General features: G+C 34.6%; 7 protein-coding genes across 8 annotated transcripts; 5 read left to right on the plus strand and 2 right to left on the minus strand.

Annotated features, from left to right (window-relative positions):
* Positions 1-10,587: 10,587 nt before the first annotated feature.
* Positions 10,588-16,369, plus strand: LOC136814125 (osteoclast-stimulating factor 1-like). Its single transcript, XM_067070635.1, has 7 exons — positions 10,588-10,692; positions 11,314-11,360; positions 11,470-11,520; positions 13,055-13,121; positions 13,312-13,602; positions 15,110-15,205; positions 15,816-16,369. The coding sequence occupies exons 1-7, from the start codon at positions 10,647-10,649 to the stop codon at positions 15,869-15,871; spliced, it is 654 nt and encodes a 217-aa protein (XP_066926736.1). The 5' UTR covers positions 10,588-10,646; the 3' UTR covers positions 15,872-16,369.
* Positions 16,370-16,850: 481 nt separating this feature from the next.
* Positions 16,851-27,698, plus strand: LOC136814124 (proline-serine-threonine phosphatase-interacting protein 2-like). Its single transcript, XM_067070634.1, has 14 exons — positions 16,851-16,934; positions 17,657-17,757; positions 18,270-18,344; positions 18,908-18,942; positions 20,017-20,123; positions 20,744-20,806; positions 21,180-21,275; positions 21,972-22,017; positions 23,155-23,234; positions 23,492-23,590; positions 23,920-24,016; positions 25,461-25,568; positions 25,843-26,036; positions 26,397-27,698. The coding sequence occupies exons 1-14, from the start codon at positions 16,902-16,904 to the stop codon at positions 26,487-26,489; spliced, it is 1,227 nt and encodes a 408-aa protein (XP_066926735.1). The 5' UTR covers positions 16,851-16,901; the 3' UTR covers positions 26,490-27,698.
* Positions 27,699-39,629: 11,931 nt separating this feature from the next.
* Positions 39,630-45,652, plus strand: LOC136814127 (proteasome subunit alpha type-4-like). The gene is made up of 8 exons (XM_067070637.1): positions 39,630-39,702; positions 40,199-40,241; positions 40,495-40,654; positions 40,970-41,047; positions 41,392-41,480; positions 42,307-42,437; positions 43,981-44,104; positions 45,063-45,652. The coding sequence occupies exons 1-8, from the start codon at positions 39,700-39,702 to the stop codon at positions 45,230-45,232; spliced, it is 798 nt and encodes a 265-aa protein (XP_066926738.1). The 5' UTR covers positions 39,630-39,699; the 3' UTR covers positions 45,233-45,652.
* A 423-nt stretch (positions 45,653-46,075) lies between these two features.
* On the minus strand, positions 46,076-58,431 carry LOC136814126 (zinc metalloproteinase nas-6-like). The gene is made up of 9 exons (XM_067070636.1): positions 58,138-58,431; positions 57,503-57,619; positions 56,939-57,109; positions 56,047-56,179; positions 54,889-55,265; positions 54,474-54,564; positions 52,906-53,087; positions 52,141-52,269; positions 46,076-46,236 (listed from the first exon to the last, which is right to left on the minus strand). Exons 1-9 carry the CDS (start codon positions 58,193-58,195, stop codon positions 46,190-46,192), a joined length of 1,305 nt encoding a protein of 434 aa, XP_066926737.1. The 5' UTR covers positions 58,196-58,431; the 3' UTR covers positions 46,076-46,189.
* A 2,946-nt stretch (positions 58,432-61,377) lies between these two features.
* Positions 61,378-76,243, minus strand: LOC136814128 (cilia- and flagella-associated protein 161-like). The gene is made up of 8 exons (XM_067070638.1): positions 76,077-76,243; positions 67,418-67,507; positions 66,456-66,652; positions 66,053-66,137; positions 65,552-65,652; positions 63,900-63,957; positions 63,192-63,265; positions 61,378-61,544 (listed from the first exon to the last, which is right to left on the minus strand). Exons 1-8 carry the CDS (start codon positions 76,143-76,145, stop codon positions 61,430-61,432), a joined length of 789 nt encoding a protein of 262 aa, XP_066926739.1. The 5' UTR covers positions 76,146-76,243; the 3' UTR covers positions 61,378-61,429.
* A 4,809-nt stretch (positions 76,244-81,052) lies between these two features.
* LOC136814129 (large subunit GTPase 1 homolog) lies at positions 81,053-88,258 on the plus strand. Of its 2 annotated transcripts, none has more exons than XM_067070640.1 (16): positions 81,053-81,196; positions 81,426-81,552; positions 81,934-82,054; positions 82,386-82,472; positions 82,589-82,675; positions 82,859-82,919; positions 83,559-83,720; positions 83,867-83,977; positions 84,446-84,598; positions 84,837-84,938; positions 85,069-85,212; positions 85,492-85,615; positions 85,739-85,818; positions 87,359-87,487; positions 87,766-87,813; positions 88,020-88,258. In XM_067070640.1, the coding sequence occupies exons 1-16, from the start codon at positions 81,089-81,091 to the stop codon at positions 88,173-88,175; spliced, it is 1,800 nt and encodes a 599-aa protein (XP_066926741.1). In that variant the 5' UTR covers positions 81,053-81,088; the 3' UTR covers positions 88,176-88,258. The 2 variants fall into 2 exon arrangements, with proteins under 2 accessions (XP_066926741.1, XP_066926742.1); XM_067070641.1 differs by having other exon boundaries at positions 88,054-88,189.
* Positions 88,259-89,430: 1,172 nt separating this feature from the next.
* LOC136814130 (PWWP domain-containing DNA repair factor 3B-like) lies at positions 89,431-110,542 on the plus strand. Its single transcript, XM_067070642.1, has 12 exons — positions 89,431-89,527; positions 89,965-90,023; positions 90,783-90,981; positions 99,448-99,524; positions 101,188-101,248; positions 101,781-101,856; positions 102,506-102,700; positions 103,620-103,671; positions 105,003-105,048; positions 106,353-106,484; positions 108,958-109,068; positions 109,961-110,542. The coding sequence occupies exons 1-12, from the start codon at positions 89,525-89,527 to the stop codon at positions 110,036-110,038; spliced, it is 1,089 nt and encodes a 362-aa protein (XP_066926743.1). The 5' UTR covers positions 89,431-89,524; the 3' UTR covers positions 110,039-110,542.
* Positions 110,543-122,103: the final 11,561 nt, after the last annotated feature.

Consider the following 122,103-nt stretch of genomic DNA (forward strand, 5'->3'; position numbering starts at 1 on the left):
CAAAAAGTGTCCGTTAGTCACGAAACTCATTCTATCTACCTGAGATGAAATTTTCATAAGATCACTTTTTTCAAAATGGTTTGGTTTCTAACACCTTATTGCAAACAAATTGAGCTAAACTTACCAAAAATGAAGTATTTTTTTTCACTAAAAGTTGTTTTTCTGTTAGTAAACATGGCAATTGTCCGTTAGTCACGAAATAGATTTTAAAATTCAGAGTTCGGAGAGTATAATAGACGGCACTCGCTAAAAAAACCATGTATTTTGTTCTATTTAAGCTATTGTGACTATATTTACCCATTTTACCCATAGATATATGTTAAATGGTCAATCTTTCTTTGTGGTGTGCATTTTACATTTTCGTGACTAACGGACTAGTTGTCATAATAGGGAGAATAATCCTTTTTCCAAAGTAAATAAATAAAATACCCTTACCCTATTTGTCTGTCTTTGTCCTGATTCAACAAGAACAATAATGCAGTGTAAAAAACACCCATAAAACTCAACAGACTTCATATTTCAAAATTTTCAAATTTTTCGGGATCTATGAACTTGACAGGAACGGTACCACACAGAGAAAAAATGAGATTTCTTCTATTCTTTTAGGCTTTTTTCATTCTATTGATATAACATTTCACCCCTAAAGCACCAAATATAGGAATGGTTGGATTGCCTCGTCAGAATCATTAAAAAACCGTTTTGGTCCGTTAGTCACTTTTTTTTAAATGTCCGTTAGTCCACAGCATTTTTTGCCCAATTTTTGTCATATTTTCTTACTTTGACAATTTTTTTTTTCAAAATTAATTTTGAAACATAAAATTCAACCTTTCCTCTAGTGAATTTAAGCAAAAAACCAAAACTGTAGCTTTAGGAACAGCACTTTACAGCTGATTGTAAAAGTGTCCCATTTTAGATGTTAATTTTTGTGTCCGTTAGTCACGGGCCGATTAATTGCAATTTCTGACCAAGTGAAAGTCAAGAGAAAAAGTTTTATATGGTTCTTGAAACTTTGACCCCCACTGATAGTTACCACACCAAAAGAAGTTTTATTCCTATTTTCAAGCTTGACTTCTAGCCTGCTAAACAGTGGAAATGTCCGTTAGTCACATATGGAATTCATGATATATGGTCCCGGAGTGACAATATAATCATGTCCGAACAACTTCGAACAAAAATCGCAATCGATCAAATCGAACGTAATCGAACGCGATCGAATAATTGCGATTTGATTGTCGAACGTAATCGAATCTCAATGAACGGCCAATTCCATTGATATAACATTTCACCCCTAAAGCACCAAATATAGGAATGGTGGATGCCGTCAGAATCATTAAAAACCGTTTTGTCCGTTAGTCACGTTTGAAATGTCCGTCGTCACAGCATTTTTGCCCCAATTTTTGTCATATTTGCTTACTTTGACAATTTTTTTCAAAATTAATTTTGAAACTAAAATTCAACCTTCCTCTAGTGAATTTAAGCAAAAAACCAAAACTGTAGCTTAGGAACAGCACTTTACAGCTGATTGTAAAAGTGTCCCATTTAGATGTTAATTTTTGTGTCCGTTAGTCACGGGCCTATTAATTGCAATTTCTGACCAAGTGAAAGTCAAGAGAAAAAGTTTTTATATGTGTTCTTGAAACTTTGACCCCCTGATAGTTACCACACCAAAAGAATTTTATTCCTATTTTCAAGCTTGACTTCTAGCCTGCTAAACAGTGGAAATGTCCGTTAGTCACATATGGAATTCATGATATATGGTCCCGGAGTGACAATATAATCATGTCCGAACAACTTCGAACAAAAATCGCAATCGATCAAATCGAACGTAATCGAACGCGATCGAATAATTGCGATTTGATTGTCGAACGTAATCGAATCTCAATCGAACGGCCAATTCCTGGGTAATATTCGATTGTGTTCGATTGCGTTCGAGTAAGTCAAGTAAGGTTAGATTGGTTCGATTAATAGTTGACTATGTTCCATTGGTTCGATTGATTGTCAATTACAATCGATTAATATTCGATTTCATTCGATTACGATAATGTTCGATGAGTTTGATTGCGATTAAATTAAATTGGATCACTCCGTTAGAGGTTTTTAGCGTGGGCGGCCGAGCGCTAAAGTATCGTAGAAAAGCGAATAAAATCTAAATCAATCGAACGTAATCGAACATAATCGAATACAATCGAACGTAATCGAAGCAATCGAACTTAATCGAAGCAATCGAACGGCAAATCCTAGGTAATATTCGATTACAATTCGATTGCGTTCGACAATCGAATTGCAATTATTCGATTGTGTTCAATTGCGTTCAATTGATTCGGCGTTCGATTCGTTCGATTGACACGGTCTGGTCATGTGACGGTGGTGGATGTTCTAGTTCTGAGGTGCACGCCAAAAGAAGTTCGGCTTGCAGAAAGGCAGGCAAAATTGCAGGGGGATAAGCCTCCTAACGGTTTTACAGTGTAGACCTAAAGCTCTAAAACAGCATCTAATAACATGAAAACCAGAATAACATTCTTCGGGAATCAAAACTTTAAAGTGCACTTACAAACATCATATCAATATATCAGATCTAACAAAATTAATAACGGCACTGTCATCATTGGTCACCATTGACAATAAAACAAAAGATTTTCTGTCGAGAGTCTAGTAAACATTCCAACAACTTCCATCGAAATGATCTGTCACACCAGACTCCCGCGCTCGATAGGATCGATCATCGGAACGGCTCGATGACGGATCGATATGTGATCGATGGATTACTTAATAACGATCCGGATAGGAGATCGATGGAAGTTTCAGGCATTAAAAAGTCTTGAGTATTGATCCTTCGTTGATCCATTAGGCCGATGAAAGTCACATGTGAGTTTACCGTCGGCCGCCCGCATCTCTAAAAAGCACCCGCATGAAAATTTCATTATTTCGATAAACTGCTCAAAATTTCATTATTTCTATATTTCCTTACAACTACAACCTCCATCGTTGTTAAAATCGTCTCTACGCAGGATTCCCTCTACGCATGACCTTTTTCCCAGAGTAAACAGGGTAAACAAGAAGATTTTTTACAGAAAATGTGACCGCCCTCAATCCTACAACTACAGCGGGCGTCACGCCCATCTATCTGCCTAACCGCCCTGGCGGCCATTTTAGTTTTTTGCCAAATCTAGCGCCACTGTAGCAATCGATCTTTATTTTTCGTTCGCAAAACATGCGTAGGGTTGAAGCGAAGCAAAATTTTTTTTTTTGAGAGAGAATGGTTAGCAGAAATGGTGGATAAGGTGCTGTTGGGAAAATAATGAATAATGAATAATGAAATCATGCCGCATCTATTTTCGGGTAAGTTGACGACGGTAAACTCACATGTAACTTACATCGGCCTTATCGAGCTAGTATTTCAATCAAGTATATCGATTCGTCATTGATCGTTAATCGAGTATGCATCGATTATAAATCGATTATGCATCTATCATGTATCGATCATCATGTATCGATCATACATCGATCGATAAAAGATCGATGATAGATCTATAAATAATCGATAACTAATCATAAGCTTAAAAAAATCTTGAGTATCGATCCTCTATCGATCTCCTATCCGGATCGTTAAGTAATCCATCGATCACATATCGATCCGTCATCAAGCCGTTCCGATGATCGATCCTATCGAGCGCGGAAGTCTGGGTCACAGCTGAGTCTACCATTTTTAACACGGTTCGAGGATTGAGCCGAGAATTGAGCCGAGAATGCTCGCATGTAGAACGCCCGCGAACTCCCGCGCGGGTGAAAAATTTAATCTGTCGATCATTTTCTCAAGCGAAGAGTTTGCGAAGCGATTCTAGCTTTATGATGGCGCCGCAGATCATCAGTGGATAGTATTCAATTATCATTATCCTTTTATTTTCATTTATAGAACTTTTGCAAAAAAAAAGGAAAAATAGAAAAGTTGTATTTTTTACTGCTCTATTCACATACTGAATTTGAAAAATCTTCTATGTGGCGTTTTTTTGCAAACTGCAAAAAACTGATTTTTGTCCCGCTTTTACGGGACTTCAGCTTAAGTGCTGGCGTGCAGCATAGGGTACAAAGTCCAAATATGTGTTTCCCGTAATTTTTGTATGAAGAGTTAGGTCTATACTGAGATTTTGATTTTCTCATGCCTAAAATTTGCTCAAAATTTGTAGAAAAAGAGCTTGAATTGCAGGTACTTCTAAGAAAGAAATGTATAAAGTTAAATGAATCATGACCATGAGCCATATTTTAGGAATTAATGGGATTAGGGGCTAATGCATTAAAAGCGCTTTATATTCTATTTACACTCTACGTCGTTATATGACAGTCAAGGGAGAGCAAGGTGGATGCGTTTAAACCTGGCGTAATGAAATTGGGCGTTAGAATGGCGGTGCTCCTCTCGTCTTGAAAAGCTTTGACTAATATCTTACTTTATATTCACTCCTTGCGCCAAAACGCCAAAAGTAATTACTGCCTCACGCCGAATATATTCGGCGTGCTGTTCACTAATTCCAGCCTGGGGGATAAAGTGTGTACCGTAGAATCGTCTAATATCAACCCCCCCCCCCTTCAAAGCTGACACCAGATCTGTAAAATAATCAAAATAAACCTTGAATGAAATTCTTGCTCCTGGTATCATATTTTTATCAAACAATAGTTCATCCATCAAACTAAAAGTTCAGTAAACATTGCAATTCTTTCAATAAAAAAAGCAGCCAAATTATAAGCAAACTTTCTTGTGCCCATCATATTAAAATTTTGCAACTTTATTACGCTTCATCAAGTCACGTGATAAAAATAATTTGCGCGCTTAGTTGGCCTGGTTTCCCCTTCCTTATTTATCACAAACACATGCTCTAGGCGCTACAGTGAAGTCGGGTAACTTGCATCTGTGGAGGGAAACTTGCATAGCCAGACGGTGTCAATCGAACAACTTCAAACAAAAATCGCAATCGAACCAATCAAACGTAATCGATTGAGATTGAATAATTGTGATTCGATTGTTGAACGCTTTGCCACTAATTTGGTCTTCTTTGTTCCTGATATTCGCGTGTGTTCCACGACGGATTTTTTCATATTTCAATTTAAAAGCCTACTCGGTGCGAAAGAGATATCGTGTATTTTTTAATACGCTGTTCATTAACTCAAATCAAATGACTTTGGAGGTTCGGTGAAATGGTGACTGAATTGCTGTCCCATGTTTTGTCAGATTCCCAAGTTAGAGCAGTTGACGGTAACTTGCATCAATGGAGGCTAATGTGCATAGCCCTCAAATGAATGGACCTGGCTGGTCATTAAAAATACAAAGTTAATCAAAACAAAAATGGTAGAGTAGAGCTGCGAGCGGAGCTATAGTTTATTTGTTTTGAAATTTTGCTGCTTTAATTGGTCAGTCATTTAAGTAAGGGCTATTCAAGTCTCCCTCCACCAGTCTAGACTTTATTAACTCCTATATATCAGGATTAGAAACAGGCTAGTCTTATACCTTTTTCATCTTTCCCTTTGCAGCAATACAATGCTGACAAGTTGACACAACACATTGATAAATAATCCCTGTGAAAAGTTTAATTTGAAATGTGCAACCAAATTGAAAGTGGTCTCTTCTACTAATTGCATTGGCAAATTTCCTGGTTCTAGAAAATTTGGACAAAAAATTTCTTAACTTCGCAAAATCCCATAAAGAATTTCCAATAAAATCGACTTTCACGAAATTTTTTTGAAAAATTGGATTATCAGAGCTCTTATTGGAGCTCTCCTGCGTTTTGTGCCTTTCTTCACAACACTGTCAAATCAAGTGTAAAAAAAGTGCAACACCCCGAAAATGGGCCAAAAATGTTTTTTTGAGTACAACTTTCTTTTCTGAGTATCGGGGCAAGCTAAAAATTAAAAACTGCATGGGTAGGGTAGATCGTCAAATGGCAAAGTCAAAAAATTCAAAGTGTAATATTTTTTTGTGAAAATTTAATCTATTGTAAGACATTTTGCGCAATTTTTAACCTCCTAGGTAAAAAATCCAGCATTCCCCAGGGGGGTCTTTGATTCGCACTAAAGCGAAAAATGAGTAATAATGGCATTTTTTGCCCATTTTAAGACTATAAAAGGCCAGGAAAGGGTCAAAATTGTTTCTAAATGGTGTCTTGTACTAATATTCAACACAAAAAGACAAAATAACCCCAGCGAGATCGCTCAATGTTTCAATTTCAGGCTTAAAAGGCTGATTTTCTCCGATTCTGGGTAACAAAATACATGAAAGCAGCATTTTTGAGGACCCACAACTTTTAAACTTTTTAAGGTACACACTTGAAATTTTCAGCAATGAAACACTTCAGAGAAAGCTCCAGGAAAAATCAAACTTGAGTTTTCAAAAATTTCCTATAAATCCATAATGGCGCCCTAGAAATTGAGTTTTCATGCTAAATGCCAATATTTCAAGCTAAAACTTGGTTTTCTTGGGCTAAAATCTCTAAAATGATTTCAAATGATGTCCTGAAATCTTTGGATCTTGGAAGTATTCTGAAAATACTCTGGGAGAATCAAAATGGTTTGGGTCAGAAATTTGCCCAAGTCTGCCATTATAGTATTGCATTTCCACTTAAAACGCGATATTTAGAGTTAAAGTCTAATTTTCTCAGGCTAAAATCTCAAAAATGGTTTCAAATAGTGTCCTGAAATCTTTTGGTGTTGAAAGTATTCTGAAAATACTCTGGGAGAATCTAAATGGTTTGGGTCAGAAATTTGCCCAAGTCTGCCATTATGGCATTGCATTTCCAACTAAAACGCGATATTTAGAGTTAAAGTCTAATTTTCTCAGGCTAAAATCTCAAAAATGGTTTCAAATGGTGTCCTGAAATCTTTTGGTGTTGAAAGTATTCTGGATATACTCTGGCAGAACCAAAATTGTTTGGGTTAGAAATTTGCCCAAGTCCGTCATTATGGAATTGCATTTCCCACTAAAACGCAATATTTAGAGCTAAACTCTAATTTTCTCAGGCTAAAATCTCAAAAGTGGTTTCAAATAGGGTCCTGAAATCTTTTGGTGTTGAAAGTATTCTGGAAATACTCTAGGAAAACCAAAATGGTTTGGGTCAGAAATTTGCCAAAGTCTGCCATTATGGAATTGTATTTCATTCTAAAACACAATGTTTTGAGTAAGCTTGAGTGTTCTTCCTAAAGAAATAAAATTCATAATGGCAGACTTTGGCATATATATTTCCATTGTGAACCACTGTGATTTTCCTTGATTGTTCCCAGAATACTTTCAACACCAAAAGATTTCAGGACACCATTTGAAACCATTTTTGAGATTTAAGCCTGAGAAAATTAGAGTTTAGCTAAAAATATTGCGTTTTAGTGGGAAATGCAATTCCATAATGGCGGACTTTGGCAAATTTCAAACCCAAACCATTTTGGTTCTCCCAGAGTATATCCAGAATACTTTCAACAACAAAAAATATCAGGATCCTATTTGAAACCATTTTTGAGATTTTAGCCTGAGAAAATCAGACTTTAACTCTAAATATCGCGTTTTAGAGGGAAATGCAATACCATAATGGCAGACTTGGGCAAATTTTTGACCCAAACCATTTTGTTTCTCCCAGAGTATTTTCAGAATACTTTCAACACCAAAAGATTTCAGGACACCATTTGAAACCATTTTTGAGATTTTAGCCTGAGAAAATTAGACTTTAACTCTAAATATCGCGTTTTAAGTGGAAACGCAATTCCATAATGGCGGACTTTGGTAAATTTCTAACCCAAACCATTTTGATTCTCCCAGAGTTTTTCCAGAATACTTTCAACACCCAAAGTTTCAGGACACTATTTGAAACCATTTTTGAGATTTTAGCCTGAGAAAACCAAGTTTTAGCTTGAAATATTGGCATTTAGCATGAAAACTCAATTTGTAGGGCGCCATTATGGATTTATAGGAAATTTTTGAAAACTCAAGTTTGATTTTTCCTGAAGCTTTTTCTGAAGTGTTTAATTACTGAAAATTTCAAGTGTGTACCTTAAAAAGTTTAAAAGCTGTGGGTCCTCAAAAATGCTGCTTTTATGTATTTTGCTACCCAGAATCAGAGAAAATCAGACTTTTTAGCTTGAAATTGAAACATTGAGCGATCTCGCTGGGGTTATTTTGTCTTTTTATGTTGAATATTAGTACAAGACACCATTTAGAAACCATTTTGACCCTTTACTGGGCTTTCATAGTCTTAAAATGGGCAAAAAATGCCATTTTACTCATTTTTCGCTTTAGTGCGAATCAAAGACCCCCCTGGGGAATGCTGGATTTTTGACCTAGGAGGTTAAAAATTGCGCAAAATGTCTTACAATAGATTAAATTTTCACAAAAAAATATTACACTTTGAATTTTTTGACATCATGCTAAAAATGGTAGTTGACGATCTACCCTAGCATGGGAAATATTATGAGAAATAACGTAATGTTCAAAAAATAACTCTGAATCAGTAAAATGGCCCTGTTATGTCCAATTTGTTGTCCTTGCAAAAAGTTGTTCTAGTTTTTCTATCTCAGAAGGATTTTCGTCTCAGCCAGGTACAAAAAGAGGCTTTTTCGTCTCCAAATACAACAAAATTCTACGAAACATGAAGAATCTGGCCTGATTTGTTGTTTAAAGTCCATTTCCGTCTGTGATGAAAACTTTGCTTTGACCACTGCATATAAAGTAATTACACTCAATAATTAAAAGATTTAGAAGCACTCTAGAGATGTCAATCCAAGTCACCTGATGGCGCCATCTGGCAGGTGGCTAGGTGACAAACAGCCCTTTCGATTGACTTCCAAATTTGCCATACTCACCAACTTTGCCAAATCCACAATTTCAATGTCAAAAGATCACAGCTTCATGGCAAATTTGTACATCGCTACTCTGCCATTATGATTTCCGTTTTGTGATGCTTAGTCAGCAGTTTTCTGTCGGCGTTTGTAAAGCGAACGATTTTTTAACCAATCAAATTGCCGATCGGCATTGTTTTGCTTTAGCATTGGAAGGTCTTCTGTTTTTCAAAATTTTTGGCAAAAGTGGCAAAATTGGGAGCGAAAAGAACACAGGTCTCGTGGGAACAGTGTTTTGTATGGAGACGTATGGAGGTAAGTTCCAAAAATGCCAAGAATGCCAGATTCACCACATCTTTTTTATTTGGCATTTATGGCACTCAAATTTTGCCACTTTTGCCAAATTTTTGTCAATCGAATGCAAAATAATTGGCAAACAGGGCAAAATTGGCATATTTTGAAGTCAATCGAATTGGCTGAAAATTTGGTGTCACTGTTAAAAAGTTTTAGACCCTCTAAAGATTGTATGTGCTAAAAATCGTATATGTGCCAAATTTCATGCTTTTATCAGCATCTGAAGCTATATTCTTACTTTTTTACGTGCTAACATAATAACAAATTTTAATTAAGGTGGCGTTCCTTTCACTTTTTGAAAAAAAATCCCCAAGCATAAAGGGGACTACAGTACCTGACAATATGCTTGCATAGGGTCCTCCAGGGTTCAGGTACCCCCAAAATATTTAGGTACCACCAATCATTTTGGTACCCCCAAAATTTTTAGAATTCTAAAGTAGCCCCCTAACTTTGAGTTACCCCCTTTTTTATTGTTAAAGATTTTCTGCTCTTTTGTCATTCCTGGGAAAACACTTCCATGGTGGCCAGCACTTCTTTTTCAAAAAAATTCAAGGGTTTCAAGGGTCATTTTTGACTAATTTTCCAGGGTTTCAAGGGTTTTTAGTTGATCTTTAGTTTTCAAGGATTTCAAGGAAATCTGTCGACAATAGGAGAAAGGTTGAATTTTCAACTCTCAAGGTTGAATCGTCAACTCCCTTAAAATGCATAAAATACCCCTAAGACGTTTTCTTTAACAAAATCATAAAGACCTATAATGAAGTCTTTCAAACAAATCAGTCTTTTCAATCCCCTTGATTTGGAACAGAACCTCAATAACATTCTTCAACAGATACTTTCTTTATAGTTGTGGTAAAGGAGGGCCCAACTATAGTTGGGCCCAACGGAGAAAATTTTTTATTTTTAGTGCTTTAGATTTGCTGATAATTGATAATTTTACAACCACCCATTCTATCACCCAGACCTGCCGATCTCATGTAATTCCAGTGGCACTTAACGAGTTAAAGGGTAAACCCCTTAAGAATGAGTGTGGAATATCCCCTTGACTCTCAGGGGTTCCAAATGTATGTTTTCTCATTTAATTCACTGATGTTTGTATCCCACGCAGTGGGAAAAATTTTGTATTTCTGAAAGTTAAAATGGCTGAAAATGGCCACAAAATTTGGCATTTCAAAGGTTTCAAGGAATACAAGGGTCGCTGGCCACCATGGCTTCATGCAAAAACAACAGCCCCCACCCCCACTAATGAAAATGCAGGTACCCCCAAACATATCAGGTACCCCCTAAAGTTAAGATTACTTCCAGGTACCTGGCTTTTTTAACATTTTTTTTTTAGGTACCCCCTAACTGGGGGGGGGGGGGGTGGATCCTATGGCTTGATATTTTTACTGATGTTATGTATGAAAAGTTTAATTTCATGTCTTACTTAGATCACATTTGTCTAGATAAAAAGAATTGAATGTAGAGTAAGTAGGAATAAAATATTCAAGATGGCAGCACCAAATAGACCAGCTCCACCACCTCCATCAAGACCAGGTATAACTATAACTATTAATATAGAATGGTTGATGATTGTTAAGTATTTTTATAGCATTGGAAGCTGAATGTAACTGTATCAAAATTTAAGTTTTCTTTGGTAAAGAAGGTCTACAAAAAAGTCAATGCAGGCAATACAATGCAGCTTGATACTAGAGTTAGTCTATCTGAAGGATTTCTTGTCCCCAATCTTTACCTTAAACTTAAGGCTTGGGGACACGAGAAGTATTTTTCGTGTTGATGCAATGCAACATGCTCTCTCCCACCAGCACAAGAAACAATGGAGCAAAATTGATTTAAATCAATTTTGCTCCATTGTCCCAGCCGACAAAAGTGAGAACCACACAAATGTTATTAAAAGTGTTGTCAATTTTACTTTTATTGGTAAAAAGAAAAATGGAGTGGAGACAAAAGAAAGCGTTTCAGTTTGGTGGAATGGAGCATTTTGCATTGCACCAACGCGAAAAAAACTTCTTGTGTCCCAAGCCTTTATCATACATCATTTTACAGCAATATTTCTTGATTAGAGAAGTCCGCCCAGGAGCACAGGAGCACAGGAGGAACACTTTTTTAGATCAAAATTCTTATTCCATTATTCCATTTTTGTGTTTTTTTTTCTAGGTCATGTCCAGGTTGTGAAAGCCATTTACCCATACACTGCTACAAGGGTATCCATCAATTTTAATTCATTTCTATCTCAATCTCTTGTTTACTTCTGTTATTTTGAGTGCATGTAAAATTTTGTAATGTAATGTTTCTTTCTTTTCTTTCTTTTAGGCTGATGAGCTTTCATTTGCAGAGGGTGACATGTTATATATTGTAGATAAGGTTTGACGTTTATTTTTATAAATTGGTTTATTGGTTCCAAAATGGTGTTTCTCATTGCATTTTTTAAATAAATACTGGGTGTCCTAGAAAAAAGTTCCCCTCTTTGAAGTGAATTTTCTCGAGTTCTATGGACTGTTTAAGAATTAATTCTTTTAATTTGTTAAATTTAGTTAACTAGATCAAAAGTTATCATCTAAATGCTAAAACATTTCTTTTCAAAAAAGTTGAAAAAGGTGAAAAATGAGGGTATTAAATTTATTACATGAGAAGAGATAAATGTTTTTTATTCATCTGGAAATGCATTTCCATTTTTACTTATTTACTCGATTAACCACTCCAAAGGCGTTTCAAATCATTTGAGGGTCGAGATAAGCTGTAACATTTCTGATTGAAGCTTTCAATTGATCAAGGGTCCGGGACTGCAAATTTGTGAGTTGCTCCCAGATTTGTTGTTGGCGTGTTGTTGGCCACAATCGAAATCACTTACAGTGAGATCAGGCGATCTTTAGGGGTCACTCAACATCTCCTTCATTGTTGAACTCCTTTCTTGGAAACTGGCCACGAAGAGAACAAACAGACTTCAATCATTAGTATATTGATAAAAAAAGGAAAATGCTTTCCCTATGATGATTTAATACCCTCGTTTTTCGCCTTTTTTAACTTTTTTGAAAAATAATGTTTTAGCATTTAGGCCATGACCTTTTTCTTAGTTGACCAAATTTAACAAATGACCCTTCAAAATTTAAGTTCATCTTTCCTCTTTCTAATGCAAAAGGATTGATTCTTTATAACAGTTCATAGAACGCAAAGAAATTCACTTCAAAGAGAGGGACTTTTTTATTGGGACACCCAGTATAATAGCCAAAGATGCATGCTCTCTTGATCTACAATAAATCAATTTGCTGTATAGAATTTGTATAGATGGAAATGAAAAACAAACAATATGTGTTTTAAGATATTATTTGAAATGATAGATGCAGTGTTACTGCTATATTAATGGTTTTTCAAAGTACAGGTAGTCCTAAATTTACTTTAACCCTATTGTAAATTCCTAACTTTTATTTAGCTTCAAATAAAAAAAGAATTGACTAATTAAAATTTTCACACCGTGAGCATGATAACATCTCTGACAGTAAGGTGTCACAAAAACTTACATTCCTAAATACAAATTTATTTTCTATGTCAAATATATTGTATAATTTATTGAATATTTAGGATTAAATAAGCATTTTAGACTCAAGGATCTTTTTTCTAAAGCCTTTGTTAGAATACAATAGGTATTTATAAGAACAAAAGAAATTTTCAGTTTTTGCTTACTTTGGGCATGATGAGAAACCTCATCAAAATTTTTTTTTTGTTTAAAGTTACCTTATGTGACTAGGATCTGGTGTGCCAAATTTCATCCATAAAGACCTAATAGATCAAAAGTTAAGGGATGGTACAGGAACAGCCACCTAGTTTTGAACTGTCCCTAAAAGCCTAGTATGAATAGGGTTAAATTTAAAGAAGAGCTTTCCTCCAACTTTTTTTTCAGAGTGACCCTAATGGATGGTGGAAGGCTAGAGTAGGAAATAAAACTGGAATAATTCCTTCAAATTATGGTGAGAAATATGAAATAAAATGTTGGACCAAGCATTATATTGTTTTTACCAATAACAATGACAGGGTTCTAACAAAGCCTCGTAATATTTGTTAATGCTATTGAAATACTTTTGTTTAAGAAATGGTATTTTTTTGCAATTTCATATCAACACCTTATATAATGTTCTGATATTTTTTCTTTCTATTTAGTTCAAGAGAATACAGAATCAGTGGAAAATGCATTGCATGAAGCTGCAAAAAGAGGGAACATCACATTTTTAAACGAATGCCTTGCAAATAAAGTATCTGTCAATGGTCTAGATAAATCAGGTTCTACAGCTCTGCATTGGGCATCTGGTGGAGGCCACATGGAATGCGCAGTGGCACTCTTAAATATACCCAATCTTAATCTCAACGTTCAAAATAAACTTGGTGATACACCATTACATAATGCAGCTTGGAAAGGCCATGCTGATGTAGTTCAAGCCCTCCTTGAAAAAGGTTTGATAACATTAAAATGCTTATTGTTGTTTTTTAAGTCATTCTTGTTGGTTGCTGTTTATAATTCTGTCATATTAATCCAGTAACCACCCGTGTAGTGTGAGATGAACAAAGTTACCATCAATGATTCAAGAAATATAAGAAAGTCAATGTCACTGAACTTTACTAGCCAATAACCCTGTTTTGATATTCAATGATATCATCATCATCAATTACTTACCATGCTAATGCCAAAACATATCTGCACATTAACTTAAAAGTTCGATAAACGTAGTGGTCTAAAGAAACGACTATTCTTTTTTAGAATCAACCTTACAATCTAGTTTTTATATTTATAAAAACTAGATTGCTGACGTGTGAAAAGGAATGTCGGCGTGAATGATCCTTTTGTTTCGATAATAACATCAAAGCGGGAACTAATTTTCTTCTCGTTTCTTTCTTTCCTTTGTCTTTCTCATAACTTCAAGCTTTCCCTCAGACTTTCCCAAGCGTGGTTAGCTCAACTGGTTAGAGCATCTGTCTCATAAGCTTGGGTTTCCGAGTTCGATCCCTCCGGGTGTCAATTTTTTCAATTCTTCAAATTTCTTATTTTAATTCTCTTTCTATTAAAATGAAGATCAATCAAACAAGTAACTAGCATATATTACCTCCGCTCTCTGTGTAAGGTTTAGATAAGCTATGATAGCATCACTTAATAAGAACTTTTTTAAGTTTTTTTTTTCTTCAATCTTTTTTTTTACCACAAGTGATTATTCAAGGCTGAGATATAGAAGAACGGGTATAGGCGTTTGCGCCTGCGTTCGGTGACTGATAGTTTCAGTTTCAGTTTCACTACTTTCACTTTCACTTTCACTTTCACTTTCAGCCATCGTTTGCTTATCTTTCTTGCGTGGTTGTCATTTGAATTTCAGTATTCAGTGCTTATAAAATACGGTTGTTATAAGGGCATCAGAGGGAACAGATCATAGATTCGAATTGAACGCGTGATTACTAATAGCAAATAACATTACATAACGCGTCGATATCTCTTCACTCCCATGAAATGTGATTCAAAATTAAAGTGATGAGCACGAAAACAAAATCAAGAATTGGAAAATTTGACACCCAGAGGGATCGAACTCGGAAACCCATGCATATGAGACAAACGCTCTAACCATTTGAGCTAACCACGCTTGGGAGAGTCTGAGGGAAAGCTTGAAGTTATGAGAAAGAAAAAGGAAAGAAAGAAACGAGAAGAAAATTAGTTCCCGCTTTGATGTTATTATTGAAACAAAAGGATCAGTCACGCCGACATTCCTTTCCACACGTCAGCAATCTAGTTTTTATAAATATAAAAACTAGATTGTAAGGTTGATTCTAAAAAAGAATAATCGTTTCTTTAGACCACTACGTTGATAGTGAACTACTAAAGTGAAGTCACTTCAGTCCTCAGTTTAGTAGTTCACTATCAAACTCAGGTCAATGCTCACATATATTGGCATTAGCATTTCTCATTTTGCACGTTTAGGAGCTAATAAAAATATAAAGAACAACGAGAAGAAGTTACCATATGACTTGGCAAGGAAGGCTGATGTTGCAAGTCAATTGAAAGATAAATCTAGGCGTAAGTAAATCTCTTTTCTTTATTGTGAATCATGATATATAAGTTGGCCTAGGATTTGAAGGATAATTGCAAGCAACTTTTCCTTTTCAACGTGAATTTCTATTGCTTTTGAGTAAAAAGTGAGACTTTTGGTCCAATGTAATTCTACATAGTATTTTGAAATTTTCTACTAAATAGAATGGAAGCACAGATTTTCCACCCCAGTTTGAAGTTTTAATTTTAAATTCGGATCAATTTTTTTGAGATAAATACTGAATTCTTTTGAAATTATTTTTCTCAGTCAATTCATATCAATCTAATTTTCTATTTTTAAAATGAGCAAAAAATTGGCTAAGAATGATCCTGAAATGTCAATTCTCATCAAAATTTGAAATCCTTTGATTTTTGTAGCTTGAAAGTATGGTTTAGAACTTTGCATATTTTTTAGTTTTACAAGACATCAATCTCCTGCAATTTCACAAGATTTAATTTTGCGAAAAAAGCCAATTGGTTAAAATAGCAATTTAACTGACTAGTCTCAAAGTTTTGTCATTCAATGTTTTTGAGCTCAAGTTCTATTTTCATACCAAGTAACAATGAATTACCTCTTTTTTGCTCGTTTTTTTTTCAGTGAGCACAAGTACAGCAGGGGATTATGGGGCAGACGATGAGGAAGATGACGAGTAGATAAACAGTGTGGCTCAATTTTTTTACGCATATTCTTCCACACTCATTCCCATCTTCAAGATTTTGCTCTGTACAGTTTGAACTGCATTTTGCTGTAACGTGTTAATTCTTGTAGAATCGTAACTTTGAGATTTGGCTCTTCACCCTGGTTTTGTGGCTAAATGGATGATCTGTCATTTGAAATTAAAAGAATTGTATATTTTGCTCTTGAGAAAGTTATGTGGGGTAGTTTTTAATGGTTTTTTGTATGATTATTGGATTCACAATGCAATTACTTTGTTTTTTTTTGCTCGTATTGAACTTTTCTTTCTTGAATTTTCACCATCAGTTTGACTTGATTTTCCTCCATTTTCTCTTTAATAAAGCACAAGGTAGATTATTTATAATGTAATTTTTTTTTTGTATTTTCAAACATTAATTTTGTACAACAATTAGGATTAGTATATCCAATATGTAATTTTATAGAACTTTAAAGAAAAGAACAATTTAGATTTTACAGTGGTTTTTTGAAGACCACTTGCTCCTCAAGGTAGCTGGAGGGTAGGCTCTACTTTGAGTCTGATTGATAGATTTGTAATTTGCAGCCTACAGACTTGACAATTCGATTTGAATGAAATTTTGCATATTGGTTTCTTTGGTGATTGTAGAATCTGTATTGATTCATTTGTTTTTTGCCTCTTTTAATACATACCGTAACTTGGTCTAATGTCGACACCCCTCCTCTAATTCTGACACCCTTTTTATCAGCTGAAATTTATAGAAAGGTTGAAACTGTTTTTCTTTGCTTAGTGGTCAGAGAGGAATAATCGTTTTTCAATCAGTGATAGTGATTCAAGCATTCATTATTATTCCTTTCTCTAAAGAAGGGTGTCGGAATTAGAAGAGGTTTGTCGATATTAGACCAACTTACGGTATCAAGTATTCTTCCCTCTAGAATTGACAATTTTCATCATCAATCTTATCATTTTTATTTTATTCCAGCATAAATAAGAAAAAATAACAAAAAAATAACAAAAAAAAAAGATTGAAGATGGGAAAACTTAAATTTGCTGACCATTTTTGGGTAAGGAAGTGATTGATTCAACAAGTTTGCTAAAAAGGGGGGTTCAAGGGGTACCTGATTCCGCAATTCCGCCAAATTTTTCTCCAATTTTGGTCAAACCATCTAAAAATGAACCAAAATTCCTTTGAAATTCAAGATTTTTGTCTAAACTACCGCAAATTTTGAATTTTTTTTGCCAATTCCGAAATTCCGCAAATTTTTTTGCTAAATTCTGTTTTTCTGCACTAAAATTGTCTAATTTCCCGTCTCCGTTAGAGAACCCAATTTCTGTAATTCCGTCGAAATTTTTGCCAAATTCCACCACTCTGTCCGAAAAAAGGACCGATTCCGCTCCTCCATCAACCATGAACCCCCCCCCTAAAAATAAAGATTGTTACGAAATTCTGATGCCTATATAAGGTTATGATGATTCTTATTAATTTTTGGTCATGGTTTAGAGAGTTTATTTTCGTCAAAAAATGCTAATTTGAAATTTTTTTGCTTCAAAAGTTTAAATTGACGCCAAAAAACCGGATACCTGGGCTCGAAACATTCAAAAAGTCCCATAAGGGAATAAATAGATGTTACTGCATAGAAAAAAGTCTTTTAGATGTTAAATGCGTCTAACATACTTAAGGCTAATCATAGTTTTCTAGCCAAAAGGGTGCTTCCTTTTTTTGATAAAATTATTCTTATGATGAACATAAAAAGGTTTATTTTCAACCTCTTTGCTTTCGTTTCAGGATGATGACTTCAATGGTACGATAGGTTATGACACTATCATCAATCACATGAAAGATGGAAAGAAATTTTGTGACGCTTACACTGATTTCCTTATTAAAAGGTATTGTTTCGTGGCCTTATTAAAAGTTTGCACGATCGCGTGATCGTATCTCAAGCAAACTTCAAACTAAACCCATTAATGATCTTTTTTTAATGGTGATACAAAATTTTTATCAGTGAGAAGGCAACCCGTGAAGTGTGTTTATCAACGTGAATATTAAACCGTTTGGTAATATAAGTTCATTGTTTCAACATTTTAAGTGGCTTCAAACCCTACCCAGCAAACCAAAGGCAATGATTACTTTTGCTTAAACGTTTCACCTACATCAGCAATAAGTAGTGCAAAGTTTTTTTGTTTTTTTTCTAGACTTTATTTATTCTATTAACAAAACATTTTTATGATTTAAACACGTTAAATTTGCAGTGTGAATACAACCATAGTGTAAAGCTAGGTGCTCACGTAATAAAAATATGGCGTGATTATCATGCTTAATTGAGTTTTCTTTTTAGAACTACCTACTTTTTAACATTATCTAAAATTGAAGAATGAAAATAAAAATCACTTCATTTCAGGGCAAAACTTGAAGAAGATTACGGAAGAAACTTAATTAAGCTGGGAAGTCAAGCCGACGCACCTAACATTTCAGGGTATACATGCAAACGCATTTCACTTTATTTCTTTATTAATGTTTTTAATATTACACGTTTTTTTTTATAAGAACAAACTATATAAGAACATAAGGCTTCGAGGCCCAAAAATTTAAGAACATTCTAAAAACATTCTAAGGCTTTGGAGACTTAAAAACATGCATTTTCTTAAGAAATTACATCACAATGCTCAAAAAATGCTGAAAATAAGAACATTTTTAGGCATCAAATCCAAAAAACTAAGAACATCCCAAGGCTTCGAAAATTTTTGACGTTCTTATAAAAAAAAACGTGTACTAGCAATACAACACAGTATTGGTTACCTCTACCCTAACCGATAGTTGAGTTGCTTTAAATCAAGTGTCTAGCACGTAGAGTGGAGTAACAGTGGAGTTTCTATAACTCGAACACGCACGGAGAAAGCAAATTTGTTCGAGTTAAAGAGACATTCGAGTTATTGAGGTTCGAATTAGGGAGACTCCACTGTGTTAGTAAATTGAAATAACTGAGGGATCAAAATTTCTTCTTATTATTTTCTTCTTCTTTTTTGTTGTTATATTTAGGACAATGAAAACCTCTTGGGAATCATTGAAGCGAGGTATGTATCCTGTAATTTACGATTCTGGTCTGGCCATTTTTCTTGTTTTCATTTACTCAGACCATGTTCGCACGTGACGGTTCCGTTTCGCACCGAAACGAAATGAAGCCATTCTATTGGTTGGAAGTGACGTAAAACTTAAATGTAACCAATAGAACGGCTTCATTTCGTTTCGGAGCGAAACGAAACCGTCACGTGCGAACATGGTCTCAATAAAAATAAGCTAGCTTACTCTGCCAAATTTAAATTTACCTCCGTTTGATGTAAGGCCTGTGTCTATTCTCAAAGTGGGCACAAAGTTGGGCACAATTGAAAATAGGCAGGGCGAAAAATGTTTCTTAGTCTAGCTCGAAAAAGATTGGAATTTTATGCGACACTGCAACTTTATTCAACTTTGCGACTTGCAACAATGAGTATGATGGATAATGTAATGCAACAAATTTGTGGACTCTAGGATGAGCTGAATCCATTCAAGAATAATACCGAGTTTATATATCGAGGCGTAGTGGTATCACAGGAAAAAATCCGTGATAGTGGTATAGTGGTTATCGTGCTTGAATTCTGTCCAGCAGGAGGCCCGAGTTCGATACCCACCGTGGCACTACGATTCACTTGGCAAGTGAATGCTCCTTCGCCTGGGTCAACCCATGCCATGTGAGGGGAATTGGGTTCCATAATTCTGATAAAAGAGTATGGGTAGATGTTCCAGACATTGTGGTGTGCTGAGACACTTAAGAGGTTCTAAAAGTGCGAGGACATCCGTTCTCCCGTGTAGTTCGAGTGTCATGGTAGACACTATGGCTCGGCAGCTCGCATCTGCAGGGTTGCAATGTCTGCTTACGCTGTGATTCCTACTCCATCGTGGGTAGGACCCATTCCGATGCATCGGAGGGCATATCTATCTATCTATATATATATCGGATGATATCGAGGGCGACGGTAAGTTAAGTCGATGCAAAACAAAGTTGATACTCGATGTACGTATTCTGGTGTACGGTAAAACACCAAAATTCGATTTATCTCGAATACATAAACTCGCAAATATCTAATAGAATAATATTCTCCTCGTGTTAGAGAGCGAGAACATTGGTTTTTGTCACATGGAGCTTGGCAAACGATTAAACGAACTGGTGCAAACGGTCCAAGCGTTTCGTGAGAAACAGAAGAATGAACGAAATAAGGTTTGTCCTTTGATTAAACAATATTGTGGGACTCGAAGGCAAATTGAAATACAGTGGAGTCTCCATAACTGGAACAGGCACGGGGAACATAAATTTGTTTGAGTTAAGGAAATGGCAATTAAAGTTGTTCGAGCTAAAGAGACTCCACTGTATACGTATATAGTCCATCTACTATTAGGATACTGTCTAAATCACTGAGAACTGCTGATGTTACACTGTTCATGTTTAGTAGTTCTTGTCTTTAGGGGTGATAGGTTTCTTAAACATTTCCCTCCAAGGGCTAGTATGGTTATGTCACTGCATTTAATCACAGTATCTTATTTAAAACACTAGATAGAGCTACTCTGTATTTCCCAAGCAACAGCAGGTGAAGTAAAATAACGAAATACGCCATCTTTACTGAAAGTAGGTCACAGTTTGAATGGTGCGAAGCGACGAGACGAAAGATAGGTTTGATCGATCAAATTGCCGGCACCGAGCTATTGTCTATTTATCAAAGATGGCGGACTATTTTGCTTCAGCTAGGGACGGCGTAGCTCTATCTAGTGTTTTATATAAGATATCTCTGATTTGAATTATCAGTGAATTTTTAAACATGTCGTTTCTGTTTACTTCACTAGATCGACGATAAAATGAAAAGGCTGCAAAAAGAGAAGAGAAATGCATACGATATCGTTCTAAAGGTACAGAACTGTTACCTTTGATGAGTGGAGTTATTTGATGCAATAAAAATTCTGAAAAGTTACATAAAGTACGCTTTGGAAAAGTGTACATTGATTTCTTTTTTTGCCTTTTTTTCAACTAATACTTCAACTCTTACAAATTATTTATTTACCGTTGAAAATATGATTCAGAGCACTACAATTTGAATTATATTTGACAATGAAGATGAAAAAAATGATATATAATAAATGATAGAGTCTTCAATTTTGACACTATAGAATATCCTAATCTACATAATTACCTTACCAACGGTATATAATACGTCTTTTTCCCACTTTTTTGATAATTCTACAGGGCTATAACTGTATGTTTTGTTTAATATTTATTTTTCAGTCCAAAAAGCTTTACGAGCAAAGGTGTAAAGAGAGTGATAGCTGCAAACGAGAATATGAAAATAAGGCTTCGTACACACCTAAAGAAGAAGACAGGGTACGTCATTTTGTGCTCGCGATAGGTAATTTCTTAAGGGGCCACTTACGTTTTTATCATGCAATCAAAATATTTTATTTGATCAGTAGTGTAATGAATATTAGCCTTGTTTTTCGTTCCATGCAAGAATTGACAGAGTTGACTTTCTCATTGATTCTATATTCAAGACTTCAAGGGACCAAAAATATTTTCGAATTAAAGAAAGATTCGAAATATTACAGGAAGATTCGAATTAAACTGATTTGTCCGCATCTTAGCCAATTTCCGCCACTAGCTCGATCGGGAAGATTCTTCCAGAAGGGAATGATTTTCCGAACGGGAAAAATTTATTGGAATTTTTTCCGCCCCTTCTTTGGCGGAAGATTCTTCCTCACCTGTTCAAAAATGACTTAGTCTTACGCGGAATTTTACAATGGCGAGCGAAAACTCAAACAATTATTTGCGCGATAAAGCATTGAATTTCAAGGGCTTTTTACCGGAGAAAAATAAATTCAACCTAGAAAATCTTGCATAATTACCAAAATCTCATTTGAAAATGCCGGAACGGGAAGTTTGAAGATGGCCAGAATATCAAATCGCACATCAAAAAGCGGAAAAATAAGGTTTTGAAAATCTGATAAGGAAGATCTTCCCACTGGTGAACCATATTTCTGTCCCCAAATAGAGTTTCTAATCATTTTTTCAATCTTCTTTCAGTTAAAAAAGAACATCGGAAAAGCAAAAACAAACGTCGAAAATACTGGTATTTTATGTGCTTTTTTACTACTAATCTTTCACGGATTCAAGTTCTTTTAATAAAGTCATCGAGGGCCAAAAAAATTTAAGAAAATGTTAAGGGCATGTTAAGGATATTAACAAAGATACAATTACTTAGGTAATTATATGGTTGATTACATTTAGTTTAGATTTGTAAAGGACGAGCGGGGCGATAAATCCGTAATAGCCCCGCTTTTTTGTAATCGCCCTGATGTAAACAAAAATTTCTATTGGTTGAAAGAAAAGTATCGTACGATATTTTGATTGGTTAACAAAATATCCTACGAAATTTTTAAGCCAATCAAAATAAGAGTGTCAGTCGAATCTTTTTATATGTTTCGAAAAGAATAGCGATTGAGTGTTCTTCAATTCTTTTTTTGACCATATAATTAACGTGGAATAACATGGTATTCTCGGATGATTTTGGATTAATAACCCCTCGTTTCATTGAAAACACTTCAAAATAGCCCTCACTACGTTCGGGCTATTTTGAAATGTTTTCAATGAACCTCGGGGTTATTAATCCCAAATCACCCTCTATACCATGTTATTACTAGTACAAATTACATCAAAAAAATCAAATTACTCTAAAAAACACTAAAATATAAGAATATTTTAAGAATATTTTCAGGTTGAAAATTAAAAAAGTTAAGAATATCCTAAAGCTCAAAATATTCTTATGTTCAAAACGTCAGAGATTATAAACGTGCAATGGTCCAGTGTACTAATAGGCTGCACACATCCCCTCTGATAAGTTTTGATATATCAAAACTAATTTGGGGATGAATGCAGCCTAGTGTACTAAGCCAATTAATACGAAAAATATGATACCATTTTTAGTATTAAATAAGATCATTGGCTATGTATGAAATTAAACTATATATTTGACGATGAAAAGGATCTTAGGCCGTCTATGTTTATTGTGTTATTGCATATTTCTTAAAAATCTGGTTGTTCGTTGTATAAGTTCGATGTTTGCGCTTACCACGTCCATAATTAGCTACCTCTACCAACTGTAATAAGTTATTGACTGGAGAATATACACTAAAATACAAAAATGGCACGGCTTTTGTTCCTTTTCTCCGTACATTATTTGAAGTTTAACTGAATATCTTACTTCCAGATTCATCGTATCAAAGTCATGTCAAAAACTTAGAAGATTCACGACTTCGCTGGTTGCTAGAAATGGAAGACTCTTGTAATGTATGTAATGATGACTGAAACTTTAGTAATGGCCCCCTCCATAAAATCGTTCAGCTGAGACATGAACACAATTTTCGTCTTCAAATTCTGGTCAAATTGCTCATGAAACCAAAGTTTTATAATGCTTTCTATCCAGAATGGTAAAACTTAGTTGCACACTAAATGCAAAGCTGGGCTTTCTAGTAGTTGTACTGAATCTGGTCTCAGTCTAAATTCAAATATCGTCGTTTCAATATTTTTTTATGTTTTCTCGCCAGATATTTGAACAAATGGAGCTGGACAGGATCAAGTTTTTACGAAATCAAATTTGGCTTTACACGAATCATGGCTCCAGTTTAGCCGTCGAGATAGACGAGGTGTGTCTCTTTGTACTAAATTATGTGTATAAGAAAATTGGTCTTTGAACTTGTTCATGTCTAAAATATATATTCAGATGATACGATTTGCGACCCTGTCCCTTTTAAGGGGTTTGTAAGTGTTCTGTATTTTGCTTGCGATTATGTGAATCGAGATGGAACCTGGATCGCTTCGCAACTCTTATACAGTGCGGCTAGCTAGGCTAGTTCCACTTTTTTCTGGACACATTGTAATAGAGGATTTTATTTCCGTTCCTCATAACCAGCATTTCTCTTCCTTTATCTTTAGTCATCCTTAAACTCTCCATCTTTTGTGTTCATTCTTTTAGAAATACGAGAGTAATCGAAAGGTGTTGGAGAACTGTGACGAGGTTAAAGATGTTCAACTTTTCATTCAAACTAAATGTACAGGAACAAACAAACCAGGTACCCATGTCAAAATTTTTACTCTTGTTCTTCCCCGGAGCTGGAACAGAACGTCATGATAACATCCATATGTTACGACGTCCCTAACGTTCATATAACGTCCATACGACGTACCTAACGTTCAAATAGCGTCCACCTGACGACCCTAACGTTCATATAACGTCCCTAACGTCCATCTGACGTCTCTAACGTTAATATAACGTCTATATGACGTCCCTAACGTTCACATAACGTCTATATGATGTCCCTAACGTTCATATAACGTCCATCTTACCTCCCTAACGTTCAAATAACGTCCACCTGGCGTCCCTAACGTTAATATAACGTCCATCTGACGTCCCTAACGTTCATACAACGTCATACAGTGTATATGCCAATTAGAGCCCACATACTTCATAATACTGCGCATGCGCAATTTTCAACCGGTAGTGGATATTTAACGGCTAGAACCAAGTCAAATAATCCGGGGGACGGGTGGACGCACTTTTTCGGTTGGCGTTGTGGACGGCCAAATCCATCCATGATTTTATGTCTGAACATTCATTGTCTTTCGAAGTAAAATCGAGTGTAGGGAATTCTCAAATGCCATTACATTATGCGTAAAATAATTCTTTTAAAATACTACCCTGGCAGTTTGGTTGCCGTCGCTGAATAAAATCGGAGAGATTGGATTCCGTGGATTGGTTTTTGTCGCCAGATTTCCAGACTAACTAAAATTTTGCATCAAAAGATATTGACATTTGTATTACATTGCTAAGTTGGAACCTCTACTGACGGCAGCGTTAATTTACTCAACCTACCGGGTGACCCACGAAAAAGTTCGGACGTTTCTCGGCGTCTTGAGGCCGAACAAATGTCCCAAAGTGCTTGGAGTTTTATTATTTAGAAAGTAGATATCCTAACTTAAAATCCGAGCCATTACTTTTTAAATTTGACGCACAAGTTCCCTAGTTATGAGCTTTTAAACTCAAAATTCACTTTTCGGAAAGTGTAAAAAACAGGTAAAAAAGGGGTATCAAATTAGGTATTTTTAGACGTTTTTGATATACAGTTTTTGAGAAAATTCCTTGAAAGTGCCAATTTTGATAAAAACTAGTCTTGTTTTAAACAAAAACTACTTTCAAAGGTGTTTTTAATAATTATTAATGTCATAAAACTCGTTAAATAAGTCAATTTATAAGAGATTTTCTAATTGATTGCATTAATTTAATACCTCTTTTTTACGTGTTTTTTACACTTTCCGAAAAGTGAATTTTGAGTTTAAAAGGTCATAAGTAGAGAACTAGTTGGTCAAATTTAAAAAGTGATAGCTCAAATTTTAAGTTAGGATATCTACTTTTTAAATACCAAAATTCCGAGCACTTTGGGACATTTGCTCGGCCTCAAGACGCCGAGAAAGGTCCGAACTTTTTCGTGGGTCACCCGGTATTTTCTTTATTTACAGCTCAAATAAGATACGAGAATTATTATCATTCCAACCAACCGACGAACAATATGCGACATCAATCACACCCTGCTCAGCCACGCCCTGCTCAGCCACGCCCTATGCAAGGTAGCCCAGATAAATTATTTTTAAGCAGCTCTATTTGCTTTTGTGAAATTCTTAATACACTCTTCTCGAAATGTATAAAATTATTATATACTTCAACGTCGCCAGACATAATTAATGTTATCAGAATTGAAAACGGTCTTTGGGAAAACATTATTACATGTGTAAATGTCGTTTGAAGTGATTGTTTCATTTGAAAACGAGGCCCACAATGTTGTTGATTCATCTCAAGATTATGGTATTTTTAACACGATATTTTTATTCGTTTTCCTCGTAGAAGGAGCTTATTCGTCAATAGAAGATTTCGATTTCAGCAAAGTCAAAGCTCCCACTAGTAAAAACCCTTTGATGAAGAAAAACAGTAACAGTAGCAGCTACGCCAATGTCGGAGGGCGGTACGTCGTGGCGTCATTCGATTACGTTCCTCAAGGTCCGCAAGAATTGGAGCTTAAAACCGGAGATAAAATAGAAGTATGGATTTCTTTTTCATATTCATGATATGCACCATTGCAATGTCTTCCACGGACCCAATAGTTGATTGGTTGAAAGTGACGCATTGACTGATTTTACATCACTTACAACCAATCAGCTATTGGGTCCGTGATGTATGCAATGGTCCATGATGAATAACTTAACAAAGCAAGAATAAATTTAAAAATTGTCGAAAATATTTTAAGGGTTCACCTAAAAGATCTGCTATATCACAAGGAGATTACTGCCAAAAAACTGTGGCAAAATTTGCCAACCATGTTTGTTGTTATATCTCAATTGACATTGACCAGGCCAATACCATCTAATCTCTTTCAAATAATGTGGTATTTTATGTTTCAGGTTTTACGAGTAGAAGATACTGATTGGGGAATTGGAAAATTACGAGGTAACACTGGTGCTTTTCCGCTTTCATTCACCGAGCCACAGAAATAATGTAGAAGATTTGCTTGTGTCACTGTGTCATCGGAAAGCTGTGGAATTTGTTTGAGAGTTGACATAGATTTGTTCTCTTCTCGTCGATGGAAAATTTTATATTGTTCATCTAGAAATATGATTCTTAAATCCCGTCCTTTAAAGTTGTGCGATGATTCGAAATCAAGATTTGGTAGGTATATTTAGGTCGCTGTTTCAGCTGACACATGTGGAATGTGCAAAAATATTACCCCATTTTTGTGTTTAATTCTTATGGGAATTATTATTACATGCTTCGTTCCCTTAAAAGAATGATCTTTCAACCCCATTACATGATTTTGAACACCCAATTATCGCCGTTAATTATTCCCGTTCTCGGGAATACACAGGTTGCAAAATTAAAGTTTGAAGACAAATCACGCTTTTACTCGAAATTTTTATGTGCTTGTTGCATGACATGTATTTGTTCGAAAGGTTATCAGCTGTAAGTTGTGAAGCAAGTAATCACATGATTTGACTGTATTGATATATAATTTTGCAACCGTTTATTGTGTGTGATGACGCTTACTCAAAATCAAGGTTTTGCTAGATTTCTTTACAATAAATTAAAGTACGTCTACTACCATCTGAATAATAGTTTTACAAACGCTATTTTCATTGTTTTTAATCGTGGAAAGAAAAGATGTTCACTTAAAAAACGTTAACATTTATTCAGATGGAAGTGGTCGAACTATACACACGGTCTTGGATATTAATTTTAAAATTGGTGTTATACCTAGCTATACTAACTTTTTAAATGGTCTTAAATCAAGAAAATCACGGTTAATTACAGCAAAAAACGCCTTTAAATGATTTTGACCGCGCGGTTCGCGATTTGTTGAACATATACATAGGTTTTTTTATACGAATACTCCAATTTTAGATGAGATTAGGGGACTCTGAGAATAAAATGACGGAATATCTTCTTAAGTTAAGAAAAAAATTTTATATATTGATAATAGTAATGGCTGTAAAGTGTAATTTTAATGGTTTTATATGTTTTTATATTGATTTTGTATACTTGACAGTAGTTTTTTCTTCTATCGGGCTCTTCCAGAAAATTTTCATACATGGGTGGGTGGATATATTGTCCGAGGGAGAGCGAAAAATTTACAAAATTTGCCTTGTCCGGGGGTAAACTTGCTCTGTTTGATGGTAAGTTTGAATGTCCAGGGGATCAACTAATGCTTGTTCGGGAGTCGAAAGTCTCAATGTTCGGGGGTAAATTTCCAAAAATATTCAATTTTTTTCTTGAAGAGCCCATTTCGTTTTGTTGTTGTTTGTACCGAATGCAGTATAGTGGGATTTGTAATTATTATTTTGTTTTTTTGGCTAAATTTAATTACTGTACTCGATTTTTTCAGAACATTTTATCATCAACGGGAATCAACATTTGATTTGTTTTCAATAGAGCAAGGAACTTGAGTAGAGCTTTTTTCTTATTGGGTCGAGGCTTGATCAAAATACTAATACACCCCTGTATCAATCTTGTTCTTACCTCTGGCCTCCCATCTTTTCAGTTTTAATATTTTAAAATGTTTTTGCTCTTTATAAATAAGGTAACTGACAAATAGTTATATTTTTACCAATTTTATACAGGGGTGGTGGATCTTTGCAATTCTGAATGATCTTTCCTTGAAGTTGCATAATTAGTCACGTGGCTCTTGAGTACTTTATTATTATTTCCAGAAGAAATAACTGTTAAAGTCAGTTTACAAAAATGTTTTAATTTTGGGATTTTAGAGGTCCTATTAGCAGACTTATCTTTGTACATGAATCTGCTAATAGGAAATAGGTGTATTAAAGCAATATGTTTTCTTGTGAACAAATGTCTATGCACTTCTATTATTATATTATTTTTTTGATCACGCACCATTCATCATTTATCAGCAGCAAAAAGTTTTAGTTTTTTTTTTTTTTTTTTTTGAAGGAAGAATTATAATGTATACATTTTATAGAAAATAATAAAATTGACTTTGTATTTTAGCATTTTTTTTTCACTTTTAGTTCAAATTAAGAATACAATTTAATAGCTAGACATCCAGTTCAACATGTCAATTTCCGGGGGAGAGGGTACTAGGTTTCCGAGATGACTGGAATGAAAATGTTGTCCATTTTTTGACGTTTTTGCCACCCCTAGTGAGTCTATCTTCTCAAAATTAGCAAGAATTTATGACCCTTTGAGGAAATCATCAAGTTTTGACTTGATTCGTAAATTTGAAGCCCTTACAGAGATTCAATTGCTTTTCAATCGTTTTTGTTCCATTTTGAGGGACTTAATTTCGAGGGTGAAAAAGAAGGACCCTCCCCCCATCATTCTGGGTCAATTTATTTGTCAACTTTTTCAAGAGAAGAACTAGAAGTAATGAAAGGATAGTGCGGGTTTAAGTATTATTACTTTTGGTAACTCGAACCTTTAGGTCTCGAATCTCTCCTTAAGTTAAATGGCTATTGAAATCGGGCCTTTACAGTGTAGCCCTTGAGCGTTGAAAATGACCTTTACGTTACATTGCATTTAACCGCCGAACGATCCTTCTTACAGTGGGTTACAGTGGCTACAGTAGTGTAGTTAGATTTCATATCTTATTTTGCTGAAGCCACCTGATAAGGAGCCTGAGATGTCGATACAATGTGCGAAACAAATCAAAATGAGTGCGTCAGATTTTACTGTCAGCAGACAACACAACTTACAGTGCATCCAGCTTGCAGTCAAGTTGTAATGCACTTATCAAAACGTCAAAAGTACACAATTCTAGACAGGGTCTTTAATTAAAAAACATGCCATGGGTTGGACCATATGAGTGCCCCCCAACCTTCGGGCTTTATAAATCTATGCCCGGGGGGGGGGGGTACTAGGATTGCGAGCTGACGGGGGGGGGTTGCAGGCCCAATTTCGTTGGGTTGTGTGAATGAGAGGTATGTGCGGAAACCGACCCTTAGAGAGACCAAATTTTAAAATCGTGATTTTTCCCATCCTTAGAGAGACTACTTTGAAATTTCCTGATTTTTGTAACCCTGCCTTAGAGAGACTTTGAAAGGTGAAAAACCCGATCCTTACCGTCCGCACATCTATTTTTGCCTAAGTACCCCCCCCCCCCCCGGGGTCAAATCCTGGATTTTTTAGGGTGTACTGTTTCCGCTAGAAAGAATGACTTACGCATATCAAGAATACCGTACCCTCCATTTGCCTAAGTACCCTGAAGAAGAAACCTCGAGCTCGAGGGTGAAGAACCGTGAAGAACTAGCATTTAAACGGTGAAGTTCTTATTCGTGTTTTTGGGCTCCGTTTGGCTCTGTTACACGGAATCAAAATGGTAGCCAGCATGAGCTTTCAAAAAAAGCGGCCATTATTTTCGAGGAAGCTCGAAAAGAAATTTTGCACCATGTAGGATTGGTAAGCGTGTATAATGGGGATAATGTAGGTAGAATGCAACCAAGATTTTTTCACGTTTTAACTTTTTAGACTAGTCATAGCTTTCACTAAATGCCCCCACAAAAAGGTCATCTCATACACTTTAAAAATTAAAGCATAAAATATAATCAGGAATAATTGATTGATTTAATTCTCAACTTCAGTTGAGTTAGAATCTGAGAATGTGTGTGTGTGTGTCTGTCTGTGTGTGTGTATGTCCCAAAACTTTGGGGCAGCCTGGAGACTTCAAAAATTGTTCGATTTGGCTGAAATTTTGCACACTTGTTCCTTGGGTGAATATCTGGGGGTGTTTTTTTCATTTTTCAAAAATTTTGATTTTTGGGGCCTGGGGACGAGTTTTTCGCCAAAACGAGGCTAAAACTTTGGGGCAGCCTGGAGACTTCAAAAATTGTTCGATTTGGCTGAAATTTTGCACACTTGTTCCTTGGGTGAATATCTGGGGGTTTTTTTCATTTTTAAAAAATTTTGATTTTTGGGGCCTAGGGACGAGTTTTCGCCAAAACGAGGCTAAAACTTTGGGGCAGCCTGGAGACTTCAAAAATTGTTCGATTTGGCTGAAATTTTGCACACTTGTTCCTTGGGTGAATATCTGGGGGTGTTTTTTTCATTTTTCAAAAATTTTGATTTTTGGGGCCTGGGGACGAGTTTTTTGCCAAAACGAGGCTAAAATTTTGGGGCAGCCTGGAGACTTTAAAAATTGTTGGATCTGGCTGCTGAAATTTTGCACACTTGTTCCTTGGGTGAATATCTGGTGGTGTTTTTTTTCATTTTTTGAAAATTTTGATTTTTGGGGCCTGGGGACGAGTTTTTCGCCAAAACAAGGCTAAAACTTTGGGGCAGCCTGGAGACTTTAAAAATTGTTCGATCTGGCTGAAATTTTGCACACTTGTTCCTTGGGTGAATATCTGGTGGTGTTTTTTTTCATTTTTTGAAAATTTTGATTTTTGGGGTCTGGGGACGAGTTTTTCGCCAAAACGAGGCTAAAACTTTGGGGCAGCCTGGAGACTTCAAAAATTGTTCGATTTGGCTAAAATTTTGCACACTTGTTCCTTGGGTGAATATCTGGGGGTGCTTTTTGCATTTTTCAAAAATTTAGATTTTTGGGGCCTAGGGATGAGTTTTTTGCCAAAACGAGGCTAAAGCTGTGAAGCAGCCTACAGGCCTCCAAAATGGTCGGATTTGGTTGAAATTTGGCACACTTCTGACACTTGTTCATTGGGTAAATATCTGGGGGTCTACAATTTGGGCCTATGAATAATTTGAAGCCACTGAAGTTGAGCCCAGTGCGTTGCGCACGTTCGACTATTATTTATTGATTGATTGAAAAAAAAATTATATTCCATTAACAAAATACTTGAATTCATTCAGCTTGACAATTAAATAAAATTCAAAGAAAAGCTGGAAAAGCTTCTCAAAAACATATTTCGAAAATCATGGTATCATTATCTTACTGACTTTCACATCTCCTTGTTTGTTTGTTTTTTCTTACAACAATATATGTCATGATCATTCACTAAATAGACCTTTTCCGATAATGCTGCAGACATCTTAGATTGTAGGCAAAATATATAGCGGTGAATAAATCAACCAGGTAACCAATCAGAAAGAGCTTGTTTATTCTCAACTTCAGTTGAGCTAGAATCTGACAATGTATGTATGTATGTATGTATGTGTGTGTGTATGTATGTCTGTCCGAAAACTTTGGGGCAGGCTGGAGACTTCAAAAATGATCAGATTTGGTTGAAATTTGGCACACTCGTTCCTTGGGTGAATATCTGGGGGTGTTTTTTTCATTTTTGAAAATTTTTCATTTTTAAGGGCGTGGTCGCGAGTTTTCGCCAAAACGAGGCTAAAACTTTGGGGCAGGCTGGAGACTTTAAAAATGATCGGATTTGGTTGAAATTTGGCACACTTGTTCCTTGGGTGAATATATGGGGGTGTTTTTTTCATTTTTTGAAAATTTTCATTTTTAAGGGCGTGGTCACGAGTTTTCGCCAAAACGAGGCTAAAATTTTGGGGCATGATGGAGAGATCAAAAATGGTCGGATTTGGTTGAAATTTGGTACACTCGTTCCTTGGGTGAATATCTGGGGGTGTTTTTTTCATTTTTTTAAAATTTTCATTTTTAAGGGCGTGGTCGCGAGTTTTCGCCAAAACGAGGCTAAAACTTTGGGGCAGGCTGGAGACTTTAAAAATGATCGGATTTGGTTGAAATTTGGCACACTTGTTCCTTGGGTGAATATATGGGGGTGTTTTTTTCATTTTTTGAAAATTTTCATTTTTAAGGGCGTGGTCACGAGTTTTCGCCAAAACGAGGCTAAAATTTTGGGGCATGATGGAGACATCAAAAATGGTCGGATTTGGTTGAAATTTGGTACACTTGTTTCTTGGTTGAATATCTGGGGGTGTTTTTTTCATTTTTTGTAAATTTTCATTTTTAAGGGCGTGGTCGCGAGTTTTCGCCAAAACGAGGCTAAAACTTTGGGGCAGGCTGGAGACTTTAAAAATGATCGGATTTGGTTGAAATTTGGCACACTTGTTCCTTGGGTGAATATCTGGGCGTGGTCACGAGTTTTCGCCAAAACGAGGCTAAAATTTTGGGGCATGATGGAGACATCAAAAATGGTTGGATTTGGTTGAAATTTGGTACACTTGTTCCTTGGGTGAATATCTGGGGGTGATTTTTTCATTTTTTGAAAATTTTCCTTTTTAAGGGCGTGGTTAAATCAGGATTGTTGTGATATGATGTCTGAATTCAAAGAAAGGGATTTATGTAAAAATTTGTAGGTTTAAAAGATGAAATATGTAGAAACTTGATATTACCATTTCCTGCTCCACAATTTACTTTAAACCAGTTTCGGTGACTTTCCTTAGCAATTTTTTTTCTTTTCTTAACGTCTAGTCTTAACATTAGTTTTTCAAATTTTATGATGATAATTTGAAATTTAACGGGAACTATTAATGACTAGTTTTTGCACTCAAAACAATTCTAGAACCCTCTATTTTTTATCAGACTTAGCCTATTAAGTTTACAATTGGGCCTACGAATGATTGAAAAACACTGAAGTTGAGCCCGGTGCGGTTAGCACGTTCGACAGTTTTTCATTGGCTGCTATATATTTCAACAATTCTCTATTGCTACTTTGCCTAATAAACAATAGTAAGACGATAAGATGATACTGCGTATAAAATTTATCAAAAAGTTCTGCGCGGGTAGAACAATCCTAGTTAAGGCCCGGGCTCCACTTGCTTACGCTGTGATTGCAGGCAAAAGAAAAATAAAGGAATGTCATTGTGGTCCATTCAGACGTACAGTCAAAAAGTTGAAAAAAGTTGAAAAATTTTTTTTCAAGTGCATAGTACTTTTTCATGATCCAATCTTTTCTCCAAGCTGAAAGGATTGAAGCCATTAATTAATGAAGAGACGGGCCTTCAGGAAACTAGACTTTTTGAGCTTTTAGCTATAAACTCTTACTTTATGGTGTTCCTGTATGACTGTCTGTGTGCCTTGTCTAACCACCGTTAAATGTCCTAACTTGGAAAGCTAGAATTGGAGCTATTTCACCAAACCCTAGAGCGTAAGTTATTTAGGCTATGGGGCCATCCATATAGTACGTACGCAGTGAAGGGGGGAGAGGGGGGGTTTAGCAAAAGCGTACATCTATTGTTTAAATGACAACATTTCTATTGTTCTCTGCGTACGAGGGGGGCGGGGTATCAAATTTTTGGAAAATCTTTGCGTACGTACTTAATGGACGACCCCTATCACAACTGCATGAAAAAAGTGGAACGCGCGCATGCAAAGTTAAACGAATGTAAACAAACTTTTTTCAGGTTTTTAAAATAGATTTACCACACTGAACAAACAGTGAAAACACTCTAAGTGAGGTAAATCTATTTTGAAGACCAAAAAAAAACATTGATTGACATTCAACACATTCAACCACTTTTGGATTCAACTTTACTTATGTGTACATTCAACTTTTTTGTACTTTGCCGGTATCTTGCTTTACTAAGTTAAGAAGGACTTTCTCGAGTTACGACGATATGATGGTCTTTAAAGCTCAAGAAGCTCTATAAACAATAAAGCTAGTTATTAATATAATAACAGAGAAAGATAAATTACAGTTTGAACAAAAATATCAAATGTACATTTGAAAACTTGAGCAAACTTCTTTAAAGATTCCAGAAAAAGCATTGAAATCATTGCTGAAATGAACTTCTGACTAAATTACAGTATTTAGTACTCAGTTTGAAAGACAAGAAACAAAATTTGACATACAAAACACTTTTTCCAGTCAATGAATCAGCTCATAACCAGTCTGCCATTTTGTTTGTTTTGATTTGCACAAGTAATATTGTAATTCGTGTTATGGTGTAATCACTATACTTTTTCTATAATTTGCATTTATAACACTCCCTTCAGCTTTTCAATGCTAAATCAAAACTAATAAAATGTAATACGCAATAATGGTAATAGCATATAGCGTAATATGAAAATGTGTATAACATTTACCGCTGTATAATTTAGCGCCATATTTTTGCGGAACACTTATTTGGCCGGAAAGCCGATTACGACGCAAAAACAAAAACAATTCGCAAAAAATCGAGATTCCAGTCCAATATATTGCGTGAAGCTATGAATGCCTCCTCAGTCGCTGCGCTCCTTGCGGGGGCAAAAATTGCTCTTCAATCATCGCTTAGTAGACAACTTCCTGACTTTGAACACATTCTTACTTCATCTGCGTTTTGAATTTTTTTTGAGGCAGGTGCTCTTTTTACTGCTTTTTAGAATAACTCCTTTTAAGGAAAGGGGTGACTCTCTAAATTACTAAAAGTTTGTAGCCTGGATATCATATCCAAGCTTTATTTAAAAAATTTATATATAGTTTAGAAAAGTCAAACGGTTAGCAAACGATATCATAATAGAGTCCCTGCCCTGTGTGGGCACACAGTTAGGGTGCGCACTCCGTCAGGATTTTTTGCCCGGAACGAGGAAGAATTTACAAAAATGAACTTCAATGCATTAGTACTTACCTTTAAATCATCCAAACCTGTTCATTCTTTTTTCAAAATCAATCAGGAATTGTCAGGGAAACAAGTAAAAAAAACTGCATCATGGTATCTATTTTCTTTCCAAAGATATTCATGTTTTTCGACGTCAAGGTGAAAACGAGACTTAGCGCTAACCACGGCACCGGAAAATTCACGACCTACATTGAAACAAATGGCTGTCGCTATTGAGCTGGTTCATCTTTTCAATCACGGTTTTTTTAGTAAACCCAGGGTAAGATTAGGCTCTACAATCTATCACAATGTGCTTTATTTGAAAATCTACAGGCCGTCTGGAATTTCGAAAAATAAGAAGAAATTGCGATTTTTTAACAAGATTGCGGATTTTTTCATTTAAGCACCATACACCATCTGAAAGCGATTTTGGTGCTTCCGAAAATTATTTCTTGCTGGCGTGGTGTAAGGAGGCAATTCTTTGAAAAGGTGATTTTTTTGTGTTTTGAAAATGGAATAACTTTGGGAATACTTAACCAATTCTAATAAATGACCCCTCATTTTTCTCACAAAGGTAAGGACTTTCAAATAAAATTAGTTTGGTTTCTAAAAATTGAGGGGAAAATTTTGGCCTGTCCACCCTAACACAGTCTCAGTTGGCAACCAAAATTTTTTGATTCAAATTTTTCACTTAGGCGGCCATCGAAAAAATGCTCTGTTTGCGTCGCAACAGGTGTTAAAAATGCATGCGGGCGGACAGGCCGTCTAAAAAATTTCTGGGTTTTTTAAATCACACCAGTAATACACCTTATCGGAAATTCCACATAAACAATTGCGCTAAAATGGATGCCGGTGCACCCGACAGTCGGGTGCTGTCGGGTGTTTTGTCGGGTGCTGAAATTTCTAAATTTGCAAAAACACCCGACAATAGCGCACCCAACAGTACAGTCGGGTGCTAAAATTCCTAACTTTGTTACATGTCGGGTGCTGTTAAAAGCGCCCAAGATAAAAAAAAAGTCCAAAAAATAGCAATTTCAATGACGTCAGCATTATTAATGACAGTAAAAAATTAAAACGTCGACCAGCTCATCATGTAGCCCTGATCATAGCCTTTCAGAAAAGCATATGGTTTAGTAGTATGTTTAAGTAGCACCCAACAAAAGTGCACCCGACTGTCGGGTGTTTAAATTTCTAACTTCAAACACCCGACAACAGCACCTGACTGTCGGGTGCACCGGCAGGGTCGTGTGCGTACTTGCGTAGGGTAAAATGGCGAAATGCGAAAATCGATTTGGGCAAAAAATTTTTGAAAAATGACCCTACAAGATTTGACTATATCTTTTTATTCCATGAAGAGATTACTTTCAAATAAAAAATATATTGACAATGGATGGGTAAGCTTTCTAGAAATCCAATAGCTTTTACCAAAAAATAGCACTTTAGGATCAGAACAGTCAAAAACCAGCTTTTTCCAATTTTCTTCGAGTTACAGGAATTAATTCTTTGTTTGTTTTGATCTGAAATTTTCAGTAGGGGTGGCCAACATGGTTCCCTTGCTCATATCAGGGGGGGGTGAGACGGGGGTAAGAGAATTAAATTTTCTAAATAAAATATTAATTATCACCCAAAAAAGTGCCTTTTTTTGTCCATATCTTTTTTAAATAGATTGTCCCAGTCTTATCCCTCTTTCAGTAAAGCTTCCTATACCTTTTGTCCTTCAGAAAAACCAAAAATATTGGCCTTAATTGCTTGCTTTCAGTTCCTGTAGCCAATAGTGTGACCCCCTGTATTTCTATTTTAATTCGCGCGGGTTTTTTAATAGAGATGTCGCATGACTCAAATCCCGCAGCCTTATTGGACTAGAGAAAGTGAAAGTGAAATTGCGCGATCTGATTGGATGAAAAAAAGACCGCAGGAGCTGGAAACGAATGGAATTCTCTAGAATTTTCATTTGAAAACAAGATGGCGGCTAGAAAAGCACGTCTTTTGCTTTGGACGAAAGGTTGTAAATTCTGGTTGATTTTAAGGTTTTATCTTATCTTATCTCATTTACTTTAATTAGTAGAGGCTTCTTCAATGTTTGGGGAAGGTAAGTCTGTAAGTAAAAGTTATTTGTTTTTCGGTGGAAAAAAGTGTTTAAAAAAGCATTTTTTGTGCTCAAGGTTTATTTTTCTTCACAAATTTTTGTCTTCAATCTTAAATAGATGAACGAGTATTTAACTGATGCTTATGATTTTTTCATAGAACGTAGTAAAACTATTCAGGAACTTAGACCTTTTTACAGAATTTCAAAAAAATCTTGTTAGTTCTGGAGATATATTGAAAAGTTTAGACATGGGTAGTTCGCGTTCGTGTTTCGCATTTCTAAACCAAACGCACGTGATATGTTCCTAAAAATACACTGAATTTGAAGAAAACAAACAAAACAAAGCTTTCAAGATGCTAGCAGAAGCTATAAAAGAAAGAGGAAAACAACAACTTCGGTGGTTCTTCAGTTGATTTGGAGGCTCTTTTGGCATCAATATTTTATGTGTTTTGTAGGGCTTTTTGCCTGAAAACCGCAATATCTCGCTTTGTTTACCTCCCAGAAAGTAACGCGAGGAGGTGGAATTTACGATAAGGTGTATTCGGGGGCTGGATGGTGACAAACAATAACAATTTTTTGATGCCCGCCAGAGCGATTGAGAAGAAAAAGCTATACTTTAAAAGAACAAATTACTTTTCCCTGATTTTTTCTGTGTCTCCACACGGGGAAATCAGCAAAAAATATGATGCAGGCGGGTGGCGCGAATAGAACAGTTTTTCGATGACCGCCTTACTTTTTTAACTAATTTTAAAATCCTTATTTCGACCAACGTTTTCGACAACTTTTAACATGAGGACCCTCCCGGCGCTCCAGAAACTTTCGGAGTTTTCCGGAGAAGCTAAAAAAACACTATTTTTCTCTCCGGAAAGTTCCGAAGCTCTTTTGGCAGTCTGTGCCACTAACTCAATCGGGAAGATTCTTCCGAAATGGGAAGATTCTTCCGAAATGGGAGTGAACCTTCCCGAACGGGAAATTAACTTGACTCCCGAACGGGAAGATCTTCCCGCTTTTTCACTTACAGAGGACTTTTCGATCGGGTTGAAACTTCCTGTTTGTGAAGTTAACGCAGTTTTTTCAAAATTAAACCAAATTTCCACAGTAAAGTTTATTTTTCTTTCGGTGAAAAATCTTAAAATTTGATGCTTTATCAGCTCCAAAAAGTTTCAACTTTCGCCGGTCATCGTACACTTTCGCCGAAGATTCAGTCATTTTTCACCTTCCCAAAGAGGAAGAATCTTCCCAATCAGGAAGCGAAAATTTGACTAAGTTCTTCCCGTTTGGGAAGTTTCTTCCCATTTCGGAAGAATCTTCCCGATCGGGTTAGTGACATAGACTGTTTGGTGCTTCCAGAGCAAGTGATTCCTAACACAGTTCCGGAGTTCTGGTGCAGACCAATCGCCAAAAATCATGCTACGGAATCTTCCGGAGTTTCAGAGCACGAAAGAAACAGCACTTTTCGCTCTGCACGTTTCCAGACCGCCAGGAGGGTCCTTTAACATGCTCTTTGTGTTCGTTTTGATTTTTTGTTTGAAGTGATCTTTTTAGAATAAAAAATTTTCAAAGCAAGCAGTGCTAGTGCCCAGTTCCCGACCAAGCAAAGTACCAGTGTGCGACTTAAAAATTGGAAAATCAGTGCTCTACTTGCAGGCTAGGTCATATGAACTAATCAGGCATAAAAAAACTCATAAACTTCCCATTTTAGATTTCTTTTCACTCATTCTTTTGTTTTGAAACAGCCCATTTTTGTTTACCTTCAGCATGTTTTTCAAAAATTTTCTTAAGTCGCCATTTTTTTCTAAAGTTTTTTTTTGTTTTGAGAAAGTGGCGGTCTATGGAGAATCTTCATTTGATAAAAACGCGAGAATTTATTTGTCTATCAGGAGATTCAATATACTATTTTCCTTTGCTATTTCAAACTGCAGGGCCAGAAATAACGGTAGGACATCGGGCATTGTCCGACCCAATCGATGAAATGTCCAACCAAAATTCTGATTCTGATCAGACATTATGTCCGACCCATATTTTCAGTGTCTAAAAAATTCAAATATATTAAAAGATTATTTACGTTGATTTGAAACTAGCAACCTTTTTATTTACACAGAGAAACTCTCTCCAGTTAGAAATGTCCTCTATTTATTATGCTTGAAAGCAAACAATTCATCCTTTTTAAAGCTTGCTTCAAGTCGAAATCATAGCGCAAAAAAATGCCCTCCGCTAATGTCTTTCTAAATTGCTATCTGGTCTAATTTTTTGTCCAACGAAACGATTACGTCAGATAATCTGACCAATTATTAGCTAAAAATCCATTCGGACATTCCATGTCCGACCTGAATTGATTTGCTTTGGACATTGACCATCAAAATATTGTTATTTCAGGCCCTGCAAACCAGAGCTAGAAACTGACCGCGGGCATGCCCCTTGAATGTTTTATATAAATGTAAAGGAATAAGAATTTCTGTGTATGCATTTCGCCCTTATATTTGGACTCTTCAGCACTTACCTACTATACCCTGGCTTTCCAGATCAATTTAGGCAGCATCTTTTAAAAACTACAAAATCACTTTTCAAATAGGTTCAAATATTATATATATATTTTTTTTAATTTTAGGTGCTAACAAAAAATACAATCAAAAAATTGAAAATAATATCAGAACAGAGAACTCAAAATGGTAAGAAGATTTTATAACTGATATTTCTTCAAATTAAATAACGAAAATGTAATAATTTTATGTATAGCGAAAATGGCCTATTCATAGAAATAATGACTATGGTTCTATATATATTGTCCTGAAAGGGTCTTTTTTCTGAGAACATTGAATTGTTAAACTTTTTGGATGGACAGATCAATCAGAATGGAAATTTTCCTGATTTTCTAAAAAAGATTCGTTAAAACAGGCCAAAAAAAATTTGAATTTAACAGAAATAATGTTTGATTTCCTGATTTTCCTATTTCGAAAAATTGAATTTTCACAGAAAACTTTCCAGAGGTGACGTGAAAATGTACTGCTAGGCTTAAGGCTTGTACAATATGAGTTAGTACCTGTTGCAGTATATTGTCCTGGATATTGCAAATTCATCGTATAATACCTTCGAGATGGAACAAAAAGTTGATAAATGTTAAACAATTAAACCTCATTACAAAAAATTTTATTCACTTTTTTACAGTCTCGAAGATATGATACCAGAACCACCATATTCTCACCAGAGGGTAAGAATGTTTCTTGTACAAAAGTAAATCTCGTCTTGAAGAATCAGTGCTGAAGGATTCATAATCTGTGTCTAATGATTAAAAAGATCTTGGAAAACATGAACTAAACATGCGAAATGCGAAATCTCTCTACTCGGGTACACCCGGTACATTACAAGCAAGCTAATATACAAAGTGATTTTAACATTTTGAGCAAATTTTTTTCCAGTCAATGTTTTTTTATTAACAAACGGCCTTTCCTTATAATTTTCAGGTCGGCTCTTTCAAGTTGAATATGCTATGGAAGCTATCAGCCACGCTGGAACCTGTCTAGGTATTTTAGCTAAAGATGGTGTTCTGTTGGCTGCAGAAAGGAGAAATACTAACAAACTCTTGGATGATGTATTCTCTGATAAAATTTACAAATTGCACGAGTAAGTTAAATTATTACAAAGTACTGTTTGAACATTTTTTTCGCCTTGGTTTAATTGTTGTTTTCATGCTAAGTTTATGATTGATTTGACACTTTTTCATCGGGGAAAGCTTTGTTGGAAAGCTTTTTTTTTTAGTATGCAGGCAAAATATACAGGCAGATTCAGCTACAGAATTTGAGCTTTTTGCTGAAATATGTATAAAAAAGTCATAATTTTGTTGATAATACATAATACTATTCTCACCTATAAAAATGCTTGTCACATAAACATTATTAATCGATGTTCACAAATTAACTACTAACGTCATTTTTATAGAGATACAGCTTGCAGTGTCGCTGGTATCACCTCAGATGCCAACGTTCTTACCACACAATTGAGACTGACAGCCCAAAGGTATGGATGGAAATAACTTCTTTATGGTTGTAAGCCTTCATAAAGAATGTGAACGTTGAAGGCATTTTGGATTTTCCTTTTCTTGGAGTGCTGGGTTTTCCTTTTATTTAATTGAAACAGTTCTTAACAACAAGTCTCAATAACTCGAACACGCATAGGAAAATTTATTCTCGAATAGTTAGGGAGATTTCGAGTTATGGAGTAAGGTTTATAAGACATTGTTAAACTTAAGGGACTAGAAAACTTGTACGAGTTAATGAGACATTCGAATTATAAAGAGATTCAACTTTATGAGTCAATAGTTGATCATTTCATGGCATTTGCATTTGTATTTATGTTTTCAGGTATTTGCTGTTATATCAAGAACCAATGCCAGTTGAACAATTGGTCAGCAGTTTATGTGATTTAAAACAACGGTACACACAAGTTGGAGGTATAAAGCATGCTCATTTAACAATGGGCTTTTCAAAATTACTCCTAAACAGAGCAAATTTACCCCCAAAACAAGGCAAATTTTGCAGATTTTTCACTAACCCCTGGACAAAATATCCAATATACCCTCCACTCCCTATGTACAAAAATTTTCTTGAAAAGCCCAATCAAAGGGTTTACGTTCTGTACCATAGTACTTATCGAGGCTTAGGTACTATTTCTTGAAGTCTGAGACAGAGTCGAGTTAAGAAGTTACTTCCTATGATCACTAGCACATTTCAAATAATTAATTTGATTTTAACTAGTAACGATCCTTCCAAAAAACTTGATACTGACCATTAACTGACGAGAAGAAAAGCCCAGAATACGCCTCGTTTTATAAAATTTAACGAATGGTTTCAAACAGACTCAGGGTTCAGACAAAAAAATTAAAAGCCTTGAAAATGAAAGTTATTAGCATTACAAAAAAATTTAGGGAAACTGGTAATCTTAGGAAATTATGTTTCAAATGACTATGTATGGAGCACCTCACCAAAAACCGGAATTTTTCATCTCGTTTCTTAGTGAGTTCCACTTTGACGAGTTTTGAAAAATAGAAGCCTTTCAAGTGGTTTGACGCTAATTCGATTTTTCCCTACTACAAGGGCTTCAAAAGTTTAAAGTGATGTCAAATCAGGTCAAATCGAATGTTTGAGCCCGAAAACCTGGGCTCCCAAACATTCGAAAAAGTCCGAAAGTGGAATAGACGTTAATTGCGTAGAAAAAAAGCAGATGACTTCTAATGACTATGATTAAATACCAAAGTCATTATTTTCATTCATTTGTAGGGTACAGACCTTTTGGTGTTTCTCTCTTGTACATGGGATGGGACAGACGATTGGGATTCCAACTGTATCAAAGTGATCCCAGCGGTAATTACAGCGGATGGAAAGCCACATGCATTGGAAACAACAATACGGTATGTTTTGTACCCTACTTTTCTATCTCTTTCTTAAAGGTTTTATGTTTACATAAATGTTCCCGTTTCATATCAGGACAGTGTCTGCCTATTGTTATATTATGCTGATATAAGCAAAAAAAATATTTTTCTTTTCCTCTTTCTTGCCAATCTTGCTCCACATCCGTGTTAATCCAATGGTAAAAAGCTTGTAAATTGAAATTGATGAGTAAGCAAACGATATCACTCTTATTTAAAGACAAAACCTTTAAGAGAAACATTTTGGATAAAATGTAGGTAGAATAGAGATTAGAATTCAGCTGGTCCAACCAATGTTTTTGACTTTCAAGCATTTTTCCTCTCCCTGGTTATTTAAATTGAGTTGGATATCCTGGGATATTTGCTATTGACATTGTAGATCTTGCTAAAACAATTATACACTTTACCTTTTCAAAAATTATCATTGTACTCAAAACTCAAACGGAAATTCTGAAGATGCAGACTATTTACATACTATCTCCTTGCTAGTTTCGTTAACTTAAAAATGGCTCTTACTAAATTCTGCGCGATGAGACAAGCATCATAATTTCATTATCCTTAGAGCAATCCTATCGCGCTTTTTTAAGAAACTTTTAATGTTTTAAGCGGTTTTAAATGAAGCGGGCACATACTTCTGTTCTTTTAATATCAACATGGAGGTAATAAAAATATAGATGGAGAGTCAATTCCTTTTGTTCTATTTTGATTTATCATCGGAAGCAAACAGCTGTTTGGTTGCATTGGGAATAAGATGATTAATTTTGGGTATACTCGTGGGAATATTTAAGATGAATGAAAAGACATTACATTTTTAACAAGTATATTGAAATATAATAGCCTTGTCATGAAAAATTGAAAAAAACTTCACATAATAAGCACAATACTCCACACGTCTAGGGGAAGCTGCCCATAAAACCATCGATAGATTTAAAAAAGAATTACGTGTTATGATTAGGAACCTTGTATCGATCATTTTGTCAGAGTATGAAAACCGCTGCCCACTTAGACGTGAAGATTTTAAGATAAGAAACTTTCAATGATAATGTGATGCAACTCTCAATGTTAACAAAATGCCTGCCCAAAAATGTGTCCTTATGAAATTAATATACTCTTTTAGTCTTACATCATTGAAACTATTTCGAATCCCATTTTAACAAGGATTTTCGGCAAAATTAAAGTTTTTTTAAATCAACCAAACAGTCTCTTTCTGTTCTAATAAAGTTATAAATTGATGATTTTTGCTTCCAATGATGGTACATCAAAGAAAAGCCGCTTTGAATAGATTTATAAAAGATTTCAACGACCATTTAGATCATTACCGAGACGTTTTCTCTCCATCTATATCTTTATTACCTTCATGATATCAACAACAAATATATAATAAATACAGTGAATACGTAGAGAAAACTCGTTTTGGAAACAAGGAAGGAACCTGAAGGAACAAGTAACATGTCACGTAAGGTCGAAAAGAGAGAAATCAAAGCTAGGAAGCCAAGCATATTTTCTTCTTCTTTTGACACATTAGGCAGCCATCTCTATGTTAAAGCAAGAATACAAAGAGGAAGGAATTGAACTCTCTGAAGCATTGAAACTGGCTGTCAAAGTACTCAGCAAGACTTTGGATGTCCAAAAATTAACTTCAGAGAAAGGTAAGGTCTTGATTAGTTGTTTTTTTGTGAACGGGTCAACTCTCTAGAGAGATCCTTATTATGAAAGATTTCTCGCTTCTCTCCATCGTGTTCCTACAGTAAGATACCCACATGTGTCACAGACCCGCTGGGAGCCCAGCCTCACTGGAAAGATTGACAAAAATGTCGTCCCCGGTGGGAAAATACCTTAGAATTTCAGCCCCACTTGGAAATTAACTTTTATTTTATCCCCATTCGAGATTCAATGTTTAAAAATTGCACTTCAAAACCATTGCCACTGAATTTTTTAACCTTGGAGCAAAGGAATTTCTATCCCCATTAGGATTTTAAAAGAATTTCAATCCCCACTGAGAAAAAAGTTCCACCGGGGCTGTGAGGCAGGGGTGTAGTAAGGATTTATCGGATGATCTATTTTGTGTAGGAAAAATCATGAAATCTGCTGATTGCTAGGATTCATTTTTGTAAGGGTAGCATTCTGTGTTCCAGGATAAAAACGGTTAAAAACTGTTTGCCTATTCACAGTCGTTTTTTTTTTTTTTTTTTTTTTTTCTTTTACGAACTTTTCCGAAACACCAACAGTTGCCCAAACAAAATTGGACGAAGTATTCTTGATAATTATGACGTAATGTTTTAGACAGGACTATCCAAAATAGCCCCGGCGTTTGTCACTAGTTTTATTGTTTGAATTTTTTGGGAGCTTCCGTATAAAACATTAGCGAGTTTATGTATTTGCACTTTTGAGGACGGTAAAGTGACTGAAGCGATTTGGAAAAACCCGCACTTCTGACCTGCAAAATCGAGGACGGTAAAAGTGCTGATTTACCGTCGTCCTCAGTTGATCATGATCTAGCCAAATTAGAACCTTACCGTCTCTGTCGCTGAAAAACACACATTCATAAACTCGGTATTACGTCGTGAATAGTGACTCTTTCACATTTTCTTCTGTTTTTGTTTTCAGTTGAATTAGCTCACTTGACGAGAGATGGGGACAAGACGGTCATTCACATTTTAACGAACGATGAAGTTGACAAACTCTTGAAAGAACATGAAGAAGAAGAAAAGAAGGCTGAAGCTGAAAAACAAAAAGCCGAAAAAGAAAAACAAAAAGCTGCCGCATCCAAGAAATGAGCTTATTGAACTGAAACATTAGCTCCTTTTTTTGAATTTCCATGATGGTAGTGATGTATTTATTTCCATTGAAAACTCATTGATAAAAGTACGAACTTATTTTTAAAAACCCAAGGGATACTAAGTTTGAAGACTGTCTGCAAAAAGTACAGGAATCAATGTGTCTTAATTGAGATTTGAAATGATTTGATATTGAAAGGTTACATCGCTACCAATCATAGATTATATTGTCACGACCAGCTTTAATGGACGGTCATGCTTTTCCAACCAATTTAGGATTTGTTTTTTGAAACATCGTTCAACTTACCCTTTTCATTTCTAACCTCGTTATGAGATTTTGTAAACTGTTTTATTTAATTTAAATAGAATTTTATCGTTTTTTTTCGAAAGATAGATACGATATTTTCAAAAAAATGAAAAGGAGCTTGCTAAAATGAAATATTGGACTCTTCCAGAAAATATCCGTACATGAGGGGTGGAGTATATAGTGTCCAGGGGGTAGCGAAAAATCTACAAAATTTGTACTGTCCGGGGGGAGTAAACTTGCTTTGTTTGGGGGTAATTTTGCTCGGTTTGAGGGTTATTTTGAACGTCCAGGGGGTCGACTGATGCTTGTCCCCCTGACAAGTATTTTGTCAGACCTGCTGTCCGGGGGGTCAAAATTCACAATGTCTGCGGGGTAAATTTCTTACCACCACCACCCCCCATATTAAATCTTTTTTCTGGAAAAGCCCATTCCATTTTACGAAATTACTTGGAAATATCATAAATGTTCATGGAAATATTGAAATGACTAGGGTCTTTCTTTGTTGATGTAATCTTTAGTAAGCACACGCAAGAAAATTAAAAGTTAAATGATTATATTTCCACAAAAAAACAACAAAATATACACAAAAATTATCGTTTTTGAAAGTCGTTTTTAAAGCCAGGCCAGCCCAGCTAACCCTTAGGTTATTTTCATTTTTTCGAGTTTTTAGTCTTCTTCTCATCACTGTCATCTGAACCTGAAATGTAAAAAGGATTAAAGTGTTAAAACTGATAGACAATGGTTGATATAATTCTTGTTTATTATTTCGCTCATGAGCTAAAACTAAAAAATTCCTGATCGCCTTTAGGTAGATTCTACTTTGTATTCATGGCATATTGTTTTTTTATGGAATAACCCGGAAAATCGTACAAGCATCTAGAGTTTTTGGGCGATTTCATATAAATGTTAACACTAGTCATAGCTTTCACTAAATGCCCCCACATAAAGATCATGTCATGCACTTATAAAGCTTTAATGCTTTAAATATTAAACATTAAAAAATAATCAGGAATTATTGATTCATTGAGGCGTTTGCTTGAAAAAAAAAATTATATTCCATTATAAAAAAATACATACTTGAAGAATTCATGCAGCTTGATAACTTAATAAAATTTAAGGAAAAGCTGGAAAAGCCTCTCAAAAATATATTTAAAAAGTTATGGTATCATTATCTTACTGATTTTCACATCTCCTGTTTGTTTGTTTTTTCTCCTGGTTTCTTTCTTATAACGATATATGTCATGATTATTATTCACTAAATAGACCTTTTCTGGTAATGTCGCAGACATCTTAGATTGTAGGCAAAATACATAGTGGTGAATAAATCAACAAGGTAACCAGTCAGAAATAGCTTGTTTTTTTCATTGGCTGCTATATTTCAACAATTCTCTATTGCTACTTTGCCTAATAAACAATAGTCAAGAGGATACTGCGTATAAAATTATCAAAAAGTTCTGCGCCATCTTAAGTTGGGTGAAATAGAAACTCACTTATCCTAGTTAAGGCCCGGGCTCCACTAGCGTACGCTGTGATTGCACTTCTCAAGCAAAATCTTCTATGTTTTTTGTCAAAAGAAAAGTAAAGGAATGCCATTGTGGTTTATTCAGACGTACAGTCGAGAAAAGTTAAATGCGCCTAAATTTCTTTTCAAGTGCATAGTCCTTTTACATGATGCAATCTTTTCTCCAAGCTGATCGCAGCGCATACAATGAAGAGACGTGCCTTCAGGAAGCTAGACTTTTTGAGTTTATAGCTAGCGATATACATTCCCTTTATGGTGTTTCTGTATGACTGTCTGTGTACCTAGTCTAACCACCGTTAAATGCCTTCGGGAAGGTCTCTCCTAAGTTAGAAAGCCAGAATTTGGAGCTATTTCACCAAACCACTGGAGCGTAAGTTATTTAGGCTATCACAACTGCATGAAAAAGTTTAACGTGCGCATGTAAAGTTTAACGAGTAAGCAAACTTTTTTCAGGTTTTTCAAAAAGATTTACCGCACTGAAAAGACGTAAAAACACTCTAAGTGAGGTAAATTATTTTGAAGACCAAAAGAAAAAGTCAACCAACGTTTGGATATGTACATTCATCTTTTTGTATTTTGGCGGTTGTTTTACTAAGTTAAGAAGGACTTTCTCGAATAACCATATGATGGTATTTAAAGCTCAAGAAGCCCTATAAACAATAAAGGTAGTTATCAATAAAATGATAGACAAAAATAAATTAGAGTTTGAACAAAAATATCAAATGTACATTTGAAAACTTAAGCAAATTTCTTTAAAGATTCTGGAAAAAGAATTGAAATCATTGCTGAAGTGAACGTCTCACTAAATTACAGTAGTTAGTATTCAGTTTCAAAGACAAGAAACAAAATTTGACATACAAAACACTTTTTCTAGTCAATGAATCAGCTCATCATCATCATAACCACCAGTCTGCCATTTTGTTTGTTTTGATTTGCACAAGTAATATTGTAATTCGTGTTATATCATATACACTGTTTTGATTTGCATTTATAACACTCGCTTCAGCTTTTCAAAGCTAAATCAAAGCTAAAATTGTAATATGTAATAATGATAATACTATATAACGTAATATGAAAATATATACTACCGTCCCGGAAAAAAACCGAATATTTACGGAAGAGACTAACTACGGAAATGCTTACGCGACAACAACAACAACAACAACAAAACAATTCGCAAAATTTTGAGATTCCAGTCCAATATCTATGCGTGAAACTATGAGAGCCTCCTCGTCGCTACGCTCCTGCGGGGGCAATTAGGTTACAAATACCTTATTACACGAATATTACTAGGCAAGTATACAACGGCCTTGAAATTAACACGAATTTTATTGGCCTAGCGCTAGCGATAGGGCCTTTCATTTGCAACTTTCCGTCCGTCCTTCCGCTGTCTGTCCGTCCGTTTTGGTAGAAACGGCGCTTTAAACCAGTACCACACTTTTTAATTTTGCCGTTTGGAGAGGGAAAAGGTTGCTAAAGTCGGATACTGGCTACAAAAGATATATTTTCTGATTCCGCGCTCTTTCAAAAACAATTTTCAAAACAAAACAAGATGGCGGTGGAAGCGAGGAGGTTGATTCATACTTTCTTGAACATTTTCTTTGCTTTAGTGGTCAAGAGACTTTCAAACCAAAGATATTTTGTAATGGTTTTCTTTTATAAACCTTTTTCAACATTCTGCCATATCTTATAGTTTTTGCTCAAGTTTTCATAACGTTTTATGAGTAAAAATTCTACCTTAAGTCACTTTTATTTTTAGTTTATTGTTTTCGAAAAGACTTTATTTTTAGGAAATAATGGCTTCTGATATATAAATAAATAAACTGAAATGCAGCTCATGTGTAAATTTGAATAAGATTGAAACTTTTTCCTTGATGCTACACAAGAAAACAGTCACTTCTGGATCTTTCGCTAACAACGGTCAGTCTCACAGTGGTGGGACGTGGTATGATTTTCAAACTCAACACATGATTATTAAAAGTAAACTGATTCTGGAATTTGGTAATGGACACTAAAATGGACCTCATGTGTAAATTGGAACAAGATTGATACTTTTTCCATGAGGCTACGCGCGAAAATGGTTATTTCTGGATCTGTCTCGTTTGACGATTGGTGCAGTGGCTTGATTTTTCAAATTCGACACAGAATTATTCCAAGCTGATTATGGAATATGTTAGCGGAGACTAAAATGCAGCTCATGTGTAAATTTGAACAAGATTGGGACTTTTTTCATGATTCTACACATTAAATAAAATGATCAATTCTGGATCTGTCGCATTAAACGGACGGTGGCTTGATTTTTCAAACTTGACTCACATACCGTCAACCGTCTCTAACTTGGGACGATTGGTCGAAACATGGGACTGTTGCATATCTGGTCTGTATTTTCACTTACTGTAAAATCGAAAGAGAAATCGTGTATTTTTAAATACACCTTTCCTTTAAACTCAAATCAAATGACTTTGGAAGTTCGGTGAAATGGTGGCCGAATTGCTGTCCCATGTTTTTTCAGATAAGTCCCAAGTTGGAGCAGTTGATGGTAATTATTTAAAGTATATAAACTGATTCTGGAATCTGTTAATGGACACTAAAATGCAGCTCATGGGTAAATTCAAACTATAAATTCAAACTAGATTGAACATTTCTCATGGTTGCAAGGCATGAACAGTGAAAATGGTCATTTCTGGATCTTCGCATTAACTGTTAACTCACATTAACCACATGAATTTTATTAGCTTGGATATGCAGACCATAAAAACTATTTCACCGTCTAGTTCTTTAAAGATCATTTTTCTGGTCTACGGTCTGGTCCAACTATAACATGCCTGCAGGGATATTTCTCCCTGCATATGTGAGTGCACCTAATTCGTTAAAAAGTGCCCACTCACTAAGCAGAATATTCGGGAATTTTTTTATATTTTTCTATGGGCGCGCATAATTTATGGAAAAAGCTGACCTTGTGAAAAAAGATGAACAAATGAAAATGAAAACACAGGCTCATTTCTAAACAAAATGGCCGCTGGAAAGGAGCCTTTTTAAAATGTGGCTGATGTTTTGATGTAGTTTAGAGTAGTTTTGAAAGTTTTTTGAGTTTGTAAAAGAGGTTATATGGTAAGTTAATTATGTGTGTCTGCCTGGGTTTTGATAGTCTGTCAACAAGGTTCACTCACAGGCAGTATCAAACAAACTGTACCCGACATTTTTAGTTACACCAGGTAAGATTTTTTTTTCTGAAATTTTGAGGCTAGAATTTTATTGGAAATTTGAACCTGCGCCTGTGCAGGCCCGGTTGGTAGGAGACCATTCAATAAAATTTCAAGCGTCTAACCAATGAGAAGTACCACCAAATTTTTTTCCTGTCTTCACTTTGATCCATGTCAACGTGGTCATACATTTGCTGTTTTGCACGCTTGTTTTCAACACGTTGCTTTTCGCTGGGCCTTCACGCCCAACGGGCTTCTTGTTTGCTTTTTCAAGGACGCCACGGCTGGTTTTTATTAAGGGGGTTTTTATTAACACGAAATTTTTGGACCTACCTGGAAGTCCTATAAATTAACCTCTGTCCGTCCGTTCGTTCGTCCGTCCGTCTGTTACCAGCTTTTCTTAGGATTGGCTCATTAGTTCTTTCTGATTTTTGGCACAATGATGCAAAATGGCAATGCCCAAAATGTGACAGAGCCCGATTTTCGAAAAAAAATCATTTCCGGCCGAAAATGCAGGAAAAATGTTTTTTTGGCATTTTCTCGAGATTTTATCATTTGTTTTTTCTGATTTTTTGCTCAAATCAAAGATGCGTATTAACAATGCCCAAAACATGGCCGAGTCCAATTTTTGAGAAAAAATTTTTTCCGGCGGAAAATGCCTGAAATATGCCGGAAATCGCCGTTTTTCTAGATTTTCATTGGACTTTTTCCTTATAATTGATTGTTTTTTCATTCAAAAACATTATTAATAGCACTGCCCACCATCAAGCATGTTTCAACTTTCAATAAAATTGATTTTTGAAGCCGGAACTATTTTAAAAGTCCCCGGAACAACCTATTTTCGCCGGAAAGACAGTATTTCTTGAATTTCTCGAGCTGTAATTTATATTTTTTTATGAAATTTTGCACACTGACGCAATATGACAATACCTAAAATGTGACGGAGCCCGATTTTCGAAAACATTTTTTTCCGGACGAAAATGCCGGAAATATGTCGGAAATACCGGTTTTTTGACATTTTCTCGAATTTTTATTTTTAGTTTTTTCTGATTTTTTGCAGAAAGATGCGTATTCGCAATGCTCAAAACATGGCCGAGTTCGATTTTTGAGAAAAAATTTTTTCCGGTTGAAAATTCCGGAAATCGCCGTTTTTGCAGATTTTCATTGGATTTTTTCTATGTTTTTCACACAAAAACATTATTGATAACAATGCTCACCATCAAGCATGATTCAATTGTCAATAAAACTGATTTTTGCGACCAGAACTTTCTATTTATTTTTTCCCTACAACCCTTCCCTCTCCCCCACCATCAATCAATGATGAATTTCTTGCGTTATGCATTTTCGCTAAACGCTATGTTTTCTGACTGATTTTTTTTCATTTTTCTCCTTGCATTGCTATCGAACTTTCATCATCAGGTAGGTCCATTCAGCATCTAGCTTTGTGTTGATAAAATGACTAGTGATATTCGTGTAATAAGGTATGTAGAATTAAATCTTAGGCAAAAAGATACATTGAGAAAATCAATTATGAAATTGGTATACTTAGGAGGCATTCTACTCATACTCCATAGCTCTAACGAAAAGTTTCTTTCAGTAAGTATCTATAGAGATTTGTGATCAGATGGGCCTTTTCATAAATTACGCCACGAACATCACTTGCCTCGTATTCAAACAATTACCATGGTGATTATGTCTCTTGAGACACTGAATAATGTTTTTATGAATAGAAAATAGTTTTAATAAAATCCGCTGGGAGTTAATCACCATGGCAATAATTTCAAAACGAGGCAAGTGATGTTCGTAATGTGATTTTTGAAAAGATCTATTATTATATTCTAAGAATTTATGTTTTTGAAGGGAAATCAATCCTTACATTTGCATTTACCACAAGATTTCGGACAGTTGAGGGAAAACTGTGGGATTTCACAATAGTGAGGCCGGTGTACTGACATGATACGACAAATTCTTTTCAAATCTCGACATTTTGGTTTCTTGTATGGATCTAAGAGTAGAAGTTAGAACTATATGGTGCTCAAGTTTTATAGTTAAAGGAACATAAAACTAGTAAAATGTAAACATTGCGCGAACCACGTGTCATCATATTAAAGAAAACAATTAAAATCACGTGTCCAAAACAAACTTGTAAAACAATTGAAATAATCAAAATCAGCCATATTTGTTTTGATTTTTGATTTTGACATGGGACATTTGTTTTGATTTTGTATCCCGCTGCATACGGTTTGTTTACAAACTTTGTCAGTGCTTTTATGTCCCTTTACCTCTCACCAGTCAAATACTTGTCGAAATATCCCACAAAAAGATACAGGGCATTTCAAAATGCTGAATGTTTAGAACCGCTGAATCCTGGGAAGTGTGTATAATTTGCTGAATTTTAACCTCTAAGCCTCCAGTTGTAGGGTGAAGAAATATTTTCTTAGAATTAGCTCAAAAAATGCCCTTGAAAAAATTCATATGGGACTGAAAGATTGCACAAAAGTTTCCTCATGGATCCAAGAGCAACCAAAAAAAACTGCAGTCGATTCGAAAAGTTTTGGACCCCTTTTGGGGCACTTTAAGATGACTCCTGGTATGGTTTACCAGTCAGTAAAAAGTGGGGAAGATGCTCTGTGAAACTTACTTAAAAGTGGCATAGGAAACGATTGAAAGGGAGATGTTGCCTTGAGCCTCTTTTTGCATTCTTTCTCGTACACTTTTCGTATTTGATAAACATCGGTCGGACTTGGTGTATATCCTCCCAAAGGTCTTGAAGGATCAGCTTTCCACTCGATAGTCGGTTTACCGTTCTTAGAGAGCTGAAAACTAAAAATCATGGGTTGAGGTTTTAAAGTTATATTCTGCAATGTCTTCCGACATTACATCATAGACCCATTAGCGAATTGGTTGTAAGTGACGTAAAATCAATCAATACGTCACTTTCAACCAATCAGCTGTTGGGTCCGTGGAAGACATTGCAATGGTGCATATCATGAATTGGAAACTTTTGATTTACCCTATCTTGCGTTGTTTTGACGTTTTTTATGCAAACTGGATGCGCTACCTAAAATTTGAGGTTTGTTTTCTAAGTCACTCCTGCCTCAGTGACCCACTTGAGTCTTAATATCCACCGGGGCTGCTATGAACGAAATAATATATCACTGGGTCTTGTCTTGAGATCTCAACAGCAATTCTCTTTGAGTAAGAATCTTTACCTCAATTTTCACCTAGACAAAACTGTTAAATTTAGGCATAGGCATCTATGACCAAACTAATGTGATTATTTACCGGGTTTAAGTTATAAATTTCTAATTTTTGTCCGGGGTAGACAATTTTGATTAATTTTGACCGGCTCACTAATTGGGTTTTAAACTTGGCCAATTTTGGCTTTTTTCACCGGTTATCCACCGGGGCGAATTTGACCAAGTCACTCTCGGGTAAGTTAATGCATGTCCCAAAATTGCATTAAATTTTTCGCCCCCAGTTCCAGTTCATAAACCATAACAAATTATATATTTTTGGGAGCGTAATTGGATGTAGAATATCGGATTCGGTGTTACTTAAATTTTTTTTCTGTATAATTAGAGATATTTTAAGAAAACCTGAACCATGAATAATGACGTCATAATTAGGTTTTCTTAAAAAAACTCTAATTATGCTGAGAAAAAAATTAAGTAACACCAAATCCAAAATTCTATATCCAAATACGCTTCCAAAAATGTATAATTTGTTATGGTTTAAGGGCTGGAGTTGGGGGCGAAAACGAAAAGTAGATTTTGAATAATTTTGGGACATGCATTAAGTTACCCGAGCTGATGCAGGGCTTTTCTAAGGCTATCGTTTCAAAATTGAGTTAGTTGATTCCAGTACTTTGTCTCGTCAATGATCCATTCAGTCCGTAGATAATAATACAAAATCAGTTGCCTGTGGACCTCGTTAGATTATGTAAAAGATTCTACAAAAGTCCAAGAATAGAGTGCTACTTTTCCAAAGCTGTTAATCTAGCTTAAAAATATTTAGTTGACGTCAGTATAAGGGTCAAATCTGGTTTACACCCGGTGAATAGGGCACTCAAGGTAAGCGATCCTCCGTCCATAGTTGCTGCCCTTTAGGGTACGTTTTCAGAGATAATATTTTGTTTTGGTATTTTGGTTTTTTCATGCTTTAGTTTTTATAATTTTGAAAATATTATTGATATACATTCAGACTCACTTGGTATAGTGCATGATGCTATCTGGATCGAATTTTGTTCCCAAATTGAAAGTTTTGAAGGCTTTTCTGAAGTTCAGTGCAGCTCGAGGTGCTGTGGAAGTAAAATAAGAGAAAAAGGAAAATTCAGTTAGATATAATATCTTGGATATAAAATTCATACAATACAAGATTAAGCTTTAAGAGAGGGCCCTTGCCGATGACTTCAGGTCTCAGAGATTCCATCGAATTCCATGGTGATTTGAAAAAATGATAATTGACTAGATGGTTTAGTCTGATAAGGCTCGTGAATTTTTGTTACCCACTTCTAATTGAAGAATGAATTTTACTAGAATGTAAGAACAGTCGAAACTCAACTGAAATTTAAAGGTTTCTTACAGTATGTCAAAAAACGGTAAAAATGAAAAAAAGGTCTTACAATCTTGTATATTTTCCCAGTTGATTCTAACGTAATCATCTCGATCGTCTCTTTGCATTTCATGCATGAAACCAAGCACATGTATAAATTCATGTTGCACAATATGTCTTTTCACGCAATAATCAGGATTCTTCTCAAGTTCGTCATCGTCTTCATGACGTAATTTTTGCGCATGCGTGTCAGTGTTTTCTGTCCGATTTTCAATAATGGCTTTTGTTTTGTTCATATAATCTTTTGTAACTTTATCACTATCGTCCCCACTATTTGTTTTGTCGTCTGTGTTGTTTTCATTTTTATTGTCGTCGTTTTTCAAAGGTGGAATGTACAGATTTAAGATTTGACGACTTGTTCGGATTCGACCAACGAAAGAGAAACATCTAAAAAGAAAATTTTCTTAAAATGATAAATGAGAAAGGCAAACATAGGAAAAAGTTTCTTCTTTAAGAGTTTCTATATAGTTCATTGGATTAGCGTTGCTGAGCTGCGCTTTGAAAGAGATGACCAAATTCGACGCTTGTAAGGGGCTTTTCCAGAATTTTTTTGAATATTTGGGAGGGGGGCTGGAGGACATAACATTTTTTAGAAATTTACCCCCCGGACATTGTGACTTTTGACCCCCCAGACAGCAGCCCGAACCCCCAGACAAGTATTAGTTGACCCTCCCCCCCCTTGGACACTCAAAATTACCCTCAAACAAGGCAAATTTTGTAGATTATCCACTACCCCCGGACACTATATGCTCGACCTCACATGTACGAACATTTTCTGGAAGAGCCCGAGGGACCCTATCTCAGTTTTTTTAAACTGCATGAACTTTTTCCATATAGATATATATCATTTTTTAAGCTCAAAAAAGCGTAATGATGATATTGCCATAAATCCTCTAACTATGATGTCATCAAAATAATGCCGGATCTTCTAAGGTTTTTCTTAAATTTGTACCATCTGACTGGGCAGATCCATGACTATGCTAAGTCTAAATAAGACAAATCACTAAGAAATAAGCCCAAAGCCGAAGAAAATTCGCCGATTTTTTCCGTATACCGCCATAACGCCATACCACCATTTTTGCCCGCCTTTACTATCACTGTAACAGACGATAACATCGTCTACTGTTTGTCCTGTTGGTTCTTGAGCGAAAACTAAATCAGCGCTTACCCTGGCACCAATGAAACGATATCGATATAGTATTCAGGTTTAGTTTCATGATCTGTGACATCTTGGAAGTTGATGCAAGTCATGAAACCGAGTTGGGCCAGTGAAGAACGTATAATATGACGCTGTTTTGGTCCTGTAATTAAAATGAGGTCAAAAGATATAAAAAATAGGGTCCATACGATGTTAGATTATATTCTACAAATTCCTGGCCAAAAGTAAATGGAATTCCATTTATTCTATTGTTTTTTATGGCTCCTCTCCCCCTTCCCTCTCTCTACAATGTTGCTGAGTCAAGTTGGACTGAAATTTAACATTGTACAGAGGGGTGAAGGGGGAAACTTGTGAATTCTTACCAAAAAGTGAGGTATTCCATTACTCTTGGCCAGTATCGTAGTTACTAAAAATTTGAATTCCCACAAGTCGTGCTGACAACATTAACATATGCAGTTCCTCATGAATGAGAGTCTTATTTTTAAAATTTTACATATGGAAGCTTGCTTTTGGCTTAACTATCATGTGCTGAATGCTTTTTTCGTATTATACAATGAACCAAGTAGATTCAAAAGTTTCAATAGCAGTTTCAAGTTCATATTGGGTTAAATGAGGACCCCAAGTGGTTTTCGAAATGGTGTGATTGGCGTTTTCCAAGTTCGTGATTTTGTGATTTAAAATTCGTGATTGCGTAATTGGAGGAACCAACGTGATCAACATGATTGTGATAGAATGGAATTTTAACTCGTGATAACGTGATTTGCAAATTTTTTTTGCACGATTGCGTGATTTGAAAGGTGACATAACATACGAGTTTTTTTTTTTTTGCTATGCGCCATGTGAAATACTCTTAAAAAGTGCAATCCTTTGGAGGAAATATAGGAGATGTTTTCAAACTTACCAAAGGCGTTACTGAAGGAAAAAGGAACAATCCCATATTCCCAAATATGAAAGCCAGTCACTCCTCTCCCAAGACCACGCCTTTTTCTTTTTCTCCTGTCCTCTCCAGTCTTTTGATTTTCAACAGGTTCTAGAACGTTCTCGATTTGCTCGTCCGTTAGTATCATATCACCTAAATATAGCAAGTTGGGCGACTGAATGTATAATAAGAGGTGGATTTTAAGGTTCACCAAGACATAAAACTCATAAAGCAGCTTATAGCCAAAGTGACAAAATCAATAAACTTTTGCTGCTTAAGAGTTTTGCCTAAATCTTTTTGTCCTTATTGCTCAATCAAAAGCCCAATCAATAACAAATTATTTTGGCGCTGTCAAAAGCATTAAAAAGTTTTTATTTATTTCTCGCCCAAATTTCATCTGCATTGCAGAGGTCCAATTTCCGGTCCGGTCATACGGTAATCTTCGGATTAAGCTCAATCCCCCCCCCTGCTGAGCTTCCCGCCTCATCGCAAATAATCTACCTTGACTTGTGAAATTGTCAATTTAAAGAGTTATATTTTTCATACCATCAGATTTTGTCTGCTCAAGAAGCCTTTTCATTTGAGCATCTTTTTCATTGGTATTTGTTGGTGGTTTGGTTGTCGTGGTTGATTGAGAATCTGTTGTTTGTGAACTGTTAGTAGCTGAAATTTAAAACAAACTTTGCTTGCTAAGCTCTAGTTTAAAAACACTCCGTTCTCACAGACCCACTGAGACCCCTTCCCACTGGAAAAATTGGCCAAAATATCGTCCCGGTGGAAAATTATCTCCTCCAATAATCAAATAAGATAATCCTCACTGCAAAATATTATTCTATTTTTCCCCATCCCCAGTGAATTCTGACTTAAAAACAAAAAATTAACATACCCAGCCATAAAAGATGTGGGAATATCAATCCCCATCGAGTTTCAGTCCGTTATTTTTATCTCCACTGGCTGAAATAATTCTACCGGGCCTGTGAGAAGGGGTTGTTTAAAATTAGATTACTAGGCAAAAAGTGGGCATACAGTTTAAAAATCTTTGCTCGAAAAAAATTGAAAGAATTATCATCATTGTATTGACGTCAAAAGAGGACGAAAGATAGCCAACTTGCTGCCCACCTAAATCTTTTAAGAAACCATCGATAAACAAACTAAAAACTCAAAATTTCCTAAAAACTTACTTTTTAGTATAATGACAGCAGAGATAAATAGAAGAAACCAATAATTACACGCCAGCATGTTTCCTCAAAATATACACCCACAAAAGATAAACAATCTATAACTTATATGATCAATATCTCTCATAAATATTCGTATACTAATATTCGCAAGTTCACTTTAGTTAAATCGCTACTGCTAATATATTCGAAAGAAAATCGCAAAATTGAGCAAGCACGTCTTTAAAATTGACGTCTTTGCTACGCATAGCAATTTGACAGAATATCATTTAATATAAGTTTAACTAATCTTCTTTTGTGTCAAGATGAATATTTTCGCTATATACAGGAACGGGTATGATGTCATACATACATACAGTTAAGCGTTACATTTTTTGGCAAAGTATTTATAAGCATTTTTCATGCCGGCCGATCATCATCTTAATTAATTGCTTCGGGCGAATAAGTAGAGCAAAAATTTAAGAACATTTTTTGTGGGTTTAAAATTATTTGACTTTTATCTACTTTGGCTCAAAAGGCTGTGTAGGACATATCGACAGTACAGAATAGTGGAAAACTTCGTTTGAAGTTGTCCCTTAGAGAAACTCAAAAAGAAAATTCTATGATTTTTCAAATTCGAATTTTCTAGAAATCAAAATATTCTTATATAAAAAATACAGTCCTCTAATGTTAATGATGAGCAAGTTGCTGTCCATTAAAATATTTTTGCTATTTGTAATATTTTGATGAGATAACATTTCCTTAAGCTATTAAGCAATATTAAGTATCCTTTTAAAGCTTTATTTACACTTGTGCCGATTCAGTTAATGTGTAAGTCCGATTACCTTCCTAGACTAGTTTCCTAGGTTTAACTGTTTTTCGGTTTATGGTAGAATCAGTTTGCTTTTATAAATTGGGGTTTTACAATTATACACTTCTGTCTCACAGCCCCGGTGGAACTTTTTTCTTCGATAAAAATTTCTATCGAAATTCAAATGGGGGTATAAATTCTATTGTTCCAAAGTTAAAAAATGGTTTTTTGAGTGCAGTTTTTAAACATTGATTTTCGGATCGGGATAATGAAATCAAAGTCAATTTCCCAGTGGGGCTGAAATTCCCGGGTATTTTCCTACCGGGCACGAAATTTTTGCCAAATTTTCCAGTGGAGCTGTGGTTCCAGCGGGTGTGTGAAACAGGGGTGTAATTGTTCACCTATTGTTAAAAAACATGATTCTTTGTTTTACAGGCTTCAAATCTACAAATTTATTTCAACCTACACCCAAAATTATTTTTCCCACAACGAGATTGCAAAACAAACGTTTTAGTTTTTTCATCAGTTTAGCAGAATGCTGGACGAGATGGACACTGGGCGAAATAAGAGATTTCCAATCCTGAAAATATCTTGAAAATATGATATTTCCATATAGCTTTGTAAATATGGAAATATGACTTTTCCAAATCTGAGATATCATATTTTCAAAATATTTCCAACATATCTTGAAAATATGATGTTTCAATGAATTTCAGAATTGGAAATATCATGAAATATGATATTTCCACAACTTTGGAAGTATTGAAAAGTCATATTTCCATATTTACAAAAGTATATGGAAATATCATATTTTCAAGATATTTCCAGGATTGGAAATCTCTTATTTCGCCCAGTGGGAGTTTTTACAAGCTCTTATTTGATTTGGTTGGCCGTTAACCAGTAATAAAACAATTTTGTTACTTTTTCTAAAGAACGCGTCATTTTTATTACTTAGAATGACCAATTATTAAAGTATCTTATAAAAACTCCATCTCATCTGCACAATGCATGTACATTTTCAAGTGTCATTTTTCTAAAGTTAATGATTTTGGAGTTTAATTAACCACGCACATTAGTAAAAGCGATTAAAATATTTCGAATTTTATAGTGTGGGAAGTGGAAACTTATTTTTTTAGATAATAGGGTCAGTAGGTCTGTACGTTATCCCACTTAACTATTTTCTGAAATTAAACTGTTGAATTCCAGCCCTCTTTTAAGGGTTTTCCAGAAAAAATTTGAATATGGGGGGGGGGAGTGTGGGATATAACAGTTTTCAGTGTTTTACCCCCCGGACAAGCATCAGTTGACCCCCCGGACAACCTAAATTACCCCGGACAGAGCAAATTTACCCCCCCCCCGGACAAGGAAAATTTTGATAATTTTTCGCTACCCCCCGGACAATATATCCTCCACCCCCATGTACGGACATTTTCTGGAAGAGCCCAATATTCTATTATGATATGCACCATGTTATGATTTCTCTAATTTTCTGGTATCTACTGTGTCTTATCCTCGTACATTGGGCTCTTACAGAAAATGTCATGGGGTGGAGAATATATTGTCCGGGGGTAGCGAAAAATCATCAAAATTTGCCTTGTCCGGTGGTAATTTGGGTTGTCCGGGGGGGTTCAACAAATGTTTGTCCGGGGGTACAACCCGTTGTCCGGGGGGCCAAAAGTCACTTTGTCCGGGGGGTAAATCACTGGTAATTGTTATATCCTCCACCCCCCATATTCAAATTTTTTCTGGAAGAGCCCATTTTAAGTTATGAAGAGAACGAGTCCGTTGGAGGGTGTCCAGTAGCGTAGACAGGAGTGAAGAATAATCTGCGTAGGAGAGCAACGTTTTAATGACAAAGCGATTACCTATTCGTGGTATAAACACATTATTACGGTGTCGTTAAATCTGCTCTCCTAAGCAAATGTTCCTTCACCCCTGTGTACGCTACAGATGTCAGCAACCTAGTTATTATCACGAGTAATAATTCGTTGAAGATAATGATATCCCATACGTCACTCTTGGTCACTTACGACCAATAAACTGTTTAAAAGTAATGTCAGAAAATATTGCAATGGCACTGATTTGAAATGTTGGGGTTAGATTGACTTATCTATCTTCTACTCAGCCATAAGAACTATCATAAATTAAAATTCGAAACTTCAGAGGACATCTACGAATTTCTTGAACTTATTTTCAGATTAAATCATTTATCGAAAGGTGATGGTGTAACCCTAGTTTAGGCATAACCTTAATTAATTTTTATTGGCAAAATCAAAAAAAAGAACGCGTTTAAACTTAAACCAGTGTAGTCCTTGAACCAAACCTAATAGGTATAGAATTAAGGAGACAAAAATTATTAAAAGTTAATCAAGCTATTCCCAAAATCAATCAATATTTAATATTTACAACTTTGACAAAAAAATAATTTAACATAAAAAATAAAATATAATTATCATTTTAACCAAAATAATATAGCATAGAAAGTAAAACTTGTCCTAGACTAGCTTACTCATCTTTATTATTGTACGCGATAAGGGCGAAATGATTTTGTGGTTTTTCAGCCTTATGAGAATCGAGAAAGGTGTGTGCGACTACTTCATGCTCGCGTCCGAATGAAGTTCTGAAAAAAGAAAGATATTTTTTATGTAACAACTGCAAGTTTCCAATTTTTGAAGTCTTCAGATGTTCTTAAGTTTTAAAAATGTTCTTAAAATGTTCTCATTTTCACTACTCTGTCATGATTTTTCTGCAATTTTCTAAGAAATCGGGTGTTTTAGCTGGTTTTAGAGTCCACAAATGCTTAAATTGTTCTTAACTTTTTCTTAATATTTCAGTCATCGAAGCCTTATGTTCTTGTATAGTTTGTTCTTATAAATAAAAACGTGTACTTAATTATACACTTGTAGTTCCATTACCCGGGAAAAAAAGAACGATTTAAAATTTCAAATAAAAAAATTACTAATAACCTGTCATTAAAACAATAAAGTAATTATCTGAATAAAGGCGGAAGACCTGATTATCAAATGACTTACTAAAACAGCAACCGTAAACAGGTAAAAACTTTTTATTATCTTATCGTAAAAAAAACAAAGAAGGAAACTAAATAATAACAAGAATAAAAATGGAAAATCTACAGATCAAAGTTTGAAACTCGTTCCCAAACCTCTGAGTTCACTTTTTTACGATTTTGAGAGAGCTTCTAGCACCATGACAAAGCAAAAACAATATGGATAAAATTGAACATGCACTTAATTAAAGCCTGTCTCAAAAGTATGTGGACACTTTAGTTTTTAAACATTTTCTCAGCACACATTCATGTTATGTTAGAAAGTTATATACCGTTGGAAAGATATTTCCACAGGGGATAATCTAATGATGAAGATTTTCAAAAACTTGAAAAATGAAGATTTTTTCTACTGTTTCAAAAATGACATAAAATGTTTAATACTTGTATCTAGCTGATTTCAAATCTGTATTCAGATATTTCGTATCTTTCTTAGATAAAAAGTTACAGCACTGTGAAGTTGGTCACTTTTGCCGTTTTTGGTCTACTTTAAAGGGAAGTAACTTTTTATTCAAGCAAAGTAGCCGCATACTCTACCACTGCACTACAGTCGCACTAGCACTGTGACAAAACAAAAACTTGTTATGTATATGGATAAAACTAAACATATCCAATTACAAAGAGACAGCCAGGTTAGAAAAAAAAGAAGGTAGTACGGTTTTGCCCATTTCAGATTAGCTTTCATGTCAGACATACCAAACGCCGACTTGTATTCACAGGGCTGAGTACGAGATAATTCACATTGAAAAACTGATAACTTTAATTATCTAATCTCCTCCAACACAGAAATCCGACGAGATTTCTCTTTCAACTAATTTAAGCGAAGATAATGATATTCTTTTCCGCCCTCCGCCCTTCCTCCTCATCATATCACGTTTTGCAGGTCGTGTGGGTGTAAATAAATAATGATAATATAATGAGAAAGATGACCTCATTACTTTATATTGGCTTGCCAGCCTTTTTGATGTATAAACTTTTGGCATTCACTTGCTATTTTCCTCTAAAAAGAATAATTCTTGACCAGGAAATTTGCACAAACATCTCTTATAAGTTAGTGAGTATAAGTCTGCGGCCGCAGTCGAAGTGAAGACTCAGACTGCTTTTTCATAAATCACTTCTGTTTAGAGGTTTTCCAGGGATTGTCTGAGCCCTAGTCTAGAAACAAAAAAATCATACAATACAAAGAAAACTTGGAAAACATACCTAAATCCAAATTCTGGAAGAGCGCACAATCGTTGGTTTGTTTTACAATGGTTGATCATCACTTTTTGATTAGCCTGAAATAATATAGAGAGCTTAGATATAGTCAAACATGCGCAAGGTGCTGGGTTCAACTTCAGTAGTTTCAAATTATTCAATCATAGCAAAACAAGCAAAAACTCATAAGCTGGTGCCCAAGCCCCAAAATCAAATTTCGGAAAATGAAAACTCGTCCGCAGATATTCACCCAAGAAACAAGTGTGCCAAATTTCAGCCACATTCGACTATTTTTGAAGTCTCCAAGCTGCCACAAAATTTTGGGACATACACACTAGGGAAGTGGTTCTTTTATATAAAGGCGTGCTCTCGAAAACCCTTACCCCAGATAGCTTTATTGGGTTGGGTTCTAGTTTACTAAGGTGGAATGACGTCAAATTTTTCTTTGCTTTAACAAACTTAAAATATAGAAACTTGACGTCATTCAATCATGTTAAAGTCAAACCCAGTTCTTTTATTCATGATGCACCATTGCAATGTCTGACATTACATCACAGACCCAATAGCTGATTGGTTGTAAGTGACTTAAAATCAGTCAATACGTCACTTGCAACCAATCAACTGTTGGGTCCGTAGAAGACATCGTAATGGTGCATATCATGAATAGTGTAAGGGCTGGTAGACGTGTATAAAAAATGAAGAAAGTGATCTTACAGAGACAGGTGTTCCTTCAGTCTCCAAACGTTGCTGTGGATCGTAGTGAAGAATCTCCCTAAAAAACATAAATAAAATCCGATTATTATCCATATAACGGTCATTAAGTAAGCCATTAAAGATTCGAACGGCGGGCGCTATTGAATGGTTCTATGACTCAAATAGTCATACCCGCGCTGAGAAAACTAAGGCGTCGCGCTTCAGAGGGCTGAAATATCATTAACCGCCCTGGTTATAGGGCGATAACGTCATTTGCAGCCCGCTCGGAACTTTATCGAAGTCGTTGCATTGAAGCGAAAAGATTAAACTAACGTCAGAAAAAAACACTTTTTGGTCATTTGCGGCCCGCTCGCAAGGGTACTCAAAACTTGTTAAAGTCATTCCATTGAAGCGAAAAGACTTGGGTGACGCTAGAAAAAAACATTGTTTGAATGTCTGATATGGATAATAATAGTAATAGCGTTAAGTTTTCGTTCGTTGTTGTCATTAATTCTGCCCTTGCAGTTTGATTATTAGCCCTCTAGTGCCATTTATGACACTCTCGGGCTAATAATCAAACTGCGCGGGCAGAAAATAACAACAACGACCTCAAACTGAACGCTATTGTTATATTATAAAACCTTGCTTTACCCAATATAATTATATGATATGAACCTTTACATTGGGAATCAGTCCTTTAAAGAAGTCTGAATTCGGAGGAATTTCTCTGAAAAGGATAATAAAGTCCGAAGATAAACCCATTTTTTCCTCAATCAGAATATGCTATGTGTCTTCTCCAAGTATAAGAATTAGCCCTTTTTAAATATACCGAGGGGTTATTTTGCTAAGAATCACTTTAACAATATCTGTTAAGAAATTTTCATCGTTACTGTATTACATTACTTGGAATCCTTAAAAGCATATACAATTTGATGAAAAACACAGTTATAAGGGCACCGTCCCTAGCAAAAAGAGCAAGACTTCAGGCGATATATCATGACTAGTATTATAAAAACTTTCTGCTGCAAACAAAAGGGGAGGAATGCAAACGCTAATTTTGTGCGAGTTGATCTAGTCTACACAATATACAGATCCAGGCTTTTAGACCTTACTCTTGGTCTATAGGCACTGCTATAGGCGACCACTAGTAACCCCCACCGGGAATTGCTTATCAATAGGTTTAAAACATAAATAGACAACTTTCACAAAAGATGTTTATCAATAGAGATTTCAAATAAAAGAATGTTTAAAACACAGCTGATTGGCTTAGAGTTCGAAACTCTTTATTGTTTCATTAAAACCTCACTGCGCATGCGATGTATCCGAAGAGTTTGAATATTCAAAACAAGAGCAGTGCTCATATCCCGAAGAGTATGAGTTTTAAGGCCGGTCTCCACTTGCGCGCGCTTCAATCGCACTTTTTCAAGCAAAGCTTCCACGCTATTGGTCAAAAGAAAAATGAAGCAACTCCATTGGCGCGATCTGACGTAACGGTTGAAAAAAGTTGAAATGTGTTCAACTTTTCTTTCCAGCGCGCTTCATTTTTATGACGTTATCTTTTTCCCAAGCAAAGGATTGAAGCCCAAAAAGTGCGATTGAAGCGCGCGCAAGTGGAGACCGGCCTTTACGCTCGAAACGAAGAAAGATATGACGTAGCCTAGAGTTGATCTTACCATTGTGAGAGGTAGGAGTAGTCTGTAGTCAAACAAACTTCTTGAAGACGAGATTTTTTTGCATTTTTCATAAAAGTTGCTGTGTCACTTGTAAGTTTCAACTGAAAAAGAAGTAAATAATTTATAGTGTTTGTTCATTTGAATGGAATATGAATTACCTGGATTTCCAATTTAAACTGTAAATTGCCACATTCCCTAATAAGGCTCAAAACATTAACAATGCCATCTCTTGCTTCATATCTAGGTTGAGTTTGGATCCTAACTTAAGAATATCTTAAGAATATTTTTAGGATGATGTTCCCCAAAAAAGTTAAGAATATCCATGATGAAAAATGGAAAAACACCATTCTTATAAAAAAAAGCGTGTACCTCTCAAAGTTTTTTTGCCTAAAATCATTGTCTTTATAGTATGATATATCTTTTGCTGTGATAATCTCTCGTCAGTGAAAATTTCTAAAGAATCTGTAGCATTAAAGAGATGAATAATGACAAGAAACTTACAGAACCTCCAAATCCAGTTAGAGTTGAGATTAAAAACTTTTGGCCATAATTCAAATGATCACCATCTTGGTTATTGCCATCAATACTGTGAAAAGGAAAAGAGAAGCTTTTTCTAAATTACAACTCTCTTCATTTTAAGATCTGGACATTTTTATCTGTTTTTCAGATTAAACAATCAAACCTAAAACAAGTCTTGCATATTATATAATAGAGCCAATAAAATATTTTTGTAACAAGTTCTCCTAAGTTTAATCTAGTTCAAACCATAATTCTAGATATAATATCGTTTTCCATAATATCATTGTGTATTAGAACGGTTAAACATTGGTCTGTGTAATAAATTGCATTAAGTTCAAAATTTAATTAAGGAAACTGGATAAATTATTTTTATCGAAAATTTTACCTTGTCACAACAAACACATTCCTATTGCATGGTTGTAAAATAGCCGAAGATGAAACACCACAAGGTTGTACTTGTTCAGCTTCAAATAAATGGCTGTCTGCCATGTTGATTGCCAAATTTTCTTGTAATGATAAATTGAATAAACATATCTGATCTCCAAATCGAATTTTTCCATCTTCGTGCTCAGTTAATTGTACCTGAGTAGAAGAAGTTAAGAGGTCAAGGCCTACCTTGAAGTATTATAACTTACTGTCCCTGAAAATTCAATAGCTTCACAATGCTTTACAAAAGGGATATGGTGAATATTGGCCATAGCCAAAAATTAAAATCATTTACTTAAAATATCATTACATTAAATATCGCTTTGTTTTGAAGGATGTGTGTTCTAAGTGGCTTCTCTACAAAAAAACATTTCAAACACATGAAGCAATATTGAGATGAGAGTATGATGAGAAATTAAAAATTGATATAAAATCCAGAGACTATAATCAAGAATGAAGTTCAAACAAACAAAAAAAATAATTACATTTTAGGCTGCAATTAAAAAAATGTTGGTTTGTCGTCATCCGACTGACCCTAACTCGAAACCTGCCGACCCAATAAAAATTATTGTCAATTTTAAAGAAGATTTTTTTTTTTTTCAAATCAGAACGTCTATTTTGTATGTTTCGTCCAATTTGAAGCTAATAAAAATCGTAAATTACCTTCTAGCTCTTCGATTTCATTTCAATATCAATAAACAATATTATCCAAATGTAAGCTAAACTTTCATAAATCCTCAAAATAAAATCTTTTTCCGACCGATCGACCGACAGACCGACCTCCAAAACCTAGGATCGGGTGACGGCAAACCAACATTTTTTTAAGTCCAGCCTTATTGAAAGAAAATTGAACATTATCCTCCTCTACACATTTAAATTGTGGGACATCTACTACGGACATAATAAACTGAAAAAACTTACTGGTTGCAAAAGTTTAGAAGATAAATTCTTTGTTTTGTGTATCATCAATTCTCCATTCTCCTTTTTCTCTAGAAAGTCTTTCAAAAGATCCTAAAAAAATGAAGAGAATTAAAATCATGTTAAAGAAAATGTATGGCGTGCCAAGAGGGTTTTTAATACCAACTTTTTTTTCTTCTTCGAATTAGAGAAATATTCGAATTACAGAGAGTATTTTTGTAATATTACAAAATGTCACCCTCAAGGTATCATAAGATTTATTTTGGATTATTCTTAATATTACATCGATTTTCCACCCTGATATTCTTATAGGGACTATTCTTATAAAACAAACGTGCATAGTGTGCAAGGGGGTTCCAGGTCCCACCTGAAAATTCAGGTCCCACCTTATCCTAAAATTCCCACCTTCAGCCCAGACTCCCAGATCCCAGCTAAAAATAAAAAAAATATACTAATTCGAGGAACAAAACAAAATTTCTTTACCTTAATATGAAGATGCAATATATTGTTCGTCAATACACGATTATGATTGTTAAAAATAAGAGCAAGAATATTTCTTGCGTATTGTTCACATTATGTAAGTCTAGTTTTTATCATTATTTTACTGTGGTAATTATTCGTATATGTATAGTTCCATTTCTTACATTTTGGTGCTTCTCAAAATACCTTATTACACACTACTCATGTTATTAATGCGAATTGCTTACCTCGCGTTAATTACAAATGTTTAAACAAAATTCGAGCCGTGGTTATTTTCGAAAACCCTGCCTTTCGCGTTAATAAATTCTCGCACTCATTTTAACCGCGTACTTTTACTTGACTAGTTATATAAGTGTAATAAGGTAAGCAAAAGTAAAAAAAATCATTCTTAAAGATATTTATTCACACATCAAATGACCTGTAATAATAAAAAGAAAGGTTTAGCATGGTAAAAAATTATTTATGAAATATATAAAGAAAATATATCATAGAATCTGAAAATAAGAAATTTTACTTTAACTTTTTCCAAAACACCCAAAGTCCCACCTAAAGAAATTAACTCCCACCTTAACTTGTTTCTCCCACCTAAAACCTGGAAAACCCCAAATCCCACCTGAAAATTTTCGACCCAAATCAACAAAACCCCCCCCCCCCACTATTCTGGGGGGGGGGGTGCACACTATGACGTGTGTAAAAAAAAACTGAAGGGGATTTTTAAGTAAGGATTTATTTAATAAGAAAATCTTTTTTCTATGAAAAATTCTGAGAAAGCTAACTCTAAAACTTACTTGTGAAAAAAAACCCGAGTTAATTTTAACTCGAAGATCTTTTTATGAAAATGATCAAGTTACAGTTGAGGGCATTATAAGTCATAATTATAGCTAACTCAAAAATTCCTAACTCAAAAATTGTTAACTCAAAGTTTTCTAGCTCAACAATTCTGGGCCTCGTTAAAAATATTGGTAGCAAAAAAAAAAGTTGGTATTAAGAAAAAAGTTGGCATTGAAAAAAAAAGTTGGTATCGAAAATAAAGTTGGTATTAAAAATCCTTTTTAGAGCGTCATAGGAATGATCAACTTTCTTTCTGTTTTTTTTCTGACACAGGTTAAAAGATCCACTAAGATATTTTTCATACTTTCATTTATATTCATGATATTCATGACTTAATGTTTTCTACGGAAATATCCCAGTTTTAGCCAGTAGTGGCAAATTTAAACTATAGACAAAAATTGTATAAAATTTGCCACCACTGGCAAAAAGCGGGGGAATTTCCGTAGAAAACATAATGTCATGAATATCATGAATTATACTACTGTAATTAAACTGATCACTATATTTTAAGCATCCAACCTAAATTTTTAATTTGAAACCTATATTTATGGAATTATATTTAAGATTATTTTTATCTAAATAGAGCGCACCATAAAAAAGTTTCTCTTTTTCTAGAGATTCTAAGAATTTCAAAAGCATTAGTTCTTTTCACATTTTAGTTTGAAAGAAGAAAGATATTAAATTTGGTTTGTTAGATCAAACGTTATAATAAGAAAACATTAAAACTTGACTTACAATTTTCAATTATAGCAATCACCTTTTGTATGATTATGAATATTATTTGTTAGTAAGTGTAGTAAGTAGGACATGTTCATAAAACATAGGGCGAAAGTTTACACATTGAAAAATGGCTTTTTAACATTTTTATCAATAACTTGGTAAGTATTGCAGTAATCTTGCTGAAAATTGGTGAAAATGACGATAATGATGTAACAAAAAGGACTGCATCAAAAAATTTCAAAAATATACTCCTCAAACAAGGAAAATGATAAAATTGTAACTTTGTTACTAAATTATCAATTATTAAGGTTCTAATGGATTATTTACAATTCTGTAAAAACAAAGATAATTTTGAAGCATTGGTAATGTGGCAGTAGCTTTAGGCAAGTAATGTAACACCCTTCCTGAAAAGATATGGGATCAAAAGTAACTGTTACTTATTTATCAGGAATTTATTTGATTATTGGAAAATAAACCAATGTTTCAGTTTTATCGATGATTTGACTTGCAATTTAAACTTATTGCAATCAGTAGACCCAAACCATTTCCTTGAAATTAGTGATAAAAATGTACAAAATTAAAATTTCAAACTGTTACAGTTTTATCATAAAACCATTTTCAGCAGTTTTGAAAAGCTAGAAACACTCCTGAGTTACATTTTTATCATCTGTGAAAGTTTCATAGTAAAATATGCATTACTTCCAGAGATATTATGTATTTATCATTTTGGGAAAATTTCCAGTTGTTACATTTTTATCATTTTTCTTGCCTGACTTTGGGAGCTAATATCTTAAGCCTCGCTTATTATTTAGAAATCTAACCTGGACAGTTACAAAATATCATCTATTTACAATTGAAAAACCAAAGTCTTTTGTCTTGAAAAGAATGAGAGATAAATCAGTAACAAATTAAAAATCTATGGTGCAAAGTGTAAACTTTCGCCCTATGTTTTATGAACATGTCCAGTAAACACATGAGTTTTAGAACTTAAGTGTTGAAAGGGTTTAAAATCTTCATCAAAGTCGTTTTAATTTGTTTTTACCAAAAATTTTCTTCACAGTTATGGTTCCAGACTGGTTAAAATTAATGTAAAGATAAATTTATCTCAAAACCAATATTTGTGCAATTACATGCTTATCAATAATTGAATGGGTGCTACATCCTCAACTAGTCTATCATTCATTTAAAAAAACTTTATTTGTATCCGATCGCTTCGTTGAAACTGGAAAGCCTTGGACTATCTTACTCAAAATTTATTGTAGAAAATGATTGGGTTAAAAAGTTTTGCCCGTTTGACCATGTATTCACCTGACAAATCACCAGAAGTATTCACCAGAAAAATCTGAACCCTCTAATCTGCTCAAGCAATCTCAACCAGGGCGGATCATAAGCATACAATTGCACACCAGTATAAATTTTAACAATCTAATTGCGGGCTTACAGCCTTGGGAGTCAAGCGTGCAATTAAGAGGATTTCTCAGACTATTTTAGCAAGCGATAACACTAAGATTCTTCCTGATCCTGTGCAACGTCCTATAAAGTATTAGAATTAGGGTTTTATTTTTGTAATACCGTGAGTGGTCCTAAATCCGACAGCCCTGCCTAAATCCGACCCCCCAAATAACTGCTATGAAAAAAAATTCTATGTTTACAAACATTCCCAGTCTGGAAATTGCGGCTTGTGCGCCATATATCTCTGGGGTAGATTTGAGCTTTGAGATCTGCTGCCTCCAACTTTTCCCAGTTAAGTTGGTGCAGCTCCGGCGTAACATTCCCCTCCTTTCCAGACTGGAAACATTCCCTCTCCAAGTTGAACAATAAACTAAACTCTCGAAACAAAACATCTAACAAGATAACTAAAATGTCAAGATGTCAATTAATGTGATAAAAAAGTGTGAGTTGTAAAAATAATTACCTCTATTATTCTGAATCCGTTGCTCGTGTTAAAAACCTTAACAATTTTGTAATAAAAAATTATGTTTTGTATTATAAGAAGCAATTAATGTTTTGGTTCAATTGGTTCAGTGTATCAAATCTCTCAGTTTAGTTGACACTTTGGTATCTTCATTGTGTCACAGCGTAAGGTTTGTTTTTATTTTAGTTTGTATCTTTGAAAGACCCCATCAGATTTAGGCAGGGCTGTTGGATTTAGGACCACTCACGGTACGTAGCAGATAATTTATGAACCAAACGGCTGGAGAAATATAATATGCGGAACTGAAGTCAAATAGCAATATCACCCCAACAACTATTATGCAAGATAAGAGTTTTTGTCTGAAATTTTGAGTCTGGATACCTAGGCTACATACATAAACTTAATGATGGTATATATTAGGATTCTCCTGGTGCTCTGGAGGAAACGTTCGGAGCAAAAAGTGCCGTTTTTTTTGTGCTCCGGAACAACGGAAGGACATGATTAACACAGCGCGAGCGCTATATCGTAGTTATATCGCAGAAGATATCTTGCTCCGAAGCGCTCCGGAGCAGACCAATCGTCCAAAATCGTGTTCCGGAGCATGGTAGTAAAATGAAGCCTCATGCTTTTTAATTTTTTCGATATTTTGACCAGTGATGCTTTCGTAATACTGTATAGGACATTGTATATATGTTCATTAAAAACGTCAAATTTTCAAGGTTTTTGTGACATTTTTAAGTCATGTTATAAAATTATCCATAACTTTTTAATAACTATATGATATGGAAAATCAACCTAAATGATGGTTAAGTAGATAGACAGGAGGTGGATAATCTTGTGACAGTTTTTCTATACTCTTTACCTAAGTCAGGTAACGATTGAAAGAAGCTTGCCAAGCTTTGGATAATGATGTAACATCTAAATTTTTCAAATTTTTGGATAATGGTACCCAGAACTTAATATTCCTTTGACATGGGGTACTGGAACCTTTTGCAATCAATTTTTTTAAGGGGTTTTCGGCCATATAATTGTCAAGAAATATTGTTACAAGAGCTACCGGATAACGCTGTAACATGGGTCAAAGCTTGAAGACAGAGGGTTAAGTTATCCATTTTTTGGCAATAAATGTCATACATGTTGTTAAAATAAGGATACCAATTTTTCATCATTAAAACAAGTGTATGGTTTCTAATGTTTATTTCAAGTATACTTCATTGTCTTGGATAACATTGTAACATCAAAACAAGGTCATTTTCAAGATCCTTCCAAAGGGCCTATTAATTGATGGCGAACATCAAAATCTATTAATATGTTTATTACTTCATATTTAAACCTGATACCTTGTCTCAGGACAGGTGATGAGTTATAAGTTTTAATACAAACTATAGACAAGACCTTGGAATTGATATAATTGACAATAAATGGATAATTTGTAACAAAATTTTAGAAACACTGATTTTTTCTGATTTCTCGGTCTTTATGATTCGATGATTATCCAAAATGAGAAAATAACTATAAAATATAGACCTTAGAGTGGATAAAATATTATGGAGTTTCTACTATATGCCATATATAGTTTCATATAATATATCTTTAATAAGTTCAATAAAGAGTTATTTTCGATTTTAAGGCTGTGTTAAGAGCACTGCTACTTGTTACAAGTTATCCAAGTACTGTCTATTAACTAAGGATGAAGTATACTTACATAAGCTGACTGATATTTCTTTACTCCATTGCTTTAAAACCAATGCAATAAAGTAAAATATAGATGCCTATATCCTTGCGTGGTCACATATTGTACTTTGTTACAATATTATCCATAGAGCGTGAAATAATGAATTTCTGATCAAAACAGAGAATTTAACATTAAATTGATGATAATGGTTGTACTATATTCAATTTTTAGCTCTTAGTAATGTAGACAGGCAGCTGATGACATCAAAAAAAGTGAATCAGTGAAAATTCGAGGGACAAATATTGAGTACTTATTTAGAAATCTTTATAGTTTAGAGAGTCAGAAAAATTTTTACCGGACGTGTCCGAGAATAATTTATAAATTGATGACGTCACAAGCAAAAGTGAAAAATTGATACTGCAAAATTTCAAAGTTTTACATACGATTCGAAGCGTTTTTTGATGTAGATTTCAAATCACATCAATTTTAATAAGTAAAAAATTGAATATGAAAAGTTATTGAGGTCCCTAGCTCTTCTATGACGTCATTTTTGAAAAAATGCCTCATTTTATAAGGAATTACGATCTCAATTTTCTCGAGTTAGGCTGAGAAATCAAATATACCCGTTTTATTGTCTTCTATATAGTTTTTGCCGAGCTTTCGAATGGTGTAAATTGTTTTTCGATTTGATGACATTGAAATTTGACATTTTTAGGGGGTGAGAAGGTCATGATTGACCAAAATCACATGTCAAATTTAAGTCATAACTTTTGAAATCTAAATTTTTACCTATTGAGACTGATGTGATTTAGAATCTAGAGCGAAAAATGCGTCGAATGGTATATATATCATTATTATATGCTGAAATCAAATTTTCACTTTTGGTGGTGACGTCATCATTTGACAAATTACTACCGGACATGTCCGTTAAATAAATTTTCGAACGCCGAGTAAAATTTTTAGGATCAGTAGATATATGGGAACAAGAAAAATCAACTCTACGTTTGTCTGGAAGTCGTCCAGATTTTAGATGTCGTCAGCTGCCTGTCTAATGTTCATAACTTATTTTATCAACATTCACCTATTTAACACATGTGTTACTTCATTATCCAATATATAGTTTTTAACCCTTTGTGTAATCTCTTGCGAATAACAACAGTTGCTAGGCAACATCTTATTCTTCAGTATAGAATAGGTTGGGTTTTGAAAAAGTCAAAATTTTTATTGCCTGCTTGCTGTGGATAAAAAAGTTATATTATTATCCAGATCTTGTTATATAATGAAAACCTCAATATTTTGACCATACAACAAGCTTTTAAGAGACATTGTTACGGAATTATCCACAAAATTTCATTACTTAGATCCCACAAAATCATGACTTATTAACAAAAAAGTGATTTTTACCATTTTTTAAGGTGTCACAAAACTTGACGTTTTTAATGAACATGTCCTGTATAGAGGGGGTGCCCAGTGCACGAACGGCAAACTTATTTTTCACTTTTCTCACTTACTTTTGGTTTTTACATAAATCCTTTTTGACCATCTCGTAAACAAGCTTGAAGTCCTTCTTTAGTTTGTCTTCACTTTATTTGAAAGCTTCTCCTTGGAATAATAAGTCGTTAAAGCGAGCGCTATTCGAACCCAGTCCGCGAACGAGGAACCAGTTCGCGAACGATCTTTTGAAAGAAAAAATTAGAGCTCTGCTCGCAGGTAATACTTTAACTTTCTTCCGAGATGATACAGGGGTATTTGAACTTTTCAAAACCACGCGCTTTTTCACTAAAAAAGCGTCTTTTTTATAAGAACTTTCATGTTTTACACTAACCTGTTTATTTTTGTAAATATTTTCTTGTCGTCCATTTTTTTGTTTTCCTTTTCAAGTTTTGCTCATCGAAAAGCGCGGCAATGTAATGTCTTCTTTTTTAATTGAGATCGCCAGCGCTTTCGAATGTTTTGACGTTGCAATGTCTTCATTTTGAATATGGTGTTCGGATCGTTCGCGGATTGGAACCTTTTTTATATCAACTACTGGTGATATGTTTCTATTGATTTTGAATCAATGAGCTAACATGTTTCAATGAAATTTTGTGTGATGGAAGATAAAAGGTTTTTAAAAGAGGAAAGTCATTTTCAGAACTCTTCTTGCGCAAATTTTCTTCTAAAAAACATTTTCTCTCGCAATCAGCCATATTTACAAAAATCCCGAATTTCGTGATTTTTTTACTTGGCCTCGTTCAAAATCGGTTTGGTGTTGTTCTAGTGCTCCGTTTATTTTAATTTTTGGAGAGATTGCAAGGAATAGTTTGAGGATTCCGCTGCACAAAGAAAGTTTTATAGAAGTTTGTTTTTGGTTGTTTTTTTCAAGTTCAAAGACGCTCGTTCGTGCACTGGGGCTGTTCGTACACTGGCGAACTGACTCTAATGTGACAAATCAATTAAGACTGTAAGTAAGTATTTTATTAAAACATCTGCATATTGACCATGTTTAAACAATTTTTTTGAACGTGTTAAAAATCACTTTCTACGGAAATTCTGGAGAGAAAAATAGTGCTTTTTTAGCTGCTCCGGGAAAACTCTGGTGTCCAGAAGTTTCCAGAGCGCCGGGAGGGTCCTTACCGTGAGAGTGGGTAACTTGCATCAGTGAAGAAGGCTAACATGCATAGCCCTCAAATGAATGACCTGTCTGGTCATTAAAATACAACGTTAATCAAAACAAAAATGGTAGAGTAGAGCTGCGCAAGCGGAGCTGAATATAGTCTATTTAAATTACCAGCCAAGTGTCATGCAGGTCATTCATTCATTTGAGAGGGCTATCTGGCTATGCATGTTATAGCCTCCACTGATGCAAGTTACCCACTCACACGGTACATATCCCAAACCAGTTGATATGTGATTTGATGTAGGACCATGGTTGAAAATTTAACATTTTGTTAGAGAGGGCTGAGCCATTTTATTGTATTGACAGATTCGATTGGATAAAAAAAACAAAATTGAAAATGCAAATGGACATAAAATAAAGGGTCATAAAGGTCTTGTCTCACCTCCTCCAAACATAGGTCTTCATTCCAATTACCAACTCGAACAGATGGATTGTATGTTCGAACACTCATTATTAATCTATTCTATCGTTGAAACTGGTAACTCTTTGAATTGAGAATAATTCATTAATAAAAAAAAAATTAGCAGCTCACTGCTTTTCCGCCATTATTTGTTTACAATATTTCCTACTTCACTGAGACCAGGAAAATAATTACAGCTGAATCAGTTAGGGTGATATTTGTGTTGCCGAGGAAAGATATAAAAGATTACGTCATAATTTAGAATGTTTCAAAATGGTACCCAAGCTGCGCAGATAGCATGTGCGAGGAATTTTGACTGTATGAGATGACACTGAGGTGATTGTACTTTTTTCTCTGACGTTTTTGCCATTTTTGAAGATCCAATCGACTGAATTTCAAATATAATTTTTTTTGAATATTTGATGAATAGTAATATATACATTAAGTTGAGTAAACGATAGTCCGAAAATCTGCCGTCGCGTCGGGTGACCTTTTTTTAAAGAGGCAGAGAATAATTATGTACTCCATGATACAGCCATGTGCATAATTTTAAAAATATGCACGATACAGTAATTATGCATGGCTGTATCATTATTTTTATGCTGGAGTACATAATTATTCAATATGGCTGCCTCTTTAAAAAAAGGTCTATTCGGAGTGAGGCAGTAATTACTTTTGGCTGACTGGCGTAAGGAGTGTGTGGGATATAAAGTAAGATATTAGCGTCAAAGCTTTTCAAGAAGAGAGGAGCACTGCCATTCTAACGCCCGATTTCATTACGCCAGGTTTAAATGCACCCATTTCGGATGACCTCCCTTGATGACAATCATATAACGACGTACAGTAGAGTGTGAATATAAAGCGCTTTTAATTCATTAATCCCTAATCCCATTGATTCCTAAAATATGGCTCATGATGGTCATGATTCATTTAACTTTATACATTTCTTTGTTTGAAGTACCAGCAATTCAAGCTCTTTTTCTACAAATTTTGAGCAACTTTTAGGCATGAGAAGATCAAAATGTCAGGGTTTTCTGGGGCTTCGCCCCCTGAACCCCCACCAGGGCTTTTAAATTTGGCTAGAGTTTGAATGTCATGTAATTTCAACTTCTTAGGTTATTGGTTCCACAATAAAGATGCTCTAAAGGATAAACCGTAAATACCTCGAAGGTATAGCGAGTAGCTTCAGGGAGAGTTAAGAGTTTTGTGGATCTTAGTTTGTATGTTTTATTTGATAAATTTCTGCCATGATTCTTGGACTCAAACCTTTGATTGATTTAAAAACTTCCACCATCAAATATTGTAAATTTTGGATGTGGATTTTTACAGTATTTGAGGGGTTTAATAAAACTCCATAGTCTAAAGAAAAGTTTGAATGTACCACACACAAAGCCAGTTTATGCACTCTGTTTTTTTCATCGTTGGATGCTCTTGAGGAAAATATCCAAATGAGGGGGCAATATTTAAGATGACAAAGGATGTATGAGTTACAGAGTGTGAGGGCTTTTTCGGGATTCAAATATTTCCTTATCCTCTGAAGAGCTGTAGTATTCCTACTTACAGTAGAATATATTTTGTCTACATGTTGGTTAAAATTCAGTTTTTCATCAAAAATAATTCCTAGTAGCAAAACTGAATTTTTTACTTTTATAGTATATAACATTCTTATATCTGATTGAAATATTAGAGTTATTGATATTTTTTCCTAACAGCATCATTTGGAATTTTCCTGGGTTTGCAACAAGATAGTTGGATTCGAACCAAGATATTAAAATAGTTAAATTGTTTTGCAATTTTTTCAAGACGACATTCTCAGTGGTCCCACAGCTATCGATAATGTTGTCATCAGCAAAATTGCAAATGTTGCATTGCTCTACAAATTTAATTATATCATTAATAAAAATATTGAATAGTAAAGGACCTAAGGTTGAACCCTGTGGTAATCCTGAAAGTATCTCGAGCTATTCGCTGAAAATGGATCCAATTTTAACCCTTTGCTTTTGTAACATAGCATGTTGTGTGCTGTGACCTCTCCGAAATCCACAGAGAAGTTTGCTAAATTTAGGTTCGATAAATGTGTTAAGCCAGTCATCTTCAGAGTGAGATTTCGGGTTTAAAACAATAGGCCTATTGTTTAGAACAATAGAAAAATAAGAATAATGCTCACCCTCAACCAAAGTACACTATTCTCATAAAAGAAAAAGCGTGTATATCTTTAAGAAAAACCAAAAAAATTGACCTAAAACCAGAGCACAAAAGAAGCCCCGCCATAAGATTGACCCCCTTATTTCCCAGCCATTTTCCCCGCCATTTTGTGTGTCTTCGCCCTGGGTTTCCTCAAGTAACTCAAATCACGCATTCTGATTGGTCTGAGAAAACGAAAGTGGTTTTCGGGCGTAAATCGTATGTTTTAATTGGACAAAATAAACTTGGTTTCAGATTATTTTGATGCGCTGCTACTGCAGGAAACATATTTGATAAAGTCGAAGGTACTCGAATGGAAGGTATTCAATATGATCAGAGGTAATCGAAATTATTGAACAAATTGAAAATGGTCGAAGAAATGCCATAATCTGGAGTTGAGTGAGTATTCAATCACCAATAAAGTTGATAGGTGGTCACTGACCACCTTCGATTATTAACGACCATTATTGATTACTTCGATCACAATCAAACGTTTGATTACTACCGTCTAGACGAAGTTTAAATTATTCTGCTTTATCTCTAAAGATATTTCACATCTATTTGTTAGCTATTTTTTATTTTTGTCTAAAATCCTAGGGGATAAGCATTTTTAAAGGTTAGGGGATGCCAAGAAGGGGGGTCAGACCCCTTTCCGTAGTATGTGTAATGTCTTCGCTTTTTGCTGATTTGAATGAATGATGGTGCTTACTCTACTTTTTGGGATGAGCTGGAGTTTTTACAAGATACTTCACTAATTGGTCATGTAAAGTGATAGAGATGACGCGTTCTTTAGAAAAAGTAATGAGATTCTTTTATTACATCTTAACGACCAACCAAATCAAATAAGAGCTTGTAAAAACTCCAGCTTGTCCCTACTTTTTCCCCCATCAGCATCAGAATTATTAAAGGCAAAAAGTAGTTGAGCTCCAGCTTCTGGACTAAGTAAACAACGAAAGAGGCAAGAAGAGAAGGCAAAGGTTATGTATTTTATTCAAAATTTATTTCAATCATTTTTAAATTTATTATAATAGCTATTATCATATGTCTCTATCTGCGTAGACTTTTTCATTTTTCCCAGGACTCATCAAATCCAGATGTGGAAGAGGTAAGCAAGCAAGTAAGTAAGCATTTTTAGCTGGCGAGTGTCTACAAATATAACATTACGTAATGTTTAAATTTTCTGTGAGGCACCAAATCATAGATTGGAAAATATATTTGAATTTCGAAAAAAAGTAGGCGGAAGGAAGTTTGCTTCTTTTTTTTTGTTCCTCCTTTCTTGTTTAATGTGGAGGTTGTAATTGTAATTGATAAAGTCGGACACAAGAACACAGAGAACACAAGATTTGGATTTGAAATTCTGTAATTGATAAAATCGGACACAAGAACACAGAGAACACAAGATTTGGATTTGAAATTCTGTAATTGATAAAATCGGACACAAGAACACAGAGAACACAAGATTTGGATTTGAAATTCTGTAATTGATAAAATCGGACACAAGAACACAGAGAACACAAGATTTGGATTTGAAATTCTGTAATTGATAAAATCGGACACAAGAACACAGAGAACACAAGATTTGGATTTGAAATTCTGTAATTGATAAAATCGGACACAAGAACACAGAGAACACAAGATTTGGATTTGAAATTCTGTAATTGATAAAATCGGACACAAGAACACAGAGAACACAAGATTTGGATTTGAAATTCTGTAATTGATAAAATCGGACACAAGAACACAGAGAACACAAGATTTGGATTTGAAATTCTGTAATTGATAAAATCGGACACAAGAACACAGAGAACACAAGATTTGGATTTGAAATTCTGTAATTGATAAAATCGGACACAAGAACACAAGATTCAGTACCATTTTATTTAAAATTTATTTTTGCCATCGCGGACACAAGAACACGGAGAACACAAGATTCGGATTTGAATTCTGAAATTTATCAACTTTGAATTAGAATACGGAATTAAATAGCCTGGATTTTTGAAAAATTGGATAGCCAATGAGATTCGAGCTTTACTTCTTCACCACTACTGCTAAATTTTGAGCCATAGATGAAAAAATTTGAACCGAGCCAACCTTGAAAAAAACTTGAAGAACAACTTCCCAAGAAAAAGATCTATGGGGGAGAAAGAACCCACCTAGATCCCCTCATGGCAGGGATAAAGTTTTTGTAAGAAGTGAGAAAATATATGAAGATTTAAACTTTTTACTGACCGAACTAATTGAACTCCTATTTCTTCAAAAAACTGCGAGTGTTCTATTAGGTTCATCAATGCTCGAAATAATGATTTCAAGTGGGTCGGACAAAATGTCAGATCAGGATTGCTTTAGCTTGAAAATTATGATTTTTGGGTCGGACAAGAAGCAAATTGGGACGGACAATGTCTGATGTCCGACCGTCATTTCAAGCCCTGTTCATTAATTTTTTTACTCACATTTTTATCGAATTATTTGGGTCTGGAGTATGCTACAGTTTGATGTGATTGTTCTGATAGACCTTTTGCTAGGCTGCTAGACTGAAGCTGTTTTTTGTGATTGACTTGGTGTTCTACTGATTTGTTAGTCTGCATTTTCTTACTACCGTCAGTTTTTTTTGTATATGATATTAGTAGTTTATGTTATAAATATAAATTATATGTTACAAGATTGCTATGGCTTTCTTGTCATTACTTTTTATGACCTGTTAACTGTGTGCTTTACACTTAACTTAAAATTTCACCATTGAATTTATATATTTTGATATTTTGTTTTGATTAAAGTTTAAGAAAAAAACTAAATTTACAAAAAAATCAACAATGGGGAAAAATAGGAAAGGAAATGCTAAAAATGCTGACCTTGGAAAAAATCTGATCAGGAAACAAAGAGGTCAAAATTCAAGAAAACGTGAAACCAAAGAGAGCTGGGTAAACATTTTCATTTATAATAATGGACTTCCTCTAGTTTTCTCTTTAACGTTTATGTTTAACAGGAAAGTCATATTGTTCTCCTACTGAAACTTTAACTACAAACCCTGATATTTTGACTTTTGAAATTAAGTAGCCAGGAAAATAGCACACAGGAGAGCTTATTGTTAAGACTATTGAAGGAATCTTTTTTCGATTTTTAACTAAATTCCTTTAATTTCTTTAATAGCTCCACACAAGCGAAGTACAAGATGGTTCTGATTGGAACAGATTGAATTTACAGTCAGTCACTGAACAAAATACATTGGAAGAATTTTTGGAAACAGCTGCACTTGCAGGCGTTGAATTCACTGCTGGTAAGTCTTTGCTATATAAACAGTTAACAGTTAATTTTGATTTTGATGATAAAGAAAGGATAAGCCAGACCATATTTTTAGAAAGGCAGGGCAGCATCCATTGGTGACCAAAAAGGGCACTTTTTCTTGTTTTTTTCTGCTAAAAAGGCTGTTTTTACCAAAATGTTAGTGTTTTCAGGAGGGACAGCGTCTGATGACCAGACGCTTAAAGAGCATGAAAAAATGGCCTGTAAGCTTTTGTTTTTATTGTTACTCCTTTCTTCTTTTTTCATATTTCTCATCTAACGTAACATACCTGTTGGCTTTCCCAAAAGATAAATATCAGTATTTTTTTTCATTTTCATAAAGATTGTAAAAGTGAGCTTCCTTTTCTTTTCATAGAGAGACTGAATGTCAAAATTGTGGGGACTGGTTTGATAACAGGTGTGCTTGGTGAATCTGAAAAAGCAAGAGTTGAAAATCTACAAAATGAAAATCGAAAATTTGTTACCATTCCTAGAAGGTTAGCAAGCAAAAGTATTTTTTTTCTTATTTGGATATATAGTGTACTGTAGAGGCCCTGTTACACAACGCAATAATAAGCTTTGATAATAAAACATGGAGAAAAAAAAAAGAATCCCATACTTTTGGATAAGACACACTAAACACCTCTATCCTTCTCTCTTTTCATAGGATTGTAGACTTTTTTACAAATAACACATTATTAATTTATAATATAACAATATTTTTGCCATTATGCTAGCTCATTATTACCTCGCCTAATAAGGTTTGCAATTAGTAAAATTTCAGAAGAGTTGACAGAGATTAAAGGATGTCTGATTTTTTTGTTACAGACCTGAATGGGATGAATCAACAACCTCAGAAGAGCTGACATTAAAAGAGAGGGATGCTTTTCTCAATTGGAGGAGAAGCATGGCTATGTATTTCTTATTGAGAATTTCTTTTATTGCATGAAGTAATCTCGTATGTTCAAACTCTTTAAGGTCACAAGTTTCTAATCTTATAACTGCAACCTTTTATACCAAATCATTCTTAGGTTACAAGAAAAAGAAGGTCTACTTTTGACTCCTTATGAGAAGAATCTAGATGTTTGGCGACAATTATGGCGTGTCATTGAAAGAAGGTATTTAAAAGCATTCTTTCAAATTCTTTAATGACTGATAGTTATTCCAGTTCCTCTATTGTCTAACACCCATACCAAGGCTTACTTCTGTGAATATCTTGAGGTTTTTGTTCTGAAAGTGTAATATCAGAACTATCTTGCTAGAAGATTTATTTTGATCGATCTTTGTAATCTCTCCTGTAGTGATGTGATTTGTCAGATTGTAGATGCCAGAAATCCATTGCTGTTCAAGTGTGATGATCTAGTAAGACTTTGTTTCCATGTTCTGTTGTTTCCTATTATCTACATATGCCTAGCATAATGAAATCTTAAAGCAAATCAATACATAAATGAAGATAGATCTTGCAAAAGCAATGCAAAATAGGCTATTCTAGAAAGAATTTGCACCATCTTTGTTGAGGAGGTTTTTTTTCTTGATTTTTTTTTGATTTTTATTTCAATTTTGTTCAGGACCCCTTGGATTTTCTTTCTCAATTTTTATACTACTCTGGATTTTGACCTCATTTTACTGCCCATCCTGGATTTTTACACTCAAAAATCAAACACCCTTGGACTTTTTTTCTCCAGACCATCCTGGAGTAGGCCAATATTGCTTTTTTAACATCAAAGCATTCTTAATTAATGCTCTGTATTATGTAATAGAGAAATGTAGAAAGAAAACATTCTATTGTCAAATAGAACAATCAACTGGGCATAATTTTCTTTGGATAATTCGTTTGAGGGACGGACATGCTCAAAATGTTTTTCTTACTGATTGCGACCTCACTTCTTTATACTGTTAATTTGGCTTTAAAATTATTGAAATATCAATTAAATCAAATCAGTAGAAGAATTAGACTTAGAATTAGAAGTTATTTGTGTGTAATTTTTCTTTGCTTTTTAGGCAACTTATGTAAAAGAAGTTGACAAAGAAAAGGGTTTCGTTGTGATCATTAACAAGGCTGATTACCTAACTGAAGAGCAGAAGACTATTTGGGCAGAATACTTTGCAAAAGAAAATATTGAAGTCATCTTTTGGTCAGCTCTCGAGGAATCAGAAGACAAAGTATGTTGGAAAATATTTTCATTTTGATGGTAAAATTATTAAAATCATGACCGTCAGCGGTTTCTCTCATTCTCAATGAATGAAATGAATGAATGAAAATATGTAATGATTGAAAACAATTCTCATTTATTCATTTTGTTTTTAAGATACCAGAAGAAGAACTAGAAATTGAAAACAAACTGAGAGAAGAATTGATTATTGATGATCACGTAGAAGAGGAAGAGATTGAAATTGAAAGTGATGATAACAAAGAATTTGTAAGGATATTTTTACCTTCATTTTTCTACCTTAAGACAATATTATTCGAATGGTGCATTTATTTGTCGACAAGTGAAAAAATACATTACTGTCAGTTTCACCCAAAGGGTTTTCAAATGTAAAATGATTAACTTCCACTTAGAAGAAAAGATTACATCATGTCATATGGGCATTTGCACTATAAAGGATAAGATTTAACTTTATTTGGGTGTACTATTTTAGTACCTCAAAATAATTTTGATGTGGGTCAGCGTGTGCAAAAAGCAGGCTGCGCATTTAATATTTGTTCATTATTTGCTTAGAAAGTTTTGTAAATACTTACTGTACCTGTGGCAATTTTGTTTGATATGATTAGGTGATACATTATTTCGATTTAAATTTTCATGAAATGTAGATTTCCGTTAATATAGGTTTTGTGTGTTGTGAAAGAAAGGTAGTGTTCGGTTATTCTTTATGTATATTTTCAGGAGGAACCAAAGGTAGTTGATATTTCGGATGAAAGAAGTACCACTCTTGATGAAAATGCAAATAAACCTAAAGTACTTTCACGCTCTGAGCTGTTGCAACATTTCAAACAGTTCAATAAAATACAAGAAAATAAATTCATCACAATTGGATTGGTAAGTACATAGATTGGCCATCCTTAATAATACAGATCAGCACTTTTTCTAAACTGGCAATCTATAGAAGATACATAAAAGTGAACATTTGATACTCGGTATTTGAGACATCATAACGAAACATCAGTCAATATGCTTCTAATTGCGATTTTTTTGCTCAGTTTTAAGTTACTTGTTGCATTTAATAAATGGATAAATCTTTTATGTATTCGTTTTTTGACTATTTTTCAAAATGTAGGTAGGATATCCAAATGTTGGAAAAAGTTCTACTATCAATGCACTGATGAAAGAAAAGAAGACATCAGTATCAGCGACACCAGGAAAAACCAAACATTTCCAAGTAGGTTTAACATCGTTTGCTAAAAATATATTGCATAAGTTATATAAGTCTATCTAAAGCATTAATATTATTACTATGCTATATTGAAACGCATCCACATGCACCAACTGTATTTCATCTTTCATTGTAGACTCTATTCATTGATGATGAACTGTGTTTATGTGATTGTCCTGGTCTTGTTTTCCCAACATTCATTTCTACCAAGGCTGATATGGTTTTGAACGGAATTCTTCCAATTGATCAATTGAGAGATCATGTTGCTCCTACAACTGTGGTATCTTTTTTATGAACTTTTTGTCTTTATTTGAATTGAGGTCAATTTAACTGTTGCAGAACTTTGTTCCTTGAATGTTTCTCAGGGAAGAAATTTTCGCGGAGCAAAATTTTTGCAGAATTTAATTTCACCGTTTTTTGACAAATTAAATTATGCGAAACAAGAATATTCTCATTTAAAAGATCACATTGTTGTTACTGTTTCGTCGGATGAGACTGTCTTACCAATGCTGTCAATGTTTTTACATGTACTAATTTTCAATCTCATGACATGTTATAGCTTTGCCAAATGATACCTCGAAAAATTATTGAAAATACTTACGGTATAAATATTCAAAAACCAAGAGAAAATGAGGATCAAAATAGGCCACCAACATCAGAAGAAATGTTATCAGCATATGCGAGTAAGTATTTCTTTCAAATCAGGATGAAGAAAGAGATTAAGGATCCAGAAACTGGAAAACCTTATTGGCATTTTGTAAACTGTGAGCCATTATGAAACTTTTTCAAATTCTTTTTCTTTGTAGAAATGAGGGGATACATGACATCAAGTGGTCAGCCAGACTGTCCAAGAGCATGTAGATACATATTGAAAGACTTCATTAAGGTAACATTTTTCATCCCTTCTCTCATCAAGATATATAAAATATATTTTGGATAAAAGTTTTACAGATTTGCCGTGTATCTTCTGCTAACAAAGGAGATTTTAAAAATTTGGCACAGAAAATTTGTTCTTCCTTGTTTAAAGGTTTTGTTTTTAAATAAGAGTGATATTCAATGATGATACTCATCAATTTTAATTACCAAGCTTTTTCACATCAGGGGGGGGGGCTAAGCCCAAAATTGTCGATTTTGGTAGGATATGGTGTACTAAGTGAGCACATTTTTCAATTTTTCACTTAAAATTTTAGGTTTTTAAAAATTCCGGAAGCAAAAAAATTCAAAACATTTTTTTCAAAAGTAAAAAAAAATCACAAATTTTTTTCTTTAATCAAGGCCTGAAAGATATTTTAACAAACTTGGAAAATGATTGAGATATTTAACTCTTGAACGGTCGTTAATAAGACGTACCCAGTAAAATGATATCAAAAATGAGGAATTCAGTGAAAAAATTGCCAAATTTGGCATTTTTGGGGGTGGTATACACCAATTTTGAGGGTAAAATCAGTTAGTACACTATGGAATAACTGCAAGGGTGGCGGTGTCTGTAGAAAATGTCCAAAATTGCAGTTACTCCACATAGTGTCAAGGAGTAACTGCAAGACCCCCCCCCTGTTCACATTGGATTGACACAGATGTGGAGCAAGATTGGTCAGAAATAGAAAAAGAAAAACATTTTTTTGCTTATATCAGCAAAATATAACAATAGGAAGTCACTGTCATGATATGAAATATGTGTCTGATATGAAACAGGAACAGTTATGTAAAAATAAAACTTTTAAATAGTAAATAATAAATCTAGTCTTTAAATTCAATATTGTCGATCCTAAAGTCTATTCACGTTAAGTGTGCACTCTTTTTTCATTTACCTATAACTTTTGAAGGAATTCTTCAATCTTTATAAATTTGGTATCATTGGAAAGATATTAGTGAGTGGAACAATTTGAAATAAAAAAATCTTTAAAAAAATTATAAAAATGAAGATGAAAATGAAGAAGAAAAAAATGAAGATCTTGTAGAAAAGTGCTATAACTTTAATTTTCACTGGAGAGATTCTTTGATCCTAGGAAATCATTAAAATATTAATTAAATATAAAGTTATGATATAAAGTTAATAATTTATTGACCCCAAAAAACAGCAAAAAACTGCAGAAAACAGCGTTTTTAGACGTCAATCAGCTTATAACTTTGTTTGATATCTTTTGACTGAATGATTATTTTTGAGAATTTTTTTCACAGTGATGACGGTCGATGATTAAGGATTCACTTCAGTGATTTTTTTCTTCTTCATTTTCATCTTCATTTTTATAATTTTTTTAAAGTTTTTTTTATTTCAAATTGTTCCACTCACTAATATCTTTCCAATGATACCAAATTTATAAAGATTGAAGAATTCCTTCAAAAGTTATAGGTAAATGAAAAAAGAGTGCACACTTATCGTGAATAGACTCTAGTAATATTTTGTTAAATACTTTCTTCTTCTTCAGGGAAAGCTTTTATATTGCCATCCTCCACCAGAAATGTCACCAGAAGATTTCCAATCAGCCCGTATCACTTCAAAAGTCATGGAGCGTATAATAACACGAGAATCAAAACTGGCATCCAGCTTACAAAATGTAACATTCATACAAAATTGTAGTTTTTAATCACATATACCTGATGAAGGAGGTTAATTTTTGCAGGAACTTATTTTCGTGATTTTGGGTGTCTACCGAGAAAATTAGTCCTGTGAAATGCAATTTTTACTAAAGATCCTCAGAAACCCCTAGGAATATGAAAGAATTTCGGCAAAAAGTTTCATAAAATATCTTACTAATAATCTACTGAAATAGCTCGTGTAATTTATGATTCCTTTACTGTTCTATTATGACGTTTTGATGTCTTTTAATTGTAGCAAGTGGGAAGAGAAACCAGTGAAATGGATGAAGAATTTTTTGAAGAGGTATGTAAAAAATTGATTTCGAACTGTGATAAAGATCTGTAATGCTGAATTTCATAATAAATAACAAAACGAATAAAGCTTAGAATGAGATATTTCTCGACTATGATAGTTCCTACATTTCTTTTTTGACTTTTTTTTTTAAATACACAAAATAATGAGTTTAAATCTAATTTTTATCTATTTTTCTCACCGTGTCATTCTTACAGAAAAAGCCTGGTTTTCATTTTAAAATGCCAACAGGAACGTCTGGACCTGTCCTCGTCAATGCAAATGGAGAACGCATAGAGAAACCATGGAAAAAACATTATAACCGTGGGAAAAAAGAAAAACTTAGGCGTATCTATGACAAGAAATCTACATGATGATGAATATGTATTTTGTGTACCCAAAAGTCTGTTGAGAGAAGCAGAAATAATTGTCTTCCTAAGACAAAAGTGCGCTTTTCAGAAATCTGGTTGAGAGCACAGATATCTAAGCCCGAAGGGCTAGATAGGCAACTTTAAGCTTTCTCCAGCAAAAAAAAGTGAAGCAAAAATTTGACTTTTTAAATTTCGTGCCGATGGATAGGATCTAGCATTTTAATTGTTTTCGGAGCGCGAGATAAAAAAACGTAGGCGGCAAACGCTATTTCACATCCCTCAAACCGGTGAAATTGCATATTTTAGTCACGTGACTCTGGTAGGAAATCCTTCCAAAGATGAGCTTCACTTTTTGATAAAAGCCGCAAATCTAGCCCTTCGGGCTTTACAGATATCTGTGGTTGAGAGGCTTTGGATAATAATTGATACTGAAGGATTGAGGAAGGAGATTTGAAGTACCAGAGGTTTTCTCTTTAAATATGAGAGAGTTGTTGCTGGTTTGGTGCACTCGAGTACCAGTCGTGTCTGGTAATAGATGGGGAATACAAGCCTTTCAGATTGATGGTTGCACCCTCATCAATTTTCTATACTCTGACAATGGAGTCACTGCTGACAGGAGAGAGAAATATAATATGCAAAATCGTAATTACTTTTTGTGGATCTTTACCGACGAAATTGCCAAATCTATTGTAAATATTCATTTAGCTGGTGAGCTGGTGCTATTATTTTCAAATATTTTTATAAACCACTTTTTGTTGGTGTTAGAATTGATTTTGTAGGTTAGATTTAGATTTATAGATTAAATCAAAACATTATAATGCTATACATAAAACTTAGACAAAACAGAAAATGGTAAAATTTCAGTTTTTCGTAGTCTTTTATTCTTTGTCAATTTATGACATCAGAACTGGCTGAAAACAGAGCACTATTATGGTTTAAATTAATCGCATGTAAAAATTATTTCCCTTCGAAATGCAAAATTATGTAAATTTATTCATAGAATTTATCTCTAGCCAAATCTACTCTTAAGTCACGTCAAATTTGTTGGCAAGTCTTTCAAACTCCTCCAAAGAGAGCATCTACAATAAAAACAATAGGTTCGATAGGTTTTCTATCGCCACCCTATCATGGCGGATAAGGTCTTCACACTAGCTATTTGTTATCATCACAGAAAGCTATCCGGTATAGTGTGAACATGGTCTTAGCATTCATAGTACTCTTCCCTCTTGTACTTATTCTTTTCTTTTTGTTTAGGAAAATAATAAATAGATAATCAAAATTATTAAAAGGGAAAAAGGAGATACATCGTACGAAAAATGTAGCAAAGTTGTGGTTTGGTTGTTTAAGGGATAATGGTAAGATATTGCACTTGACAATTTTTTTTTCCTTTTTCACTCATAATAATTGACAATATTCTGTTTTCTTCAAACTACTTGTGCAGTATGATGAAAAATAAAGCTTCTCTATTACTATATATTTTCTGGTTCAAATTTTATCTTTACAATACGCCTATCAACCATTAACTACGTGGTTGGCTTCTGTGCGGGCTGGTATTAAAATGACGTCAAAATTCGTTTCCTTTGAAAACATTAATAATGCAATGACTTTTTAACAGACATTTTTAGCTCTAGTTCTGCCCTACATACTCTAACTGTTATGAGAAGGCAGGGCGAAAAGTGAGCAATATAAACCAGACCTTAAACGTCATTCCTTCCTGGCAAACTCAAACCCAGTCTCCTCGCGCTTTAAAGGTTGATTGTTATCATTTGTATTCCCCTTTGTATTTTTTCAGGTGAAAAGGAAAAAGAAGAAGAAGGATGCTTCCACTACCAATGAATTGAAAAAGTCCAGGTTTGATAAATATTCCAACATTGTTAGTAGGGTAGGGTAAGTCTTTAAACTAGTTGGAGGCGACCCAAACGCCCCTCGAAGGTAAGGGAATGTGTTTCTTCTTTTTCACTGGATAACTTTGCCTTTAATTTGTCTCTTAAAATTACCGAGTATTACGCAGGCAGGCATTATGAAGAACCATTTTGAAATCTTTGCTATGCAATAACAATACTAGGGGTTGAACCCACGACCTTGCCCACTGAGCATTATATACACCCTGGAGGGAGTTTCTCAATCTCAGCTAACCAAAATCTTTGATCGGAGTTTTTTTTTTAAATGGAACTCTAATGGAAGCACTACTTAAAATCATTGTAAATGCACCGAGATGCTTGGTTTAGTTTTCCTTAGATACTTGTGATAATGTAGTGCTGTTTGACGTTAATTTTTAATACCGTGACGTTTTTTGGAAGTACCATTTTTAAATATACTCCAATTAAAAAGACGGCGGATCGATATAGCTTAATTTAGGGTTTGGATACACTACGGTCCGCTTCACGATTATGAACTGTGCTTAGCAATAAAAACTGCCCTCCCTCTTTTGAAATCTCTATAATAGGAGACCTAAAGCCCCTCACAGGAAAGTAATAGGAGTAAAAAAACTTAAAAGTTCAGAAAGGGATTGTCAATTTTTTTACTCAAATCAAGTAATAAACAGCACAAACACTCGAAAGTAGTCTTCGTTTCAAGATGATTTCTTTCTTATTTCCGTTTTTTTCATAGTACTGACGCTTCAGCCACAACATCTGAAATACCTTGCACGCCGACCCGATCGAATAGCAGCAGCAGTATTTCCTCTAATAACAGTGACAGTGATGGAGATTTCTTACCCAGCCCTCTAAAGCGCAAACGAGAAAGTGGCTTCGAACAAGGGGATCTGGTATTTGCCAAATTTAACAAGTTCCCTTACTGGCCTGCCTTAGTAAGTGAATCTTTTTGGATACAAAGTTTGTCAGGATGTTTCACGCATCATCTCAATAATTATAAATGAAGTTGGCACCCAACTTTATATGTATTATATGAAATCTAGTCTCAATTTTCGTTCGGTCTATTACAAATGACGAGCCCTCAACGAGACGGCCAGCGTCTGATTTGTTTAGATCCTGATTGTCTGAGAATGATAGTTTTTCCATCCTCCATTTCCAAATCATTTCAGTCTTTCCACCGCCCTCAAGAGTATAACTTATCGGCCCTTTTTACCCAGGCCCTCATTGGTGTTATTTTTTCGCCGCTGGCGTAATAAGGTCCGGTGTAAGGGATCGGAATTAAGTAAAAGCCGGACTAAAAATGGAAAGAGAAATAATTTTGGCGTAATAGGGGCCTGCATTTTAATGGGTCTGCACTAAATCAAGGCCGGTGTAAAAAAGGCCGGTAAGGTACATAAACTCCCTACTTAAAACTCAGAGGACGGCAGATTGAACCAGCATAAAATTATCCGAGCTGTATCTTAGAACTGTAATAAATCGAATGAAAACTCTACTTTTTATTCTTGGCTTTATAATTCATGGCTTATACTACGTCTATCATATTTTACAAGTTTGGAGATGTATGAGAATAAAGCCCTCTTATTTAAAACGTACTACAATTAATGACATTAAAAAGCTGTAAAAAGTTACATTAATTCAATAAATCCCTAGGGTTTCTATGGAGATAGTCCGGAGGCAAAAGGATTTTTTCTATTTAAGCTTTACAAGTACCGGGTGCGCCACAAAAAAGTTTCTCTCTTTAAAACTGATTTTCTCGAAGTCTGAAAATTTTAAAAGAACCGTACCTATTCCATTGAAAAGAAGAAAGATAAACTTAAATTTTGATGGGTCATTTATCAAATTCGATTCATTAGATCAAAAGTTATGCTCAATTGAATAAAAAAGTTACTTTCGGAAAGTGCTCAAAAACGTTAAAAATCGACCTATCAAAATTTTATTTTAAATTTGGCAATCGCAAGCCAGTCTTTACATGATTTAGAGCATTTTTCAGTAACTAAACGCATAAATTTAGAAACTGAAGGGTCAAAAGGGTTTAAAATCTTCATCAAAATTAATTTATTATTAAGGAAATTTCCCTCAGATTTTTGGTTGTAGACTGGAAAAAGTCTATGTAAGGCTGAATCTACCTCGAAACCCATAGTTGATGTATTTTTATGAATTTTACCAGATTTTTTTGCCTTTTTCGACGAATTTTCTTCCTTACATTGAAATTCAACCTTTCTTTATACAACAAAAGGTCCTTTAGACAGCTAATTATCATTTTTGATGACTGAAACGAAAATACTGATGTATCATGTAATTATGCTTCTGTTTAATTTGATAGGTCGATTTTTACCGTTTTTGAGCACTTTCCGAAAGTAACTTTTTTATTCAATTGAGCATAACTTTTGATCTAATGAATCGAATTTAATAAATGACCCATCAAAATTTAAGTTTATTTTTCTTCTTTCCAATGAAAAATAGGAATGTTTCTTTTAAAAATTTTAGATTTCGAGTAAATTAGTTTTAAAGACAGAAATTTTTTTGTGGCGCACCCGGTAGTATATATGGTCTTTTTCTCATTATAATATGGTACCAAAAAAGGAGCTTCAAAACCAGTTTTTGCAAAGCTGGAAAAAAATACTCCCGCTACTTTTTCCTAGGAAGTTGTAAAACTTTTCCCTAACCAAGTGATTACCTAACTTATTTTTATGGCCTGACCTGTTTTCCTCGATAAGAATTGTTTTAGCTATTTCATTCAGTCCACCCGCCCTCAAGAGTATAATTTATCGGTCTTTTTTACCCAGGCCCTTATTGGTGTTATTTTTTCGCCGCTTGCGTAATAAGGTCCGTTGCAACGGATCGGAATCAAATGAGGGCTGGACTAAAAATAGAAAAATTTTTTTTTGCTGAATAGGGGCCGGCGTAAAAAGGGCTGATAAGGTACATAAACTCCCTACTTCCAATAATCTAATTCAGACATAGTAGAAATAAAGCAAAAAGTAATAGATGGAACAAATTTTAGTTATTATTTTAGATTTTATACTAACTAAATCCCATAATAAAAATGGTATTATTATATACCGCCTACAACTTCTAAACCTCAGCTTTCTAAATAAGACAATTATAAGAGCGTTGTTGCAGAATACTGTTCAGTGGTTGATTAATTGACGGAGTGTCGTATGATGCAAGGGTCGAATAGAAAAAAGAAAATAGAGCCGTTGTTGTCATTCTCATGACAATATCTCTCTTTTTTTGTAAGAACATTTTCAGAATAACAATGAGACTCCAAAACAAAACAAAAAGCAATATCGGGAATGGAATAACTAAAATTACTGAATTTCAAGCGAATACACAAGTTAAGAACAAGTTAAGAACAAGTTAAGAACATTTTAAGGCTTGGCGGACTCAAAACACACAATTTCTTAGGAAAATGGACAAAATACTCAAAAAATGGCGAAAATAAGAACATGCTAAGAACATTTTTGGGCTTCAAAAATTTTGGATGTTCTTATTAAAAACGTGTAATGGGTCAAATCAGTAAAATTGGTTTCATAGAAAATAAGAACAGGTCAACTTCAGTAAAAATCTAGTAGCCCTAAAATGAAAAGACGTATGCATGTGATGTCTGCTTATTAATACTACATATAAAGCTAAATAATAAGTCGATGATTAAATACAAGTCAGCTAAGAAGACCAATTAAAATACCTTATTCTAACTATCCATTCATCCTTAAACCTATTCTGATCGATTATAATAGGACATTATAGAAGGTAATTAAATTGAAAGGTCCAAAAGAAATCAAAAAGAATGAGTAATATATTCTCGTCAACATACCAAGAGAAATAGGCATGTTTGAAAAAACCTTGGTTCATATGGTCAGATAAATTTTGTTTTTTTGTTTGTCAAAACATTTTTACAGTTGAAAGGGAAGGTGTTGACATTTGAAAGTTTGATGTTTGATGGGTTGAGATGACAGCAGCACAATCTTCACCAGTCAATTATTTCACACAAGAACACAAGAATCGTCATAATGTTGATATTCTCGAAGAAAAATCTCAACAATACCTACTCAATGTTTTTCACAAACATTTTCCACGCAATCCAGTTGATTTATACAATGCTTTGTTACTACATCAAAGGAAATTGAAACAACTTTTGAATCAACGGATTTTGAAACAAGATCAATACGATTTGATTTATCCAGTATGTCAGAGAACCGACTCCTCACTTTTCGACGTCACTTTAACGTTCTTTATGATCCGTACTTTATGCGGATATCAAAAACCACGGACAGGTTGGGATGCGGAACCAGACCCTACCGATACTTCAGACATCGCATATTGTATCATTCTAAAGATTGAACGTAACCAACTTAACCATAAAGCAAACCGAAAGATTACTAAAGCAGAATATAAGAGAATCTACAATCGGATGAGTAAACCTTTGATCGCTTTAGGATGTCCCTCACAAGATCTCAAGCCTCTGTCACCAACTTTCATTTATCAGCTTCCAATCGAAAGCCCAAACTTCGTTGGTCGTGAAAATGAATTGAACACAATTCACCAATCTCTCGTTACCGGAAATAAACTAGTCTCGGTTGTTTCAGGGATTCCAGGTCTCGGAAAATCAGAATTAGCAAGGAAGTATATCACTGATTATGCTGCCAGATATAATAATATTTTGTGGATAAATGCTGAATCCATTGACACAACTTACACCAATATAGCTCAGGTTCTCGGTTTCCCAGGACAATCGAATATCAAGGATATTTCACGCACGCTTCATGACTATTTCAAAAACGAGGAGACACTTTTTGTCTTTGATAACTGCACTGATATCAACCAGTTATCAGATGTTTTACAACTTGGTCAAAAAACCATCATCACCACACAAATTGGCAATTGGTCCAACAATTACGAACATTTAAAAATGGAAACATGGCCTGAACAAACTGCTTACAAATTCATCGAGAACAATCTGAAGGATGAGAAACATTTATTTAAAGATTTGATTGAAGAATTAGATTTCCATCCATTAGCTATTAGTCATGCAGTAGCGTACGTCAAACAATCACAAACCTCTTTGAAAGACTACCTCCAGCTTCTTAAAGATTACAAGCTCGATACTTTATCACAACAAGCCGTCACTCATTATGGAGTTCGATCGTCCGTCTTTTCATCTTTTCAAATCACAATCAAAAGAATCGAACAATCTAACGACCGTTCGATGATGTCTTTCCTATATTTAATCGGAATATTTGATGGTAGTTTTATCGACGAACTTTTCCTTGAACGTTGCTTTGAGAACAAACTTGAATATACGAAAGCCAAAAAACTTTTGTTAGATTATTCCATGATCAAATGCAATCAAAGGTTTCAAGAATTGACGCACGAAGCACCTGAAAACTTTTGCACGGTGCATTCCCTTTATCAAACATCAATCCAACATTATCTTGTTGAAAAGAACATGGAATTTGAAGTGATCAAAAAGTTTTATGAAGCGATTGTTGATTGCATTAATGATAAAGATAGATTAAAACTCGCAATTCTTTGGGCTCCTCACCTCTATTATCTTTGGAAGGAACCGAAATATAAAACAATTTTCATCGATATCATTGATTACAGAATTTGGGATATTTACTTGACCCTTTGTGTAAGCGGATACGGTAATTTAAGGGAACAGCTCGTTGAAGAAAGTTACGAGGTACGATCACACAACAAAACTGACATCACTGTCTATTGTATAAAATATTGTATGATTGGTCGCGTGGAAAAAGAAAATTTGAAAAAACTGTTGAAGGAAGTGAAGACGAATGTTGTAGAGGAATCTCCTGAAAAAGAAAAACTAATCCAGAAAATCCAGGAAGGATTAGAAGACAGGGATTATATTTTCTTGGCAACTATCCTAATTGATGTTGATTTTGAAGAGGCTCAAAGTCGATTACAATCACAACAAGCGTTGGGTTTTTATGAAACATTCCGGCTTGCTCTTTCATATAAGGAACTTGGAAACTACGATGCTGGATTGCAGTTGATAAAGAGACACTCAGACTTGACATATGCATGGTATCCTTGTAAAACGTTGATTGCGTGTTTATTGATACTAGATGGAATGATGGAGGAAGGTTTAGAGATTTTTGACTCTTTGACTTTCGATGCTGATCAAATATCAGAAGAAGAAAGGAATTCATTATCAGAAGTCGGTCGTGCTCTTTTCGATACAGGAGCATACAAAAAATGTGCAGAGATTTATCGGAGATTCCGTCAACTTTCACCTTACCACTTACACCTTCTTGACTTTTCATACTTCGAAAGTTTTTGTAAAATGTTGATTTTGAACGAGGTTGAAACTATTGATTTCGTTAAAAAGCAATTGTTGAATTTCATTGGTCATCGTGTAAAATATCTGAGTCTTATTTTTGATCTAACGAGAGTGAAATTCCGAAGCAGAATACTTTATATTTGTTGTTTCATTCGTGAAAATGATTACAAAGAAGCCTCAAAAAATTTGAAAAAGCTCTTCAAAAAACTAAAGAGACAATATCATCCAAATGATTTGAGAGAGGCATTATTTATGGGGAAGCATTTGAAATTACGTCAAGAACATGAACAAGCTTTGACTATTCTTTTTATCGTAAAAAAACTTCGAAAGGAAATGAATGCTGAAACATTGAAATTGAATGGGGTTGAAGTCGATATTGATCGAGATATCGAGTTTTGTATAAATCGATTGGGTGGACTTCCTGAACATCTTCGAGAAAAAGAAACACGTGATTGTATTGTAATGTAAATTTTACTTTTGTGACTTTGTAAATTAAGGGTTAAACAGAAAAATTTTAATTTTAACACAGGACATTACAATACGGATTTAACTTGGCGATGAATCAATTTCGTAAAACTTAGCGGGGATTTAATTTGGCGAGTGCGTGATCGGTTTTTGAAATTTTTGTGGGAAATTAATTTGGCGAATTTTGTTGAAATTCACCATTCACACCATTCATTTTCTGAGAAAAGTACAAAATATTTTCATTTCTAAAGGCATTACGCATTCTTCTTTAACCTAGCTTGTTCTTATACACTTTATTTGTAATTTTTTTGACTTTATCTAACTTTTATTATTAAGAATTCAAAAAAGTAATTATTGGGTTCATTTTTCAACTGACAAGATTTACCTCTCTCCGATATTGATGGTTTCTCACTAGCCACTTTATGTATGTGTCTTTTATGTGACAGATCAACCGCATTTGAATTCCATTTCTAACTATCATCTAGACTAGAGTCAACTTCTGAACGAACTTTGCTTTATGATGATTTTGATGGCGCTAAGTGAAGTAGACTAGAGGATATTGCCATCTTGGATTTTTTCAATTTCGTTTTCGAAAATTATATGAAAACAACAAAACAATGAAATATATTCTAAAACTATAAAAACCCCATCAAAGTTTATGAAACTATAATAAAAACATGAAAAAACCTCCAAAATTTGAAAAAAATTGGTTCATTGGTCATGGTTTTATGTTTGTTTTTCTCCAAAAAGGGACTAGATCTAGTGGCATGTTTTTACTACCACCTCAAACAAAGTCAAAAAATGGAGTTTACCAAATTACACCGGGTCACTTATAAGCGCCATCCATTCAATCAAAAAGTTGTAAGTGGCCCCTGGGCTAGCTAACATTAGGCTGCCTATTCCAAAGTCACCAGCACTCTAGACTATTAAGTTAAAGTTGATTTATCATAGTTGAGAAAGGCATAATTGTAGCTGAGTCCCGACACGTGATTGTAATTCAATCCCGACGAAATTTTGAAGAATTTTCGTTAAGAAAGAACAAAAATGGCGGGAATAAACTGCGTATATATATAGTATTTGGCGGGACTGAACTGCAAGTGTATATATAGTATTTGGCGGGACTAAACTGCAAGTATATATAGTAACTGAACAATAATTTTCCTTTTGATAGTTTAGTCACTATAAAAGAAGGATTGGCGGCTTGAACTTTGAAAAAAGGGAAGAACGGGGCTAATTATAAATAATTCGCACTAATTATAAGGCTTTTAGGTTTTTTTTCGGGGCTGAAATTCAGTCCCGCCATTAAATTATCGGGACTGAAATACAGTCCCGTCAAGTATTTGGCGGGACTAAACTGCAAGTATATATAGTAACTGAACAATAATTTTCCTTTTGATAGTTTAGTCACTATAAAAGAAGGATTGGGGCTAATTATAAATAATACGCACTAATTATAAGGCTTTTAGGTATTTTTCGGGGCTGAAATTCAGTCCCGCCATAGTATATATGGTGAAGATCAGAGATCTGACCTCAAGGAGAGAAAGTGTTGAAAATACGAAATAAAATAAAGATGAAACATAAAAAGGCACTAATATTTTTATAATTATACGTTTTTTTTCCATTTTTTTTTTTTTTTTTTTTGAATTTTTCTAAATATATAAATCAAACCAATCAAACATCCTGTCAAGAAATGAGAATTTTATGCGAAAAAGAACCAACAAACCAATAGACATAAAGTTTAAAAAGCCAAGCAGAAAAACACAAACACCAAAACCCACTCAAAAACCCAACCAATGCAATATAGTAACTGCAACAATAAATTTCCTGCTGTTAGTTCATTTAAAAAGTCCATACCAAAGATGCACCATTATAATTTAAAGTCCATACCCAAGTATTGTCCGTTCTTTAAAAGCACTATACAAAGAGGTTGTTCTAAAGTAATAGTAACCATTAAATAAGTGGACGGAAGATACACTATTATATCTTATAGTCCATACCCAAGTATTGTCCGTTCTTTAAAAAGATTATAGAAAGGGCTTATTCTGAAGACCGGAAGATACACTAATAAATCTTATATTTTATACCCAAGTATTGCCCGTTCTTTAAAAGCACTATACAAAGAAGTTGTTCTAAAGTAATAGTAGCCATCAAATAAGTGAGTTTTCATTTTATTTCTTTCCAATTTTTTCACAAATAAGATTATCAATTTAGATCTTGAAAAATCAGTCCCCCGGGGGACTCAAGCGCAATTATGCCGAGAAAGTAATACAAAGTGATCTTGTTTTAAATGGGCTTTTCCAGAAAAAAACCGTATACTGTTGAGGAGGTCCCTCCCTCTGTGGTTGGAAATGCTGTAAGCCCCTGGAATTCCAGGCAATTTCAGGTTTAAACCCCTCCGGAATTCTGAATCTTAGTAGGATTTGAAAAGCTACCCATATGGAATTCCAGTTATTTTTGACAGATTTTTATATCTCCCTATGGAATTCCGCCACATATCAAACCTTACCCCCTTGGAACGGAAATGGACCTCCTCAACAGGGGGTATACGGTTTTTTTCTGGAAAAGCCCAATAACCTAACCTTTAAAGCTGGCTTGAAATTGATTTTAATTTATTTCTTGTCAATCTTTTTAGTTCCACTCCAACTGTCCTAAAAAGAAAAAAGCCAATGTTTATTTCTTTGACTATGCGTCATTGGAGAACAAAAAAACGTAAGTATCTCATCAAATAGGCTGTAGGCGCGCCCTTTAGTTTATTTCAAGATTAAGGGGTAAACAATGTCTATAATATCTCTTCGTAAAGGTCAATAGACTTGTGAATTATAATTCTATGAATATAATATTCATGCCCTGATTTACCCCCGTCTTCTGTTTTTTCTTTTGTTTGCATCACAACATCAATACAGCGACTTCCTTTTTTGGGTACCGGGTGTCTCTGAAAAAACTTCCCCCTGTTTGATTCGAAATTGAGAAAAAGTGAAAAAATATATTAGCTTGATTTTTTCGAAATCGTTTAGGGGAGGGTTTAACTTAAATTTTGGTATATCAAACTTTAAAATTGCTTCATTAGACCAAAAGTTATGACAAAAAGAGTAAAAAAATTGTTTTCAGAAAGAGCGAAAAATAACGACAAAACAGGGTATCAAATTAGACAAGAAAACACTGTACTTTATTGACAGTAAAGTTTTACTTTTGAACTTATGTACATCTTTTTTGTTTTATTACTCGTTTTTAATGATTTTTATTGCCAATTTAGAACTCCTTTTGGATTCATTAACGAGCATGAAGTTTAAACAAGCAACAAACTTTTATCAAAATTTTTCCAAAAGTTTCCAAAGCTTACCGAGTCTATTTGAGTGGAGAGTGTCTTTTTCTCTAACAAAAGATTTGATACCCTGTTTTTTCGTCCTTTTTCGCTCTTTTTGAAATAAGATTTTTTACTCTTTTTATCATAACTTTTAGTCTAATGAAGCAATTCTAAAATTTGATATACCAAAATTTAAGTTAAACCCTCCTCTAAACGATTTCGAAAAAATCAAGCTAAAATATTTTTTCACTTTTTCGCAATTTTGAATCAAACAGGGGGAAGTTTTTTCAGAGACACCCGGTATCTTTTGGACGGGAATTTTATACACGACACACATTTTAAAGTCCGGAAATCTTGCCTCAAATATTAAAAAATCCGCAACGGGGAATTGACGTTACTGCGTAGAGAAAGAAAAGCTGCGACGTCTAGTAAATGCTAGACACACATTCCAAATATCAAAACAATAATACGCAGCCTACTAGTATTGAAATTCTAATAATTTAGGGTGATGAATCTACAATCAGCACCGAAATATATTGGCAATTTTTGGGTATTTTAACGTTTTTCAGAAATTTAAAGGTCGGGCGAGAATTGCAGTTTCAGTAATTCCACTTTGCTTCATTAGATTTTTCGATTTAGGAGGGGTTAAGTGGCTTCCAGGCTATATTCTCAGCCTTATTGGAACATTTTTGAGCTTTTAGATCTGGAGATCCCAAGGTCCTAAGTTTTAAGTCTAATGTTAAAACAAAGCACTTAAAACCCTACTTTCAAACCGTTTTGAGGGAATTCTCCTTTTGTGCCAAATATTTCGGCGCTGATTGTAGATAGGTCTTAACTCGAGGTTTTTTGGCGTTGAGTTTACGGAACACGAAGGGAACATAGATTTGTTTGAGTTAAGGCAATTTCCAGTTATGGAGTAAGGTTTATAAGGTATTGTTAACTGGAAGGGACGAGAAAACTTGTTCGAGTTAAGGAGACATCCGAGCTATAGAGGTTCGAGATAAAAAGACTGGTGAATTTGATCTTAATTATTGTGAATTCAAACTTTTATTCTGTGTTTTTATTTAGATTCGCTGTTTCGGTTAAATCAATAAAGCCTTATCGATGTGCGGAGAAGTCAGATCTAATAGTAAGTAAGCACAAAATAAAGAATCACGTCATACAGTTTTTTTCAAGTTTTATAAATACTTTTATTTCCCTAAAAGTATAAGTACACGCTTTTTTTTTTATAAGAATGGTGTAAATCCATTTCATCATGGATATTCTTAACGTTTTCTTGAAAATCATCCTAAAATATTCTTACAGCACATTCTTAGGTTAGGATCCAAATTCATAATAGTACATACGCCTCAAGCATAAAATGGCACTTTTGTAAAAGTAGTGAGCCTAACTTGGGCCTAACTTGGGGATAATTGATCATTTATAATTGAAAATGCTCTTAAAATGGCATTCTTAGCTTTAGTAGCAAAATCCCATGATGGTGATTTATTCTTAGCATATTCTTAATTTTTTGGCCATTTTCATCATGGACATTCTTATAAAGTGTATTCTTATAAAAAAAGCGTGTATCGGTTTGTGACCAATGGCAATGACACTTTTCTTTTTACCTGTTTTTAAAATAATTAAGTTCATGAAAGAATCTACAGTATTTTGTTCTTCAGGCTTCAGGAACGGAAAAATATAAAGAAGAATATAGTTCCGGCGTCGAAAGAGCTCTTGACTATCTTCAAAAGAGAGGTATATTATTTTCGATAGCCATGAATAAGAATGCTAGAGTAAGTTTTTTAAATCACAAGATCACACACGTTATAACCATTTTGTTGCAATTTCAAGTCAATTTTCGAACGGATTCCACTTGTTTCCTACACAATTTGCATACCTTATGTAGATTAATAATTTCGTGAGTTTTTCCGAAAACTCACTAATTTTTTTAAAATCTTTGAATTCTTGAAATTTGCGAAACATAATCCATGCGGAAATTTTGTTTTTTTTATATCAAACTTCCCTCTTTTCAAACAAGATCGCACACGTTATAACCATTTTTTGTTGCATTTTCAACTCAATTTTGGAACGGATTCCACTTTTCTTTGCACAAATCGAATGGGTTCAAAAATCATGTCGACAATTTATCTTGTCCTTCGGGAAAATTATGTTAGCGCTTCAAGTCAATTTTAGCTTGAAAATCACCAGAAAATCAGCAAAAATTTACAGTTTCACATATAAAAAGCTTGTAACTTTCATATTGTCCACTCTCCAAACTGCAAAGATTTTTGGACGAATTTGATGGTTAAAACTAGATCAGTGACGAAAATTCATCTTGTAAAAAATAGCCCACCTCTACATGAACAGTTCGTAATAGCTTTGTTCTACCCCTTTTTCTTTACAGCCGTGGGAAAGGTTCACAACTTCTTTGAAGATGTCGAAACAACAGTGTCGGAGGAAGAAGATCAAAGCGAACATGAAGAAGATTTGAATAATGTTGAACCGATCAAAACTCAAAATGGTGGACGTAGAAGCGATGAAGGAGAAGCGGGTAACGAAAGTGAACCGGAATCTGTTGCTTCTGCATCCAATAAACCTTGTAAGGAAATATTCTTTTGGACATTACATGTTTTTTTGATTCTTGCCGTTTAAGTGAACATAATATGATATCCATCATGTACAGATTTAAATGAACTCTCACTCATACCGGGTGTGCAAGAAATAATTTACCCTCTTTTAGGTTATATAACTTTTTTAGGACTAAAGAGAAAGAATAAGTTTAGATTTTGATGGATCATTCATTGAGTTTGGTCCACAATATCAAAAGTTATGCTAAAATGAATAAAAAAATCAATTTCTGAAAATGCTCAAAACCGTCAAAAATCAATCTATTAAAATTCATATTGAAAAGAGACTTTTAATTGCGACTAAAATTAGAAAATTTCCTTTGAAGATCTCTTAAATGAATTGAATTTGCCTTCTCTCCAATTTAAAATCTAAAATTGGGTCTAATTTTTTGTCAAAGACCCCAAAAATTCGAAAGTTATGCTAATTTCGTCATCAAAGCAATAGCAGTGGCATTTCTGCTAGAAATACCATATATATTCACTTTTTAAGGACATTTTCTTTTGGAGCCTTAAGCCTGAAATCCTTCTTTCCTTGCATTGTAATCTTTAGACGCTTAGTTATTGTTAAAAATTACTTAAACAATGAAATCATTGCTACATGCAGTCATGTTAGATTTGATAGGGCTGATTTTTGAACTTTTTGAGCAATCTCAGAAAAGGATTTATTTTTCATTTAATCATAACTTTTAATCTAGTGAACCAAATTTGATAAATGACCTATCAAAGTTTGCCTTTCCTCTATTAGTTTTATTCTTTAGAAATTCGAAGATATCGAGAAATTCCGTTTTAAAGAGGGTAACTTATTTCTGGCACACCCGGTATTATTTTCACTCGAATGAGTAATTGCTGAGCTCTTTGTTAAAAAATTAGTAATGTATTTTTTTGATTTAGCTTTCACTTCTGTCCTAAACGCTATGGAGAAGAAGAGTAAAAAGAAGAAAAAGTATTTTATTTTTCATTGAATTTTCAATTATCGCTAGCTCTCACGTATATGTTACATGAAACACTTTTGTGACTAAAATTATGGCCATTTATCGGGAAATCCCTCACCCCCTAATATCAATACTGATTTATGTATGTGTGTTTATCTGTGACAGACGGTAAGGTTTTAATTTGACTAGATCCTGACCAGCTGAGGACGACGATAAATCAGCACTTTTACCGTCCTCGATTTTGCGGGTCAGAAGTGCGGGTTATTCCAAATCGTTTCAGTCATTCTACCGTCCTCAAAAGAGGAAATACATAAACTCGCTAATGTTGATGTGGGTCCGTTGGCAGCCTTCTACCTGTCACCATTAGCGAGTTTATGTATTTGCACTTTTGATAACAGTGGTGTTACTGAAGCGATTAGGAATAACCCGCAGTTTTGACCCGCAAAATCAAGGGCGGTGAAAGTTACAGTTGGCTCTCTCTAATTCGAACTCTAACAGGGAATCTTATTTGATCGAATAACAGAGAGATTCGAATTATTGATAGTATTTGTAATTGGGTTTCTCCCAGACGGGAACTAAGGATTATATAAAGATTCGAATAATAGAAGTTCGAATAAGCGAGAGTCGACTGTACTTGTTTACCATCGGCCTCAGTCAGTCACTACCGAGCTTATGTATGTGTGTTTTTTTAGCGACGGAGACGGTAAGGTTCTAATTTGGCTAGAACATGACCAGCTGAGGACGACGGTAAATCAGCACTTTTACCGTCCTCAATTTTGCGGGTCAGAGGTGCGGGTTTTTTCAAATCGCTTCAGTCACTTTACCGTCCTCAAAAGTGCAAATACATAAACTTGCTATTACTATTATATTCTGACACAATAGTTAGTCACCCCTGGGTGAATTCCTTCGCCTTCTTGCTTCTTGTGATGCTAGTTTGGTTTGAATTGATTGAATAAATTACCAATATCGAACTTTGGTCTATCGTGGTCTACTTTCCGTGGCTTTGTTATAACAGTAGTGAAACTTTATCCTATTATGATTATCACTAATGATGTTTTGTCACGCATTTTGGTTCGATTGAAAAATTTTTGTTATTTGCTTTTTTCTCGATGCCGTTTCAAAATACATGTTTTTTCTTTTATACGCATAACGTTTATAAGCATACGCAGGCTCAGTTTTTGGCACCTAAACAATGGCTCTATTGTTTGAGAACAATAGAATGCTAAGCATAATGCGAGCCTGATATAGGGGCAGACACTTGCTTATAAAAAAAAACATGTATTCTCAAATAAGATATAAGATATAGAAAAAAGCTGAATTTTTTTATTTTTTCTATCTTTAGAAATATGTCGACCAAATACATGAACTATATTTTGCTGAATGGAAAGGTTTGTGTAATCCCCAGGGGGGGGGGGCACTGGGTTTGCGGACTGACGGTATGTGCGGGCCAAAAATTGGCTTTTAAAATTGCACCCTTACAGTGCAGCAAAAATCAGTGAAAATCATACCCTTAGAGTGCATTTTCCCCCAAATTTTCGATCCCTTTCGTGCAAAAAATGGTCAAAATTCTAGCATTTTTGGTCAAAATATCTAGATTTTTCAAGAATTTTCTGAAATTTCTACCCTTACAGTGCATCTCTAGTTTTTCCGACCCTTACAGTGCATTTTAAACATATTGGAAAAGGTACCCTTAGGACCCGCACATACCCGTCGGTCCTTTTGCCCAGCTGCCCCCCCCCCGGGTGTAATCATAACCCAGCTGGCACACAACGTTGTTTCAACGTTAATGTAACGTTCACAACGTCCATTTAACGTTAGATTAACGTTGAAACAACGTTGTGTGCCAGCTGGGAAGGAACAAATCATCTCCCCTTACCGAATGAGATTCAAGTGAAGAATGTTTAAATGATTTAAAGGGATTATCAGATGATTTGACATTTGGCTTAGACATATGGTCCAGAGAGACACCTCTTAATCTTTTGACCCAAATTTTTTTCAAAAGCTGAGATATTTGACTTTGAAATCTCTAAAAATGAGTCTTTATACAGTCTTTACGTTGAATTTCTATTTTTTTAAAGTAAACATTTGAAAACACAAAGTCGAATATCTAAGCTTTGGAAAATAATTGGTTCAACAACTTTGAAGGTGTTTCTTAGGACCATAAAAGGTATCTCTAAGCAAATATCATAAATGATCTGCTAATCCCTTTAAAATAACAGGACTGTAACTAACAATACTTCGAATTACAGAAAGGATTCGAATAAGGGTTGTTCGAAATAGAAATATCTTGATCTACAATCAGCGCCGAAGTATATTGGCACTTTTGGGTATTTTAACGCTTTTCAGAATTTTAAGGATTGCAATTTCAGTACTTCCACTTTGTTTCATTGGATTTTTTGATTTGGGAGGGTTTAAGTGGCTTCCAGGATATAATCTCAGCCATATCGGAACATTTTGGAGCTTTTAGGTCCTGAGATCCTAAGGCCTTAAGTCTTAAGTCTAATGCTAAAACTCTACTTTCCAACTGTACTTTTTTAAATCACTTAAAAATCACTTGCGGTTTTAAAGTTTCGATGGAATTTTTGTGCCAAATATTTCGGCGGTGACGGTAGATAAAAGAAGTACTGGAATGATTATCTCTCTTTCTCGGAGTGAAGGGTAAAACTATATTCGATTCACTTATCTTTCATAGGACTTAACACATGAAATTATGAGCGGGAGATTAAAATGTGCGCGACACGATTGGTTTTTTTATGGTTCGCAGAAGGAAAAGAATCAACTCAAATATATGGCTGGATTTGGTCCAATCAGCACTGAAAATGAGGTTTGTTGGAACATTTACACACAACAATGAAAATTCTCTTCAGCGCTTTTGTTAATTTCCGTCGAGTCGAGATTTCACGGGAAAAATTGTATCTATTTTAAACTATGGGGAATTTTTGTTAGTTTTTGTGTGTTTGAATGGGTATTAAAATGTTTTATTTTTAAACAAGTGTTCCCATATCAGACCCATGTTTCATATCAGGGCAGTGTCTACCTATTGTTATATTGATAAAAATGTTTCTCTATTCCTCTTTCTGATCAATCTTGCTGCACATCCGTGCCAATTCAATATCAAAAGGCTTGTGAATTAAAATTGATGAGTAAGCAAACGATATCACTCTTACTTAAAAACAAAACCTTTTAAATTATGATCCTAAATCAAATTTACTTTTACCAATCAATAAAGTCATCCATATTGCAGTTATGACAGTTAAATCTCGGAATATGATTGGATTTCGAACTATATTTAAGATGTGTTTGAATTACAGAGGGACTTGTATTATATAGAAAAAAATTCATGCATAGGTCTGTCTTTAAAGGGACATTACAGTAGTAAAATGTAAACGTTGCGCGAACCACGTGTCATTAAAGAGAACAATGAAAATCATGTGTCCAAAACAAACTTGTAAAACAATTGAATAAAATTTTCTTTGAAATTTTGCCATTCCAAAAGTAAATTTAAAGAAAAACAACAATGTTTTTAAAATTGAGCAAAAGCTTTTCGATTAAAAATCATCTTCAGTGCTACAAATGATGTTAAAAATTGGAAATCAAAAAAGTTACAATTTATGTGTTTAAAAGCAATTAAATATAGTAAAAAACTGGATAAAAGAAACATCATAAAATACAAAAGGCAATGCATGTTAAGAGAATATGTAAAAAGTAATTAAAATAATTGACTAAGTTACTCCATTTCAGAAAAGAATTAATCGGTTTGAGTCAAGTTGGTCATTTAAAGACGGTCTCTTGAGGGCTATGATAGATGCCTCTAAATTCTTCCGTAAACCAGTTTTCCCAGAGGCATTAAAGATAACCTTCCAAACGAATTGATGACTAGGGAATTTACGCAGGTGTTTGGCTGGTTCAGAGTTTTTATCAATGTTTTCATGTTCCCCCCATCTGGTGAAGATGATTTTTAATCGAAAAGCTTTTGCTCAATTTTAAAAACATTGTTGTTTTTCTTTAAATTTAATTGAATAAAAATTAGCCATATTTGGTTTGATTTTTGGACCTACCCCGGTGGGGTGGAGGTCCTATAAATTAACCCATGTTCGTTAGTTAGTTAGTTAGTTAGTTACCAGCTTTTCTCGAGATTGGCTCATTAGTTTTTTCTGATTTTTGGCACAAAGGTGCATGACCATAAACCCTCGAATGTGACGGAGCCCGATTTTCGAAAAAAAAAAATTTTGGGCAAATTTGGGCCAAAAAACGCCTTAAAAACGGGTTTTTTGGACGTTGTGAAAAATTGGATCATTAATTTTTTCTGATTTTTAGCATGAAAGTAGGGTGCAATCATAGTTAAAGGATGGCTCAAGCAAATTTTTGCAGAAAAATTTTTTTGGCTTAAAAATCGCATTTTTATCTATAAGAACCACTTTTAATAAGAATACATCAATGTTCTTAGCCATATTATTATTATTATTTTTATTAGTTTTTTTACGATGAAAAATAATGTCACGGTGGAGGGTAATGATTTGAGTTTTCTGTAAACACTTATTATTTTTTTGGCTGAAAAACGAATCTTTATCTATAAGAATCACTATTTATGAGCATATATCAATGTTATTAGCCAAATTGTTTTTTTACTATTATTTTTTCTAACAGAAGAAAATGTCACGGTAGAGTGTAGGTAGAGTGCGACGGTTTGAGTTTTCTGGAAACCTTATTTATTAAGCTGTGCATTTTTCTGATAGTGGTTTTTATGAAGAACAGAAAGAAAAGCGCTTAATAGCTTTTTTATTTCTTTTTCAAAAATCTTTTTCAATAGTGTTGATAGTTTCTCTCAATAGATATGCTTTCATTTTCTTTATTTTTTTGTATTTTGTCTTATGTGTTTCATTGTTTCAATGTTCACTGATTAGTTTGATAACCAGGTAGGTGCATAAAAGTATCGCTTGTTTATTTTGACATGTGACATTTGTTTTGATTTTGTATCCGCTGCATACAGTTTGTTTACAAATTTCGCAAGTACTGTTATGTCCCTTTAAAATTCAAATAATAGAAGTTCCAATTAGCGAGAGTCTGAAGAGCATAAAAAGTTCGCTTTTGCACTTGAATTCAAAATAATATTACAGTCGAGTTTACATTACGCAAATTTGTTCAGTTTTAAAAGGGAATTTTGAGTTGTGGAGTATGGTTCATAAAACTGAAGGTTAACTGAAGGGAACATAAAACTTCGAGTTCGGGGTAAGGAGACATTCGAGTTAAACAGACTCCGCTGTATATGATAAAATGTTTTTCTTCACTACATTCAGATCGACAAACTTATTGAGAAGCTGAAAGATTGGTATACAGAATACCGCAAAACATTAATACCGAAGAACGTCAACGTCATCAGTTATATACATGATGTACTGATGCCAGAGGTATACTTTTTTTTTTTTTTTTTTTTACTTTTATTTTACCCAGGCCAGGTTGTAGCTTGCGCTAACTATGCAGTTGAGTTATCACTGATGTGGGCCTGCATTCAGCAATGGCTACCTCAGATTTTTAGACAACCGTCTTACATCTACATGGCTGAATCACGGTAACTGATGACTACTGTGCATCTCATCGCCGTACTCCTTGAGACAACGTTGAGATGCGCTACTTTCTCATTCATCATCTTCCCAGGAGAACGTTGATGAGATTTTGGTAGCAGCCACCAGGGCTTGAACTTGTACCTTGATTCACCCTTGCATTGTAAGGCGCACGCCTAACCAACTGAGCTAACCACTCCTTTACTTAAGGCAGGTCTCCACTTGCGCGCGCTTTCCACGCTATTGGTCAAAAGAAAAATGAAGCAACTCCATTGGCGCGATCTGACGTAACGGTTGAAAAGGGTTGAAATGTGTTGAACTTTTTCTTCGAGCGTGCGCTTCATTTTTATGACGTAATCTTTTTTCCAAGCAAAAAGGATTGAAGCCAAAAAGTCGCAGCGCGCGCAATTGGTTTCAGATACAAACAGAAGTCTTGCTGTTTCGTTCTTTGTTTAAACTCGTTCATGCAAAGAAATCTAAAAGATTAATACCGTAAGTTGGTCCAATAACGATATCCCTCATCTAGTTCCGTAACCCTTCTTTAGAGATAGGAATGATATAAAAGTCTGAATCATTAATTGTGAAAGGATTTTTCTTCTCTGACCACTAAACAAAGAAAAATAGTTTGGACCTTTCTATTATTTTCAACTCTTAAAAAGTATGACGGAATTAGACGAGGGATGTCGACATTAGACCAAGTTACGGTACCCACTCCAAAATTAATTTTCTGTTTCTTTAGGTAATCGTAGCATCAATCCGCTGCGTAAAACGTTTATCACGTCAAAAGGCTGAGAAACGATTCTTGGAACCTTGGTGAGTTTGTTGACTGTCGATGTGTCAGTTTTATTACTAGATCGTTGTTGAAACCACGACCGCTAGTGTAAACCCGATGGTCGAAATGTTTTGTTACCAAAATAAGATTTTCCATGGTGTGTTGAATGGCGTTTCGGTTACTGGAAATTTACCCAATGAGATATAGCTGTTCAAGGCTAGATAAGGCTAAAGGCGAATCTTCAACATTCCTTACTACTTTTCGAAGTCTGTTGGCGATGAATAATAATACTTTTAGTCTAGCATTTTATTTAAAAGCCAATCGAGGGTCGTCCCTGGGTCGTGCAACTACCGGGGGGGGGGGGTAATGTGTTCACCAACTGACGGTAGTTTCAAAAAAAATGCAATTTTTCCTAGATTTGCTGAAATTTCCACCCATACAGTGCATTTATCAAAAGTCCACCCATACAGTGCATTTCTTCCAGTTCGAAAAAACATACCCTTAACCGCCGCACATACCCGTCGGTCAATTTGCCTGACCCCCCCCCCCCCCCCCGGGTGCAACTAGCCCCAATATGGGATAAGAAGTACATGAGGTGGATTATTCTAGATAACGGAAAGGTTTCAACTTGTAAACAAAATGAATGTTAGAATTAATTATGATCTCGCCCTTAATGAAATATTTCTCTAAGGTTTCGTCTTATTTATTCGTTACTAATAAGACTGTTCTGTTAATCTCTAGTTCTTTATACTTTGTATACATATACCTTGACTACTGAAAATGAGTTCATTGACTTTTTGATAGTATCGGATGAAGCCGTAAGACCAGACCACCACGAGACACCATCTTTAAACCTCGTAATTCATAATATGCACCATTGCAATGTCTTCTGACATTACATAACGGACCCAACAGCTGATTGGTTGCAAGTGACGTAAAATCAGTCAATACGTCACTTTCAACCAATCAGCTGTTGGGTCCGTTGAAGACGTTGCAATGGTGCATATCATGAATAGGCCATTTCACATTCGAAATGGAACATGGGTAATGAGGACTGATTGCGCCCCGATCAGCCCCGATAACGGTTTCTCGTTGGTTATTAGACGCAAAAATCTTCAAAAAGTTTCAAAACTTTGGACCAATAGTAAGTCGTCATTAGGCGCATAGTCCTGATTACCCATTACGCTTTGCGACTGTGAAATGACCTATTTGTTCAAAAGATTTACTATATGACGTTTTGTTTTACGTTTGCTCCCTTTGTTTCACGTTTGCTAGATTTGTTTCGTGTTCTGCTTTTTTCTGTGCTTAGATAAGTAGTGGAAAATAGTTTTTTATAGATTTTTTTAAAAATTTCAAAACACAGCATTTTTTTGTTTTTTTTTCGCTTTTAAATAAAAAGCTTTTTCTGCTGTAAAAATATTCTTCTTTTTTTAAAGTATTAAACTTTTTGAGTTTGTTATAATTAACATCTGGATGAAAATTGGTTTGATTATTCTTTGCCAAAAGGTGTCTCTGCAGTCCTTTTCCTCAGACGATGGTTATTTCTCTTCTTTCATTGTTTTCAAAGCACAGTAATGTCATTTCAAAGTTCAACAGTTTCGGCAGACACAATTTTTAAGGCAAGAATAATTTTCCATGAAGATGCCAATATTCATAATGTTTTCATGACTTACAACCTTGAGAAATGCTTTTATTTGTGAAGCGCGTGTCTTTAAAATTTACCTTTTGAAGCTCAAAAGTCTAACTGTAGAGTTTTCGTTTCTTCTTCATATAAATCAAAAGGAGTATTCGATCCTATCATATCTAGTGTCATAACTCCAAAAATCTTCGCTTCCTTGCTTTACGGTGCTCAAAAATTAAAGGATTGTCATGGATGCATTAAATATATTTACAAACTCAATACTGGTTACATTATTTTATTTGGCCCACATTAGGTTGTACAAAAGATTTTTACAGATAGAGCTGAAAACCAATTTTTTATTTATTCTAGAAAAAAACCTATGAAATACCATTTTCGTTTTTCAATTTCTATTCCCTATGCAGTGCCGTAGCTATGTAGCAATAAATTTTCGAGAAATTTTTTTATAAAATAAAATTTCTCCAAATAAAACTTCAGTGCATTTGCCGGCCATCTGGAGCTTCATTTTGTTTTGAATTCTTCCCCTCGGGCCAAACGGCACTGCTATGATTGTGGTTGAAACCGATAACTTCAAGTCCCATGGAAGAAAGCGTTTTCACAAGCTTATTTACTTACTACCTTATCGGCCAAAACTTAGTCGGCCCTAAGTTAAATTTTGGCTTGGTGACTAAAATGAGGGCCGACTAAAGATTTGGGCCAAATTAACTGTAAATAGAACCGCTTAGGCGGCCCTTAGTGACTAAATTTTGAGGAGGTGACTAAAATTAGGGCCGACTAATAATTAAGGCCGACTAAAATTAAAGCCGATTATGTTTTGGCCGATAAGGTATCTATCAAATTTTTCTAACCCCTCCCCATGGACCTTATATCAATTTTTGAAAATATTCTCGGCTGTCAAAAGAAGAGTCCCTTATTTTGTTTTAAATAGCCTGGGTTTAGTCATAATCAGTGGTATTATTTCCGACCCCCGGCAATAGCTTCCACCGTTTATTATAATTTGAAGATTTTTCTCCCCCCCCCCCCTTTCGAGGCACCTGAGAACTCCCTGTATACGAATTTCAGACTTCCCCTTCATTGGTCACTTATTCTTTCAGATATAATTCAAAACAAAAGAATAACTAAAAATACATGTTGAAAATGACTGGAATTATTCTGGACCGACCACGAGTCAAATTTTATCCAATCATCGCAAACAATAGTGGTGGATCATTTAATCCAATCCGAAAACAATTCCAATTAAAAGTTGTTCCTGAGAGGTTGGTTATGCTATAGTTCTGTTATACTATAAAGTAGTAGATGATATTCAAAATTGGATCGATGTTGCTACTGATGCTGTTGAATTTCAAACGAAAAGACAATCCATTGCAACCAGTGAGTATGATCTAAATGTTTTGCTGAAGGAGGTGGTGGATTACCTTGTCATACCTTAAATAAGACAGGGAAAAAAACAAAAAAACTTTATATTAGGCATTAAAACACACCTCGTAAGCTCAAGGAAAATTCACATGCACGCAAAATCTTTATTTACTTATGGAAAATCAATCGTAAGGCTGTCTTTTGACGTTTTGAACGTGAGCAAACTTCACTTCAGGCATTAAAACAATACGTAAGCTTAGGGAAATTCCCCATTCCTGAAGGTCTTAAGTAAGTTTATAAGTACCGGCGTACAGACCGAAGATTTCACAAATACCTCTCAAAAATGTTTTGACTGGAATACCGGAAACTTGACCTTTCAATTCCCGAACTGGCTATTTTTCCATTAGATACCGGAATACTAGCGAACACCTCACTGAAAACCGGGATTTTTCATCTCGTTTCTTAGTGAGTTCCACTTTGACGAATTTCTGAAAAAAGGACTTGAAACACTGACCTTTATATAACCCTGGACCAAGCAATACCTGCTATCTTTGATTGGAGTTTTTTTGGAATTGGTACCCAAGGAGAAGCCATTGCAATGCTAAAAATTAACGTCTAACGCCGCTACATCATCAAAAGAATTTGAGGAAAAGTAGACCTAGCGCTCTCGATGCATTTACACCGCTATCGAGTAGTGCCGACATTAGGGTACCAATTTTCAAAAAACTCCGATTAAAGATTTTGCTTGGCTGGGATTGAGAAGCTTTGTCCAGGGTATATATAAAGGTCAGTGACTTGAAAGGCTTTGACGCAAATTCGATATTTTCGCTACTGCAAGAGCTTCGAAAGTTTAAAGTGACGTCAAAAAATGGAATGTTTAGAGCCCGAAAACCTGGACTCAAAACATTCTAAAAAGTCGTAAAGTGGAATAGACGTTACTGCGTAAAGAAAAAGCCGTCTAGTATAGGGTACCGGAATACCGGCCAATGCTGGATTCTCGGAAATCCCGTAGATTAAATTATCGGTAACGTACATGACGTAGCGTTAAACATTGAAATTTTGACTCAGTTGTTTGAAATCCATTAGACTGGAGTCGTTTATAATGCATGTAATACAGTAGTATAGGCGTTATTGATGATACGATTATTGTTACGGGATTTAGTTTGTATAATTTTGTTCCCTCTATATGACTTTTTACTTTATTTCTACTATGTTTAAATTAGTCGTCTAGCTTGCTAGAAGACTAGAAATCCATTGAAATTTTGCCTTCTTGGAACCATTTTTTCTCAAGAGTGCTGATTTTTGCAACATAATATTCATTTTTCTAAAAAATTGAGACTTTTAAACAATGTTACCTTTTAAATTGAAGAAACATTTAGACATTTTGATTGAATGCCAAAATAATTCGACTTTGGAAATTTTCTTTAAACGATAAAATTATTTTGAAAAATTGCAAAAATTCTGAAAAAATCAGGAAAACTCTTGAAATTATGAAAATTACTAGTTTTAGTACCAATTTACTCAGAAAATTCTCAAATTTTAGTCTGAATACCACCTCTTTGGTATTCTAGTACCCTATGGTACTAAAAGGACTTTTAAGTTTTTTGGCTATACCACCACATCACTTAAACATCGTGATGTCATAGATTTTAGTATCGACCCCATCCCCCGGGGGGGGTACTTAGGCAAAAATAGGTGCTGGGTATGTGCGGACGGTAAGGGTCGGGTTTTTCACCTTTCAAAGTCTCTCTAAGGGTTACAAAAATCAGGAAATTTCAAAGTAGTCTCTCTAAGGGTGGGAAAAATCACGATTTTTAGAAAAAAAATTTGATTTTGAGAGAAAAAATTACAAAAAAGACTCACTAAGGGTAGGAAATTTTTGAAAATCAGAGAAAATTTTTCGAAAAAGTCTCTCTAAGGGTCACTTTTTCACTAAAATTTGGTCTCTCTAAGGGTCAGTTTTCGGAGGTCCCGTCCGCACATACCCCTCATTCACCAACCCTAGTACCCCCTCCCCCCGGGACCCCTCCCCTTGCTTCAAACACTATGTTTTATGCTGCTTGTGTTAGGCGAGTTTTTGTGTTGTGTTGTAAAGATCGAGTATCAAGGTTGAATTTTAATGAAAAAGCACGAATTTATTGTGAACAATAAACAAATTAATAAGAAAAAGCACCTCAATACAGAAACTTGATAAATTTCCCACAATCAAACGTTTTTATTAAAAACAGTTTTAAAAATTTTGACCACGAGAACCATGGTATTTCAAAGTAACTAAGTAACTAAATTGAAATCGTGTCAATTTTTCTTTCAAATATTTTTAACACCGTGCATTTATGTATTGAAACAGCTTCTCTGGATATTAATTAAAATTTAGTTATAAAAGCAGATCAAATATAGGATTTTCGAAAAATTAACTAAAATTGACAATTATTATTTTGAGCCTACGACTCAAATAAAAACATCTTCAATATGACCGTATGAGTTTATTTAAAGCAGTTGCTAGAGAGTCAAATGTGTAATAGGGAACACCTTGTTTTAAGTTTCTTTTTATAGAAGTCCATTGAACAGACAACACCCTATAACTTTATGCTGTATTCATTTTGAAGTATTTGCTTTTTGTGAATACATATTTTCTTGGCAGTACACGTTTTTTTTATAAGAACATCCACAATTTTTGAAGTCTTCAGATGTTCTTAACTTTTTGGAAAAATGTTTTTGACATGTTCTTATTTTCCCCATTTGGTGAGTATTTTTGACCATTTTCTTAAGAAATTGGATGATTTAGCGCCCGCAAAGCCTTAAAATGTTCTTAACTTGGTCTTGACCCTATTCGGCCTAGGGGGGGGCTGTTTCTGTTCGGAGGTCAAATTATTGGTAATAGCTCCTGAAATAATAGAGCTTTTGCCGTGAAATTTTCTGTAAATTCCTAACTTTTATTTAGCTTCAAAATAAAAAAACATTTGACACCTAAAAATTTTCACACCTTGAGCATGATGACATTTTTGACAGTAAAAATTGACACTTTTCCAATACAAATTTATTTTTAATGTCAAATATATCATTTAAACCGTAATTTATTGAATATTTAGGATAAAATAAGCATTTTGGACTCAGGCAACTTTTTTCTAAAGCTTTTTGTTAGAATACAATAGCTATTTATATGAACAAAGAAAATTTTCGGTTTTTTCTCACTTTTACCTTAAGTGACAAGGATCTTGTGTGCCAAATTTCATCCAAAAAGATCCACTAGATCAAAAGTTAAGAGGTGGTACAGGAAAAGCCCCCCCCCTAGTTCTGAACCGCCCCTAAAGCCTAGGTTGAATAGGGTTAATATGAAGCCTTATGTTCTTATATAACAATACGTGTAGTAGTAACTGAAATTGATCAGCCCATTTATTATTACAGTTTAAATACCTCTCAGTTACTTAGGAGTGTTTTTGAAGATTGATGTTTTGGTTACCTCAGCCTATCCCACCTGACTGTTCAAATATTATTTCAAAAAACAGAATGGGTGAGTATGCACGTCAAAACTATTTCATAAGAACTGTTTTTCAGTTTTGTCGCGACCTAAGAACAAATTAAGAACCACCAATACGAGGCTCAAATTATAGAAATGAATTGATAACTCTTCATTAAATATGTGACTTATATTTGAGAACACCTTTAGAGCAGCATTTCAGTCTGAAAGATCACGACAAACGAATTTCTAAGGCCTAAGGCCTATCCAGGTTTTACGTATAAGATTATAACGAGTGTATGTCATTTCTCTGACAATTTTTTGACTTTTTACAGACATTATTTTTAACAGCTAGTTGGTACTGGGTGTCAGACATGTACACGTTTTTTATAAGAACTTAAGGCTTCGACGGCCAAAATTTTAAGAACATATGAAGGCTTTATGGACTATGGACTTTATGGACAAAAACACTCGATTTCTTAGGAAAATTGGACAAAAATGCTCAAAAAATGGTGAAAATAAGAACATGTTAGGAACATTTTTATGCTTAAAACTGAAAAAGTCAAGAATCTGAAGGCTTCAAAAATTTTGGATGTTCTTATAAAAAACGTGTTCGTGTATCAATTGAGTGGGATTATTTAAATCAGATAACATTTCTAAGTAACAATTATAACAACCATTATAGGAATACTGAAATCATATTATCTCCAGTAAGGACTTTCTCCAGTGAGTACTAAGTTTTTGCCCCTCCTATGCTATTCAAATCTTTTCTCAAAAAGGTGGGACAGTCAGGAGACACATTCTGATTAGCAGACACTACTGTATACTAATTAGCAGAAATATTTCTCATTCCCATTAAATGTCTGAGAGAGAGATAGCTTTCTCTCCGAATTTCACTGTCATTTTAGCTTTTTTGGTTGCGAAACATTAGATTACAGCTTTAGATTAATTTGCGATCTTAACTCATTAACTATTAATTAAAATCAATTAATATGATTTAATTGGTAGATAGAAGGTTATCATTATTATTAATTGCGAGTCAGTCTGCATTTTTTAAGAAATTTGACTGATAATACCATAGCGATTACAGTATTGCAAAATGATACCTTGAAATACTTTTCCTTATAAACGAACGGGACACTGTAAAATAAAAGCCTTCTAAGAAGTCTCCTATTTCATTGATGCTGTAGCTGACCAATGAAGATTTTGACCTACTACAACCCTGCTAAAATGTTAAAAATATCCAGAAGTATTGCTTAGATTGTTCAAAGATCAGTTGATTCCATACGAGGGGACCTTTTTAAGGCAATAAAAAGATTTTAGAAATGTTTGGATACTCACTGGAAAATTGCAAAATTTGCAAAAGAACCCTTGGAGCGTTGGTTAAGTTTGGTGCAAATGTTCAGATTTTTCTAAAACCTCAAATTGTCATGTACTAAATCAATAAATGTTGGTTTGAAAATTACTACTACTACCCCTTTCAAAAAAGCTTCAGTTTTAATGTGCCACTTTGTGGTCTAGAAGCTAAAATTATGTGAGTCACCCATTTTCATATTGTCAATGGTTTGTACACCCTTGTATCTGATAGTTTCCTCTTCGCAACTGAAAGAATTGATTGGGTCTTCCCTGTTGAATAGATAACCTAATAATCATCACCGTATTAAAACTTAAAGCTGCAAAAAGTAGAATAGTAGAATATGCATTCCTACTTTTATTATCGCTGCTTAAAATATTCTCACCGGGTCACTGAGACAGGGATGTTTTTACAATCTGGGTTCAGTATGAGGTGTAACCATTGACTTCCAAGCCCGAAGGGCTAGACTCGAGACTACTGAATGGGAAATGAAGCCACTTATTGCCCATCCAGAACGCCCGCGCGTGGTTTTTATACAAACGCCTGATTGAAAGTAAAATCTATCGCTAGATGTCAAAAATGCAGTCTTCAAAAACAAAGGAACCGCTAGATAAAATTCGTCGTCATGATTGCAGCGCGTTCTGGATGGGAAGTAAACGGCTTCACTTTTTCTTGCCTGGGAAAGGTAAGAGATTCTACTCTAGCCGTTCGGGCTTTAAACTCAATGGGTGTAACTGCAGATCTGTAAAGTCCGAAGGGCTAGATCCGCGGCCTTTATCGAAAAGTGAAGCAAGTTTTGGTAGGATTTCCTACCAAAGAAATCACGTGACAACAAGCAATTTCACTGGTTTGAGAGATGCAAAATAGCGTTTACCACCTACTTTTTTTGATCTCGCGCTCCGAAAACAATTAAAATGCTAGATCCTATCCATCGGCACGAAATTTAAAAAGTCAAATTTTTTTGATTCACTTTTCTGGAGAAAGCTAAAAGTTGCCTATCTTGCCTTTCGGGCTTTGCAGATCTGTGGGTGTAACTATCCTACTGTTATTTGTTATATCTCTTGGATATCAATTACGTTCGTAATCTCCCCTGTTAAATTAATTACCCAACCTATTTGAAATTATAATAACCATTAATCTGCCTTTTGATTTGTGATGCTTTTTACTATTAGTTGGTCAGTCAGAGTCAATCTTCTTAAATATGAGTTTCCTCCTACGGAGACAGGAGATCTTTGACGGTTTTATAGACCTGGGATGATATAACTAGCGTCTCGTCCATTATTTGGCACTTGAAGCTTCTATGTGCTTTTCCCAGCTGGCACACAACGTTGTTTTAACGCTCATCTAACGTTATATGGACGTTGTGAACGTTAAATAAACGTTAAAAGAACGTTGTGTGCCAGCTGGGAAGGTATTTGAACAGAAATCTGAATTTAAAGATGTTGTAGGTCTGAAGAAAGGCTTTTTATTCTTAGGTCCGAGGAAAGACAGTGGGCTTTTTATTCTTAGGTCCGAGGAAAGACTTTTTTCTTACGATTTTTTATCGTCATGTTTAACATGAAATACTGTGATACTCACTGTTGAACTTCTTTTTTGTATTGGATGTTTTAGTAAGGCTCGCTTGCATGCTTTCCGATATCCACTAACTACACGTTTGTTTGTTTAGAACGTCAAAAATTTTCGAAGCCTTCGGATGTTCTTAGTTTTTTGGATTTGAAGCCTAAAAATGTTCTTAAAATGTTCTTATTTTCAGCATTTTTTGAGCATTTTGATGTAATTTCTTAAGAAAATGCATGTTTTTAAGTCTCCAAAGCCTTAGAATGTTCTTAAGTTTTTGGGCCTCGAAGCCTTATGTTCTTATATAGTTTGTTCTTATAAAAAAAAAACGTGTACTGTTTTAGCGTGTCATGCGTCGGGTTAAGGCCTTCCGATATCCAACGATTTGTTATCAAAGTGTTATCAGTTATATGCCGTTGAATTATTTTTGTCTATTTGCTGTGATGTAGGATTCCTTCACCTGCACAATGTCACAACTGTATGCGGAAATCCGTTTTAAGTAGAGATTTCTCATTGAAATTTTAGATATTTTGTTTAGATTTGTTTAGCACTGGACTGTATGTCGTTTTGAGGCCGGACATCCCCGATGAATGAATATGTGTAAGATTAGATATACATTGGATTCTCAATGATTAGAATCTACTTTGTTCGAATTACAGAGAGTTTCGAATTGCAGAGAGTATCTTTGAGGGTTTTTTCCTTGACGGGGAATGGAAGCAAGTTCGAATTATAGAAAGATTCTAATAATAGAAGTTCGAATAAGCGAGAGTTTACTGTACATATACCATAAAGACTGGTAAATTTTGGCGAAGTGATGTTCTTAATCTGAACTTTTCTCTTATAAAAAGGTGTACACCCGGGGGGGGGGGTACTTAGGCAAAATGGGTGCCGGGTATGTGTGAGCCATAAGGGTACCTTTTCTCATTCCTCAAAAGTCTCTCAAAGGGGTACAAATTCAAAAGTTAGTCTCTGAAAGGGTCCCAAAATCACGAAAATCAAAAATTTCTCTCTCAAAGGGTCACGATTTCCAAAAATTTTGACCAAAATTTGGTGAAAATCAAACCAAAATTTGGAAAAAATGGGCCAAAATTTAGGAAAAAGTCTCTCAAAGGGTCCCAAAATCACCAAAATTTTGTCTCTCAAAGGGTCGATTTTCGATTTGCAGCTCGGACATACCCGTCACCTCGCAAACCTAGTACCCCCCCCCCCCCCCCGGGGTGTACACTAGCCTTGCTTTATGTACATTAGACCATTAGACACGCAAATAGTTCATGCAATAGACAATCTATTTTGAGAACTGACTGAGAAAAAAATAACAGGGCAGATCCGCCGTCATCAAATGAATAAATATTTTGTCATACATAGAGTCAGGTCAGTTGAGTTTATTTAGGCGAGGTGATCATCCCCTGCTCCAAAGTATATCCTCACTACATGCCTGCTATGAAGCATTAATGAATAAATATGAAAAAATTTTCATCGTCTATTATAAGAACTACGGAATATTCACCTGTGTTGTTCTGTTATAAACAATTTCGTATAGCAGTCTTAAGCAGAGTTTCTCTAAAATGACACTTTGTTTTGCAGTTTTGTCCTGTTTTTGTAATGTGTCTTTGAGGCCTTGAGAGCAATAAATAATCAGTGTTTTTCTAAAATTTCTATCATCACATTTTACAATCCTTATTCTAATAGCTTGATTCTCATATTTATACACAAAACACCATAGGGTATTATTTTGACACGGTGCTAATCCCTACTTACCATAATTTTTTGAAATATTTTTTCTACTCTCGAGAAATGCAGATGCTTGTAAGAAAACTTTTGAGTTAGAACAAATTACTTTTTGAAATTGAGTGAATTGGATAACTGAGGTACTTAGGCAAGTGAAAGATACGGGTATGTGTCGCCCTTAAGGGTGCTTTTTTGGGACTTGAAAGTTCCTGTAAGGGTTGGAAAAAAGCAGAAAATTAAATTTCAGTCAAACTAGAGAAATTTCAACTTTTTGCTCCTTGAAAGATCAAAATTTGGTCAAATTAGTCCCAATAAGGGTCGTAAAAATCGTACAATTTTCTTATTTTTTCTCCTTTTTAGTCCCGCTAAGGGTCCGAGGGTCAAAAGTCGGGCGGCACATACCCGCACATAACCTCTCCCCGGAGGTTAGCAATGTCGTTAAAACTGACAGACTCGATTAATAAAAGTGTAGTCAAATATTCTCTAAAGGGAAGTTGACAGACGGGTAATTTTGAAATTATAATAACATCCCTGTTGCTGTCTGGATTTTTTAGTGAAAATTCGACAATGTCCACCATCATTTACAATCCTTGAAATCGACGACAAATCCAATTCTGCTTAACCTACTTTAAGATGACTTTGATAAATTTCTTGCGCAGTACCGAAAAAAAAACAATTTCAGAAATATTGAATTAGCCTTTTATTTCCATTGATTTTTGTCATTACGAATTGTCAATTCCTAATCCTATTTTTATCCCCTGTCCAAATTGACACGCATCGTTGTTTGAACGTCCATGATCTAACAATTTCTGAACGTTATGTTAGATGTACGTGTTGTTATGACGGTCTTAGATAGTAAATTAAAAAAAGTTAATTTTATGAGTGTCTTTTTGAAACTTTTAAACCTACTTGTAAAGTCTTTCTTTTCAGTGTCCATACAGTGTTACGGAACCGTTTCGTTTCGAACCGTAATGTCTGAACAAACAAAGTCTATAGTCCATTGTACGATTAACAGATCA

This window comes from Clytia hemisphaerica, unplaced genomic scaffold (genome assembly GCF_902728285.1).
Source record: "Clytia hemisphaerica strain Z4C2 unplaced genomic scaffold, Clytia hemisphaerica genome assembly, whole genome shotgun sequence".
In the NCBI taxonomy this organism is placed as follows: Eukaryota; Metazoa; Cnidaria; class Hydrozoa; order Leptothecata; family Clytiidae; genus Clytia; species Clytia hemisphaerica.

Bases quoted from the DNA above. Each gene is read 5' to 3' on its own strand.
- LOC136814125 (XM_067070635.1), top strand. From the start codon at position 10,647: ATGGCAGCACCAAATAGACCAGCTCCACCACCTCCATCAAGACCAG. The intron at 11,361-11,469 runs GTATCCATCAAT...TCTTTCTTTTAG, and splicing joins ACCCATACACTGCTACAAGG to GCTGATGAGCTTTCATTTGC. The intron at 11,521-13,054 runs GTTTGACGTTTA...CTTTTTTTTCAG, and splicing joins TGTTATATATTGTAGATAAG to AGTGACCCTAATGGATGGTG.
- LOC136814124 (XM_067070634.1), top strand. From the start codon at position 16,902: ATGGGAAAACTTAAATTTGCTGACCATTTTTGG. The intron at 20,124-20,743 runs GTTTGTCCTTTG...TTACTTCACTAG, and splicing joins AGAAGAATGAACGAAATAAG to ATCGACGATAAAATGAAAAG. The intron at 22,018-23,154 runs GTATTTTATGTG...TCTTACTTCCAG, and splicing joins AACAAACGTCGAAAATACTG to ATTCATCGTATCAAAGTCAT.
- LOC136814127 (XM_067070637.1), top strand. The intron at 40,242-40,494 runs GTAAGAATGTTT...TATAATTTTCAG, and splicing joins CACCATATTCTCACCAGAGG to GTCGGCTCTTTCAAGTTGAA. The intron at 40,655-40,969 runs GTAAGTTAAATT...TCATTTTTATAG, and splicing joins AAAATTTACAAATTGCACGA to AGATACAGCTTGCAGTGTCG.
- LOC136814126 (XM_067070636.1), bottom strand. From the start codon at position 58,195: ATGCTGGCGTGTAATTATTGGTTTCTTCTATTTATCTCTGCTGTCATT. The intron at 54,565-54,888 runs GTAAGACCTTTT...TTACTTCCACAG, and splicing joins CTGGGAAAATATACAAGATT to CACCTCGAGCTGCACTGAAC. The intron at 52,270-52,905 runs GTAAGTTTCACA...TTCTACTCTTAG, and splicing joins GTTTCCTATGCCACTTTTAA to ATCCATACAAGAAACCAAAA.
- LOC136814128 (XM_067070638.1), bottom strand. From the start codon at position 76,145: ATGAGTGTTCGAACATACAATCCATCTGTTCGAGTTGGTAATTGGAAT. The intron at 66,653-67,417 runs GTAAGTTTTTTC...TCTTCTACTCAG, and splicing joins CTTCTAAACTTTTGCAACCA to GTACAATTAACTGAGCACGA. The intron at 63,958-65,551 runs GTAAGATCAACT...TATGTTTTTTAG, and splicing joins TACTCCTACCTCTCACAATG to GGAGATTCTTCACTACGATC.
- LOC136814129 (XM_067070640.1), top strand. From the start codon at position 81,089: ATGGGGAAAAATAGGAAAGGAAATGCTAAAAATGCTGACCTTGGAAAA. The intron at 82,920-83,558 runs GTAAGACTTTGT...TTTGCTTTTTAG, and splicing joins TGTTCAAGTGTGATGATCTA to GCAACTTATGTAAAAGAAGT. The intron at 87,488-87,765 runs GTAACATTCATA...TTTTAATTGTAG, and splicing joins TGGCATCCAGCTTACAAAAT to CAAGTGGGAAGAGAAACCAG.
- LOC136814130 (XM_067070642.1), top strand. The intron at 101,249-101,780 runs GTAAGTAAGCAC...TTTGTTCTTCAG, and splicing joins CGGAGAAGTCAGATCTAATA to GCTTCAGGAACGGAAAAATA. The intron at 106,485-108,957 runs GTTTGTTGGAAC...CACTACATTCAG, and splicing joins CAATCAGCACTGAAAATGAG to ATCGACAAACTTATTGAGAA.